General features: G+C 39.0%; 2 protein-coding genes and 1 long non-coding RNA gene across 4 annotated transcripts, besides 3 other annotated features; all 3 read right to left on the bottom strand.

Annotated features, from left to right (window-relative positions):
* Positions 1 to 15,095: 15,095 nt before the first annotated feature.
* On the bottom strand, positions 15,096 to 38,221 carry LOC124905259 (uncharacterized). Of its 2 annotated transcripts, XR_007068412.1 has the most exons (3): positions 35,457 to 38,221; positions 28,815 to 28,995; positions 15,096 to 15,445 (listed from the first exon to the last, which is right to left on the bottom strand). It is a non-coding gene; the product is annotated as an uncharacterized LOC124905259 (long non-coding RNA). The 2 variants fall into 2 exon arrangements; XR_007068411.1 differs by lacking the exon at positions 35,457 to 38,221 and having other exon boundaries at positions 28,815 to 29,949.
* Positions 41,625 to 87,431, bottom strand: MBTPS2 (membrane bound transcription factor peptidase, site 2). The gene is made up of 11 exons (NM_015884.4): positions 87,239 to 87,431; positions 83,730 to 83,878; positions 81,664 to 81,877; positions 75,436 to 75,539; positions 73,545 to 73,672; positions 58,463 to 58,581; positions 57,370 to 57,550; positions 48,912 to 49,006; positions 48,356 to 48,551; positions 46,076 to 46,151; positions 41,625 to 44,615 (listed from the first exon to the last, which is right to left on the bottom strand). Exons 1-11 carry the CDS (start codon positions 87,311 to 87,313, stop codon positions 44,393 to 44,395), a joined length of 1,560 nt encoding a protein of 519 aa, NP_056968.1. The 5' UTR covers positions 87,314 to 87,431; the 3' UTR covers positions 41,625 to 44,392.
* Positions 43,443 to 43,737: a silencer, noted in NCBI's record as "tiled region #3899; K562 Repressive non-DNase unmatched - State 24:Quies". NCBI's record gives its function as "represses a minimal TATA promoter and a strong SV40 promoter by Sharpr-MPRA in K562 cells {active_cell/tissue: K562}" and the evidence as "EXISTENCE:reporter gene assay evidence [ECO:0000049][PMID:27701403]".
* Positions 68,308 to 71,061, bottom strand: YY2 (YY2 transcription factor). The gene has a single exon (NM_206923.4). It carries the CDS (start codon positions 70,561 to 70,563, stop codon positions 69,445 to 69,447), a length of 1,119 nt encoding a protein of 372 aa, NP_996806.2. The 5' UTR covers positions 70,564 to 71,061; the 3' UTR covers positions 68,308 to 69,444.
* Positions 87,128 to 87,277: an enhancer, noted in NCBI's record as "active region_29486". NCBI's record gives its function as "activates an Ori minimal core promoter by ATAC-STARR-seq in GM12878 lymphoblastoid cells {active_cell/tissue: GM12878}" and the evidence as "EXISTENCE:reporter gene assay evidence [ECO:0000049][PMID:35858748]".
* Positions 87,298 to 87,467: an enhancer, noted in NCBI's record as "active region_29485". NCBI's record gives its function as "activates an Ori minimal core promoter by ATAC-STARR-seq in GM12878 lymphoblastoid cells {active_cell/tissue: GM12878}" and the evidence as "EXISTENCE:reporter gene assay evidence [ECO:0000049][PMID:35858748]".

Genomic DNA, 110,125 nt, shown 5'->3' with positions numbered 1-110,125 from the left:
AACAACAGCATTCATGACTCCTTTCACAGAGTCTGTTTCAGAGAAGGGAGCCCAAATATTTTCGGTATGTGTCATACAGTGATATGAAGTCACCAGGAAAACATCAGACTCCTATTTTAAAATTCCAATACATCTGGAATTTTGACCTAACATGGCTGAGCAGTATTCATTGTGATTTTTTTTCATATCTAACTGAAGTTCTTCCTTGAGAGATGTAAAAGATTTAAAAAATTTTTGCTATAAGGTTTTAAAGGTATGAATTGGCATTTCTTTGTAAATATGGGAGTCCTTTGAGTCAAAACATACCCAAAGTATTAATTGGGCAGTGTCGTAGATCACATGAATCATCTAAAGCTAAAATCGTTGCAATTTTTCGAATTTTAAATTAATTAATCTTGGATACTGGTCTTGTATTCTACAGGCAATTATTTTGTGGTTTAATTGAAGAGCTTTCATTTTTTGTAAAATATATTTTAAAGTCTTTTCGTTACAACTTTTAAACAAAATTTCCATAACTGAAATAATTTCTTTTACTATTGCCATCTAAAACTGTTTTCCTTTTTTGTGCAAGAATCCAAGCCAGTATAAAGCTAGCCAAAGTTCCAAGCTCAGAGCCTGTTATCACTTTTTAAACAATTTTTATTGGACATTCAATTTTGAATTCCGACAACTACTTTTATTGATTTTTTTCACTTTTGTTATCAAATTCTCTCTGTATTTGCTGAAAATGTCTCTTAATATTGTCCGCTTTGTTATCTTTGAACAATTTTTACACAACAAACAGCTTTTTTTGTTTTGCTTTGCCTTGGCAAATTGCCTCAAATTTGCAACATACCTTCTTCCTGTTTCTGTTTCTCTATTCCAGGCACAGCAGTAATAATCTCTACCTCTCCACCCAATTCTGCCTTCGTTTTACATTTAAAACAGTTCACACTTTTTTTAATTAAAAAAAAAAGCAGTTTAATTATATCATAATTTAAGGCATAAATACTTCAATTTAGTTAACCAATTTTGATTTACATAAGTATCATTGTAATTAGTGCTGCCTGTATAAAATATTCAAATGAACACATTTCAGTGTTACATCAGTGCATAGAAAAACATCATTTAAATTGAATCAATGTCAATCAGACACTGACTAGAGTAATAATATGTTTACATGTAATACTGAAAATGACTCATGCACTGGACACACACAGTACAATGCAGCAATATCTTTTTTTTTTTTTTGAGACAGAGTCTTGCTCTGTTGCCCAGGCTGGAGTGCAGTGGTGTGATCTCAGCTCACTGGAACCTCTGCCTCCCAGGTTCAAGCAATCCTCCTGCCTCAGCCTCCCGAGTAGCTGGGATTACAATTGCCCACCACCACGCCCAGCTAATTTTTGTATTTTTAGTAGAGATGGGGTTTCGCCATGTTGGCCAGGCTGGTCTCAAACTCCTGACCTCAAGTGATCCGCCTGCCTCGGCCTCCCAAAGTGCTGGAATTACAGGCGTGAGCCACTGCGCCCAGCCCAATGCAGCAATATCTTAACATAGGCCAAGATGCCATGGTTAAAGTAAAATATTGTCCTGCCTAAATAATAAAGTTGAATTTATTCAATAAAGTTGAATAAATTAAATAATTTAATTTATTTTGACACCACTGTTTCTAAATTAAACTTAAGTAAAATTAAATAAAACGAACAATTTAGTTCCTCAGGTGCGCTAGTCTTTCAAGTACTCTGTAGCCACATGTGGCTAGAGGCTACCATATTGTAAAGCACAGTTCCAGAGAACTGTAATTTTGTTTAACTTACTAATGGCTGCTGATTAGGGCCTAGATTATGCAAAACTACATATTTGCATATTAACTTGCAGAAAAGACAGATAAGATTATGAGCAATTTTTATTTGTTTCAGTAGAAATGCAAATGATTTCTGCCAGATAAAAATGAACACAACAATAGTTGCATCTGTATGTAACTTTATATCTTACTCTCAGCAATGTTATTTCAGCATTCTTTCTTTCCATATAATGCTGCCCTTAAATTTGATATGGTAGAAGATTATTTGATGATGCATAAAGATATTCACAAAATATTGTTAAGTGAGACAAGCAGATCGCAAAAGAAAAAATACAGAGTGGTTATATTTTTATATGCTTTTAAATATATTTATATTCTGGAAAAATAGGAAGGATATAAACAAAGATTGTTTACCATTACCTGTGGATGGGATTATGCATGGTATTGAAATATTTTTGGGGGGCTGTCTTCATTTTTAAAACTACAGTTGTACTGAGAAAAATACCATGCAAGTATTACATCCTTTTAAACTCAGGTTCACTGCAGGGGGCTTTTTCTCATCACCTCTCCTCTGATCCCATAAAACCCAGGCCTTACTCTGAAAACATTTAGCAACAGTGGTAATCCTAGGTACTTTTCAGCTAACTCAAATATTACTTTTTAAAAATGATGATGATGAGGGCCGGGCGCAGTGGCTCACGCCTGTAATCCCAGCACTTTGGGAGGCCGAGGCGGGAGGATCACGAGGTCAGGAGATCGAGACCATCCTGGCTAACGTGGTGAAACCCCGTCTCTACTAAAAATACAAAAAATTAGCCGGGCGTGGTGGCGGGCGCCTGTAGTCCCAGCTACTCGGGAGGCTGAGGCAGGAGAATGGCGTGAACCCAGGAGGCGAAGGTTGCAGTGAGCAGAGATCACGCCACTGCACTCCAGCCTGGGCAACAGAGCGAGACTCCGTCTCAAAAAAAAAAAAAAAACGATGATGATGATGATAAATACATATACAAGAATTTGGAGTCCTCTACCCATCTCTTCCATAACTATGCTGTGTTTTTTCAACTGCTTACTGAAATGTTGTGCTTTTTTTTTTTAAGCATTTTCCTGTGAATAATACTTCCATGTGCCTAAATTGTGAATAAATTGAGAACGCCTTACAAATGTAACAACAAAAACCAAGTGCATATTTCTGTCAGTGCCTGTTCCTCTCCCTAGGCCCCACAGATTTTAATAATTTTTATATTTTTGTTTTTCTCTAGATCTAGCCTGTGAGCTCTTGACCCAGGGGCTGTATTTTATTAACCACTGTGGTTTGATGCCTAGGATAATTCTGGCACATAACAGGTGAGTGGGCATGCTATAAATCTGTGAGGAGTGAATGAAAGAATAAGAATTTGGCCAGGAATGGAGGCTCACGCCTGTAATTCCAGCACTTTGGGAGGCCAAGGCAGGAGGATTGCTTGAGCTCAAGAGTTTGAGATCAGCCTGGGCAACATAGCAAGACCTTAATCTCTACGAAAAATTAAAAATTAGCCAGTCATGGTGGTGTGCTCCTGTGGTCCCAATTACTCAGGGGGCTGAGGTGGGAGGCTCACTTGGTCCTGGGAGTCTGAGGCTGCAGTGAGCTGTGATCACGCCACTGCACTCCAGCCTGGGCTACAGAGTGAGACCCTGTCTCAAAAAAAAAACAAAAAAAAAGGAATTCCCACTCAGCCATACTTTGTGCCATCCTAGGCACTGGGAATATAGCCATGAACATCTGTACATTTGGAATATGAGAGGACTGTGATTCAATCGCTTGAATATGATCAAATAATATCTGTAAAGACAGAAATTAAAAGACATGGAATCAAGAGGGCAACATAGACTCGACTAGTTTTATACAGTAGGATGTTTATCCTAACTAGAAAATCAATGCATTATTGTTAAAAAGAGAAGCAGCATTCTTTACAAACAGACATTTTTCTTAGCAGGCACCCAATTCTAACTCCACATGAAAAACCTAAAATAAAAAGATTTTCTTTCTTTCTTTCTTTCTTTCTTTCTTTCTTTCTTTCTTTCTTTCCTTCTTTCTTTCCTTCTTTCTTTCCTTTCTCTTTCTTTCTCTCCTTCCTTCCTTCTTTCCTTTCCTTTTCTTTCCTTTCCTCTTTCCTTTCTCTCTTTCTTTCTTTCTTTCTTTCTCTCCTTCCTTTCTTCCTTCTTTCCTTTCCTTTCTCTCTCTTTCTCTCCTTTCTTTCTCTCTCTCTTTCTTTCTTTCTTCCTTTCTCCCTTCCTTCCTTCATTCCTTCCTACCTAACTCATGACTTGGGATCCAAATCACAACTTGGCAAACCTACACACAGTGTGTAGCATTCTGTTTTAAGTGCTGTTGAACTACAAGTAGAATCCAATGTTTTCATCACAGCTGGATATCCACCTTCTTGCCAGCTGTGGCCCCCACCCACTGGGTAATCCATCAGTAGATGCTCTTCCTTCTGTCTGTATTCCTATGGCATCGAGGCAGGCATTTCCATAAAGAAAAATGTAAATCTGACTTAGGGTCCCTGAATCGTGGTAGTTATGGTGGTTTTAAGTTCATATAGTAAGAATTACTTTAAAAATAGAGTAAGGCACCCCACAGATTACTTATAAATTATAATGGAGAGGTCTGGCTAGATAAGAGCTTATCTGTATGATCCAACTTCCATCACTAATAACTGACATCGTATGCCTCCTGATGTGATGCAATGGTGTCAGGGTTATCCATTGTCGCATGATAAGCCATAGTGGCTTAAAATAACAATCAGGGGACCTTAAAATTGAATACAAACAGAAACAAGTGAACTGATGCATTTTTCAAATAAAAACATAATCACATTTGAAAGGGGGCATTAATCCAAGTAGCTTTTAGAATTTGGACCACATGCCCTCAAATAACTTTAAACAAATAATGAACTCTAATCAGAAAGCTTATTTTTGGCATAGGCATAAATTCACAATTCTGAAACTACTTTCAATACGGTCTAGGGTTAAGCAAATAAGTAAATACATTGTGGATAATGGGATCCAGTTTTTTCATTATTGGGGAAGGCAGTTACCATTATGGAAAGTGGGAAGAACAGATTGAATGTCATTGTGTTAGATTGGAGCTGGAGGTACCATTGGGAAGTTATGACTATATATATTATATATATATATATATGTAGATCGATATAGATAGCTAGATATAGAAATGAATATAGATATGTATCTATATGCAATGAATACATATGTAAATGCATGTGTGTGTACACATATATGTATGTGCAAATATGTACATACAGACATCTCTTTCCCAGCTCTGTCTGTTGAGAGGCTGTAGAAGCAATGATACCTCAGTAATGATAAACACACCCAGCACCCAGTTCTTGCTTTCTACATAACATTCTCCACTAAAAGGAATCTGAGCTGGGACAAGGGACATACAAGATAAGCCTGGATCATCTTGTGTTAAAAAGTAGAGGAGCACTCAAGAAATAATGGAGACATGTTAAAAGGCCACAGGAGCCGGCTTGAAGAACTCCCACCGGTCAACTCTGAAACAATTTGAGCATGAAAGCAAATGCTAGTATTAAGAGTTATAATTTATTGAATAAAGTGAGCATCCATGAGTCCACACTTAAATGAACAAACAAACAAACAAATTAGAAGGGAAAGATCTTCCTTACAGTAGAAAGCCAAATTATAAATGAAGAAAGAATAATGGAAATATGACAATCACTATTTGGTGGCCATTGTAATAATAATTGATTCTGGCAGGAATCATTAATGGATGCTAAAGCCAGTGAGTGACAGTTTGAGTAGTAAGAAGACATTTACGGAGTCACAAAGTATCTCTCTAGAAAGCATTTACTAATTACAAAGGGAAAAGCAGTAACTTTACAGTTACTGACAGTTACCAACTAAGCCAAATGATCAAAGTTAACATTATCAGTAATGGAGCTAATTGACAGCATGTGCCTCCTGATATGAGGCACTAAGAAGGACTCTGCATCAATTCTGTGGGATTCCTGCCCAAAATGCATAATCTAAATCTAGTCACGAGGAACATCAGACAAACTGAAAGTGAAGGACAATCTACAGAATAACTGGCCTGCATGCTTCAAAAAAATGTCAATATCATGAAATACAAACAAAGACTGAATTATTTCAAATGAAAGAAGACCAAAGAGACACGATAACTGAAGGCAACACATATTTTAGAAGTTTTTGTTTTTTGTTTTGCTATAAAAGACATTATTGGGACAATTGGTGAAATCTTAATCAAGTATATAGGTCAGACTATAGTATTGTATCAATGTTAATTAACTATTTTTGATAAGAATGAAAGATATGGGTAGAGAGAGATGATAGGTGGGCAGAGATTGAGAGAGAAGAATAAAGCAAATATAGTAAAGGATTAACATTTGGGGACTCTGGATATCTGAGAATTCATTGTACTATTCTTGCAACTTTTTGGTAAGTCTGAAATTATGTCAATAAATGTTTTTTGAATTATTATTATCTCTTACTGTTCTGTGAGTTGACTGGGCTCAGCTAAGCAGGGTCTCTCATCCAGGATAATAAGATGGCAGCTGGGGCTGGAGTCAGATGAAGACTCAACTGGACTGGACATCCAAGATAGTGCAAGAGGTGGAAAAAGATATTCCATGCAAATGGACACCAAAAGTGATCAGGAGTAGCTATTCTTATATCAGACAAAACAAACTTTAAAGCAACAACAGTTAAAAAAGTCAAAAGGGACATTATATAATAATAAAAGGACTAGTCCAACAGGAAAATATCACAATCCTAATATATATGTGCCTAACACTGGAGCTCCCAAATTTATAAAACAATTACTAGTAGACCTAAGAAATGAGATAGACAGCAACACAATAATAGTGGGGGAGTTCAGTACTCCACTGACAGCACTAGACAGGTCATCAAGACAGAAAGTTAACAAAGAAACAATGGACTTAAACTATACTATAGAACAAATGGACTTAAGAGATATTTACAGAACATTCTACCCAACAACTGCAGAATATACATTTTATTCATCACCACATGGAACATTCTCCATGATAGACCATATGATAGGCCACAAACAAGTCTCAATAAATTTAGGAAAATCAGAATTACATCACATACCTCTCAGACCACAGTAGAATAAAATTGGAAATCAATTCCAAAAGGAACCCTAAAAACCATGCAAATACGGAAATTAAATAACCTGCTCCTGAATGATCATTGGGTCAACAATGAAATCAAGATGGAAATTAAAAAATTCTTTGAACTGAACAATAATAGTGCCATAACCTATCAAAACCTCTGGGGTACAGCAAAAGCAGTGCTAAGAGGAAAGTTCAAGGCATTAAATGCCTACATCAAAAAGTCTGAAAGAGCACAAATAGACAGTTTAAGGTCACACCTCAAGGAACTAGAGAAACAAGAACAAACCAAACTCAAATCTAATAGAAGAAAAGAAATAGTAAAGATCAGGGCAGAGCTAAATGAAATTGAAACAAGGAAACAAACAAAATACATAAGATAAATGAAACAAAAAGCTGATTCTTTGAAAAGACAAAATTGATAGACCATTAGCGAGATTAACCAAGAAAAGAAGAGACAATATCTAAGTAAGCTCAATTAGAAACAAAACAGGAGATATTACAACTGATGCCACAGAAATATAAAAGATCATTTAAGGCCACTATGGACACTTTTATGGGCACAAACTAGAAAACCTAGAGGAGATGTATAGATTCCTGGAAATATACAACCCTCCTAGATTAAATCAGGAAGAAGTTGAAATTCTGAACAGACCAATAACAAGCAGCAAGACTGAAATGGTAATAAAAAAAAATTGCCGACAAAAAAAAGTCCAGGGCCAGATGGTTTCACAGGTGAATCCTATCAGACATTCAAAGAAGAATTTGTACCAATCCTATGGACACGATTCCTCAAGATAGAGAAAGACGGAATTCTCCCTAAATCATTCTATGAGCCAATATTGCCCTAATACCAAAACCAGGAAAGGACATAACAAAAAAAGAAAACTACAGACCAATATCTCTGATAAACATAGATGCAAAAATCTTCAACAAAATACTAGCTAACCGAATCCAATGGCATATCAAAAAGATAACCCACCATGATCAAGTGGGTTTCATACCAGAGATGCAGGTAATATACACAAATCAGTAGCACTGCTATACACCAACAGCAACCAAGCTGAGAATCAAATCAAGAACTCAACCCTTTTTACAATAGCTGCCCCCCGCCCCAAAATACTTAGGAATATACCTAACCAAGGAGGTGAAAGACCTCTACAAGGAAAACTACAAAACACTGAAAGAAATCATAGATGACACAAACAAATGGAAATACATCACATGCTCATGGATGGGTAGGATCAATATTGTGAAAATTACCATACTGCCAAAAGCAATCTACAAATTTGATGCAATCCCCATCAGAATACCATGATCATTCTTCACAGAACTAGAAAAAATAATCCTAAAATTCATATAGAACCAAAAAAGAGCCCGCATAGCCAAAGCAAGACTAAGCAAAAAGAACAAATCTGGAGGCATCATGTTACTTGACTTCAAACTATACTATAAAGCCATTGTCACCAAAAGAGCATGGTACTGGTACAAAAATAGGCACATAGACCAATGGAACAGATTAGAGAACCCCAAAATAAAGCCAAATACTTACAGCCAACTGATCTTTTTTTTGAGACAGAGTCTCACTCTGTCTGTCCAGGCTGGAGTGCAGTGGTGCAATCTCAGTTTACTGCAATCTCTGCCTCCCGGGTGCAAGCTATTATCCTGCCTTAGCCTCCCAGGTAGCTGGGATTACAGGCACCTGCCACCACACCTGGCTAATTTTTGTATTTTTTAGTAGAGACGGGGTTTTACTATGTTGGCCAGGCTGGTCATGAACTCCTGACCTCAAGTGATGCCCCTGCCTCAGCCTCCCAAAGTGCTGAGATTACAGGCATGAGCCACTGCGCCTGGCCTCCAACTGATCTTTGACAAAGCAAACAAAAACATAAAGTTGGGAAAGGACACCATATTCAACAAATGGTGCTGGGATAATTGGCAAGACACATGTAGAAGAATGAAACTGGATTCTCATCTCTCACCTTATACAAAAATCAACCCAAGATGGATCAAAGACTTAAATCTAAGACCTGAAACCATAAAAACTCCAGAAGATAACATCGGAAAAAACATTCTAGACATTGGCTTAGGCAAAGACTTCATGACCAATAACCCAAAAGCAAATGCAACAAAAACAAAGATAAATAGATGAGACTTAATTAAACTAAAAAGCTTCTGCACAGCAAAAGAAATAATCAGCAGAGTAAATAGACAACCCACAGAGTGGGAGAAAATCTTTACAACCTATACATCTGATAATGGACTAATATCCAGAATCTACAGGGAACTCAAACAAATCAGCAAGAAAAAACCAAACAATTTCATCAAAAAGTGGGCTAAGGACATGATAGACAATTCCCAAAAGAAGATATACAAATGGCCAACAAACATATGAAAAAATGCTCAACATCTCTAATAATCAGGGAAATGCAAATGAAAACCACAATGAGATACCACCTTACTCCTGCAAGAATGGCCATAATCAAAAATCAAAAAATTATAGATTTTGGCATGGATGTGGTGAAAAGGAAACACTTCTGCACTGCTGATGGGAATGTAAACTAGTACAACCACTATGGAAATCAGTGTGGAGATTCCTTAAAGAACTAAAAGTAGATCTACCATTTGATCCAGCAATCCCACTACTGGGTATCTACCCAGATGAAAGAAAGTCATTATACGAAAAAGATACTTACACATGCATGTTTATAGCAGCACAATTCGCAATTGCAAAAATATGGAACCAGCCCAAAATGCCCATGAACCAACGAGTGGATAAAGAATATGTGATATATATATATATATATATATATATATATATATATATATATATATGTAATGCAATACTACTCAGCCATAAAAAGGAATGAAATAATGGCATTCACAGCAACCTGGATGGAATTGGAGATTGTTATTCTAGGTGAAGTAACTCAGGAATGGAAAACCAAATATGGTATGCTCTCACTCATAAGAGGGAGGTAAGCTGTGAGGACACAAAGGAATAAGAATGATACAATGGACTCTGGGGACTCGGAGGGGGGAAGCGGGAGGTAGGTGAGGGATAAAAGACTACATATTGCATACAGTGTACACTTCTGGGTGATGGGTGCACCAAAATCTCAGAAATCACCACTGAAGAACTTACGTATTTAATCAAACACCACCTGATCCTCAAAAACCTATTAAAAAGAAAACTCAGTGTCATGAAGAACTAAGATGAAAGGATACTAATGAGAAATAACAAATGTACTGCATAGTTCTTGATTGGATAGAAAAACAGCTATAAAGGACATTTGGGGCAATTGGGAAAATGTGAATGTGAGCTGTATACTAGATAATATTGTTGCATTAATGCTAAATTTCTTGGATATGACAATGGTATTGTGGCTTTGTAGAAAATTATCCCTGTTCTCAAGAAGTACAGGCTAAAGTATTTCACTTCAAGATTCAGTATCATAATGTTGCAACTTATTTTCAAATGGTTTAGCAAAAATAACAAGAATAGACTTAAATACCAACCGGGCATGGTGGCTCCCACCTGTAATCCCAGCACTTTGTGAGGCTGAGGCTGGTGGATCACTTGAGGTCAGGAGTTCGAGACCAGCCTGACCAACATGGTAAAACCCTGTCTCTACTAAAAATACAAAAATTAACTGGGCGTGGTGGCGCATGCCTGTAATCCCAGGTACTCGGGAGGCTGAGGCAGGAGAATCGCTTGAACCCTGGAGGTGGAGGTTGCAGTGAGCCGAGACTGTGCCACTGCACTCTAGCCTGGGTTACAGAACCAGACTCTGTCTCAGTATGTATATACTTAAATACGTATGTGTGTGTGTTCAGTGAGAGAGAAAAAGCAAATGTGATAAAATACATGTCAATCTTGGTGAACTGTATAGGGCATTTATTTTGCCATTCTTATTTTCCTGTAGTTTTGAAATCTTTCAAAATGAAGAGCTGGAAATAAAAAATAAAATTAAAAACATTTACCACCCCTGCAATACTGTATTCATTTATATGATACACTCATACATCATAGAATCTTAGAATTTGAGAGTCCTTGAAGTTCATCCAGTCCGATATTTATGAAACTATGGGTTGTAACCCAATCCTTGCTCACGAATAGTGAGTCACTGACTAGCATTTTTTGAATGAAATGGAAAGGAATAAAACAAAAACTATCAGTGGGTCTCATCACTTATTAAGGTAAGCCTGTTTGGGGAAACTTTTGTTTGAATCACTTTGAATCACATGTATGTGTATACATGCACGCGAGTGATGGGTCTCAATGAAAAGTCTATTTTTTACTGTGAGCTGCAATCACAAAGGTTTGAAAGATCCAGCTGCCCCAAATCCCTGTACAGTATCAGTTCATTTCAAGGCTGGGTATTCTGTTCTTTAATAGGGCATTTTTGGACACTTCTTACTGTTGACATTTATTCAAAAATTAATTGTGTCATCTTTCTTGTTGTTCTTAGTACGGTGGCAGGATAACATATTGAGATACTAATTTGAGTTTAGTTCTTACATGTCCTTTCCCCTAGTTCAAGGGCCTTTGCACCAAGCAGGACTTAGGGACCAGGAACACTGAGCAGAAAGCAGAAATTGTATAAAAACAACCTCCCTTTTCAAGTCTTTTTGTTTGTTTTTAAACCCAAGCTCCTCAAGGGAACTGTGCTGACTTGAAAAAGGCCAACGTCATAGACCCATCAATGGTCTTCTCTGAATTAATTTTATTTGACCTAATTTTACATATCTCAGACAAAAGATCCCTTACTTTTAAAATGAGGGATTGAACTAACCCAGGGATTCTTAACTTGGGGTTTAGCGTATCAGTGAACTTGAAAGAGAAAAACATCTCCTTTTTATTTTCAGTAATCTCTAACAAAAGCATGTGTTTTATTTAACTGCAAATGCAAGCGTTAAACCATAGTCATGCTAGCAGAACCTGGGATTTGTCATTAATAGAAATCAGAAATATTTTTGTATCACATGACAATTGTTGCATATATCTTGAAATATCATTTATACTTATTACCACTTCAAAATTAGACTCCTGATAGATGTTGTTAATTAATAGATTAAATGAAGAAACACATATAATACTATATCACACATTTATAATATTTACTATTTTGATAGGCATATTTTCAATATACTGATTTCCTTTGTATTCCTATGTGTGATGTTTTATGCATTCAAAAGCATTATTCTGAGAAGCCAGCCTGCCAAAGGACTCCTAGGTGAAAAAAAAAAATGTTTAGAATCCTTGGACTGGATGATCTCTTGTTTTCAATGTCTACATTGGTGTGTACACAGGGTTTCTATTAGTCTCTCTGGGAGAATGGCTTGTAACTTAGATAGTTATCTTTGTGACAAGATCACACTGACATTTTGATCATTTCATATTTGACTTGAAGTGCAACTTTGTTGGCAAGCTGAAGCATCGAACCTTTAAATTCAGCTTTTCAAACAAATCCTTCTATTAAAATTATTCTCTAATGCATTCACAGCAAAATACAGAAAAAAATAGTACAGGAAGAGCCAGGCACAATGATGTGCACCTGCAGTGCCAGCTACTCAGAAGCATTGCTTGAGCCCAAGAGCTTGAGGCTGTAGTGCGCTGTATGCCTGTGAATAGCCCCTGCATTTCAGCCTGGGCAGCATAGTCAGACCCTGTCTGATTCTGAGATAGTCACATAATATCTCTGAACCTCATTTGTAAACACATTTAGATGATCTTTACAATCTGTAAGCTCCCTTTGCAGTGGTAAATTTCTATACTTTGGAAATTTTTTGTCTTTCTGCTGGGTGTGTTCTTTGGGATTTGATTTGGTTCTTTTTTTTTTTTTTTTTTTTGAGACGGAGTCTCGCTCTGTCGCCCAGGCTGGAGTGCAGTGGCGCGATCTCGGCTCACTGTAAGCTCCGCCTCCCGGGTTCACGCCATTCTCCTGCCTCAACCTCCCGAGTAGCTGGGACTACAGGCGCCCGCCACCATGCCCGGCTAATTTTTTGTATTTTTAGTAGAGACGGGGTTTCACCGCGTTAGCCAGGATGGTCTCGATCTCCTGACCTCGTGATCCGCCCGCCTCGGCCTCCCAAAGTGCTGGGATTACAGGCGTGAGCCACCGCGCCCGGCCAGGATTTGGTTCTTAATGTATCTTTAATTCATTCATTCATATATCAAATATTGAGGTGGGAATAGCTAAACAACTAAGCCAAGGGATTCTGGGAAGATCTTTCCTTCTTTCTTTCTCTCTCTTTCTCTCTCTTTCTTTTCTTTCTTTTTCTTTTCTTTCTTTCTTCCTTTCTTTCCCTCTCTTTTCTCTTTCTCCTTCCTTCCTTCCCTCCCTCTCTCCCTCCCTCCTTCCCTCCCTCCCTCCTCTCTTTTTCTTTCTTTCTCTTTTCTTTTTCTTTCTTTCTTCCTTTCTTTCTCTCTCTCTCTTTCTCCTTCCTTCCTTCCCTCCCTCTCTCCCTCCCTCCTTTCCCTCCCTCCCTCCTCTTTCTTTCTTTCTTTCTTTCTTTCTTTCTTTCTTTCTTTCTTTCTTTCTTTCTTTCTGTCTGTCTGTCTTTCTCTCTTTCTCTCTTTCTTCTTTCTTTTTGAGACAGGGTCTCATTCTGTCTCCCAGGCTGGAAGTACAGTGGCATGCTCACAGCTTACCTCGGCTTTGATCTCCTGGGCTCAAGTGATCCTCCTGCCTCAGCCGCACCAGTAGCTGGGACTAGAGGCGTGCACCCCCATGCTTGGCTAATTTTTAAATTTTTTGTAGAGATGTGGTCCCGCTATGTTGCCCAGGCTGGTCTCAAACTCCTGGGCTTAAGTGATCCTTCTGCCTTGGCCTACCAAAGTGCTGGGATCACAGGAGTGTGCCACCCTGCCTGGCCTGAGAAGATACTTCATTGAGTTATGTTTAAACTGGGTTTTGAAGGCAGAGTAGGAGTCTGTTAAATGAAGACAGAGTAAAAGTGTTCCAGGCAGAGAGGACATTGTCTATAAAGGCTCACTGTGCCTGGGGCCCACAGTGTACTGAGGGGCTTGATAAGGGTTCAAAGGGGACCAGTCCAGGCTCCTTAGCTTAAAAGAAATTGGAGAAGATGGCCGGGTGCGATGGCTCACGCCTGTAATCCCAGCACTTTGGGAGGCTGAGGTGGGTGGATCGCCTGAGCTCAGGAGTTTGAGAACAGCCTGGGCAACATGGCAAAACCCCATCTCTACCAAAAATACAAAAATTTAGTTGGGCATGGTGGCGTGTGCCTAGGGAGGCTGAAGTGGGAGGATCACTTGAGCCTGGGAAGTCAAGGCTGCAGTGAGCCGAGATGGCGCCACTGCACTCTAGCCTGGGTGACAGAGTGAGACTCCTCCATCTCAAAAAAAGAAAATTGAGAAATCGAAGAAGATGTCTAAACAGGGTAAGTGACATGATCAAATTTGTTATTTGGAAAAAGAGTCCTGAGAGCAGTATGAGGCATGGGGGAGATTGAAATCAGAGAAATCAGCTAGAAAGAAGAATGCTGAAAAAAAGAAGAAAAAGAAACAGAAAAAAAGAAAGGAGACTACTGCAACATTTGAAGTAAGAGATAATGAAGACCTGAATTAAGGCACTAGCGATGGGAATAGAGGAAAAAGAATAGAAGTAGGTGGTGTTTATGAGACACTGTGTGGTGATGAATGAGGAATCAAGGGTGATTCTAGTTTCTACTGACAAGTGGGTGAAGGGTGATATTGAAAGGTACAGTCATTAACCTTATAGAAAATACAGGAAGAAGGAAAGGCTTTGGGGAGAAGAAAGCTAAGCTTAGAAATGTTGAGTTTGAGGAGCCTATTTGATCTCAAGGGAGATATGGACATGATACTCTGGAGAGAATTGCCCAGAGATGTGGAATTACAAACATCACACAAAAGGTAGCTGAAGCCATTTCATCAGCTACCCAATCACCATTAATGGCACCACCATCTGCCCTGTCCCTCGGCAATGCTTCACATTACCAAGCCTGTCAAATCTTGACTCCTGAGTTTACTATTAAGGCTAACAACAAGTGTTTCCTCTTCACCCCCACCTTCCCAACTGACCTTTGTCACTCCATAACACATGTATTAGTTAGGGTACAGGCAATGTTGCTGTAGCAAAGGAATCCTAAAGTACAATAGCTTATATAAGATAGAAGTTTATTTCTTTTTTATATTAATATAACAGTCCAGGGTCTACAAGGCAGCTCTGTCCCATGATGACATATAGGAACCTAGGCTGGTGGGCAGCTCTGCCATACTCAGGATCCGTCTTGGGGCCCAAGGCATTGTTCCATTCATTGCCACTTCCCAACTGATGGACAGAATATTCAGGGCAACCAGCTTCATCTTTATGGAGATAAATATACATCACATCTACACACATCCCATTGGCCCAGACTCAGTCACGTGACCACATCTATCCTCATGGAAGACTGGAAAATGTAGTATCTTGCCGGGCAGCCATGTGATGAGCTCACATGCAGGGGGCCTCTGTTACCAAAAAGTAGAAAGGCAAAATGGACACAGGGAACAATTAGCAAACTCTGACACTTCCAAACCTCTGGCATCTAAATATCCATACACACAGAATACACTCATCCCTCAAAGTACGATCCATTTCCTGAGTACAAAACAAAGTCTGACACCTCTGTGTAACGTGCAGTCTTTTCTATCAGGTCTAGATCTACTGTCTCATGATCCAGAAATCTATATAATAATAGAACATTACTCCCCCAACACTACTCAACATTTGGCACATCATATAGAGCAAGAACAGGATAGACACAGAGAAAACTCCCATTTGGGAAAATGTAGAATGGAAAGCACTCGTCAGTCACTGGTGCATAGAAATGACGAAATCGTGTTTGGCAAGATGCGCAAAGACTCCCTAGTAGTGAAGGAAGTTCTCCTGTCAGACCTTGGTCCTGCCCTCTGGGAGGAATTCCCTTGTACATGATCCTCCCTGGACTTTGGCCTTGTCTACTATTTCACATGGTCGTACCTGTAGCGGCTGTGTAGAGTACACATATGTGTTTTGACTTTTTTTTGTTTATTGGTTCCACCAGTTACTAAGAAAGTTGTATTAATGTCACTCACAATGACTGGGGGTTTTCTTTCTTCTCCTTGATGTACTTTTAATTTTGATTTTATCAATTTTTATTTTTATAAATTTTTATTTTTTATTTATTTTTATTTATTTATTTAGAGAGAGGGTCTCACTCTGTCACCCAGGCTGGAGTGCAGTGCACCATTATAGCTCACTGCAGCCTCAAGCTGCCAGGCTCAAGTGAACCTCCCACCTCAGCCTTCCGAGTAGCTGAGTGAGACTAAAGGCACATGCCACTACATGAGGCTATTTAAAAATTTTTTTTGTAGAAACAAGGTTTTGCTATATTGCCCAAGCTGGTCTCAAATTCCTGTACTCAATTGATTCTCCTTTCTCCATCACCCAAAGTGCTAGGATTACAGGTATGAGCCTCAATTTTGTTTTTCTTTCTTTCTTTTTTTTTTTTTTTTGAGATGTAGTCTCACTCTGTTGCCCAGGCTGGAGTGCAGTGGCATGATCTTGGCTCACTGCAACCTCCGCCTCCTGCATTCAAGTGATCCTCCTGCTTGAGCCTCCCTAGTAGCTGGGGCTACAGGCATGCACCACCACATCCATCTAATTTTTGTGTTTTTAGTACAGACGGGGTTTCACCATGTTGGCCAGGCTGGTCTCGAACTCCTGACCTCAGGTGATCCACCCACCTTAGCCTCCCAAAGTGCTGGGATTACAGGTGTGAGCCACCATGCCCAGCCTCAATTTTTATTTTATATATTTTCAGGCCAGGTTATTAGTTATGCACAAATTTAAAATTGTTCTGTCTTCCTAGTGAATTTAACTTTTCTTAAGAAGTGACTTGCTTTATTTCTAATAATGCTTTTTGCTTGAAGTCTATTTTGTGTGATATTAATATAGCTATATCAACTTGCTTTCAGTTACCAATTGTGGAGTAAATTATTGTCATTTATTTACTTTCTACCTTTCTTTATTTTTACGTTTAAATGTGTCTCTTTAAACAACACATAGTAGTACTGCTTGTTTGTCTATTTTCTATTTTATAATCTGTTTTCTCACTGGAAAATGTAGTCCATTTACATTCAATGTAATTGTGATATATTTGTGTTAAAATCTTATTATTATGTACTTTTTCTTTTCTTGTCTGTTTTGTTTTGTGTTTCTTTTTCTTTCTGTCCTCACCCTCTTTTGGACTGATGACTTTTACATTCAATTTTTAAAAATCTCTTTCAGTTTATACATCATATACTCTTCTTTTATTCTTTTGGTGGTTAGCCTAGAATTACAGCATGCATGTTTCACTTATAAATATCCTTTTTTTTTTTTTTTGAGATGGAGTCTCATTCTTGTCGCCCAGGCTGGAGTACAGTGGCGCAATCTCAGCTCACTGCAACCTCCGCCTCCTGGGTTCAAGCGATTCTCCTGCCTCAGTCTCCTGAGTAGCTGAAATTACAGACGCCTGCTACCACGCCCAGCTAATTTTTATACTTTTAGTAGAGACGGTGTTTCGCCATGTTGGCCAGGCTGGTCTCGAACTCCTGACCTCAGGTGATCTGCCTGTGTCGGCCTCCCAAAGTGCTGGGATTACAGGCGTGAGCCACCGCGACTGGCCTAAATATCTCATTTTTTTGAAGCAAGGTCTCTTGCTGTCACCCAGGCTGCAGTGCAGTGGTACAATCATAGCTCACTGCAGCTTTGACCTCCTGGGCTCAAGCAATTCTCCTGCCTCAGCCTCCTGAGTAGCTGGGACTACAGGCGTGCACCACCATGCTCAGCTAACTTTTTTTATTTTTTGTAGAGACAGAGTCCCATTATGTTGCCTACGCTGGTCTCAAACTTCTGGGTTTAAGCAATTCTCCTGCCTTGGCCTCCCAAAGTGCTGGGATTATAAGCATGAGCCACCACACCCAGCCAAATATCTAACTTTAATTGATACCTTTCCTCTCCTTTTGGATAATGTTAGGAATTTAGAACATTTTTATCTCCATTTATTTTCCTCTCAAGACTTTATACTATGATTATCATGCATTTAAAATATCTATCTATCTATCTATCTATCTATCTATCTATCTATCTATGTATTCCCACAGGGGACTATACTAATTGTTTCACATAGTTAATACTCATTTAGATTTACTCATATCTGGAGTCATTCTAAATCCATTTTGTTGTTCATTTTTCCTAGAGGTTCTTGCTCAAGGTTTTCTGTCCCAATTAGGCTTGGTTATCTTTGATTGTGTGCTGGGCACTATATAAGAAAAATTATTTGTCAGAATAATTTGAGGCCCAAGTTGATCACCCTAGTCCAAGTTCAAGATGTGAGATTCTCTGAGCAAGCCACTTCCAGTTCACCCTTCCTCCTAACATGTGTGTGCATGTGTATGGGACGAGGACTGGTTTACCATGTGTCAACCCTTGGCAGGTCCCGATGTCTGATTTTTGCCTTCCTATTCCCATGAGCTTGCTAAGAAGACAGCTCACCCTCTCAGTTGTCTCTTCAGGATCTGCTAGTAATGGGAAGGCAAAAGTGGTTCAGAATGTCAGGCTCACTTCTGTGGATTTCCATTCTTTTCTGAATCGCATCCCAGTAATTTATCACTATTTTGTTAGCTTTTTGATGCTTTTAAGAAGAGGTTTAACATATTATGTTCAGCAAGAAAGTTGGTCTGAATACCTAGTATGTCATTACAGAAATTGGAAGTGTTTTTTTTTTTTCACTCCTAGGCTAATGTTTCTAAAGATGGGGCCCACGGACCATTTCCACCAAAATCATGTTATGCTTGTTAAAAATTGAGATTCCATGGTTGCCATCTCAGACTTCAGAACCCATGGCACTAAGACCCAGGAATCTGCCTTTTGATAGGTTCTCAGACTATTCTTATGAAGACTTAAGTTTGAGAAGTTTTGTCCCAAAGCTTAACCCTGCACTGTTAGTAATAGGCATTTGGGCAGTATTACTTGATTTAATTCTTATTTACAGGTCAGGGAGGGCAGAAGAAAGCTGAAAACATGCCACAGTTGGAATTTGGTCAATATTTAAATCTCCTATCTCCCCACCATTTGAAAAAACCCTCCTTAAGACAAGATGATCCCACAGAAGAACTCTCAAGATCCAAGCTCCTATCTAGAGCCAGTCTAGTCCTGTCACATTCACCTGTCTCAGAAGTAACATTCATTTTGACTGGACATGGCAGGTACTTCAATATGCCTTTCAGTCACTTATGAAAGGTTTGAGAAATAAGTTAAGTTACTTAAAGATATCTTGACCCCCAAATCCAACAGCGAATCCAATTACGAACTAGCCTAAAAAAATAGTCTGTGAAACCATATCTTTTATGAAATAATGGCAATTATAAATAGTAAGTATTTTTTACAATATTATTATTTGCCAAAATAAGAAGTTGTTAATACCATGCTGGTCTTCAACATTATTTTTAAATGTTACTGATCCAAGAAATCTGTAGATCTCAGAATGACTGACTTACCAGCTCCTCAAGACACTCCAGATTCTGATATTCCAGAAAGCTCTCAGCCTGCCTGCCAAAGTCTCTGTGAATAGCATGCAAATCTGCATTCCACACTGCCAGGAACATGATTAATTATCTATTTAGATTAGCCAACAGAATCTATGTTCCTGTGTTTCTGTGACATGGTTACTTAAATTTCTTAGCTGTGGTCATGCTTTTGAGTTACAATGCTTTCTCAAATGTGTGTCTCTGCTTTCTTGCAGGAAAAAAAAAAAAAACACACACAGCCAAGCAGTCAGCGAACAACAACTTAGATTTCTCATTTCTGCACCAACATGCAGTGTCTTAGATTTTATTCAGCTTTTAAAGGAAAAGCTTTGTGTGGGTTCTGGTGTTTTCCACAGCTGAATAACCTTAATATGGAAATGCGCTCATGTTACACATCATAGCCTTCAATAGAAAGTTTCAGAGAATTTGAGCCTTTTAATCAGATGATCTTGCTCTCTACTCAGAAAACAAAATTCCATGGGGAACCTGCTATTCAGAGTAGGCTTTGTCCTATTATAATATTTGTTTTCTTTTTTTTGTCTGTTTTGTTTTTTAAAATTTTAAAATTTAAAATTTTAATTTTTACGCGTACATAATAGGTGTGTATATTTATGGAGTATATGAGATGTTTTGATTTCTCTCTAAGAAGATACTTTTCAGAAACCATCTGAGCAGCAAGCTGTATTACAAATGAGCTGTTATGAGATTTTTAAAAATAGGTTTCTTTTGGAAACTACTATCATTTGGAGAATGGTTTCTATCTCAACTGGACTGAATATGCCTTATCGATGCAATAATGTTTGTCATTTCAGTAACTTAATAGGCTAGCATACATTAATGGGCTATGGTAACCTATGTAACCTGTGACAACTGAAAAATAATTATCACATGCCCTTACAGTTTCATTTAACCATATTAATCTGCTTTGGTAATGGAATCATTCAGGCCTAGTTAAGTCTATCTAGATTTTGAAAAGGAAAAGGTAATTTTAAAAGGAAAGCGTAATTTAAACATCTTTAAAATATGTAGGTTTACAACAAAATCACATATTTAGGCTTTTAAAGATACCCATTCACTTGTGTCTCTGAAGCAGAAACCTGTGCTTGCTTTAAATCCCCATCTTTTATTCCTATAGGCTCTTTAATCCATTCATAACTCTTTCTTCCATCAGCTCTCAGCAGATCGGTTTTGTGTGTGTTAAGGTGGGTGGGATGTAGGCAATGTTTGAGTATGTTAAGAAAAATTACCTAACACCTGGAAACAAGGAGACAGAATGACTGCTTGTCCTTTCAATTTCCAGACTGAAGCTTTATTAAAAGGCCTCCATTTAAAGCGCCCACCCAAGGATTATTCAGTTCTCTGTGAGAATGCACTGTTGCTTGATTAAAGCCCAGGCATGTTAACTTGGAGGTTTTTGTCCAGTAGAGATGCAAATGATTTCTTTGCAGTAGAAGGGGTGACCTCAAAGGTTATGGTTTTATTGCCCTGTTTTGCCTCTAACTTAGTAAGCTTATTTCGGCATGCTTTTTCTTTTTAAACATATCTTTTGAATTCTCCTTTGTACCAGATTTACCATCCTGCTGGCTCCCTCATTAATGCATAAAACCAGTGAGGTGTTCATTCTGTATTTTCATTAGGGTCATATTTTTGAAAATTTTACTTTGTCTCTGTGAGGAAAAGAGATACATCTCACAAGACAGCCAAGAAAATAGATACCTCATTACTTTAGTTCTTCCAATCTCGCCTCTGAGGAACACCTTTTATAATAATTAAACCAATGCATTTTGATTTTCCCCTTTAAATCCCACTTCCTGCTAGCCTTTTGATAGAGTCATCAAGGTTATTGTCCCAGGAAAGAAAGGACGAACAGGTGCTGTCTAGAACAGAGCCCATTCATCAGCTTTGAATTTCAAAGCTGATTTTCTTGGCCTCTTTTGAGTAAAACAATATATATAAAACCCAGGCTTTTTGGAGAAAGGGATTTCTAAATAACAAAGCTTCCTTTTCAATACACAGGCCTGTGTGCAGGATAGAAGGGAGGCATGGTCAGGCTGTAAAGAGTAGAGAGAAAAACCCTCCCCCCTCCCTAACCCCTTCCCACTTCCCAGTCTGGGGGCAGGTCACAAGACACAGTTGTTCTGATCGCTTCCTTCTAGGTTGAAGTCCTAGGGCAGGAAGTATGTTAGCTAGGTTGCTGAGAAGGCAGAGGACTGCAAATGGGGAGGTCTGGATCTTGCTTTTCTTTGGGAGGATTAACATCTGCCCTTTGCCACTAAGAGGTCTCCAAAGCTACACCCCTCCCTCACACACCTGATGCCATCTTGGAAAGGAGCAGAGGAAGGGGTGGAACTCTTACTGGTTGAGCACTTAACTGAGTCATCCAAGTAGGGACTATTTACCCACAAAGACATTTTAAGTTAGGGATTGAATTGAGGTTAATAAATTGAATTCAATCTTGTTTCCCCTCCCTACTTCTACCTAGAGGGTGGGGGCTTGTGAGGTAAATCAGAGCAGTCAGAGAGAAAGAAGAAAGCTACAATTTTCACTTGATCTTAGCCAAAAGGCCAAGAAGGGATGAAAGCTACAATTTTCTTTGCCCAGCTGAGTATATCCCGAGTAAATGTGAAATGCTGTCACCTATGTATATATTGCGTATGTATTGCATGCTCCTTTATCCTCTTTTTGCCACACAATCAACAAATGCATTGTTAGTTTTTGATTTCACAAAAAGCATGTCCTGTTTTGCTTGTGGCAACTGGTCTCCATCTGACACATTGGTATGCTTTCTACAATGCTTGCATCTAACAAGATAAAGTTGGCCACAGACTACAGTAGCAGGTGCCAGGAATATGACCACTGTGATTATAAATTTGTTGATGTCTCCTTATAGTTCTTTCAATATTTGCTTACAATGTTCTGAGCTGGTGAATTAGGTGCCGTTCACCAAACATAATCTGTCTTACCCATGTCCTGGCCTCCTATGAATTGGATAGGGCCATGTGACTAATTGTGGCCACTGTGTAATAAGAGTAACTTTCAGGCTGGGGCAACTTGTTGCTGATGTGTGACTTTCCAGAGCTCTTTTTTCCTCTAGTGTGGCAACTGGCACAGTTTGACATGGTAGCTGATCCACAGACTAAGGTTCTGAGTCACTATGGCGGTCAGAGCTGCCAGACAACCTGTGATGGACATGTAGCATGAGTGGGAAATACATCTTTGTTGTTTGGGCTTGTTTGTTACAACAGCATAACCTACCCTATCCCATCTGAGACAGGTATTTTAAAGAAGGAAAGTGACTGACCCAAGATATTTCTCCTAAAGAAGACACCGGATAGTGCTTTCTTCTAATGGTTCACCTCTTCTCAAGTGAAATAAGTAAAGACCATTAGGAAAATACAGGAAACAAAATGTAATAAGAAGAGATCCATAGTTCTATTCTGTAGGCTTTGATAACATTTGATGTATTTCTTTTTTTATGCAGATAGTTCATGCTTACTACAGAAATTTCGAAAAATACATACAAGCAAAATGAAAAAAAAAATCTCCTTATAATTCTACCACTCAAAGACAACCAGCTACTTTTGCAGAGAATATTCTTTTGGACTTATATACTGAACATACACATTCTTACCTCTTCCTACTCTTTTAAGGGATTTTTAATGTGTCTACCCTTTTAAGCCTGAATTTTCACTTAATATATTATGAACATGTTGTCTTGTTAATAAACGTGTTTCAACATCATTTTATTGGCTGCTCATCTTTCCACTGTATTGTTGTACCGTAATTGATTTTTACGCATCTCTTATTATTTGAGTTGTTGGACATTTGAGTTGTTTCCACTTTTTTACTAAAAAAAATTAAAATTGTTTCGACTTTTTTGCATGGTGATTAATTTCCCTGTAACAGGCTGGGCATGGTGGCTCACCCCTGTAATCCCAGAACTTGGAAAGACCAAGGAGGATCACTTGAGCCCAGGAGTTCGAGACCAGCCTGGGCAACATAGGGAGACCCCTATCTCTATTTAAAATAAAAAAAAAATTAGCCAGGCATGGTGGAACGTGCCTATGGTCCCAGCTACTCAGCAGACCAAGACAGGAGGATCACTTGAACAGAGGGGTTCAAGGCCAGCCTGGGCAACATATGGAGACCCCCTTTCTATTAAAAATACAAAAAATTAGCCGGGCGTGATGGTGCCTGCCTGTGGTCCCAGCTACTTGGGAGGCTGAGGCAGGAGGATTGCTTGAGACTGGGAGGTCGAGGCTGCAGTGAGCTGTGATCGTGCCACTGCACTCTAGCCTGGGTGACAGAGCGAGACCCTGTCTCAGAAAAAAAAAAAATCCCTGTAGCTAATCATTTCCCTAGGATTAAGGATCTTAGAAGTGGAATTTCTGGGTACACAGCTTTGATTACACCAATTTATAGGATTTTGCTTGATTTCTTATGCTATTATAATCATGTAGTGAGTATAGTTTCATATTGTTTTATTTTTTAATAAAAATATTTCCCCATGTTATCACACATATTCTATAAAAATAATTTTTACTATGTTCATGTAGACATAAAGCTGAGTTAAGTTAGTGAATTTAATGTATCCATTCCACTATTTTGGTTGTTGGACAGTTAGGTAGTTTACAGTTATTCACTGTGGTAAATCACAGGTTTAGGAACATCTCTTTGTAGAAAGCCTAGTATATATTTAGGATTATTACTTTAGAACTTTAGAATAAATTTCCAAAAAAAGAATTACTGCCTAAAAGGGCGTGGACTCTTTTTAACTTTTTTCTTTTTTTTAAGAGATGGGATCTTGCTCTGTCACCCAGGCTGGAGTGCAGTGGCACAATCATGGCTCACTGCAGCCTCAACCTCCTGGGCTCAAGCGATCCTCCTGCCTCAGGCTTCCAAGTTGCTGGGACTACAGGCATTGGGCATGAACATTTTTGAGGTTGATGAGTGTGGATAAATTGCTTTCCAAACCAGTTTTATCAATCTACATTGTAATGTGTCATGCCTTATTATGACAAATTAGAGGCTAGGTATTAGAACATTCTGATGGATTCCAGAACAATCCTCCATAGGAATCTTTAAAAGGAAAAAAAAAATTCCCTTCTCTGTGTTCCAGGTCAGCTTTTCAAAGATAGAAAAGACATTTAAAATACCAGGAAGAGTAATGTGAACTTAGTGTTCTTTATCATCTCTTTTATATCAGATCTTAGATTTGGATGGTGACTTTATTTCCAAGTGAAATGTTTTCACATTATCTCTACAAGCAAGGCAGGCATCTCAGGGAGATACTGAGGCACAGTGAAAGTTTCTCTAAGTGACTTTCCTATAGCCATATAATTTATACTGAACTCACATCTATGGTCCACGTCTTGGGGTAGACTCTTGGCAATGTTAGTGAAGTTCAGGTTCACTTCAAGACACACTAGATATAAAACAATTTTTTTTTTTTTGAGACGGAGTTTCACTCTTGTCACCCAGGCTGGAGTGCAATGGCGCGATCTCGGTTCACTGCAACCTCTGCCTCCTGGGTTCAAGCGATTCTCTTGCCTTAGCCTCCCGAGTAGCTGGAATAACAGGCGCCTGCCACCGTGTCCAGCTAATTTTTGTATTTTTCGTAGAGACAGGGTTTCACCATGTTGGGCAGGCTGGTCTCAAACTCCTGACCTCAGGTGATCCGCCTGCCTTGGCCTCCCAAAGTGCTGAGATTACGGGCATGAGCCACTGCACCCAGCCATAAGACATTTTTTTTTAAGAAAAGGAACAGCAGAAAGGAAGGCTCATGTAAGTCCTGTCTTTGAATGAAAGAAAATATAACATCAAAAGAAGGAATTCCTCATAGAAAACAAATGATACCTACAAACTAGACTTCAAACTAATGTTTTGCAGTTTATAAGAATCAAGGCTTCTCCTGACTTCAATTGTTGAGATGACTGTAAAATGATAGTAATCTATTCTTTCCTCTGTAGGAATTCTAATGAACAAAGAACCAGTTTGTGTTGTATTTTAGACATCAAGGTGCTTGGTGTAGAACAGGGTTTCTTAACCCTGGCACTATTGACATTTTGGGCTGGAGCATTCTTTGCTGTGGGGGTTGTCCTGTGCACTGTGGGATGTGTAGCAGCATCCTTGTCCTCTACCAAGGATGCCAGTGGCACTGCGCCTCCATGTTGTGACAACCAAAAATGTCTCTGGACACTGCCAGGTGTCCTCTGGGATGGTATATTTAATTCTATTGTATAAGCCCTGACTATGTTCAGATGAAAGATAGTTAGAAAGGATGGTGAGCTTGGACACTGATGTCCTTTAATAGATATTTTCATATTAATTTCATTTCTTTTTTTTTAGCTTGATCTGATACATTTTGAGAAAAATGGATGTCTTATCTCAGCAACTAAATGAAAAAATAAAATGGACATCAATTGATTAAGTATTCTAAATCTGTAAATTGAATGTGTGAACTCCATGTAAATTACAGTAATCTAAAATTTTAATGAAGATAGTTGTCTAGAAAACTAGCAAGTAGAAAAATGAATTCACTCATGTAATACCTGTGAATAACAAAATTTTATCAGCAAGTGGCTTTTTCAATTTATCAAGTAAAATATAAGGTCAGATGTCTGGGTTTTCTAAGACATTCACATGGCATTTCAAATAGGAGAAATCAAAAGTCCCATCACAATCAGAATAAAGGACACATTTGAATTGAAATCCTTAAGAAAAACTTTGACTAATTAAGATTAGAAGTCTTGTCTTTGCTCTTAAAATTTAAAGTAAATGTTTCTAGATTGTATTCTAATAATCGTGCCAATACATTTAGCCAAAAAGATTTTTTACAATATATATTTTCATATACATTGCAGGATGTTTTTCCTAGTACATTATGAACTAATCTTTCCGACCCTGTGACACCTGACATTTGCCAGGGCAACCCGCGGGTGTTTAAACTGGCAAACTCCCTTTATCTCATCATTACAAGGATTTTCTCATATGCTTATGTTTAGGAACATGGCCTTCCAATGTCTGACAGAAAGTTAGTCAATATTTGGTGTAAAATAGGTTCCACTTGGACTGTATTTAAAATCGCATTGAATATGTTAAGGTGCTTTCAGCTGTGAATAACAATATCCAGCTAAAAGTGGTAAAAACAATATCCAGCCACGCACAATGGCTCCACATGCCTAAAATCCCAGGAGTTTGGGATGCTGAGGCAGGAGGATCACTTGAGCCCAGGAGTTCGAGACCAGCCTGGGCAACATAGCAAGAGCCTGTCTCTCTCTAAAAAAAAAATTAGCTAGGCATGGTGGCACATGCCTGTGGTTCCAGCTACTCAGGAGGCTGACATGGGAGGATCACTTTGAGCCCAGGAGTTTGAAGCTGCAGTGAGCCGTGATCATGCCATTGCACTGTAGCCTGGGCAACAGGGTGAGACCCTGTTTCAAAAAAAGGTGGCATATCCAACAGGATTGTATCATTTTACATAATAAGGTGTTTAGAACGTGTGATGGTTAATACTGAGTGTCAACTTGATTGGATTGAAGGATGCAAAGCATTGATCCTGAGTGTGTCTGTGAGGGTGTTGCCAAAGGAGATTAACATTTGAGTCAGTGGACTGGGAAAGGCAGACCCACCCTTAATCTGGGTGGGCACCATCTAATCAGCTGCCAGCATGGGTAGAATATAAAGCAGGCAGAAAAATGTGAAAAGACTAGACTTGCCTAGCCTCCCAGCCTACATCCTTCTCCCGTGTTGGATGCTTCCTGCCCTCAAACATCGGACTCCCAGTTCTTCAGTTTTGGGACTCGGACTGGCTCTCCTTTCTCCTCAGATTGCAGACCGCCTGTTGTGGGACCTCTTGATTGTGTGAGTTAATACTTAATTAACTCCCCTTTATGTATATATATATAAATCTTATTAGTTCTCTCCCTCTAGAGAACCCTGACTAATACAGAAGGTGATGGTCCCAAGCTAAACAGTGTCATCATCAGTGATCCAGGTTCTTTCCATCCCTGTTTGTTGCCATCCTCAGCACGTTCGCTTTGTCTACTGCTTAATGGCTGCAATATAGCTTCCATAGCTCCCATGAAATGAAATGCCTATGAAATGTCAGGAAGGAAGAGGTGGGGAAAAAAAGCTCTCCTTGAATATCTGTTGTTTTCATTACCATGAAAAATCTTTCTAAAAGCCTTTTGGGAGGGTGTGGCTGAAAGGTTAATTTGACCAGATGGGTCATGTGGCCAGCCCTACCTGCAAAAGAGGCTGAAAGAGAGTGTCTGGCATTTTTAGCCCTTCTTATGGGAAGCAGGCCCTGCCAGAAGGGAAAGAGAGAGAGAAATGACTTTTGGTTAGGCAATCAAAAGTGTGTGCAAAATCATATTTTTGGAGAATGTTCCTCAGTCTAAAAAACAGTAATGTTACAAAAGTTCTACAAGCATTCTAAATAGCTACCTCTTCTCTATATTTTCTGTTTTTTTTTTTTTTTTTGACAGTTTTTTGAGACGGGGTCCTCCTCTCTCACTCAGGCTGGAGCATGTTGGTATGATCCTAGCTCACTGCAGTATCGAACTCCAGGGCTCAGGCAATCCTGCCTCAGCCTCCCGAGTAGCTGGGACTACAGATGCATGCCACCATGCTTGGCTAATTAAAAAAATTTTGTAGAGGCAGAGTCTTGCTATGTTGCCCAGACTGGTCTTGATCTCTTGGCCTCAAGCTATCCTCCCAAAGTGCTGAGAGTGTGGGACACTGTGCCCAGCCCATATTTCCTGTTTTGATTTGAAAATTAAAAATGAAACTTAAGAAACACAATCAAGTATGGGAAATATTATATACTATGTAAAACAATTGTAAGTATGTTAAGGCTTAAGTAAGTTGCTAGGATAAAAGCCAACTTGATTTCCCCCTTAGTAAGGGAGATTCTTTGAGATCCTGTGTGTAGTCTTATCTCCACAGACCTTACATATTCAAAAAGATGTGCTAATGGTGTTTATGTGCTAATGTGCTAATGGGAAATAATTTAGTATGTTACAGGCTGCCTAGAGTTATTTCTTGTTTTTTTTTTTTTGTTGTTGTTGTTTGTTTGTTTTTTTCCTTTTTGTAGAGAATGGGGTCTTGCTACATTGCCCAGGCAAGTCTCGAACTCCTGGGCTCAAGCTATCCTCCTGCCTCTGCCTCCCTAAGAGCTGGGATTATAGGCATGAGCCACTGCACCCAGCCTGCCTCCGGTTATTTTATTTGGAATCTGTCTCATACCAGTACTCTCCAAAATGTGCTAGACGTCCTTACTCACAGTTAGTTAGGTTGAATCCCTCAAGGTCCATCTCTTATGGGTGCCCTTGCTTGCAGTAGACTTAGGCTGGTTGAAGCATAGCCGTTTTTCTTGGAAATGGGTGGCTTCTGCATTTTGTACACACTCTTTGAACATTCTGCTTCAAGAATGGGACTGGTGTCATGTGGTCCAGCAGCAACTCCTGCAAGACAAAGAGATGCAGGCCTTTGAGTCTCCTGGGGTGGTCCCTGATGTGGCCATATTCCCCTCTGGGCTCTGAGGCCAGATTTGCCCTTGAAGCTCTATTGCTTCATAGAGGTGGAGGCATGGGTGTGCTAGGGAGAAGGGACCTGAAAGCTTCACCTCGAAAGTCACCAGCGGGCAGCACAGCTAAAACCTGGATCCCACATATTTCTTGTTCCATTTCTCCTGTTTTTATCCTTTAATGTTTACAGGGATTAGACAACAATCAAACCGCAAGACAAGGCAAATGCATTTCCAATGCACTCAGATGACACCAAAGATTGATGATTTCTCTCCTGCAAAGTTCAGTCTTGACAGATCTCATTTCTTTTTCTCAGGGAAAAAAAAAAAAAAAAAAAAGCCACGACCAAACTCTCTCTCACTTCATATGACTAAAAGATGAGATTTTTTCCTCTTTGAAGAATACTGCATATACGTTTTTACACTGGGCAGAGAGCTAATTCTACTTGACTAAAGTTCACCTGCCTGTCATACTTCCAACCTGGGGAATCTTCTTAATTCGTCTGGCTCCCGTTTCAATAGTAGGGAGAACAATTATGCTTGTCCAGCTCCTTGTCTCCAATAGCTGACAGCAGTGATGAAACTGTATACAAGTTTCATCAAGTATAGGAGAGGGATCGTTTTCTACTTTAGAGTGGCCTGTATCTACCCATTCAAGAGAGTTCATTGGGCACTGTTATGAACGAGGCACTATGAGCGTGGCAATACCAAGAGAAAGCATGGGATTTCAGCCCCCAAGGAGTTTATAAACCAGGAAAGAAAATAAGGACACACGAAGTTGTACATGAGTGCCATGAGCACAAGTGTTTATAAAACTTAAGACACATGCTACAGCATAAATGAACCTTGAGGACATCGTGCTAAGTGGAATCAGCCAATCACAAAAGGACAAATACTGTATGATTCCCTTTTTGTATAATTATTTTTTAGTTTTAAATTTTTATTTTATTTTATTTATTTATTTTTTGAGATGGAGTTTTGCTCTTGTTGCCCAGGCTGGAGTGCTGTAGCCTGATTTTGGCTCACTTCAACCTGCACTTCCTAGGTTCAAGCGATTCTCTTGCCTCATCCTCCCGAATAGCTGAGACTACAGACTCCCGCCACCACACCCGGATAATTTTTTTTTTGTATTTCTAATAGAGATGGGGTTTCAGCATGTTGGTCAAACATCTGACCTCAGGTGATCCACCCACCTCGGCCTCCCAAAATGCTGGGATTACAGGTGTGAGCCACCACGCCTGGCCTATTTTATTTTATTTTGAGGCAGGGTCTTGCTCTGTTGCCCAGACTGGAGTGCAGTGGCGCCATCACAGCTCACTGCAGCCTTGACCTCCTGGGCTCAAACGATGCTCCTGCCTTAGCCTCCCAAGTAGCTGGGACTACAGGTATGCACCACCACTTCCAGCTAATTTTTTAATTTTTTTGTAGACAACAGGTCTCACTATGTTGCCCAGCCTGGTCTCAAACTCCTGAGCTCAAGCAACCCTCCCGCCTTGGCCTCCCAGAGTGCTGCAATTACAGGTGTGAGCCACCACACCAGGCCTGATTCCACTTATATCTACAGCAGTCAAATTCATAGAGACAGAAAGTAGAATGGTGGTTACCAGGGGCTGGGGGGAAGGGAGGAGTGGGGAGTTGGTGTTGAAATGGTACAGAATTTCAGTTTTTGCAAGATGAAAAAGTTCTAGTGATGGATAGTGGTTGCATAACAACGTGAAAGTACTTAATGCCACTAAACAGTGCATTTTAAAATTGTTAACATAGTAAATTTTATGTTATGTATATTCTTACCACACTTAAAACACTTGAGTAGGAGAAATATCAAATTGTGGTATAACATAGAGGATACAACTTGGGGCTAAAAGAACCTGAGTTTTCATTCTGTTATTTCTATTGACCGACTGTGTGATTTTAGCCAAATCTTTTAACTTCATTAAATGTCCTTATCTATGATGTAGAGAAAATGATAACCTAACTTGTAAGGTTATTGGGATAATTCAATGAGGTAATGTATGAGAAAGCCATTTAGCTAAATGTATGGTACGATATAAAATAAATTTTTATCATGGATGTGATGAGGGAAGACTTAATAAAGGAAATAGGACTTGAACTGGTCTTAGAAGGGTAGGCAATAACATTTATTGAGGGCCTACTGTATCCTCATCTCAGTTCATGTAGCAAACGTTTGAAGATATTATCCTCATTTTACAGATAGACAAATTAAGACACAGAGATTTTGCACAAACCCAAAAGGCAGCCCTGTCTTTCAAATTCCTCATCCTTTCCACTCATAGGAAGTTGTGAGTAAAAAAGTGTTGAAAGTGGAAATAGAGTAAAAAAAAAAAGCAGAGGTGATGAATAAATGCAGAAGCTTATTCTTCTTTTAAAAATAATTTTATTTTGAAATAATTTCAAAAAAAAGTTTCAAGAACAGTACCAAAAACTCCCTCAAATCCTTCACCCAGATTCAACAATTGTTAATGTTTTGCTACATTTGCTCTATTAGCTCATTCTCTCAGAACCATTTGGAAGTAAGCTTCAAACATCATGCCCTTTTATTCTGTCAGAGAGGAAAAACTGTTCCTCTGCCCTCTTTGGTTCTTTTCTTGGAGCCCTGTAAATTAAACTGATAAAAGACAGATTCACAAGAGACAGCAACATTTAATTATGTTGGTTGGCATGGAAATTCACAAGGAAATGTGACTCAAGGAGGTGGTTAGAATTTGGGGCTTATACACTGTATTAGTCCATTTTCATGCTGCTAATAAAAACACACCTGAGACTGGATAATTTATAAAGGAAAGAGGTTTAATGGACAGACTGGGTAATTTATAAAGGAAAGAGGTTTAATGGACTCACAGTTCCATATGGCTGGGGAAGGCCTCACAATCATGGCAGAATGTGAAGGAAGAGCAAAGGCATGTCTTACATGGTGGCAGGCAAGACAGCATGTACAGGAGAAGATCCCTTTATAAAACCATCAGATCTCATGAGACTTATTCACTATCACGAGAATAGCATGAGAAAGACCCGCCCCCATGATTCAATTACCTCCCACTGAGTCCCTCCCATGACACATGGGAATTATGGGAGCTACAATTCAAGATGAGATTTCGGTGGGGACACAGCTAAACCATATCACATACCATCTTAATTGGGGATGGGGAGGGTCAGAGGACACTTCTGGGAGAACTAATAACTTCTTAGAAGGGGATTAGGGAAGGGCATTTATGGAAAAATAAAGATTTTTTTTGAAAGATAAATGAACCCTTAGGAGAATAGATGGGAGATATGAGTTTGGTGACAATGTCTGTTTGGGTGTGGTGCCAACTTGTCATCTCCATCTATGTTGCTCTCAGGGAGGGGATTTATGGCAATCGAGGGTTTTGTTTTGTTTTGTTTTTTGGTAGATTCTGCTTTTAGACAGATAAGAGATTTCAGGAACTTGGCTGGGCGCAGTAGTTCACACCGTAATCCTAGAACTTTGGGAGGCCAAGGCGGGTAGATCGCTTGAGGCCAGGAGTTCAAGACCAGCCTGGCTAACATGGTGAAACCCCAGCTCTAGTAAAAATACAGAAATTAGCTGGGCATGGTGGAGTGCACCTGTAATCCCAGCTACTCGGGAGGCTGAGGCAGGAGAATCACTTGAAACCGGGAGGTGGAGGTTGCAGTGAGCCGAGATCATGCCATTGCACTCCAGCCTGGGCCATAGAGCGAGACTCTGTCTCAAGAAAAAAAAAAAATACCATCCCCAATTAAGATGGTATATGATATGATTTAGCTGTGTCCCCATCCAAATCTTATTTCTCCTTCAGCCAAAAATAATTTTTAATGAAACAATGACTTATTCTAAATCCCTTCAACTCTTATACTTCAGCCTGTGTTGCCTGAGAAGTTAAGCACAGAACATTCTAAAAATCAGGACATTCAATGCTATTAGCCCAGAGCTGAGCACCCTGTGCCTATTACTCAAGTACCTCTTTGCTGGTAGTTTTAATTTAGAAATGGGTTTGGCTAAGCTTCTTGCAGCTATGCGAGGAATCTGTCTTACTCAGCAAAGATTTCTAAGGTGTCTATTCAAATATTTCTAAGGTGCAAAATAGTGTTCTAGACACCTATGACTCAAGTGATGTTTGATGGACAGCCACATGAGGTTCTCTATCAAAACCATGACAACTATGCTTGCATCCATTTTTCCTCCTCTTAGAAAGGGCATCCCTCTTAATGAAGGCTCTATCGTGCCCTGGCTCCCATCTCTTCCCTCAATTATTTTATCTCGGGTCCTTTCCATTAGCACCAAAAACATGCACACAATTCTCCTATTGCTAAAACAATGATAACAACTTTCTCCTACATCCTTCACTAGGTCCCACAGTTTTTCTCTCCTCCCCTTCCAAATGGAACTTCTCGATGGCATTTTCTGTATTTGCAGTCTCTACCCGCACACACCCCACCCACTCCACCATCCAGCATCCACTCCAACCTGGCTCAACTTCTCCTGCCACACTAGAGTTTCTCTCTCAAGATCATCTATGAACTCTTCTACTACAGGGGTCTCCAACCCCCAGGCCACGGACTGGTACGGGTCCATGGCCTGTTACAAACTGGGCTGCACAGCGGGAGGTGAGCGACGGGTGAGCCAGAGAAGCTTCATCTGTGTTTACAGCTGCTTCTCACTGCTTGCATTACCACCTGAAATCTGCCCGCTATCAGGTCAGTGGCAGCATTAGATTCTCATAGGAGTGAGAACACTATTGTGAACTGTGCATGCAAGGGGCCTAGGTTGTATGCTCCTTATGAGCATCTAATGCCTGATGATCTGTCACTGTCTCCCATCACCCCTAGACGGGGGACCATCTAGTTGCAGGAAAACAAGCTCAGGACTCCCACTGATTCTACATTATGGTGAGGTGTCTAATTATTTCATTATATATTACAATGCCATAATAATAGAAATAAAGTGCACAATAAATGTAATGTGCTTCAATCATCCTGAAACCATCCCCCACCTCTGGTCCATGGAAAAATTGTCTCCCACGAAACCAGTCCCTGGTGCCAAAAGGGTTGGGGACTGCTGTTCTACTAGAACCCATGGATATTTTTCAGTCCTCATCCGACATCATTTCTCTTTCAGCAACATCTCATATTATGGACATCCCCCTCTTCTTGACACATTCTCTTCCCTTTCTCTAATACCAAACTCTTACAGTTTTCCTTCTAATTTTCTGAAGCTCCTTTGTTTCCTATTCCTGTACTTTTTTTTTTAACTTAAATGCCGTTATTCCTGAGATCTTTATCCTAGGACACCTTCCCTTTTCATTTTTCCCTGTTTTTGCTGGACAATATGCACTTCCATGGGTTCAATTATGTATTTGGGGTGCATCAACTCACAGATGGCATCTCCAACTAATTTCTCCTAAGTTCCAGATCTGTACATACAACTACCTACTCGCCATCTCCACTTGGAAGTCTCTCAGGTATTCAAACTCGAGAGTTCCAAATTGAGGCTGGCCTAGTGGCTCACACCTGTAATTCCAGCACTTTGGGAGACCGAGGCGGGCAGATCACCTGAGGTCAGGAGTTCAAGACCAGCCTGGCCAACATGGTGAAACCTTATCTCTACTAAAAATACAAAAATTAGCTGGGCGTGGTGGTGCACGCCTGTAATCCCAGCTACTTGGGAGGCTGAGGCAGGAGAATCACTTGAACTCGGGAGGTGGAGATTGCAGTGAGCCAAGATCGAGCCACTGCACTCCAGCCTGGGCGACAGAATGAGACTCCATCTCAAAAAAAAAAAAAAAAAAAAAAAAAAGGAGTTCCAAATTGAACTGCTCCTTTTCTGGTATTCCCTAGCTCTGTCAATGGCATTTCCATCATTTCATTGCCTTCTTGACTCCTTGAACCTAATACACGCCTAACCATCAAATACAGTGGAGTCTACTTTTGGTTTGTTCTCTTCTTCCTTCTGATCTCTACTGCCACCACTGTATTCGCCATCACTGTCATCTCTTGTTGAAGATTACTGAAATAGTCTTTTTTTTTTTTTTTTTTTGAGACGGCGTTTCGCTCTTGTCACCCAGGCTGGAGTGAAATGGCATGATCTCGGCTCACTGCAACCTCCACCTCCCAGGTTCAAGCGATTCTCCTGCCTCAGCCTCCCGAGTAGCTGGGATTATAGGTGCCTGCTACCACACCCAGCTAATTTTCATATTTTTAGTAGAGACAGGGTTTCACCATGTTGGCTAGGCTACTCTCGAACTCCTGACCTCATGTGATCCACCCACCTCAGCCTCCCAAAGTGCTGGGATTACAGGCACGAGCCACCACGCCGAGCTGTGAAATAGTCTTCTAACTAATTTCTTTGCTACCAGACTTGCTATTCTCCCATTCATGCTTTACCTTTAGCTGAGATGATCCATCCAAAAGGCAAATCTTGCTTGAAATTTTCAATGGCTTCCTATTTGTGATGAGGCTAAAGTGCAGACTCTCCTTAACGTATAAAAACAAATGGGATTTTTTCTTACAAAATACAAAAGAGAAAAATTATATTATTTACTGCTGTATCCCCAGAGCCTAGAACAGTGCCTGGCACATAATAATTGTGTAATAAACATTTGTTAAATGAATGAAAGACTTTATGTATTGGTTCCAGTGATTAAAGAATAGGCATGAATATGAAAAACGGAACTTTTTAAAACCAATAGCCATCTCTTAGTGTATCATATGTGTAAGACTCATATTCTAAAGTTTGACAAGCTTAAAAACCAACTACAGTGAGCTCAGAAGAAAAACATTTCAAATAGGAAAAAAGCACAGCTAACCAACTTCTTTTAAACTCATCATTTATTATAAATAGAAAAAACAGTTTAAATCTTATAATAAAATACAAATTCATAGTATCTGCATTACCCCTAATTTTCATGATTTAAATTATGACAATAAAAATTAATGCATGTATTTGAACAAGTAATCAAGAAATGCAATGTTCCATGCTTAATCGTTATATAACGAAAACAGATGAAGATAAAATACTTACTTTAAAATCAGGATATCTGTTCTAAAGACAGATTGCCTTTTTAACCTTTAAAAATGAATAGTAAATGATTCAGAGATAGATAGAAGAGTTAAAGCTTGAAAATCTATGAAGCAAAAAATATTTTAATTAAGAAGGTGGTGAAAACCGTACCTTTAGATAATGATATATGTTAAGGGTAATCTCCAGATTGCTAGTCTATATTGTTTAGGAATGAGAAACACTATTTCCATTAAAAAAAAAGCCACCTAAAGGAAAAAAAAAGATTTAAGCACTCTATTCTAATGAAACACATGAGGTATATACTCATTTCATTGTATTACTGAATTGTAAAAGTAAATTAATAAATAGTTGCCTCTCATATGAAGACTAGCCGTCTCTTTTGGATGGCTGGCCAATCATTTGAGGAAAACAAAACATAAGATTATATCCCTACTTTGCACCAACATGAAAATATATCCCATGTGGGTTAAAGAGTTAAATATTTTAAAAAATTAGATCACAAAATTATTACAAGAAAATGTGAATATTTATAAAATCTCGGAGTGGGGGAAACTTCCAAAACATATCACCAAAGGCAGTAAACAAAACAAAGATTGACAAACAATAATATATTGAAAACAAAAATAAGCATTATACTTAAATGAAGTTTTAATATATTTACATGTAACAAATTGAATGCTATAGCTGAGCTTACGAGGAAAAGCAGTAAAAAGATAATCCCTCACATGAAAAATGGGCAAAGGTTGTGGATTAAAAAAAAGAAGAGAATGGCCAATAAACACATTTTAAAATATTCAACTTTTTTTAAAAATCAAAAAGTACAAATTAAAACAAGATGCCATCTTCGGATACCCAACTAACAGAAAAAAAATTAAATGTATACTATATATATAACTGTTCATGCTTTAAGAAAGTCATCTTTAGGATTTTCCTAAGAGTTTCTAGAATTGTCTAAAGAGTCATAGAATGCAAAAAGATTTAGTTGTAAGGATATTCCTAACAGTTTTATTTATAATGATGCAAAATTAGAAATAATAGGGGTTGATTAAATTACGGCATATTTAACACTGCAATATTATATGGCCACTGAAATAACATTAGAATATTAATAACATAAAAGTGTTTGTAATATATTGTCAAGTTTAAACACTGGCTTACCAGTTTATGCATAATACAACCCTGTTTGTTTTCAATAAATCACAATTTATTTTCATTAACCTGTTCTCTGTGATTAAAGTGTATTTCTGGCCGGGCGCGGTGGCTCACGCCTGTAATCCCAGCACTTTGGGAGGCCGAGGCGGGCAGATCACGAGGTCAGGAGATCAAGACCATCCTGGCTAACACGGTAAAACCCCATCTCTACTAAAAATACAAAAAAAAAAATTAGCCGGGCGCGGTGGCGGGCGCCTGTAGTCCCAGCTACTCGGGAGGCTGAGGCAGGAGAATGGCGTGAACCGGAGAGGCGGAGCTTGCAGTTAGCCGTGATCGCGCCACTGCACTTCGGCCTGGGCGAAAGAGCGAGACTCCGTCTCAAAAACAAAAACAAAAACAAAAAAAAAGTGTATTTATTTTCTGATAAGAAATTATTTTTCTATAAAGGCCTATCTCCTTCTGTTCTAACTTCTTTTCCCTAGGTATTTCCTCGACAGAAAAGGGGTACCCTAAACTGGAGAAGGGAATATGTTATAAATTGCACAGTGCTACCTCCCATTATAGATTTCTGGTAATACATAAAGGCTAGGAAAAAAGTAGAAGCCATTAAAAGATGGAAACAAAGAGGTTCAAAGGTAAGAAAAGACTGCTAGGAATAAAGTATGAAAGCCAAGGAACTGTAAGGTATGGTCAAATATGTTTGTAAATCCTTTGTAAAAATGTGATTCCTGAACAATGAAAAGGAATAAGAAGGTGACAACCACTGAAGGGAAATAACGGGCAAAGGATATGGATAAGGAATCTACTAAAGCACACACATTTTAACAAAGAAGTTTAAGCTGAGTGCGCCTATAATCCCAGCACTTTGGGACCTTGCAAGGCCAAGGCAGGAGGGAGGATCACTTGATCTCAGGAGTTTGAGACCAGCCTGAGCAACACAGCAAGGCCTCTGCCAAAAAAAAAAAAAAAAAAAAAATATATATATATATATACACATATATATGTGTGTATATATATGTACGTATATACATATATATATAACATTATATATATATATATATATATAAATATATATATAAAAATATAAATTAGCTGGGCATGGTGGTGCGTGCATGTGGTCCCAGCTACTCAGGAGGCTGAGGTGGGAGGATTGCTTGAGCCCAGGAGGTCAAGGCTGTAGTGAGCTGTGATCGTGCCAACTGCACTCCAGCCTGGGTGACAGAGCAAGACCCTGTCTCGAAAAAAATTAAAAACTTTAGCCTCTTTTCTAACAACAACAAAATGCAAATTAAAATGAACATGTAAAAAACAGATTATTTTGAAATATAAGATCCCAGACCATGCGCAGAGTAGAAAGTTTTTTATTGTCTGATTTGGTGGCTTCAAAGGCCATCCTATCCTGAATTCTCTCCTATATTGGTTTCTCATAGTGCTTCCTTCTGAGTTAATATGCTGTTTTCATAAGACCAGATGTAAATGCTGGCCTATGTTACTATCAGCAAATACACTCATGAACACAGGTTATTTTCACTAGTTACAGGAAGCAAAATCCTTAGCCATTTGCTTAAATACTGCGATTGTTGGTCCATTTTGATTGGGGGAAGAAATGCTTAAAAGAGCCAAGGCCTGCAAGATACTCTGGACAATCAGAACCAGCTTGAAGGCACTGGAAGCCTAGAAGGCATATCAAAAGGAGGCAACATCTAACACCAGTACACACTGAGATCTCAGGGCAAATTAAGTCCTAATCCTGCATTCTGAAAATAAGTACTTTAAGTTCATAATACCAGTAATGACTTGAGCATCCCAGGCACCATATTAACTACTTTATGTAAGCTGTTGTATATAATAGTCTTCAAAAGAAAATACTATGATGTTTATTTTAAGGATAGTTAAGTCTATATAGAAAAATAAACCTCGATTCCCTACCTCATATCATATATTCCAGAAATTAAAGATCTCATCATGAAAGTACAACTTTAAAGCAAATAGAAGAAAATGTAAGCGAATACTGTTGTGACTCTGGGACAGGACAGGACTTTTTCAATAAGACCCACAAAACACAAACAATAACTCAAGAAATTAAGGGATCTTACTATATTAAACTAAAGATCATTGTTCAACAAACAACCTCATAAATAAAATTTACTGACGAGTGACAAACTGGGAAAAGTTATTTGCAGCATCTACAATGGACAAGAGATTGATATCTAGGACTTGGGTTGTTCTGGAAGTAGACTGATATCTGGAACATGGGTTGTTCTGAATATTTGTAAAACATAGCAAATATTTTAGGCTTTTGGTTATATGATCTCCGTTGCACCTGCTCAACTCAGCCATTGTAGCACAAAAGCAGCCATCAAATACATGAATGAATGTGTTCCAATAAAACACAATAAAAGTTTATGTACAAAAATTGGCAGTGAGCAAGATTTGGCCTGCAGGCCATAATTTGTTGACCTCCAATCTAGAATATACAAGAAATTTCTATGGATCAAACAGAAAAAGTTAGCACACACAATAGAAAACTGGGCAAAGGATATCAATAAGCAAGTGGCAGAATGAAAAATCCAAAGGGCTAAACAAGTATATGAATGTGCAACTCTATTAATAATCTAAGAAATGCAAATTAAAATGAAATGTTATTTTTTTTTGAAATGTCATTTTAAACCCAACAGATTTGTCAGAACATGGAAGTCAGATAATCCAGATGGAGGCAAGGGTGTGGGCAAACATGGAACCCTCATGCCTTGCCAGTAAGAGGGTCAGTTACAAAAAGACATTTTTGGAGGGCAATCTAGCAGTGCTAAGGGAAACCAAGTATGTGTTTCCATACTCCAAATAAAGGGGGGGCTCTTTGATAAAGGGCAGCAGGAAGCCTTATAACATTACACAAACATTATGTTTACTTTGTAATTAAAGACAATATACACGATCTTTATTTTTCTCATTTCACTTTGGATGGACAAAAATACCACCATAGACTGTCACTAGTCTACAAACCAGAATGTGTTTTAGAAATGAAGAAATTCTTAATATTCTTAGAGTCTAATTCTTTTAGAGTTCCATATCTTTAAGAGAATTAGCTTTAGAATGCTTGATTAGATTAATAGGATGCTAAATTTAAGATAAAGTGAGAGTTCAATTTTATACTGTGGAGAGCCAATTACAGGGTTCTACTCTTAGATCCTTCTAGGTTTTCCCTCCTCTACAGTGTCAGGAGCATGTCAGTAGAAAAGTTTGAGAAGCATTCAGTTAATAAGAAGGGACAATTATTGACTATCCATCAATCTTTAGCTAAATAAAACTAACATATATGGGTGTTTTTTCCTCCCTTTAATGGAAAATTAAATTATACAATATAACCTGCTTCGTAATTAGCCATTTTTTTCCTACCTCCACCCCAAGTATAACTTATTGTAGCACTGAGTTCTGAAACAGAGGCGTTTCCTTTCATTGAATTCATATGTCATGGTCTGATAAAATATACAATGGATTATTCAAATTAGTATGACCCCAACAGCAAGAGTAGCTTGCAAATGCACTGATTAAAAAGGCTTATTGTCTCAAAGAAAGTATATTTACATGCTTAAAAATAACTGTTATTCAACTCTATTACGTTGCTGAAAACCATTCCAGAGTTAAAAAAGTTGTGAAATAACTAAAACACATTCCCCCCCAGTCTTTTATCACATGCACATTTACTTAAAAAGTTAGATTATACGAAAGCATATGCATACTGTTTGATCCGACATTAAGAGAAAAATAGTTTACATGGAATTAAATACTTCAAAGTTAACACATAAAGAGAGAATTTGATAGTATTTAATTATATCTCAATAAAGCTGTTAAAAAGTGGCTTAATCAGTCATCTAGTCTTGTGGCTCTTAACTGTAGTGTAATGGGATCAGAGGCAAGAAGTAGTGGAATGAAGCTAACCAGTCAAAAACTGGGCTACATTCCTAGCCTATTTTATCTGGCCCTTACTACCAGAGAGAGAAAGAGAGAGAGAGAGTATGGGAGGAAGCACTAGGGCAAAAGGTCAAGAAGAACCAAATGCCATAGTTAAAACATTCTCTTTCAAGAATTCCTAACTGACAGCAGACTTTTCTGTCAGACACAGTAATGAAAGGAAACATGATAGTCCTCTTTCTTTATCCATAAACCAGCCATTTCCAAGACAGTAGCGAGTGCACAGGAGCCTCATTTAAAAGACTTATTTTCAAGGCCTGCAACGACTTTCAGGTATAGATTATACGAATGAAAACTGAAGGCTGGTTCTAGAATCAAGAATTTAAAAATGATTAAGATCTTGCTTTATGTAATAGGAACAATTTTGATAGAAAAGAGTTTCAAAAAAGACAACACATAGACGATGATAAACATAAAATGCTGGTACACATTTATTCTTTTATTGCTAAACATCAAATGCCGGCAATTACGATACCTTCAAGTTAAAGCTTAAGAATGAATTACAGGACAGTCAGAAGATTTATAGAAAAAAACACCTGTGCACCATTAGTATGTGAACATTCAATAAATACCATAGGACAAAGTGATGACTGAGAGCCACAATATCTATGAAGCACATGTTTACAATTTGCTGTTAGAACAGACAATGACCTGTAAGAGCGATTATCAAAAGGTCAAGTTTAACTGCATGTCTTTTCAAACTGAGATGCTGAAAAGAATATATACATTCTTTACAGATTGTAGGTGATTAAAAAAAACTGTCAAAAATGTAAACAATGCAGAGTAGGAACACTGAGAATAAAGTTTTACTGTTGAACAAAGTGACAACGCAGAAAGAACACTTTCTTCAATCCTCAAAATAATCCATTTTTCCAATCACTCTACAGAAACCACAGTGGATTCTTTCCATGAAGATGATAATATGCCAGGGACACAAAGACCCTCCAAGTTATTTTTTTATGTGAACATATATTTACAGTAAATATTCAATAATACTTTTTACAGCTTACTTAAATAGAAACATGCTTTTTCTAATCCATAAATAACACTAATCATTATCCATTCAACTGCATTTATTAAGTACTTATGTCTCATGCACTGTGCCAGGGATGCAAAGATGAATATGATATGGTCCTTGCTGTAGAAGTGCCCACAACCAAGCTAAAGAAGAAAACACGTAACATTTTCTTTCTTACATAATGAGGCCGGTTTTATACAAATGGTACTGATCTGCTCTTTCCTAGTAAAGTGGTTCCCAAATCCTGATCCTATGGGTCAACAGATCAAAATGTTTAACAGTTGAAATAAAATGAGATTTGGGTTTCGTTTTTTTACTCAGAAAAATAAATTAATGAATAAGATTTCCTCTATTAAAGTTTTTTCTTGGTTTTTAAAAAAGTGACTTGCACATATACAACCTTTTCATTAGTAAAATTGCTTAGTTCATGCAATCAAATTAATTATATAAGTATTTCATGGCATTCTCCAAGCTCTACTACTTGAACAGGTCTGACTGAGCATTACTATGCTAATGTACTCTGATCCCAAATGATTGTCTACCTAAAAATAGAACAAATACTGTATTTTCTGGAATAAACCAATAATTCGTATGGTTTTAGTACTGGTATTAACTGATGACCCAAGTCATTAATAAAATGTTAAAATTATATTCAACATCTAATTACTGTTAAGGCAAATTTGTAATACAATCTAAAAAGTTTCTTAAAAATGATTAAAAAGTTTTAGTGCTTACAGAGCAACTCAATAATCTGAAAAAGGTAACCCCATGGAATACATCACTCAGTAAAGAAGTTGGATAGATGGCTATTAATGAGTTATTGCCCTTAGTCACTTCTGAGTATACAAGAGAAGCATGTATTTTCCATCAAAGAAACAGCAAGCTCATATACTCCTAGGACCAATAGCTTCACACTGGCCTGCTGACTCCCCAAATTTCCCAGGGCTGCATCTCCACTCCAAAAGACCTCAAAGCAGGCGTGGCTCTTCTGGGCTCAAGAATCAGTTCCCAAGCCCTGGAAAATCCACGTTTGTACTCACGTATAGCCATTCTCACTATACTACCAAGTCTTCTGTGGACCCAGAGAGGTAGCTTAGGAGAGAGACAGAAAACAAGGACTAGGTACTTAATAACCTGACACAGAAAAACATGGGAGCCGCTGGTGAGGACAGAGTATGGCTCAGAGTTTAAGGTCATTGCTTCTTGGAGACAGGAACCCAGGAGCTAGGCCCCAGATGTCCTGAGCAGCACAAGAGAAAATGTTTACCCTGGAAGGGTTCCAAGCTTCAAAGCTCTATAGAGAATGGGAAGTAGGACTGCTGAAGATCCTCTGGGGTGTCTTGTGATCTGTCAGGAGACCCGGCCTAGTTCCGAAGTTCAACCCCAACTGCCTCCCTCTGCTCACATGCTGCTGGTGTGTGATGCTTCCTGCAGCTCACCGTGGATGTCAAAGCTAGTGCTGCTTTATGAGGGGGCAGAGACACCTTATAAAAGATGCAACTCTTGTGGGGCAAAACATGTCTCACGATATCATAGGCCCTACTTCCTGTTTTGTTCATTTATTTGGTATCATTTGACAAAGATTTTTCCCTTTCACGTCAGCAGATTCTTCTATAGAATTTTACTAATTGTAATCAGACCTCAGCTTTCAGAGCACAAAATAATACACCATTAAGTTTTAAAATACTTTTCAAACAAGACAAAGGACAAGAGATACAGGCCAAGACAATGGTCATCCTTCCACTTGGCCAAAGTCTGGTCTCCTTCAAATTTTGATTAATGATGCTTTTGTAAGAAGTTTTTCCCAATTAATTCCACCCAGTTCTGTTCTCCTTTATACTATTTCAACACAATATGTAATCAGACAAAACGGTATTACATGAATTTGCACTTGCTTAGATATTATTCCACAAGCATCTGGGTACATTCAGTCCTAAATTAGAATATAGTCAGGGACTATGCCTTTCATTTCTTCTGCTTATCTTCTACCACAGAGTTTGGGTACTCTGGATATGGGAGGAGCTCAGGGTTGTTGGCTAAGATGTAATTTTAAGGAAACACTTTATATTTCATACCAAGTAAGAATTTCAATGGCAATGAATATTACCACATAGCTGTATACTGTAACTCAGGGATTCTGTCAGATGAGTGCAAACATTACCGTGCTGTAACCATCCAGAGTCCCAGGGTCACATTGGCAGCCAAAAGTACACTGCCACCCAGCAAGATGAAAAACCCTATTAGATCTTTGACATCATTGTCTCCAATCACTGAGGTAAGGGTGGCATCCAAGAAAGAGTTTAGAATCCATTGTCCATCCAAAGCAAAGCAGGGTACTGCATTAACAATAGCCAGAGCTCCTGAGAGGGAAATCAGGTACCTGGGTTAAAATCAGTTAAGGAACCAACTGTGAGAGGTCTGAGTAGAAACCATATTTCTATGAGTCAGAAGATATTTTACTGTGACTGAATTAGAGATTACACTTGACTTCTCTACTTTCTTTAAATCTCTGCCATTCCTTCTTAGATCTCTACTACTTAAAAAAAATGAGTTTATATTATTTCAAAGTTCAAAAACCTTGACTAGAAAAATAAAGGCCAACCACTTATAAACTAAGCCAATCTATAATGAACTCGTAGGAAGACTAAGTCTTTCTAATCCTTTAATGATACAACAGGGAAAGGAATGTGGAAGGAATAAGAAATAAGGGGAAAATTACTCTTTGGGCCTTACAAAGTATTACTTTATATTAGGAAACAAAGACTTTGGTCCTTGAAGCCTACTTTATTTTACTACCCTCTGTAAGGTTATAGCATAAGTCTCTTTGTGACAAAGCTGCAGAGTCTATAAAGTACAATCTTTTTTGTTGTTGTTGTTGAGATGGAGTCTAGCTCTGTCGCCCAGGCTGGAGTGCAGTGGAGCGATCTTGGCTCACTGCAACCTCTGCCTCCCGGGTTCAAGCGATTCTCCTGTCTCAACCTCCTGAGTAGCTGGGACTACAGGTGCATGCCAAGACACCCGGCTAATTTTTGTGTTTTTAGTAGAGATGGGGTTTCGCCATATTGGTCAGGCTGGTCTTGAACTCCTGATCTCAGGTGATCCACCTGCCTCGGCCTCCCAAAGTGCTGGGATTACAGGTGTGAGCCACCGCGCCTGGCCACAATCTTGATTAAACACATTTTTTAAAAATAACTGCTCATTTGTTTTCCATTTCTTTTTTTAATTTAAATAATTGAGGAACGACATTAAAAAATTTAAAAGCGACAAAAATAAAGAACTCTTCCACAATTTTCCAGTAATTCAATTCTGCATAATAATTAATATGAAAAAATTCATCTTTTATGTGCAATCATAATATGCGAAAGACCACAATAAGATTTGGCCCTCTGAATTGCTATCTTAGTAGTTGAAACCAGCTCGATCTTTCTTGTGCATTCCTCCCTGGGATTTACATAATTCCTGGTTATGCGATTACATTCTCTATTTGGTCAGAACTAACAATCTCGGATGGGGCAGAATTCATTACCTCAGTAGTAACTGAAGCTTCCATCCTTTATAAACTTACTAAAATGTTTTAGACTTGTAAATTCAATTCTCAATTTGTATTCTGGGTTCTTTCCCTTCTACATCTAAACCTTTCTCACTCTGATTAATCTTTCTCCTCTGACTTCTTCCCTCCTGGGTACAATCTGATCTTTTTCATCTTTCAAGACTCTTTTTTAGTTGTTAGCAATTAAGTGATACTTGTGAGGTCTATATTTGTAATGCTGTATTCAAGGTAAAATTGATCAAGATCCAAGTAACACACTTTTAAAACATGTTTCACACCAGAAAGGATACTTGACAAATGTCTCCACAACCACTGGCAGATCTATGCTTAGAAAGTTAAAACGTGGGATAAAACTGGTGATGCTCACTGAAAAAGAAAAATAAGGAATAATAAATATTATTCATACCAGAGAATCAACAGCATTATGAATTCTACCATATGGTTAAAAATTGGGCTAGCAGATTAAACTGATTGAGAAAGCCCTTCCTAAACATATGCAGGCCATATACCTCATATATAAAAGCAATCAATACTTCTAGAACATCTAATAAAAACAGCAGAATGAAAAAATACGTCCCAGTGTGTACTTACATTTTGAGGCGAGAGTAAGAAATTTACATTAAGAGTCCTTACCCTTTCAAAGAGGTATAACCTTAAAATTACATTTACTCCTACTATTATACTACTTAACCTCTTTCAGGTCTTTTTTTTTTCTTCATGGCTAAACCAAGGATTAAGATGAGGGGATTTAAAGTCTCATCTACTCTGTGGATTCCATAATCCTGTTTTTGTTCAAAACATTTTAAAACTATCCTGTAATTAGTCAGAACTCACAGTACACATTCCTGAATTACCCCCACTAGGGACATTTATTCATTTGTTGAGGTTTTATTTCATAGTTACAGTCTACAGTAATTTAGTGTCAAACTAATAGATAAGAAAAATGACCTCGGTTGTATCTCAGGATATGACTATGGAGCAATGAGAGAGTCTTTTAAAGAGTGACATAGGCTGGGTGCGGTGCCTCACGCTGTAATCCCAGCACTTTGGGAGACCAAGGCGGGCAGATCACCTGAAGTCAGGAGTTTGAGACCAGCCTGACCAATATGGTGAAACCCTGTCTCTACCAAAAATACCAAACATTAGCTGGGCGTGGTGGTGGGCACCTGTAATCCCAGCTACTCTGGAGGCTGAGGCAGGAGAATTGCTTGAACCCGGGAGGCAGAGGCTGCAGTGAGCCGAGATTGCGCCATTGCACTCCAGGCTGGGCAACAAGAGCGAAACTCCGTCTCAAAAAAAAAAAAAAAAAAAAAGAATAACATAAAACCCACATATCCATTAACTATGAATGAATAAAGAAAATGTGGTCTATCCATACAAAGGAATATCATTTGGCCTTAAAAAGAATGAAGTACTAATTCATGCCACAACACAGATAAACCTTGAAAACATTAAGCTACATCAAAGAAGCTAGTCATAAAATATTCCATTTATATGAAATGACAAGAACAGGCAAATTTATAGAAACAGAAAGTAGATTGGAGATTGCCAAGGGCTGGGGGTGTTGGGGAGATACAGGGAGTGACTACTTAATGGTTATGGAGTTTCTTTTTGGGGTGATGAAAATATTCTGCAGCTAGCTTGTGGTAATGGTTGCACAACTCAATATATTAAAAATCACTGGGCCGGGCACAGTGCCTCTTGCCTGTAATCCCAGCACTTTTGGAGGCTGAGGAGGGAGAATTGCTTGAGCTCAGGAGTTTGAGATCAGCCTGGGTAACAAAGTGAGACTCCGTCTCTACAAAACCCAAAAAATTAGCCCAGCACAGTGGAACACGTCTGTAGTCCCAGCTACTTGGGAGGCTGAGGTGGGAGGATCACTTGAGCCCGAGGTGTGGAGGTTGCAGTGAGCCAAGATTGAGCCACTGCATTCCAGTCTGGGCGACAGAGTGAGAATCTGTCTCAAAACAAAACAAAAACAAACAAACAAACAAAACCCCACTGAACTGTAAACTTTAATGGGTAAATCGCATGGTAAACTATTTTAAAAATCTTGTACAACAAAATGAGTTAGACTACATGATCTTTAGCCATAAAGAACTTAGTCCAATGATGCTGCCACTGCTAAAATGATTATGCTGGCCCAGTTTTGAAAGTATATTCATATGAAAGTCATGTGTCACACATAAATTACAGTTACATCCCCATGCATCCTGGCATTCTCTAGGGTATGTTGCTCTTGCCTGTTTTGGGGAGCTTGTATAAATTTAATAAACTCTCAGAGGACATCTGAGAGATCACCTATTTGACCTGGGCATAAATGGTAGGGAAGGAAAAATGTGTCACTCTCCATAGGCAGGCATGGATTCAGCTCCACCTTACTTTATAAATTCAGATTATTTTCCTACTGCATAATTTTCACTTAATGCTTAAGAACAAGTTAACAAGACTTTGATAAATGATCAAATTTATAATAAATGTATTAATTCAAGGATTTGTAGTGAGTCTCTACCACTGAGACTATATGTGATCTTAATGATTTTCTAAGGGTCTACCACAAAAATACTCACCTGTGTAGTGAAGATGCAGAGGATGTCCTACGTATAACATATCAATCTGAGGTGGGTGTTTTACTTTTATTAAGCGAGTGTGAGTTTCCAAAGAAGGTATTATACAGAAACTTGAACTTGAGCTTTTTTTACAGTCTTTATTGGTTCTGCAAACTTGAGTTGCTTCAACTGCTTTCCGGGCAGGAAGACATGTATGCTATAAATAAAATATTAATCAGTCAATATTAAAAATGATTAAGAAAAACCTAAGTTACATTCCTTCAATATTTTTCATGTCACCTAGCATATCAGGAATGAGGTTCATATAAAAGAAATGCCATTTATGTGCATCTACTATAAAATAGATTCAAGTACCCCATTTGGGTCAAATAAGATATTATCACTATAAATTTTTAAAGATTTTCAGATGAAATGTGACATGTGAAATGTAGAGATTTTAATAAAATGATACAAATAGAGCAAAAGAGAGAAGTTTCCATAGATTCCATTTTAGCTCTATATGCTTATTTTTTAGTAATTATATCAGACAAGCAAGACTGCTTCAGGGACAACTTACCAAACGCTTATTAAAATTATTTCTGTAGGAAAAGCACACATCTGTGAGGCTGTGATTGTTACAGCATTCAGTTGAACCATCTAGTCGTTTGTATGCTAAAGAGAAATACACTGTTTATTAGAGTCTCTTATATAAAAATACATTTGTAACAAAAAATGCCTTTAAGACAAAAAGAATAAGTAAAATGGCATATGAATTTAGAAGCAACTGTATAATTCAGAGTTCAGCTTGAGGGCTACTTGCTGCAGTTTGATTTTACATTACCAAAAGAGATCCATTCAATTTTAAATCATGAAGCAGCAGTTACCCTAGGTTAGTTGTCCTCATATAAACTGAGCTACCCATAAAGCCGGAGTTGCAGTGTCTCAGTAGGTTTCACAATAATAAGTCTGGCTGGTCAAGCACAAACATTTAATGAACTACTATTATGTGCCTGAATGCCAATGATCCAACATTACTGCTGAACCCCTGCACTGTGGTGCTGGTAAACAGAGGGGGCCAGAGGTTGCCTAAGACATCCCCATTATATCCAAATACCGATTCTACCCCAGGCTTACTTTGGGGCTCCCCCTAGAGAACCAGAGATGCCCAATTTGACCCACAGATGTGCACATACCCGCCTGTACACCAGTAATCCAGTTACCATTTTTGGAAGACAACAGCAATGGGGCAACTGTTCATTCCATTTATTTATTTAGATAGAGTCTCGCTCTGTCACCCAGGCTGGAGTACAGTGGCACGATCTCTGCTCACTGTAACCTCCACCTCCTGGGCTCAAGCAATTCTCCTGCCTCAGCCTCCTGAGTAGCTGGGACTACAGGCATGCGCCACTGCACCCGGCTAATTTTTGTATTTTTAGTAGACATGGGGTTTCACCATGTTGGCCAGGCTGGTCTCGAACTCCTGACCTCAAGTGATCTGCCCACCTCGGCCTCCCAAAGTGCTGAGATTACAGGCGTGAGCTATTGCGCCTGGCTTATTTATTTTTTAAAGTTCTTTAGTAGACTGCTTTATTTGGGAGCAGAATAAGGAATCTACTTCACTTATAAGGTGGGACAAAAAATGATTTCATGTATTTATTTAGGAATGTTTGCTGCATTCCAACACATCAAACTGGTAAAGTATAAATTTATGGGTGGCAAGGACCAATTAAATGTGAATCTTGAATATAAACTACCATACTCAGATGTGCTGATGAAAATAGACTCAAGCGCCAAATTATCCCTGTTTCTCAGGACTACAAAAAGCTTTTCTATTACAAGAGTGCTTTCAGGAGCACTTAGCATGAAAAACTTAGTTGATATGCAATGTAATTTTAATTTTATAAAAATTTTGTATTTCAGCCAAAGTTTTTGCTTGCTTGTTTTTAAATAGTTTTTTGTTTTGTTTTACTCTATTGTTTGAGGAAGACATCTTTGTATTGGTTATACTGGATTTCCCCTAGGCATACACTGTCGCTCTATCTCCTTGGCCAAAACATAGCAAAGAACCAAACAGAGGCAAAGGAAACTAACTGGTGATTGGCTGTATGGGTAATTTTGTTCTTTGTTCTGTTTTCTTTTTTTTTTTTTTGAGACAGAGTCTCACTCTGTCACCCAGGCTGGAGTATAGTGGCGTGATCTTGGCTCACTGCAACCTCTGCCTCCCGGTTCAAGTGATTCTCCCGCCTCAGCCTTCTGAGTAGCTGAGATTACAGGCACGTGCCACCATGCCCAGCTAATTTTTTTGTATTTTTAGTAGCAATGGGGTTTCACCATGTTGGCCAGGCTGGTCTTGAACTCCTGGCCTCAAGTGATCCACCCACCTGGGCCTCCCAAAGTGCTGGGATTACAGGCATGAGCCACTGAGCTGGCCTGTTCTGTCTTCTTATCATAACTGAATGGGTATTTAATTTTGAGTGAGGAGCAGTATTTAAAATATTAAAGGAGACTGTGAGCATCTAATGACACAGACAAATGCTAGCCTATAATCATCTGTCAGCCCTAATGGTAAAGTATAAGGTAAAAAGTTGTTTAGGAATTCTTTAGAAAAATCAATCCAAGCTAAAACCCTCAGTATTCTCTTTGATCAGATTGCCAAGTCCCATGGATTTTTACCTCCTCCTCATTTTTCTCCTTACCTATTCCCTCTTGAGTGCAGACTAATTCCTTCTCACTTTTAAACTACCTTATCTCATATGATTCTCTTCCTAAACTGAATTACTGGCAGTTCCTTGACCACCTTCTATTCTATGGTGCTGAGGTCCATGTCCATCTTGACGTCCTAAAAGTAAACTCACTGTTGACGGCCAGTTCAAGGGCTGATGCTGTGAAACCTGCCTTCATCTTCTCAGTCAAGACTGTTATCATTTCCCAGTATTGCCTGTCATTACTTAAATTTAAACTTGTACTGTAATAATGTGGGTATGGTCTGTTTTTCTGACTCAACTTTGAGCTCCCTGAGGGAAAGGTTTCTCAGTGTCTTATATAAGGTGGATTACTCAATATACACTGAATACATAAATGATGTTATACCCGATTTGCCTTTGCATCAGTAATGATCTTAAAATGTTTACAGCTGATGCTTAATTACTAACTTTTCTTAAGAGGACTGGGTACAATACAGAATTGGAAGTCAGGAATTTATTATCGCTAATGATACGGCATGTTTGCTAATATAAATGCTTAAATGGGCCAAGCTGGTACCAAATAAATGAAGTGGATCATATGCAGAAAAAACAAAGTGGTGGGAACTGTGAGGAACTAGAAAATACATGGCCTGTTCTAGGGGGTTAGCAGCCAGGCCACTCAATTTGGGGCCCAGAATCGACAGATCTTCCATTTTGTCCCAACAGAAACCAGAAATCTGAACCTTCATGTGAAGCCTGTTGAAGTTTAAACATTGGCAGCCAATTAAAAATTTAAAAACACTGGGCAAGCCAAAGCAAATACATCTGCTAAGGCTGGATTTGGCCTGGAGGCTGCCACCAATTTGTGATCTCTGGTTTTTTCTTCCTCTGGCATTTATTCCAAGCAAAACAGAAATCCATGGCTGTGGCCTCCCTGACAAGATTAAGTACCTCCTAACATACTGAATTTTCCAATAAAGAGTGAAATATTTTGTTTGCATGTGAGAAGTAAACTTGATATTTCTCTATCACTATTTTAAAAAGTTATAGGCTTAAACAGTTAATTTTAGAATCTTTTCTACTGGGTCACATAAAGAACAAGTTACTCAACCAATTTCTGTGACTTGATTCTTAATCTATAAGATGAGGGGGTGCAACACAGATAATTTTTACATTCATGTATTTTTATTAATTACGAGAGGCCAATACAATTCTACTTTGGAACTAATATTCAAGATTGCAATAGGATGTCCCCAGGGGAATTTATGGGTTCAATTTAACTCTAGAAGATTAGAATTGTCCTTTAAATATCCCCAGTGTGGGAGACAATCAGAAAAATTTAAGGCCAGAAAAGTTTCATAATGTTACTACAGGGAGAACTTGTATATTTTGAATGTACCCTAAGATGAGCCCGAAGATAGTCACAGAAATAGTCCAGTCTACAAAGAATGGTCTAGACCAGAGGTGACTGTGGAATAAAGCTGGAGAGAAGAGATTTTTTCAGTCTCTAGTTCACAGTGCTTACCACTTTCTGTATCTCTAATATGAACTGAACAATTTTCTTACCCTAGCTTATTAAATATATAACACATAGCTAGGGCTCCAACACAGGGAAGCAAGCCTATTTATTCTCAGTTCTGTTGCTGACTTTATGCCATCATTGCCTAGTAACAAGTAGTAAAATTAAACACACACACACACACGAGGCTGGGTGTGGTGGCTCACCCCTGTAATCCCAGCACTTTGGGAGGCCGAGGCGGGGGGATCACCTGAGGTCAGGAGTTTGAGAACAGCCTGGCCAACATGGTGAAACCCTGTCTCTACTAAAAAAATACAAAAAAATTAGCCGGGCTTGGTGGCACACACCTGTAATCCCAGCTACTCGGGAGGCTGAGGCATGAGAATTGCTTGAACCAGGGAGGCAGAGGTTGCTGTGAGCTGAGATCGCGCCACTGCACTCTAGCCTGGGCGACAGAGTGAGACTCCATCTCAAAAAAAAAAAAAAAAAAGTATATATATATATATATACACACACACACACACACACACACAGACACACACATATATACTTATATACACACTCTTACTCTTCAATTTAGGATAGCAAAGAAACCTTGGACCATAACTTGATGCTCATAATAACAAAAAAAGGTCTTTTTGCTTTTCAAATATTAGAGCAATTTGGGCATAAAAAAAATCTGAGTTCTCAAAGTTTGTTGAAAAGATTCCCAGAGTTTTCCTTTTATTATCTTAAACTGGGTCAAGAAGGGTCTTCTCTCATTCCAGTTAAAGATACGTAAGACAGTTTAATATTTCTGTTGCCAGGCAGGTAAGGGCATAAACCCTCACCTCCTTTGAACAGGAATGTAAACTGTTCACGGTGGATGCCTGAGTCTGGGCTCACAGCTTCATTTTAAGCAGAGTTGCCTTAGCATTCTGTCTCGTGCTCCTTAAAATGTAGTTCAAATGCTGGACTTGCTAAGGACAGCCTTTCTTACTCAAGACAATGCTTTCATCAAAAAGGAATTTAGCTTTATGCATATATGAAATAAGGAGTGCCTCCCTCAAAATAAAGAGTGAAAATACAAAGTACTTGCTAGGAAAATAGTCCCCCAAAAGAGCCATACTAGTTATTGTCTAAAACTTTCAGTTCTATTTAAATCACTGAGTGGTGTATGGACAGCCAGCAACCCTAAAAGCAGAGGCTTCAATATGAATGGGGGAAGAGTGTATGTTTTTCTGTTCTGACCCAGATAAGACCAGAGATCTATTCCAGGTACAAAGGGCTCTAAGCCCTCACTCAGTGTTCTTCTTGGAGTTTCCCCAAAAGGCCGTTTAACCTTCAAAGAGTTTAAATCTAATACTGCATCTGAGAGAGACAGGATATGAAATAAGAGGCTAGAGATAATTGGTGGAGATGGTTTACAAGCACTTCCAGGGTGTGATCTTTCCTAGGTGGCTTTATTGCTCTGAAATGGTATAAATTCCTAGAATTTAGTTATGTGTACTGAATTCTACTCTAAATTGAACATGAATAACTTTTGGATCATTGGACACTCTGTAATAGTATATCTGACCATATCTTTCACTCCTACTTACAATGAAGGATAACGAAGTTACCTAGAAACATATAAAATACCATCAATCCATAGCTTTCTTAAATGTCCACAGACCCAGGGGCTAAGCCTGCCATCAAAATTAATCTAGTATGTATTTTTTTTTTAAGGCTAGTCAAGTGATGTAGTGGGAATAGAGAAGGAACAAAGAATTCTGTAACTGGTTGTGTTCAATTAATTGTAAGCACAACTGCATTTGGACCAGCCATAGTATGTATTTTAAGTGATATTTACAGACATTAATACTCCTTTAAACTGGCTAAGTATACATACTCCATTTTCAAAAGCTTAAATAGAGGCACAGATTTATCAGATATAGTAATCATGTAAAATAAACATGTATACTGAGACAAAATAGATATTGAAGAATTACTCTTGGGCTGGGACAGCCCAGGGCTTGAAAAAAAAAAAAAAGAATTACTTCTGGATTGATTGTAGTATAAAAAGAGTAATATCTGCTTTAGGTATTTAAACAAATACCTCCAAAATGTAGCACATGATCCACAACAGTGAAATACTCAAACAGTTAATAAGAAGAGAGTTTCTGAGTGTTTCAGGGAAAATTTTTATTTACAGTCTGTCTGTCAGGAAAAGGATAAAACCCTAAACATCTGAAAATGCAGATATCCTAAGTAAAACAATCCTACTGAAGAGAACTTTATTTAACTAGTGTGTCACTTTGGTTTTTGTAATTCAATACACATTACATCAAATTTAGAGAAACCAAAAGAAAAGGATAAAGGACTTAAGAAGTGGAAAATAATGGATCATTTCTTTAAAGAAGAACACATTGTGGATTACATATTAATCTTCTGTCATCTTAAAAGTTTTGGAAGATGGTAAGAGGCTCCTGAGAATGGGGAAAATTTATAAATATTTCAACCTTAAAGAATCAGATTGCTCCACTGAACAATCTTAACACCATTAAAACAGAGAACAATAGATACTGGATGCAATATGATGCCACAGGAAGTACCAAGCGCTGTTTATGAAGTGTTTTTGCCAAAAAAAAAACCCAAACAAAAAAAAAGGATTCTGAATCTAATCAACGCCATGGACCTAATTAGCAGTTTATAGAAAATTGGAAGACATCTGAACAAGTTAATGACATCATGAGGATAAGATATAACCAGAAAAACCCAGAATTTAGGAAATTCAACAAAACAAATGCCTCAGTTTCTTCAACAAAAAAATAACATTTCAAAAACAGGTCAAGGAAAATTGTTACAAATTTAAAAAGTCTTAGAAGACATCCTAACTAATTTAAATCAACTATAATGAAAAGAATTAGAAACAACTGAATACCAACCAGATATCAGAAATTAGTGTTATTTTGTTAGGAATTATAACAGTATTGTGGTCGTGTTTAATGAGTCATCATCCGTTAAAGGCAGGCTGAAAGGTTATGGATGAAATGATAGGATGCCTGGGATGTACTTTAAAATACTTCCCCTAAAAGTGGACTGCTTAGATGAAAAAATTGGCAAAATGTTAATAACTGCCGAAGCTGGCAGAAAGATACATGTGGGCTCGTTTATACTAGAAAATATTAGAGTCCTAAAAGTTAAATATGATATTATGAAAATAGTTAGAAGTTCAACAATATATAATAAAGGAAACACACATATTAGCATCCAACTTACCAAGAAAAATGTCTATTGGTTTGAATCTATTTACTTTACTGATTTACTTTAAACAGATTAGAACAGAATAAATCTATAGACATGGTCTAAGGATTAGTGAATGGCAGGTACTGGTGCTTGAAGCATTATATTATATTGAGGAAATATATTCTCCATCGTGTCTAAACATTTTTGATAATAAAAAAATTCTTACAAATGAGTAAATTTTAAAAAGTTTTTTTAAAAAAATCAGTTCTTACTACTTTGCCTGTGTTGCACACAGTACTTTACTAAAACTATTCTTGATTATTAATCATATTTCCCTACACCAATAGATGTGGACAAGTATCAGGATATTTTTTTACTTAAAGATATAGTCTGTGAGCATAATTTCTATTTTCTAACACCTCCAATTTTGTATAAAGAATTGGGAAGCTGATTTTGTATAAAGAATTGGGAAGCTGATTTTTCAGAGCTGAAATAACTCTAAATAAGTTTGGCAGGATCCGAGAAGAAACTTGCCTCAGCTCTGTCATCTGCTGCACAGAGCAACATATCTGACTTCACATGGTATTTTTGGAAGCCAAGACAACTTCTTTAGGATGGCTGCCACATAAAATACATAAAATAACTCTACCCCAGATAGAATCAGACATGCCAACACTGATTCCACTAGAACTGTTTAAGTATTAAGGGAATTTTTAAGAAGTAAGGGAATTTTTTCTAAATCCCAGATGGGGTTTTTTGTTTGCCAAGTTCCTTCTTATTTCTTGTAATCTTTCCTTATTGCATGTCTGTGTTGGGCTAACAATATATTAATACAGAATGTTTATGCTTTGATTTTTATATATTTAGTTGTTAACTATCGTTGTTTATCTGTTCTGACATAAGCTTATGCAAAGTAGAACCGGTTCTTATTACTTATATTCCCTTTTTCAATTATAAAAGTTTAAAGTACTATAATATATCTACAGACATGCATAAAGATAATATTATATTGGGGTATTTGATTATTGGAATTAGTTAATTGGTTATGATTGACCTTGAATGCTGATTTTTTTTTTTTTTTTTGAGACAGAGTCTCTTTCCATGTCCCGATCTCGGCTCATTGCAACCTCCACCTCCCGGGTTCAAGCGATTCTCCTGCCTCAGACTCCCGAGCAGCTGAAATCACAGGCACCCGTCACCATGCCCTGCTAATTTTTGTATTTTTAGTAGAGATGGGGTTTCACTATGTTGGCCAGGTTGGTCATGAACTCCTGACCTCAAGTGATCCGCCCGCCTCAGCCTCCCAAAGTGCTGGGATTACAGGCGTGAGCCACTGCGCCCGGCTATGATTTAATACAAGTGTTTTGAAAGCAGAAAATATTAGAGTCCTAAAAGTTAAATATGATATAATGAAAATAGTTAGAAGTTCAACAATATATAATAAAGGAAACACATATTAGCATCCAACTTACCAAGAAAAATGTCTATTGGTTGGAATCTATTTACTTTACTGATTTGCTTTAAACAGATTAGAACAGAATAAATGTATAGACATGGTTTAAGGATTAGTGAATGGCAGGTACTGGTGCTTGAAGCATTATATTATATTGAGGAAATATACACACCTCTAACTGGGAAACTTAACTGCTGTAAAGTTGATGCACTTATACAGTAACCAATTTGGGGCTCATAGGCGATGGTATCTAAACATTCATTCCAATCTTGCACATTAGTAACAGGACAATCCTGTAGATGGGTGACAAGGTCTCCCACAAAAAGGCCTCTGGGTCCAATGGCAGGAGAGTCCTTGGGAAGAGGGTAAAACCAAATCAGATAATGCATGAAGACAAGCTATAATTAATCTGAGCAAATAATAAAGACACTGAGTTAATTAAGTGAATAGTTTGAATGCAGAAAATAATCCAGCTTTGAATTCAAGACATAGTCCTAGAAAATTAAAATAAAACCCAACAATTATAGTTGCTTTTCCCAAATTCTCCAAGATTTTGAATTTTTCACAATTGAAAAAAAGCCGACTTGCTGACTGTTAAGACTAAAATGATAAAATTTTTTCCCAAACTGCCAATTAAAAATTTTTTGGTGAAAGTATCATCAGACTGTCTTGCCTTTCCTATATCCTTAACGCATAAAACAATAAGACACATCCTTTCATATCCCCAATATGCAGGCAATACCATCAGTACAATGTATATGTAAGCCAATTGCTCACAAAGGTAATTTTCCTCTTTCTAATGTCTGAATACAAGATTTGATGCCATCATAGCAGTTATTGTCTAAGGGAGTGAAATACAGAGTTGAAGACATTAACTTAAACTCCTATGAAATGTTACGGCTGGACAGCCTAGGTTTCATCTTTCTTACTACTTAGGAGGCGTAAAGACATTTGACTCAAAAGCAGAGATATAAAAATAAACAGAAAAGGTAAATGATGCATTTTACCAATAAACTACAGGTAGAAAATCTTGATACTATCTTCCTAAGTACAGCATCAGGACAAAAACAATTTTCATGAAACTTTAAAAAAACCAATGTGTTTCCCAACATTATTTGTTAGATTTGAGAGGACTACAGTAATTTCTTCAGAAGAAACTAAGCATTTTGTATATGAAGAGATCTTGAATAAAAGTTTCTGAATAGATGCTAGGTATTACATCACAACATCTGATGAAAGAATGCCCTGAGTAATCCATTATTTACCTCAGCAACTTCAGTGATGAGCACCCCAACTCCAGTGTAGTAAAATGGCAAGAGAATTACTGGGAGGAGAACAAGAGCTAAAATACCCAAGAGTGCAAGGACAAAATTATGCCAGATACCTGGAAAGAGAGGAAAAAAAGCAATAAGCTCAACCGGGGGCAGGAATGATATAAGTAGCTGGACCTCACAACACTTGGGCATTCTGATAAATTAATAAAGTGATCAGAAGAAGCAATGAGGCAAAAATATCTACTTATTAGTAGAGCAGACAGATGTTCAATTATTAGTTACTTTCATTTTAGATATTGAAATCTAAAATGGGCATGTTAATACCACACTAGGAAGACCACATGCTAACATGATTTGATACTGATAGAACTAATATCTTCCACTAATTATACTCTCTTTTCAGAAAATGTATATATCACTAATTTAAACATATTTGTGATCTTTGAAAGAAACCTCATATACATTCAAATAAAAAAAACTCTTGCTAAACAGGGGTACAGAAACTCAAATGGTACTTGGAAAAAGGAGGTTGTTTTAAGAACTAAACTATTATGCAGAACAATATTGGTGGAACAAACCGAGCATATATTTTACATCACGTCACAGACTATAAAGCAACAAACCATAAGAAAACTGTCGGCCAGGCACGGTGGCTCACGCCTGTAATCCCAGCACTTTGGGAGGCCAGGGCGGGCGGATCACGAGGTCAGGAGATCAACACCAGCTTGGCCAACATGGTGAAACCCTGTCTCTACTAAAAATACAAAAAAATTAGCCAGGCATGGTGGCGCGCGTCTGTAGTCCCAGTTGCTTGTGAGGCTGAGGCTGGAGAATTGCTTGAACCCGGGAAGCGGAGACTACAGTGAGCTGAGATCGTGCCACTGCGCTCCAGCCTGGGTGACATAGCACAGAGCAGGACTCCGTCTCAAAAAAAAAAAAAAAAAGAGAAAACCGTCTTTATTATTTTTTTTTAAACCCTAAAATTTAGGTACTCAAATTCATTAATCTTTTCCATTATATATTCAACCTTTGCAGCTGTGCAAAGGAAGACTTTCTCGCCCCTAACATTATGTAAGTAATCACTCTTTTTGTGGAGAAGGATGGTTTAAATAGTTTTATTTTTACATTTAAATCTCTTACCATTTGGAATTTATTTTTGTGTATGTGTGTGATTTTTACATTTAAATCTTTTACCATTTGGAATTTATTTTTGTGTATGGTGTGACTGATACATATAACTAATTTTATTCAAATGTTTAGCTAATAATTACTGAGCAGTGCATTCTTTCCCTACTAAATTAAATGCAACTTTTAATTTACAATACATTTTCATCTATTCTTTGGCTTGCTTCTGGAATTTCCATTCTTTTCCACTATTCCAGTGACAATAAAGCTGTTGCTGGTAGTAATATTTCAGTATTTAGTAAATAAATACTTTCAATTTGTTTATTTTGGTTATTCTCCCCTTATCCTTTCTGATAAATTTGAGAATCATTTTGACAACCACCAAATATTATTCAAATTAGGATTTTTTTTCTTTTTTTCTTTTTTTTTTTTTTTGAGACAGAGTCACGCTCTGTTGCCCAGTGGCGAGATCTCAGCTAACTGCAACCTCTGCCTCCTGGGTTCAAGTGATTCACCTGCCTCAGCCTCCCGAGTAGCTGGGATTACAGGCGCCCACCACCACGCCCGGCTAATTTTTTTGTAGTTTTAGTAGAGACAGGGTTTCACCATGTTGGCCAGACTGGTTTTGAACTCCTGACCTCAAGTGATCCGCCCACCTCGGCCTCCCAAAGCGCTAGGATTACAGGTGTGAGCCACTACGCCTGGCCCACATTAGGATTTCTAATGTCACTGCAATGACTGCAATAACTAGGGGTAAATCCATAATTTTACATTTCTGACATAGGAACACGACATCTGTTTACTGAAATCTTCTACATCTCTCAGTACAGATTTGTAGTTTCTCTATATAGGCCCTGTGTACTTCTTTTAAAATGTTAGTTTTTTATTTTTTATATGTCACATTACTTTCTGAATGAGATCTTTTCTTCCTATTACATGATCTGTTTCTTTCAGATACACAGGAATACTACATTTATTTTTGTATATTTACTTTGTAATTAATCACCAAACTGAACTTTCCATTTAGGATGTCTTAGTCTTTATTCTCTTGGATTTTCCATTATTTGCTAATAATAATCATTTATCTCCTCCAACATTCATACCTCATCTTTTCCTTCCTGTTTGGTCTTATAGCAATGACTGTAACTTCTAGAACACTTTTCAATAGTTGTGATGGAATGCCTTTTTTGCTTTCTTCATGATTTTAATAAAACAACAGCCAAGAAACAGTAGGACTTAGATGGAATTGAGGATCAATTTTATTCTGGTTTATATACTAAGCAATGAGACTGGGGCAACAGTAGAAAAATCAGAATATGGGAGACTCAGGGTTTAAAAATATCATGGGGCCGGGCACGGTGGCTCATGCCTGTAATCCCAGCATTTTGGGAGGCTGAGGTGGGCAGATCACTTGAGACCAGGAGTTTGAGACCAGCCTGGGTGACAGAAAGATACTCTGTCTCAAAGAAACAAAAAAACAAAACAAACAAACAAACAAAAATCATGGGTCAAGGGAGAAGAAAATCTATAGTTGTCATCAAGGCAGCAAGATACCCATAGACTTGAAGCTGGTGATTATTATTAAGCGGGGGCTAAGGGCTACCCCAATCAAGCCCTACTTATGCTTAGTGTGGTTTGCAAATAATAATAAAAAAAAACCACAACTACCTTAATTCTCTAAACACACAGAAATGATTTACAGGTCACCAGATGACTGAATAGGTAAAATAACAACTCAATATTCCTTGAATAACTCACAGTAGTTATAGCTGAAAGAATGTAAACTATCAATTTGGCAAGGCTTACACTGTGTTCTAAGTTTAAATTCCAGCTTACTATAATCACAACATCACTTTTATCACCAATGTTTTTTACTTTGCCCTCAAATAAACTTACAACTGGCTTATACAAATAAGAACAGGGTTTTCAATATTTAAGAAGGATTTAAAAACATTTAAGTATAGAAACAGAATGGTCAAATTTTACTTCCACTATTTATAAAGGAATTTTTAGCAACAAAGCATAGAGAATTTTTTTAAAGCAATCTACTCTTCACTTGGAACCAGATAGCAGGTATTGTTTAATCCCTCTTCTAAAAATTCTATACACCATAATTCAAAATTTAAACATCTTCATTTACAGTGTGCTCAGGAAGTATCTCATCTCATCTCTCTTTTTTCCCCACCAAATTTCAGACAGATGTTTAGTGGCTTTTTCTTTTCAAAATCAGTATATATTTCATTTTTTTTTTTTTAAAGAAATAGCCCCGTGTGGTAGCTCTAGCTCATGCCTGTAATCCCAGCACTTTGGGAGGCCGAGGTGGTTGTATCTCTTGAACCCAGGAGTTTGAGACCAGCCTGGGCAACATGGCAAGACCCGCCTCTCTACAAAAAATACAAAAATTAGCTGGGTGTGGTGGTGCACACCTGTGGTGCCAGCGACTTGGGAGACTGAGAAGTGGGATGATCACTTGAACCCAGGAGGTCGAGGCTGCAGTGAGCGGTGATTGTACCACTGCCCTTCAGCCTGGGTGACAGGGTGATATCCTGTCTCAGAAAAAAAAAAAAAAAAGAAAGAAAGAAAGAAAAAAAGAAAAAAACCTATTACATATACAACTTATTTTGCTTTTGAAACAGAGTTCTCACTCTGTCATCCAGCTGGAGTGCAGTGGTACAATCTCTGCTCACTGCAACCTCTGCCCCCCAGGCTCAAGCCATCCTCCCACCTCAGCCTCCTGAGTAGCTGGGACCACAGGCATGCACCACCATGCTCAGCTAATTTTTTGTATTTTTAGTAGAGACGGAATCTTGCCATGTTGCCCAGGCTGGTCTCAAACTTCTGAGCTCAAGTAACCTGCCCACCTCAGCCTCCCAAAGTGTTGGGATTAAAGGCGTGAGTCACCACACCTGGCCTATATATGCAACTCTTTAAAAGTAGCATTATAAAACTAGATTTATTGGGAGGCTGAGGCGGGTGGATCACCTGTGGTCAGGAGTTCGAGACCAGCCTGGCCAACGTGGTGAAACCCCATCTCTAAAAAAACATAAAAAATTAGCTGGGTGTGGTGGCAGGTGCCTGTAATCCCAGCTACTTCGGAGGCTGAGGCAGGAGAACCACTTGAACTCAGGAGGCGGAGGTTGCAGTGAGCCAAGATCGTGCCATTGCACTCCAGCCTGGGCAACAAGAGCAAAACTCCGTCTCAAACAAACAAACAAAAAACAAAACAAAACAAAACAAAAAACTAGATTTAAATGACACCCTGGACTTTTTACATGGAAGTGGGAAGACATTTTAGAAGCAATGAAATTATATTCCTAAATTTAAAACCAATAAAGTAGGCAGAGGGTACACACATATTTCTCTCTCCCTCTAAATACATAATTTATGTACATCCCTAAACTTTGAGGAACACACAGGTTTCCCACGTTGTCTTCCACTTTGATGGCTACACCACGGTGAGCTCACAGCTCAGCAAACATTTAGCAGGGATACTAAACTCTTCTTTTTAGAGACAATTCCAGATCTTTGAATTTGTCCTGTCTTGAATTCAGGGCAAGATAAGCATCTCCTCCCCACCCCTAACCTTGCCCCCTTGCCTGGGAAAGACGGCAGGGCAAAGCTGTTCAGCTGTCTACTAGGCTGACAACTCACAACTGGGAATGAGAAGTTAATGGGCTAGGTGATGTTTGGGATAGCGGGACTAGTTAGTTCTATACCATTTAATAAGCTCTGAAAGAGGTGCGTGGACCCAATTATTGGTGGGGATATATATAACCTTCTTTAGTCTTAGTTTTGGACATTAGGTGTCAATTTTAAGGAAAAAGAAGTCTCAGTACATTTTAACCCTAATATGAAATTAATTTAAAAATGTTCAATTGGCTTTTAAAAAATTACTAAAAAATACACACTGACTATAAAAATTCCAAACAATATAGAAGTAATAAAAAGTCATCTTTCCCAAATACCATTTCTCAACCACCAGCCCCATGACTCACAGTAAGCATACTGTTATCATTTTCCATTACTCCAGATTTTCTCTGCCCACATCAGCATGTATATGAGTATACATGTGTAATAATTTTAATAATTTACTCAAGAGTACAAAGCAGCAAGTTTTCTAATAACTTTTTCAAGACAGTTTTATAGTTTTTAATTTTTTTTTAAATTTAATTTTTTTTTTTTTTTTTTGAGACAGTCTCACTGTCGCCCAGGCTGGAGTGCAACGGCGTGATCTCGGCTCACTGAAACCTCCGCCTCCTGGGCTCAAGCAACACTCCTGACTCAGTGTCCTAAGTAGCTGGGACTACAGGCGCGTGCCAGCATGCTCGGCTAGTTTTTTAGTGTGTGTGTTTTTTTTTCTAGAGACAGGGGTTTCACCATTTTGCTCAGGCTGGTCTTGAACTCCTGAGCTCAAGCCATCCTCCCACCTCCGCCTCCCAAAGTGCTGGGATTACAGGCGTGAGCCACCGCGCCCAGTCGGTTTTATATATATATATATATATATATATATATATATATGTTTATATATATATGTTTATATATTTATATATGTTTATATATATGTGTATATATATTTATATATGTTTATATATATGTGTATATATATATATGTTTTTTATATATATATGTTTTTTGTTTTTTGAGACGGAGTCTCGTTCTGTCGCCCAGGCTGGAGTGCAGTGGCGCAATCTCGGCTCACTGCAAGCTCCGCCTCCCGGGTTCACGCCATTCTCCCGCCTCAGCCTCCAGAGTAGCTGGGACTACAGGCGCCCCCCACCACGCCCGGCTAATTTTTTTTGTTTTTAGTAGAGACGGGTGGTTTCACCGTGTTAGCCAGGATGGTCTCCATCTCCTGACCTCGTGATCCGCCCGCCTCGGCCTCCCAAAGTGCTGGGATTACAGGCTCACGTGAGCCACCGCACCAGGCCTATATTTTTTAAACTCTTTTTTTCCCCTTAGCATCTTATATCCTATCCTATGGCAGATATGGTTATATGAACCCAGTGGTTCTCTGAAGCCTGCTCCTACCAGCTTGCCAGAGTTAATTGTGTGCATTTCTTCCTAATTCCTCCTTCAGGAAGTGCAGGTTTGCAGCTTGAAACTGACCACGGTGCAAGTATTTACACCACAGAAACCAGCAAATGCTACCATCAGAGCTCCCTACCTTAGCCCTGCAGAGCCAGATGTTAAACATTCACTTAACACGCCACTAGATAACCCCTTCCCCCATACCTAGTCTTCCCTTTTCCTATTGCAGTTTTCCTTATGGGGCGGGGTATGGGCACTACTAGCACCAGGATGTGATGGAGACAACCCTGTACTGTGGGCTGTAATGTAGCTATGATGGAGCTGGATTTAGGTCCACGACACAGAAGCTGCATGTTGGGAATAGCAGAGCTAACAAGACAGAACCTGTGTACCCAAATTACAGAGTTATCCGATCAACACTGAACTACTTATATTTGGAATGTTTTGAAAGTTTATGCCACTTATTTTTAGTTATTAGAGCAGCCAAATACCTAGCTAACACATGTTCCAAGTAATGAATTCACATTGTAAAATGTTCCTTTTAAAATTTTTAAAGTGTTGTAAATTATTAAATTCCAGAAATAGCCAGACAAAGTATGGTCTAGGACTTATCAGGTAAATGATCTTTTCTATTATATACAGATACATCATTTAAAAATACCAATGGTATCAAATTATTATACTATATTTTGCTTTTTCGTGTTTTTTTTTGTTTGTTTTTTTTAAAGAGACAGTCTCGCTCTATTGCCCAGGTTGGAGTGCAGTGCTGTGATCACAGCTCATGGCAGCCTTGAACTCCTGAAGTGATCCTCCCACCTCAGCCTCCTAAAATTTGGGATTACAGGTGTGAGCCATCACACCCTATTTGCTTTTAAATTTATATATTTTTGACATTTTTCCATATCTGTTCATAAATATCAATCTCATTATATCTGCTACAGAGTAATCCATTTTTATTAACATATCAACTTATTTATAAGGTATCCTACTATTAATCACTTAGGGTGTTTTAACCTTTTCATATAATACTGCAATACACAGCTTTGCTTATAATGTTAGGCGTCCAGTTAAGTATGCATCTGCAAGGGTATGAAAAATTACCTAGAAATGGAAATGTTGGGTCAAAAAATATGAACATTAAAGCTGACCTCCAATGAGTTTGCATTATTGAATTAATTTATACTCTCATAATTGACATTTTTCCACTCTCTGAATGACACTGGATGCTATCATAATTTTACTCTTTGCCAGTCTTCTGGGTGAAAAATTAAAGCCCATTTTCTTAAGAGCTACTTATTTCTATCCATTGCCATTTTTTGATTGAGTTGTCTTATTAATTTACTAATTTGTATATGCTATTATTTATAATCTATATAGGGAGGAATTTGGTCCTTTGTAACAGGTATTATAATTTTATCTTTCCAGTTTGTTGTTTGATGTGGTTTGTTGTTTTGCCTGTACAGATACTTTAAATTTTTGTGTGATCAAATAGTTCCTTGTACTAAGCCTTTTCCACCTCAAGATTATAAAAGATATTCACTTGTGTTTTCTTGTACTGCTTTCATAGCTTCCTTAACAAAATTAAAACAAAATTTAAAAAACCTAATCCTTTGATGCACAGTAATTTACTCTGGGGAAACTAATTTAGGATACTACTATGAATTCCCCCCAACCCCAGCTCAGTTGCTAGTCACAGAAACAAGACATGAACAAATGAGTAAAAGCCGGGACACTCAGCAGCACTGATTCCTTGACTATTTGTGTAGTCTCTTATCTCGTCAGGCATGTAGCTAGTACCAGATCACCCCTCTGATTCTGGATTTACCCATGCTGGTTAAGCGGCAATGAGGGTGGTGGAGCACAAACATTTCTTTCATCTGAACAACCTCTTGCCCATTAATGATTGGATTATAAGTACTGCAAACCTCTGGAATCTTTCTTATAAACTTTTACTTTTTCTACAGCAGGGTTTCTTAACAGGGACACTATTGGCATTTACTTTATTTTTTTTGAGACGGAGTCTCACTCTGTTACCCCGGCTGGAGTGCAGTGGCACTCTCTCAGCTCACTGCAACCTCCACCTCCTGGGTTCAAGCGATTCTCCTGCCTCAGCCTCCCAAGTAGCTGGAATTACAGGTGCTATGCCAGCAACCCCAGCTAATTTTTGTATTTTTAAGTAGCCGGGGGATGGTTTCACCATGTTGGACAGGCTGGTCTTGAACTCCTGACCTTAAGTGATCCACCCACCTCAGCCTCTCACAGTGCTGGGATTACAGGCAGGAGCCCTGCGCCCAGCCCCTCTGCCCCTTTTTCTCTTTTTTTTTTTTTTTTTGACACAAGGTCTTACTCTGTCACCTAGGCTGGAGTGCAGTGGCTCGATCACGGCTCACCGCAGCCTCGACTTCCCCAGCTCCAGTGATCCTCCCATCTCAGCCTCCTGAGTAGCTAGGACCACAGGTGTGCGCCCCACACTCAGCTAATTTTTTTATTTTTGGTAGAGACCGAGTTATGCCATGTTGCCCAGGCTGATGTCCAACTCCTGAGCTCAAACGATCCACCCACCTTGGCCTTCCAAAGTGTTGACATTACAGGCATGAGCCCCTGCACCTGGCACTATTGGCATTTTGGCCAAATAATTATGTGCTTCGTGGGGCTGTCTGCGCATTGTAGGATGTTTAGTGGCATTTCTGATCTCCCTCCACCCACCAGATGCCAGTAGCACCCTCCCCTTTTTCTTTAGTTCTAGCTTCTGTATTGACATAGGCAAACTACTTTTTTCTTTCTTTAGAAGAGGTGTTTTATTTTGCTTTTTCTATTACACAGGATGTACTTCTTAAGTGTTAAAGTCAACATATACACAATATATTCTACAAGCAAGCACTACTTTAACTGAACAGGCAAAGAAATTACACTAAACAACAGCATCTGGTAGTATTTTGGGGAAAATAAAATGACTAAAATAGGTTTAAACTAGTACTATTAAATCACCTAATATCAATACTACATGACCTAATACAGCTAAAATGCAAGATGTGTTAACATCTAATAATACAACCAAGATTAAAACAAATAACACCTATATAACTTTTTTAAGCAGGAAAATACTTCACGTATGCATATAATTGTTCACTCTTTTAAAGTAAATCTTTCCCAAAGTTATCAACCTCCAGAAAAACCATACATAGACTTATTAAGCATATTCCTAAAAGTATAAACATGAACATTTTGAATTTTTTTACAATTTAAAAAAAAAATTGTAAACAATAAATGAACTTCCTATTTCTAAGAATGTGAAAAGTCCCATTTTAAACACAGTTTGTAAGAACTGTCTCTTGATGTGAAGTCTACGAAGTCTATGGCTAATTTTTGTATTTTTAAGTAGCCGGGGGATGGTTTCACCATGTTGGACAGGCTGGTCTTGAACTCCTGACCTTAAGTGATCCACCCACCTCAGCCTCTCACAGTGCTGGGATTACAAGCAGGAGCCCTGCGCCCAGCCCCTCTGCCCCTTTTTCTCTTTTTTTTTTTTTTTTTTGACACAAGGTCTTACTCTGTCACCTAGGCTGGAGTGCAGTGGCTCGATCACGGCTCACCGCAGCCTCGACTTCCCCAGCTCCAGTGATCCTCCCATCTCAGCCTCCTGAGTAGCTAGGACCACAGGTGTGCGCCCCACACTCAGCTAATTTTTTTATTTTTGGTAGAGACCGAGTTATGCCATGTTGCCCAGGCTGATGTTCAATTCCTGAGCTCAAACGATCCACCCACCTCGGCCTCCCAAAGTGTTGACATTACAGGCCTGAGCCCCTGCACCTGACACTATTGGCATTTTAGCCAAATAATTATGTGTTTCGTGGGGCTGTCTGTGCATTGTAGGATGTTTAGTGGCATTCCTGATCTCCCTCCACTCACCAGATGCCAGTAGCACCCTCCCCCTTTTCTTTAGTTCTAACTTCTGTACTGATATAGGCAAACTACTTTTTTCCTTCTTTAGAAGAGGTGTTTTATTTTGCTTTTTCTATTACACAGGATGTACTTCTTAAGTGTTAAAGTCAACATATACACAATATATTCTACAAGCAAGCACTACTTTAACTGAACAGGCAAAGAAATTACACTAAACAACAGCATCTGGTAGTATTTTGGGGAAAATAAAATGACTAAAATAGGTTTAAACTAGTACTATTAAATCACCTAATATCAATACTACATGACCTAATACAGCTAAAATGCAAGATGTGTTAACATCCAAGACTACAACCAAGATTAAAACAAATAACACCTATATAACTTTTTTAAGCAGGAAAATACTTCACGTATGCATATAATTGTTCACTCTTTTAAAGTAAATCTTTCCCAAAGTTATCAACCTCCAGAAAAACCATACATAGACTTATTAAGCATATTCCTAAAAGTATAAACATGAACACTTTGAATTTTTTAACAAGTTTTTTAAAAACATTGTAAACAATAAATGAACTTCCTATTTCTAAGAATGTGAAAAGTCCCATTTTAAACAGTTTGTAAGAACCGTCTCTTGATGTGAAGTCTACGAATTTTTCTCCTGTTGGGACCAAACTTTACAAAAATAGTTACAGAACAAGCTATGGCATCTTAGCACTATTATCTTATGTCAAGGTTTACCTTTTTAAAAACGTTTAAATTCTATTTTTACTACTCTAACAAAACACGAACCTTAAATGTGCAGGATTCATTTTTTTTTAAAACTCTTAGAAACAACATACAAAGCTTTGAGAGGCATATTTATTCCCTACCGCAGTCCTGGAAGATAATTCCCAAGTCTGAGAGGGGTCTTCTCCTTTTCACGGGTTGTTTTTGGTCTTCACATGCGTTAATATGTGGGTTTTCAGGTTGGTTGACTGAGCGAACTTCCTGTTGCAAACATCGAAGGGGCACACGAAGGGCTTATCGCCGGTGTGGATGCGCAAGTGTGTGCGCAAATTGAAATCAAGGGAAAAGCGTTTCCCGCAGCCTTCGAATGTGCACTGAAAGGGCTTCTCGCCGGTGTGGACCAGCTGGTGTCGTCTCAGCTTTGAGCTCTCAAGAAAAGCTTTGCCACATTCTGCACATACGTGGACTCTGGGCCCGTGGATGTGGAGATGTTTTCTCATGGCGGCGTAATCCCGGAACATCTTTTCGCAGCCGCTATAAGAGCAAGGGACTGTTTTGGGAGGTTCTCCTTTGGACCTTTTGGGCTTCACTTTAGTAAATTCTGCCAGCTGTTTAGGATCTGAGAGATCAATGCCTGGTAACCCCCCAGGAGGAAGTTTCTTCCCTTTCAAGTACTCGGAATAATCAGGTGGGTTTTCAGCCTGGCCTTCACCCACTGCCCCTTGGTCATTGTTATCGTTAGGGGACCACATAGTCACGGAAAACTCACCCTCCAGCGTTTTGACCTGCATTTGCTTCTGCTCCCACTTCCTCGTGCCCAGGCTGGAGCTGCTGCCTGCCGGGTTGGCCTCAGTGCTGGTGGCACTCTTGCCGCTGGGCTTTTTGCTGGGCTTTTTGCTGCGGCTCTGGGTTGATGTTGATGTTGATGCCGCCGAGGCCGACAGAGAGGCCAGGGTCATCTGGAAGTGCTCGTCTTCAATGCTATCCGGGAGGGCCAACTGGTCCTCCAAGTCGTTGCCTAGCTGGTTGTCTGAGTCGCAATAGCCCACCACTTCCTCTTGTGTCTGCAACATAAGCATTTCCTGGTCGTGGTCGCCATAGCCCGTGTTCGTGAAGAGCGGCTGCAACACCATCAATGGCGGATGGTTGTGGCCACCGTAGATCCAATTGCCATCCACATCCTCGTACTGGACGCTTTCCGTCGGAATGTCCTCCATAGGAAGGGGCTCCACATTGATGTCGTGGAGCTCCACAATATCTGCCGGGATCTCCAGGTCTTGTGTGATGGAGAAATCTTCGTTGGAGGCCATGGCTGAGAGTTAGTTAGGTTAGCGGCAACGGGAAGACCGTGGGAAAAAGAACGCTGAGGGGAGTGAGGTGGGAGCTGCAGAGGAAGGGGCGAGCTGCAGAGGAAGGGGCGAGCTGCAGAGAAAGGCGCGAGCTGCAGAGAAAGGCGCGAGCTGCAGAGAAAGGCGCGAGCTGCAGAGAAAGGCGCGAGCTGCAGAGAAAGGCGCGAGACTGAGGAAAGCACGAGCCGGAAGGCGCAGGTGCTTCTGGGATAGCCAGACGCATGCGCCTAGGCAACTGGCGCGTCTGTCGGCCCCAAAAGCACGTGCACGTGCCCGCGTACGTTTGCCACCCTGCGACCCCGCCCAGCTGTTGTTTTTCCACTTTCGTAAGCAGGCTCTTTACTGATTTTTTATGTATTTCATTTTAGTTGATTTTCATGTCTTCCCCTCCTGTCCATCCCATATAACAGTATCTGCCAAAAAAGCCTACTCCTTTTATGCTTTTTTCTCTTATTTAATTGCACTAATACGACATTTAATATCAGTAATAGTTGATAGTAGAATTTGTCTTGTCCTTTAATAGGAATGCAAAGTGTTGTGCTATTATGATGTATGCAGCTATTCCTACTTTTACTAAGGATTTTTTTTTTTTTTTGAGACGGAGTCTCGCTCCGTCGCCCAGGCTGGAGTGCAGTGGCGCGCGATCTCGGCTCACTGCAACCTCCGCCTCCTGGGTTCGAGTGATTCTCCTGCTTCAGCCTCCAGAGTAGCTGGGCCGGGCACAGCAATCCCACACCTGTAATCCCAGCACTTTGGGAGGCCGAGGCAGGAGGGTCACTTGAGGTCAGGAGTTTGAGACCAGCCTAGCCAACATGGCAAAACCCCTTCTCTACTAAAAATACAAAAATTAGCTGGGCGTGGTGGCTCGTGCCTGTAATCCTAGCTACTCGGGAGGCTGAGGCAGGAGAATCGCTTCAACCTGGGAGGCAGAGGTTGCAGTGAGCCTAGATCATGCCGCTGCACTACAGCCTGGGCAACACAGCGAGACTCCATCTCAAAAGAAAAAGGGCGTTCTTTATCAACTTTCTTAATTTCTCCCATTGTAATTATTTGCCTATTTAGATTTTTTTGATTGCCTCTTGGGTTAATTTCAGCTATTTTTATTTTCTTATATTTATACAGGGTTTTGAAATTTTTTTTGTGGAGATGAGCAAACAACACTTATAATTGTTTTTATTTTCTCTGTTATCAATTGTCATTCCCCAATCTGATTGCTAATTGTCTTTAGATGCTTTTTCTCATTGTTCGACCTTTGATTTTTTTTTAAGAGCTCTTGGATTTAGCAGATCTAGTTTTGTTTTTTCTAATTTATTATTTTCTGCCTATATCCTTACTAATTACGTCATCATTTCTTAATTATTTTACAGTTCTTTTCTCACTTAAGTTTAATACTCAACTAATCTATTTCCATTTGTATTTGCATGACTGCCTAAGGCAGTGCATTTTTCTTTTAGCAAAACTTTAAACATTATCTCAGTAAAATGATTTCATCATCATAATTTTTAGATCTACTGAAATCACAGGTTTGAATTAAATTGATCCAAGGTGTGATTAAGATAAATTTCTAAATTTCAGGTAGTTTTTACTTAGTTTGCTAGTCTTCTCTTGGGAATTTACTGTGACTTTAAGTCCCATGGGCACTTGAAAAAATATTGTCTTCTGTGTTCACGGTATAGAGTTTGACATACCTATTTTTACCTTAGCCTAACTTTTTTATACTTATCTGCCATGTATTAAAGCGTGAGTCTTTTTATTACCTGTTTCTTCTTATACTTTTCCCATTTTTGTTTTGCTTTGATGGTTTGTTACTTGATACAGTAAGATTCACAACTGTTATATTTTCATTGTGGCTTATATTCCTTATTATTGTTAAATGGCCCCCAATGTCTAATATAATGCTTTTGGTCTTATTTTCTGTTCCCATTTGCATGTTATGTTCTGCTCATCATTTTACTTTCATTATTTTTGAGTAATTATTTACACAGATTTATTTTGTACATCACATATTTGGGACATGTTTTAAATACAAACTAAGGGCATCTTTCTTTCAGTAGGTGAGCTTATTTCATTTATGTTTATTGACAAAATAAATGTGTTTTGGTCTTAAATTCATTACCATGGTTTATCTTTTGATATAGGGTCTGTTTTCTTTGGTCTGTGTTTCATGCTTTCACTGTGATAACTTGAAAAGTTTATGTGTGTTTTTAGATCTTGTAGTATTTACATTTATAATCTTAAGTGATATACTCAAGCCTCTATTTCTTGATTTATCAGGTTCAGGCAGATGTCCTCTCCACTATGAAGTTGAGGAAATTAGTATTTATATTTCCCGTTTTTGTTTTTCCCACCTTCAGGTTTTTTTTGTTGTTGTTGTCGTTGTTAGTTTGAGAATTCTAACTCCACACTTGCTTAGCCTCAGTTATTCCATTAAAAGTGATGCAGGGTTGTGATGGATTTGTCGTATGTCAGTTTCACTCAGCTGGAACTGTGGTTCCATCTCCAAGGGATTCTGTTTCTCTGATTGAACTCTGACAGTGCTAGAGTTCACTACTCATCCTTTCATAACCCTTTTTTTCCATTCCTGGATACTTTTGATTTATCTCTTAGTCAATTCTTCATATTCTCCCTTGATTTGATGCAAATTTCATTCTATTTCAGCTGAGTTGACATTCTTCATAGTTTGTGATTTCATGTTGTGGACAAAACAAAGTTTTCCTCTGTTTTTAAATTTTTTAAAATTATGTTGTTTTTAGTTGGTTTTAAGGAAGCAACTGGAATGTAAATTATTTTACTCCTCTACTTTTGAAGGGGTCTTATAAACTGAAGTTATTAACCAAAAGATAAGATATTGTCATTTGTGATATATTTTCCAAAAAGCACTAACCATAGAAAATCAAAACCAAAACCACAGATGAATATTAAAACAAAATTAAGTCTGTTACCTGCACAAAATATCCTTAGCTGCTGGACTGGCGATATAAGTTGCAAATGAGTGGTGAACAGATCAACAAATGCTCCAGGATAAATAATGAAGAGAAAAATCCCAAAGCCATTAAATCGAACTTGTTCCCTAAGAAATCACATAAGAAAAAGGAGTTTACTAATACTATTATATTTATCAAATTAATAGTGTACATAATCTTAAAACTTTTCACTGTAATTTGAATTCTTGCTTAAAAAACAGAAAGTCTCTCTGAACAGCCAAAAAAATTATATCTATACTATATATAATCTTAATTTTATAATAATGTACAGATTTGGTTATCTGTGAAATTGAATTTTGCAAAATAGGGCATACTGAAATAGACATAACTTCAAAATTTTTAGAAACCAATATGTTGAGCAAATAATTGAAGTTAGTCACATATATACAGAAATGGCTTTTATGAGAAACTAAATGAAAAACATTTTTATGGTTTACTCTGAACTATTTTCAGAGAAGAACATAGGAGACGATATAATTCAAGTAAATTACCTAATAACTTGTATTTGTCTTAGCAATTATAAATAATGGTGGAGATTTATCTAGGTGTATTCCTATCAAGCTAACGTTAAATAAGTATGTTTAAACATGCATAATGCTCAGATTGTCCTTAAGAGAACCAGTTTTTTCAGCAGGTTTTGATCTCCATATTAAAAAAAAAAAGAGAACCATTTTTTATCAGTTCATTTTCCAAAAATTAATATTTAAGTCTCATAAAACCAAACAGCCCCCCTAGAAAAAAGTATCACCTAAATATATTGTGCTGTTGCTTAATACTAAATATATAAGACAACCGTACAGTTCATTTTTTTTCTTGGCAGTTGGGACTTAAAAAAAAATTACCCAAGTTATTTTTACAAACATACTGTAAATTGTTAAGCTGTTATTAACGATGTGTCTATAGGTAAAATCCTAAAGGCTGCAAAGCACTGAAGGCGATTTTAAAAGAAAAAAAAAACCCAGCAGCCACCACTTTAAGCCACTATTGTGCACATCTGTGTAACAGTATATGCTCTGTCAAGATGAGGATTTATTGCCAATAAATAGACTCTTGTTCATAAACAACTGGAAAGTAATAAGAAGTGATTACATCTTCTCTGCCAAAACAGAGGTTTTTAACCTTTTCTCTGGTCCACACACCGAAAGGATAAAACACATTCCTATTAGCATGCTTGCTAATTATGGCCGTAATTATCAGTGGAGGTAGCAGGGGAGTTATGACGTGGCCCTCTCCCCATCATGATTTTATATGTGTTATAGGCTTCTAAATGCTTAGGTATAGTTACAATGATACATTTGGGAAGCCAAGACCAAGAACAGGGAGTGATACTCAAAGCTAGTCCCAGGTGTCTTCTTATCTTCCACTTGGGTTTCTAGATAGACTATGATATTTGTTAAACCCAGTGCTTTCAGTTTTCTTGCTCTAGCCAGCAGAGGACATAAGCAGAAGCAGGAAATTATTTCAGCTGATAAGTCAAATCAAGTTCTAAGGTGAGTGGGTTTTGAGTACAGTGGTTATCATTCTGACTCGATGAACAGAAAGATTGGCTTTTAGGACTTGGTAAAAAACTTTGAGGCATCATGAGGATAACCACACTGGAAAAGGCAAAGGATAGAAAGACCCTGATTACAGATATGCCCATGGTTAATGGAGCATATTCATCAACATATTAATCTTCTCTATAAAAAAAGAAGCTTCCTCAAAGTAACAAATGATGGCTATGCACTAGGCAATAGCCGCAGAAAGAAAAATAGTGAAGTATCAAATATAGCAGATTTTAGTAATAAATCCTCCTAAATGAAAAGCTTTTTTTTGCATGTAGTACAAAGAAAAAGGTAAATATCATTACCTAATAGCTGCTATCCCATGTCCAATTTCATGTACAACACCACTAATGAGAACTGCCGTGAAGAAATAGGTCAGTTGATTGACGGGTAAATTTATACCAGGAACCTGTTCATAGACACAATATGGCAGCAATTATCAGTGGGGGTGCAGGGGAGTCCCACTTGGGCACTAAGATACATGATGTTCATTCTGTATTAAACCTTCAAGCTGAATGTTCTGCAAACTAAAAGTAATATGACAATGGTTCACTTCTCCATTTCTATCATAATAAAAAGCAAAAACGCTATTTCATTTTTCGAACTAGCCAGTTTCTCTGGAACAAGCACACCACCAGTCTAAAGAGAATGAGAAACACCAGGTTAAACAGTTGAGATGTTAGCTTCCTGGAGTCTTCACCTTGGGAAAGAATGAGGGAGCCCAGCAAAGTGCCAAGGAATGCAGGATGACAGTGAAGCAGGCAGCAGCTGACCCAACCTCAAGGGCTGGATGCCTGATTTGGGAATCCTTGTTAAAATTCCTAGACCTTCCGCTGAATTGTTATTGCAAGGTTCCAAGTACTTGTGTTGATTAATATAGGAACTCCATATTATTAATCAGCGAGTTTCATTTTAATATCCTCAAGTTATAGGTGAGTTGGTAATGAAAGCTGGTCTAATAGGGATCCCGATCAGTGTGGGAGCACCATACCCTTCTATTCCATTAGTTGGTCTACTATGTTGGTCAGAAAAATAGTGTGGAAGAGATACACAAATACATTAAAATTGAAATTTAATGTCGAAATTAAGGCATTTGGAACCTACAGACATGTTACAAACATATGAAGCAGGAGTTGTCTTACAATCATGTGCTCCTAAAATGTGCAGGTATATATTATTGCATACACAAGGGAAGATAAGAGCTGCACAGCAAATTTTTTTAGATAGCAAAGATATATTCTCGTAAGATAAGTAATCACTCCCAAGTTATGTCATCTGTTAAAGAGAGACAATAAATTAGGCTAAGTGGGACACACCAGGCTCAGGAATACCATTTACATACTGAGAATCTATTTCTTACAGTCCAGGAGTTGGGACTAAAAGGTATCCTTTTGGAGGAAATTTCTGCTTTCTTTTATAATTATATTAATTATAAAAAATATGTTTAAAGCAAGAAAACTGGAAAATTCAAAGCAAAACAGAAGCCTAAAATTCTGCTCCCCAAACATACATACACATATAAAACCATTGTGAACCATTCTGATGTATGTCCTTCTAGTCTTTTCCTGTACACATAATTTTAAAAACTATACTTTTATTATAAATCTGGTTTTGAAATTTGCCCCTTCACTTAACAGTATCACAGACGTCTTCCCATGAGTATTTTCTATTTCAATATGATTTTTAATAGCTACACTGTGTTCTATGGAATAAACTGTTGGGCATTTAATTAAGTTTCTGCTCTTATAATGTGATAAAGATATTTGGACACACACACCTAAATATTTTGGAGGAAGAAATTCTTAGATGAGCATACTTGCTAAGGGATTGGGCTCTTGAGACATGTTATGGGTTTGAGGTCCTGTCTCTTTTTTTTTTTTTTTTTTTTTTTGAGACGGAGTCTCGCTCTGTCGCCCAGGCTGGAGTGCAATGGCGCGATCTCGGCTCACTGCAAGCTCCGCCTCCTGGGTTCACGCCGTTCTCCTGCTTCAGCCTCTCCGAGTAGCTGGGACTACAGGCGCCCGCCACCACGCCCGGCTAATTTTTTTTTTTTTTTTTTGTATTTTTAGTAGAGACGGGGTTTCACCGTGGTCTCAATCTCCTGACCTCGTGATCCGCCTTCCTCCGCCTCCCAAAGTGCTGGGATTACAAGCGTGAGCCACTGCGCCCGGCCGGTCCTGTCTCTATCTCTTAACTAGCTAAATGACCTTGGGAAAGTTGGCATTATTCCTCCAACATTCCTATTTTCTCATCATTAAAATGGAAATAACCACATTTGCACAAAAGGGTAATTTTGAGGATTAAATGAGCTAATCTTTGTCCAATGTTTAATGTTATGCCTCACAGAGAGGGTAGTAAATGCTATTATTACACAAAATTTAAAAGATTTTGATACATGTCATCAAATTATACTCTAAAAGCAGACCCTTTCATAACCTTGGGCAAGCTCGTTTTATTCAAATCTGCAATGTGATTTACATTTCTTTGACCATTTGTAAAGCTGAACTTTCCCCGTACTTTTGACCATTTTTTGGTCCTTCTGCGAGTTGCCTACTGATAACCTGACTTGTTTTCTCCTAAAGTATTCAACTTTTTCTTACTGATCCGTAAGATCACTTCAAATATCAGCATTGGTCCTTTGTAATACATGACATAAATGTATTCCACAGTTTGTTTGCCTTTTAATTTTACTTTGTTTTTAGTTTTTGATATATAAAATTTAGGTAGTCAAATCTATTAGTATTCATGGTTTCCTACAACACCAAGAGTGAACCCTAATGTAAACTATGGGTGGTAATGACATATTCACGTCGGTTCATCATTGTAAGGGGGGAAATCTCCGTACCTTCTTAATTTTGCTGTGAATCTAAAACTGCTCTAATAAAGTATTTAAAAAATAAAAAATAAAGGTGTTACTGTTACATAAAAAATATTCATGGTTTCTACTATTCGCTCTATGTCTTCCTCATTCTGTGCTCATAAAAATGATAACATGGGTCTTTTCTTTCAAGGCCTTTTATGGTTTCAAGTTTTAATTTTAATTCAACTGGAATTTATTTTTATGGACACAGAAATCTCATCTAAAAAGCTTCCTTTAGTAACTGAAGATTCAAACAATGCTGCTTGAATCATTTTCTAAATTCCATTAATTCCAAGTGTCCTTTCTCTAGTTAAGAAACTAGTTATAATCATTTTTGTTGTTGTTGTTGTTTTATTTTATTTTATTTATATATTTTTTTGAGACGAGTCTCGCTGTGTCGCCCAGGCTGGAGTGCAGTCGCGCGATCTCGGCTCACTGCAAGCTCCGCCTCCCGGGTTCATCTCATTCTCCTGCTTCAGCCTCCACAGTAGCTGGGACTACATGCGTCCGCCACCACGCCCGGCTAATTTTTATTTATTTATTTATTTTGTATTTTTAGTAAAGACAGGGTTTCACCATGTTAGCCAGGATGGTCTCGATCTCCTGACCTCGTGATCCACCCACCCTGGCCTCCCAAAGTGCTGGGATTTCACTCTTGTTGCCCAGGCTGGAGTGCAATGGTGTGATCTTGGCTCACTACAACCTCCGCCTCCCAGGTTCAGGCAGTTCTCCTGCTTCAGCCTCCCAAATAGCTGGGACTACAGGCACACGCCACTACACCCGGCTAATTTTGTATTTTTAGTAGGGACGGGGTTTCACCATGTTGCCCAGGCTGGTCTCGAACTCCTGACCTCAGGTGATCCACCCACCTCGGCCTCCCAAAGTGCTGGGACTACAGGCGTGAGCCACTGAGCCCGGCCGAAACTAGTTATAATCATTTTTAATGTGTGCATAATATCTAATTGAATGACAATCCAATAATTTAACCATTCCTCAATTAGATATTTTGGTTGCTTTTAATTCTTCATAATAATAAATAATGTTAGGCTAAAGAGCTTAATGAATACTATTTTTTCTATATTTGAAAGTGTTTCCTTAAGCTAGAGTCCCAGATGTGGAGGTAAAGAGTCAAAGGAAATGGATATGTTTATAATGTTCATTATCTGAAATTCTCTTTACTTGGACCCTATTGAGCAACTTTTCTCAAGAACTTCTATGTCCCTTTTTATATACCTGCTCCATTCCTAAGTTGTCAGACATCTTTCCAGTATTATACTTTTCTCTGACCCCTCTCTAAATTTACATACTTAAGACTGTCATACATACCCTCTATATCACAAAATATCCTGCTTACCTTACCTTTATTTCAAATAAATCAGTAAGCTTGGTCCAATAGGATATTTCTTCCTTCTCTTTATTATTTTCTGCATGTACTAGTGAGTGAGATAAAGTAAGAATTTGAATGTGTGATAATACCAACAGATGGTAGGTCTTATTTGCTGGCAACAGTACACGATTGCCCATCTGTCTCTGCCATGATTCACACAGGGTATCAGATGTACCAGAATACTGAATACAGAATACTTTCAACAACACAGAGTGCCATGGTTTGGAGAATTAATACTGAACAAGGCTGTCAGGAATTATAGAGTAAACAGAAAGTATGTTACTTAAGCTACAAGAGCTCATGTCAAAGTCAGGATTCATAACATTCTTAAACTTATACATGAATATGCATGGTGGGCTCCAGAGGGCAGCTGACTTCTTAATGGTTCCAAAGCACGGATCTCCTAATAGAGCTGACATTTTTGTGAGTACTATGAATAAACTGAGTGGCAAAGAGAAGAAATAATTTCTTCTCTAAACAACGTTTTGCCATTCTAATTCTAGCAGGCAGATAAGCCAGTGATCATATTTTCTCCAACTGGCTTCTTTCTCTCTTACCCTCTTTCTTGTTGAACAAGAACCAATTGTGTAACCTGAGAGTCATCCTAAACTTTTCCTTCTCCCTCCAGCCTCACATTTAATTAATCACCAATGTCTGAGAATTCCACTCCAAAAGCTTACTTGAATCCATCCCCTTCATTCTCCTTGCCACTAATTTTATATCTTTATCACTTCTAAAATAAATTACTGCTCTTAAATGATCTCCACATCTTCACTCTAATGACTTTGGTCCATTTTGTACAGACTTGCTACCTACAGGTAAAACATAAACTTCATAACCTAGACCCTACCTGTATCTCCCACCTTATATCCTGCACTATCCTGTTCTCTTGCCTCCAGTCCCACCTATCCTCCCACCATATACCTAGAGGTTTAAAACTGTAAGTAAAATTACTTATAGTTCCTTGAAGAATTATTTGTCTCTCTTAAAAGTAGAGCATAGGCCGAGCGCAGTGGCTCATGCCTATAATCCCAGCCCTTTGGGAGGCCAAGGCGGGTGGATCATCTGAGGTCGGAAGTTCAAGACCAGCCTGATCAACATGGAGAAACCCCGTCTCTACTAAAAGTACAAAATTAGCCAGGCGTGGTGGTGCATGCCTGTAATCCCAGCTACTCAGGAGGCTGAGGCAGGAGAATCGCTCGAACCCGCGAGGCGGAGGTTGTGGTGAGCTGAGATCGCGCCATTGCACTCCAGCCTGGGCAGCAAGAGCAAAACTCCGTCTCAAATAATAATAATAATGATAATAAAATAATAATAGAGCATAATGTCTATAGGCTGTAAGATCAGTGATGATGGATCTACTAGTTATGAGCTGTGACCACAGGCAAGTGACTTAACGTGTCTGTGCCTTGATTTTCTCATCTGTAAGGCAGGGAATGTTTGCTGAAGAAAGAAATAATTTCTTCTGAGGCCTCACCTGCTAAATCTTTTTAATCTCTAAAAAAGAGCTATGGCCATAGGAGAGATTATTGTTCTCTACAAATGACTTCTAAATCTTCCCAGTGACCCAGCCTAGTAGAGGACACAAAGAGACAAGAAAAAAAAACCCAATCTGTTACTAATCCTTAGTCTACTCCATTAATAAGAACATGATTAAAAACAACATCCATGACTCATGGAAATGGGAACTATAAATGTAAAAATGTGAAATAAAAGTGAGCCAATGTAAAGCCCCCTTCCAAACTTTGGAGACATAAAATGATAAGGTATAGGTCTACACATGAGTTTTAAAGGAGTACAACTCAGCACATTATTCTTCACATTAAGAAATCACAGTGACCATTCAGAAAGGTCTTATATCTTTAATTAAAAGGATATTATTGGTTAGGCTCTGAAGGCCATGAAAAGGAAAGGGAAACACTTTGCATATAATTAGAATGCAATTTACTTATACATTATAGAGATCTTAAATCAGCATGCCTATTCTTTGAAAATAACAATCATTTAATATCTTAAAAAGACAGTCACGTATCTGTTTAATTGCTGACAGTCTTAATGATGGTTCATTTGTTCTCTTTTACCATTAATATTACAACTACTACCAAATATTTCAACAATTCCTTGCTGTATTCTTATTAATTTTTTTGTGTAAGCAGGTAATTTGAAAATTATGAGACTTTTAATTTATTTTCATATTTATATTATGGATAGGAGTTACACTAGATCATAAGTGGTATCTTGCATCTCTATTTCGATAGTTATTTAAAGCGAAAAGACGATACTTACCACAACTTGTAACACCTGTTCATTGTGAAGCGAGGAAGAGGAAGAAGATGAAGAAGAGGAAGAGGAAGAAGAGGAGGAAGAGGAAGAAGAGGAGGAAGAATAAGAAGAGGGAGAGTCAGCCATCATTTGTGCCAAAGTCTGCATCAGCGTTTTTCCAAGGAGAAAAAATGAGCTAAACATGGCAATTACGCCAAACACCATTCCAAAATTGAACCTGTCAAAAGGGAAAAAAATCATGTTAATTTACAATTTCTCTCAATTCATGGACTAGCAAATTCACTAAGCAGCCACATTTCATAGCTTTAAAATAATGGCTAAAAAATTTCAGTAACTCTGCTTCTTTTTCCTACATGAACTTCAAATATTTGACTGCAGCATGAGCACTAGTTTAAGCAGTTTTATAATTTATAATTCTCTGATAACTAAAGAATCTGAATATCATTCCCAATAAAAAAGTTTGTTTCCTCTCATGCACTTGCTCATTTACATAATATTGTTTTGATCTTGTCCTTATATCGTTATGAAAGCCCTTTTGACGTTATAGACATCCATCCTTTTTCATCTACCTCTTCTATTGTCTGCATCGTATTTCAGCTTTACTTTGTGATAAAATGAGCTTAAATATTAACATGGTATAATTTAATAATAATTTCTTTTTTCTATTGTTTTAATTATTAAAAGCTACCATTGTATAGTGGAGATAATCTGCCATGTTTTCTAACTTTGGTAAGTTGTGCTTTTCAAGGAACTTGTTTATTTCACTAAAACTGTCAAATTTATAGGCATAGAATTTTCTTAATAGTCTTACTATGTTTTTAATGCCTATAGAATCTGTAGTAATGTCCTCTTTTCAATTCCAATTTTTGTTTTTGAGACAGGGTCCCACTGTGTCACCCAAGTTGGAGTGCAGTGGCACGGTCACAGCTCACTGCAGCCTTCACCTCCCAGAGCTCAGGTGATCCTCCCAACTCAGCCTCCCAAGTAGCTGGGACCACAGACCCATACCACCACGCCTGGCTAAGTTTTATATTTTTTGTAGAGATGGGGTTTCGCCATGTTACCCAGGCTGGTTTCGAACTCCTGGGCTGAAGCAATCCGCCCATCTCGGCCTCCTAAAGTGCTGGGATTACAGGCATGGGCCACTGTGCCTGGCCTCAATTCTCATTTTTAATTACTTACGTTTCTTTTTTCTTCATCAGTCATGGTAGGGGTTTATCAATTAATATTTTCTATTTATTTATTTATTTATTTATTTATTTATTTATTTATTTATTTGAGATAGGGTCTTGCTGTGTCACACAGGCTGCAGTGCAGTGGTGTGATCTTGGCTCTCTGCAACCTCTGCCTCCCAAGTTCAAGGATTCTTGTGCCTTAGCCTCCCGAGTAGCTGGGACCACGTGCGCCACCATGCCCGGCTAATTTTTGTATTTTTAGTAGAGACAGGGTTTCACCATGTTGGCCAGGCTGGTCTCGAACTCCTGGCCTCAAGCAATCCACCTGCCTCAGCCTCCCAAAGTGCTGGGATTACAGGTGTGAACCACTGCGCCCGGCCCAATTAATATTTTCAAAGAACCAACTTTTGGCTTTGCTGATTTTCTCTATTGTATATTTTCTATTTCACTGATTTCTGTTCTTATCTTTATTATATCCTTCTTTCCACTTTGTATGCTTTGATCTGCTATTGCATTTTCTGCTAACTCTGATGATCTGATTGTTTACATTTAGCTCTAATCCATTTGGGGCTAAATTTTTAACAAAAAGAAATCTAGACCATGCCACCCCTGACCCTCACATTCTCTCATCTACAGAACCTGCCTGTATCTTGGGTGTCCCAGAGATCATTGTAAAGCCCCTAACTATAAATTGCCATAAATGCCTTGATTTTTAATGTATGCAAGCCACAATGATACAATCCCATAAGGTTATATAAAACCAGAAAGTTTTAATATTGTCAATATTTTAAAACTCAGAAAACTGCAAAGTAATGGAAATAGTTAATTTAACAAGCTGTCTGTCGTGATCACTTAATGATTAACCTAAACCAAACAAAAGAAGATGAAGAATACCATTGGTAAAGCATCCTTGCTTTCCGCCGTCCCCAACTGTAAAAGGCACGATTGAAAACAGCAGTTTGCCATCTTATGTGGAAAGGGGAGATGCTCAGTCCGTTGTTTTCCAGCCAGTCTTCATAAGAATGTTTAAAATAGACAGATGACTAAGAGAGAAAGAAAAGTTCTACATCACTCAATTTTGAAGAACAATTTATAATGTGTAAGAAAATAACACAAAGTATTTTCTAGAGGAAATTAAGATGCTGACTTCCCAAATGTTTATAATCTTAAAGCTTTATGTTTATTCTTCAGAATATTAAAGGTCACAGACCTAACCGGTCTACTGAGATTAGGGTCTGGTAAACTATGGGCCACAGGCCAAATCCGAACTACAGACTGTTTTCACACAACTTGTGAGCTAAGAATAGTTTTCACATTTTTAAGGGATTATAAAAAGACAATAAAAACCAAAAATATGCGACAGAGACCCTCTGTGGCCCAAAAAGCCTAAAATACTTACTACCAAGCACTTTACAAAAAGTTCGCTGACCCCTGCTTAGAACAGTGTTGTCCAATAGAAATATAATGTGAGCCACAAATGTAAGCCACATATATAACTTTAAATTTTCTAACAGCCAAATTTTAAATATTAATTTTCGTATACTTATGCCCCAAAATATCCAAGATATTTCAACATGTAATCAACATACACTATTGGTGAGATACTTTACTTTTGGGGGGGGCATTACTTCGTTGAATTTCAACATCAACTTTATACTTACAGCACATCTCAGTTTGGACTAGCTCTGACTAAAGGCTCAATAACCACATGTGGCTAATAGCTGCCATATTGGACAGCACTGGTCCAGAAGCCTTGTGTTATAATTTAAAAAAAAAAAAACCCTACCAATCCAAGAGAAGGGACAGTTGCGATCAGTGTTTGCTTTCTTCTTCTGAGCAACAACTCTAAGAAGTTAGGCCAACCTCGATCATGTAAAAAGTAAAAAACTTATCTAAAGCCATCTTGGGCTCAATAATGTCCCTTAAATTCTCTGGGGTTGTGGGGATAGGGGCTTATACACAGCCCCAACAAGAGTTTTACCTTTAGGGAAGTTTGAAGTCCTTGACTAATATAGGATTTTGGATGACATAAGGCTGTGTTATATACCTGACACAGTAAGTACAGTAAGTATTGTCATATTCATGCCCACCCATGTGAGAAACTTATCTGTCCAAGAAGGAAATCTTAGCCCTATCATAGTCTTAAAAAATGACCATAGTCTGAATATAGGTAGCTGTTTGCTTTGGATCTGTAGTATTATCTGCTCTCAGTCTTCAGGTAGTTAAATTTTAAGTGTACTTGTTTTCCAAGACTTGGAAAAGGAGTGACACAACTTCTCTAACAGATGTCTATGCAGAAATCCTAGAAAAGCCCAGGGTGGATCAGCAGACCAAGCTGGAGGCAGAGAAACTAAAGGTGCAGGCTCCTAAAAGTTGAGGTCTCTCCATTTCCCAGGCAGATACTCTGAGTAGGCGTTAGGTCTTTTGCTCAGAGGTTGGTGCATTCTTAAGGAGCTAGGGGTTGTTACTGAAACCAGTGACATCTTGGTCACCTCACACACTTGTGACTAGGGACTGTAAAAGTTCTTTTTATTTTAGATTTTTTTCACATATGCAACATGAAGAAATCATGTGGCTTTGTGTGTGTGTCTTACTATGTTGCTCAGGCTGGCCTGGAACTCCTGGCCTCAAGCGATCCTCCCGCCTCTTCCTCCCAAGTAGCTGGGACTACAGGCTGCACCACCATGCCTGGCTCATGTGGCTTTTTCAAACAACAAAATCATTGTGGCCTGTATTGCTTATGACACGTTAACCACTATGCCAAGTACTTTAAATCAGTGCTTTTTCTTTTGAGACAGGGTCTTGCTCTGTCACCCAGGCCAAAGTGCAGTGGCACGATCTTGTTTCATTGTTAACCTCTGACTCTCAGACTCAAGAGATCCTCCTACCTCAGCCTCCAGAGTAGCTGGGACTACAGGCATGCACCACCATGGTTGGCTAACTTTTAAATTTTTTGTAGAGATAAAGTCTCACTATATTGCCCAGGCTGGTCTCAAACTCCTGGACTCAGGCAATCCTCCCACCTCAGCCTCCCCCAAAGTGCTGGGATTACAGGTGTGAGCCACTGTGACCGGCCACATCAGTGCTTTTCAAACACAAACAGGTGCAGAGGAGTCACCTGGGATCTTGCTAAGATGCAGATTCGGATTCCCTAGGTCAGGGGTGAGGCCTGGGATTCTGCATTTCTAACAAGCTCCGAAATGATGCAAGTGCTACTGGTCCTTGAACCTCAAGTTGAGGAGCGAGACTTTATGTGGATACACTAATGTAATTCTCTCTGTAATCTTAGGAGATCCTTACTATTATCTCTATTTAAAGATGAGAAACCAAGGCACAGATAGCAATTTTCCCAAGGTCACATTGGCTAGAAGCCCAGCCCTGGATCTAAGGACTACGCTATGTAACCTCCTGCACTTTACAAGTTTAAATGATAGAAGGAAAAGTCTCATTTCATTTTATTGTTAAAGCTAAAACATGCAATACTATGGTTTTCTATTTTAAATGGTATTCATAACATGAAGATTTTGCTATCCATAACTGGAATTTTTATTAAACACTTGAGAATTTATATGATCTTATTCCACATATATAGTTACTCTTCCCCATCCCCTACCCCCCAGTACTCAATTCCAAAAGCTTGCCTGAAGCATGTGGTCAGACGACTCTTCCTGATTTTTTGCTACCCTTCTCAAATAACTGGAAAATGGACCGTGCACCCAGGGTATCTGGTTAGTGTGAAGAAGTGGGGTGCAGCGTGTAAATCAGAATTCAAGTAGTTAGAAACTGGTTATGTAAATCCTTGCTATTTGAGTGTGCTACTTTGAAGTACACTCTGTGATCTGGCAGCATCAGTAGCACTTGGGAACTGGTTAGAAATGCAGAATTTTAGGCCTTGCCGCAGACCTGCTGAATCGGAATCTGCATTTTGACCGCAAACCAGATGATCATATGCATTTAAAAATTTGAGACTACTGATTTCAATCACGACTTGATTTAGATTCATTCCAATATCTGAGTCTCTAGAGCGTTTTGAACTTAAAAACAATAAGGGAAAGCACTGTCTTTACTAAGCAGACGTTTTCTTTTCCTCCCTGCTGCACTGCAGCTGCTGGGTCTGGCAGGGCCCCGGCCCTCCCGATCCCACCACTGGCGCCTCCCGGGCAGGACCCGAAGGCTGAAGGGCCTGCACTGCCCCGCACTGCGACAGTGGCAGCCGCGCAGGCCGCCACAACCCTCCCGCGGCCGGCAATGTTTTATTTACTCCACCGGGCCGATCCACCACGCGGACTGTCGCACGTGGGCACCGTCCAGCCCGGGAGGCGCCAGGCAGGGGAAGAGAAAAGAAGGCCTTGCGCTCCGGCCATGGGCACCGCGGGCTTGGACCTTAGGCCCAAGGCCCTCACCTTCAGCACCAAGTCGGTCAGGTAGACGACAGTCCAGCCACCCACCACCACCACCACCAGCGACACCGGAATCATGGCGGCAGCGGCGGCAGAGGAGGGAAGGCGAGCCCCGGCGTCCTCCTCCCTGCACCGCCAACAGCTGACCGCGCGCGCCTTACAGCCCCAGCATCCGCTCAGGAACCAAGCTACCGCCGGCTCCTTCCTTGCGGTGGCACGGTTTCCCACCGGACTCTTCCAGTGGGGACATACAGGAGGATTTGCTAGTACCGGAAATGGCACGGGGGCTTATTTTTGCGGGCGCTCGGGCGCTGCCGTCCAGGCAGTAGTTCGAACTCGGCATCTAGTCTTGTAGCGATTTCTTAGGCTTTGGCCCTCCCTGCTGTCTACTCTCCATTCTCGCCAGTTCTGGTCAGGGGTTTGCTGTTTCTTTTAACCCATGAGGATTTGGGGTCGTCTGAAGTAATAATCTCTCCCTCCCCGACCCTGTCATAGATATCCAGATTTAATTGTTTATCCTTTTTACTGAAGTGTAAATTTACATGTAATGAAATCATACATACAGAGCTCAATTGTCCATTTCTGTGAGTTTTGATAAATATATATATATATATATATACGTGTACCCTAATCAAAATGGAGAAAATTTCCCTCTCAGGAATTTCCTTCTTGCGTCCCTTCCTAGTCAGTAGCCCCTCCCCCTGTTCTGATTATTTTTAACTTTATGTAAATAGAAAGCAATAAGTACTCTTTGTGTCTGGCTTGTATCGTTCAACATGCTTTTTGAAATTTATCCATGTTGATTAAATTAGGCTCTTTTTTCAACCTTTTATAATATTTGAGATGGTGCTATGGTTAAAAATCAGAACTCTGAACACCTACACATTTTAACGTTAATGTATACCTGATTATATATTGAACTAGAGCAGCAGTTCTCAACCTTACCTGCACTTTAGGATCACCAAGGTCTTTTAAAATTCCCGATGCCCGTTCTGTATCCTCGACCAATTAAATCAGATGCTCAGTGGGACCCAAGCATTTATACTTTTTAAGCTCCTCAAGTCATTGCACTGTGCAGCCAAGGTTGAGAACCACTGAACTAGATAATCTCTAAGAGAAAAGAAAACTATTTATTGGGGTTTTTTTACGTTCTATTTATGTGCATCTTTAAAAGTTATTTGTTTCAACTTTTCTGGAAAAGCATCATTAGCTATAATAATGCTAATACCAAAATATTGAGAACATAATACTATCTCAAGAACAAGTATCCCAAATAAAAATGTATCCTCAACCCCCTTCCAAGTGAAAATATACAATAATACCAGAAACCTATATTACAAATATTGCTACTAATTTGCCTCATTCTCCCTGCTTTTCCTAAAGTTTTACTCACTTAGGGACATGTTTCTCCAGCTTCAAGACAGCTTATGACTGTTTTACATATCTTTGCCTATTTGTGTGTGTATGTGTTGTTATAAATTATTTCCGTTTTCTTTGGACATAGCTGGGTGTAAATTATAAAAGTTTGTATTCAAGCACCCTGTTACTCCACAGTTTTCCATATACAAGTATCCCAAAAGACTTAGTGCTGTTTTAAGCTTTAATAATTTCTGAAGTATTAATGCTACCAACTTGCAAAAAGTCACTTGAAGGTTTATTTAAATTTCTTATATGTTTATTTTATTTTGTGAATTTTGAACATTTTTAAATTTTTTAGTCCCTTTAACGGAAGATGGCAAACATTGACTGAAACAAAAAATTAAAACACATTTTCTGTTCAAAAATTCACAAACCAAATAGGCAGTTAAATAATTTTATAGTTAATACAGTTAAATAATTTTACTTTCAAATAATGTATGAGTTCATATAATTTATACTCCTGAAGTTATTAAAAGCTTAACACTATACTGAGACTTCTTTTTCTCTTTTTTGAGACGTAGTCTCACTCCTGTCGCCCAGGCTGGAGTGCAGTCGGATGATCTTGGCTCACTGCAACCTCCTTCTCCCGGACTCAAGCAATTCTCCTGCCTCAGCCTCCTGAGTAGCTGGGATTATGGGCACATACCACCAATCCCAGCTAATTTTTGTATTTTTAGTAGAGACAAGGTGTCACCATGTTGGCCAGGCTGGTCTCGACCTCTTGACCTCAGGTGATCTGCCGGCTTCTGCCTCCCAAAGTACTGGGATTACAGGTGTGAGCCACCACGCCTGGCCATATACTGAGGCTATGGATACACTATTGTGTTTGTTCTGACCTTTGTCTGTTCTTATATAATGACTCTATAGTTTTTAACAATATTCTTCTCTGGGAGCAGAATATTAACTTAAGAACCGAAATGTCTTCTCTTTTGTTAGCCCGCAGCCTTGTCTGGACCACTTACTGGGACAAGTACCAGCTACCATGTGGCTATCTGATAGCCCAAAGTACACAGGAAATGCGTTGGTTGTGCTTTTCTGTTTCCAGCCTAAAAATTTAGTTATTCAACTGACTTGGTGTTTTCATCAGGGACTCAGCAGTCAAAACAAAGCACTGAATTGAATCCTGCTGGCTGCTGAAATTTAGCAGTAGTGGAAGCCAGCTGGTGGCAGCAGAAGAGACAAGATAGAGGATGCAAGGTGGCAGCAAAAAATGCCTGAATTCTAGAAGATCAAGGTATTCTTCCTTAGAATAAATTTGTGACTTAATTTACAAATTGTTTCAGGTTTCTGTGAAGTATGTATTTTAAGTAAAGGACACATAACCAAGATTTAATTTATATCATTTGTATGTATATTATTTTTAGAGGGGCACGGAATATACATATATTGGCTGAATGCAAAGCAGCTGCATGTTAAAAGTCACTATTTGGCTGAAGCAGAATATCACCATCATATAATAAACTTCAGCGATAAAAAATACATGAAATATAAAAATTAAAAATTAAATGTTTATATTAGTTTTATTGAAAATATTAGTATTCAGTTAGTCATTACACAATGTATGCATATTTCAAAATAGCATGTTGTACATGATAAATATATACAATTTTTATTTTTCAATTATAAAGTATTGCTATTTAAATTTTTAAAGTTTGACATGGCATTCAGAAATATGTATTTCTCATCAGTGTGAGCTGATAGTTTGCTTCTGGGATCATTATAGTCTACATTTATGGCATTAATTTGCAACAGTCAGTATAACCTAGCTTATGCTTTGGAAACCAACCCTAAAATCCAAGTGGCTTAAAACAACAAAGATTTATTTTTTGTGTGTGCTAGTTGGCAGGACATGCAGGTAGAAGGGTAGCAGGCTGATGGAGACTCCACCATTTTATCATGTCCACATCACAAGATGATGCTTAGGGTTCGCCAAGGCAGGGAAAGAAGTGGACTAGGGAGTCTACCACTGGCAGTGAAATGCTATAGCTCAGATATTCACATATTACTTCTATTCATGTTTCATTATCAAAACTAGTCAAGTAGCTGTGCCTAACTAAAAAGGGCAGGGAAAGTGTAATCCCCTGTATACCTGGAAGTAGAGAAGAACATGCCTGGAAGTAAACAGTTGTGAACCCAAAAGTATCTGAGACAGGTCTCAATTAACTTAGAAAGTTTGTTTTGTCAAGGTTAAGGATGCACCTGTGACACAGCCTCAGGAGGTCCTTACGACGCGTGCCTAAGGTGGTTGGGCACAGCTTGGTTTTATATATTTTAGGGAGACATGAAATAGCAATCAGTATGTGTAAGATGTACATTGGTTTGGTCCGGAAAGGCGGGACAACTCGAAGTGGTGGCTTCTAGGTCATAGGTAGATAAGAGACTAAAGGCTGCATTCTCTGGGGTCTTTGATCAGTCTTTTGCTGAATACACGATTTACACGTTGCAGGGGGTAGAGAAATAGTCACATGCCTTAGTCCGATTCAGTGACTGCATTTTTACATAAACAAAGGAAACAATCCAGCCAGGTGGGGTGGCTCATGGCTGTAATCCTAGCACTTTGGGAGGCCGAGGCAGGTGGATCACCTGAGATCAGGAGTTCGAGACCAGGCTGGCCAACATGGCAAAACACCATCTCTACTAAAAATACAAAAATTAGCCAGGCATGGTGGCAGGTGCCTATAATCCCAGCTACTCGGGAGGCTGAGGCAGGAGAATCGCTTGAACCTGGCATGGGGGTGGGATGGGAGGCAGAGGTTGCAGTGAGCCGAGATCACACCACTTCACTCCAGCCTGGGCAAAAGAGCAAAACTCCATCTTAAAACAAAACACAAAAAACAAAAACAAAGGAAGCAATCAGATAAACATTTGTCTTAGGTTAGTCGCAGGATGACTTTGAGTTCTGTCTTTTTTGTCCTGCACCTGTGAAGATAAGCTATCAATTTACATTACCAAGGTAAAATTCAATAGAACTGTTTTAGGGAAATTCCTTGTGGGCCAGTTATGAGGGAGGTATGTAGCTTTTTAAAAAAACATCTATGTAGCTATCTTATTTAGGACCAAAATGGGAGGCAGGTTTGCCTGATGCATTTCCCAGCTTGACTTTTCCCTTTGGCTTAGTGATTTTGGGGTCCCAAGATTTATTTTCTTTTCACACAGTGTTTTTTTTTAATTTATTTTTTATCTTTTATTTTTTTATTTTTTTTGAGACAGTGTCTTGCTTTGTTGCCCAGGCTGGAGTGCAGTGGCACTATCACAACTCACTTCAGCCTCAACCTTCTGGGGAAGTGATCCTCCCAGCTCAGCTTCCGAAGTAACTGGGACCACAGGTGCATGCCACCATGTCTGGCTAATTTTTTAAAAATGTTTTTGTAGAGATGAGGGCCTCGCTTTGTTGCCCAGGCTGGTCTCAAACTCCTCAACTCAAGCAATCCTCCCACCTTGGCCTCCCAAAGTACTGGGATTTACAGGTGTGAGCCACTGTGCCTGACCTTAATGCCAGTGTTATGTACCACATAAATAGATGTTCGCTTTCACCTTAAGAGCAGGATTTTTGGGTTTTTCCTGCTTGTGAAATTTTAAGGTGGCAAAGCTAAAATTCTGCTTTAAATTTACCCTTGCAAGATGTGAAGAATTTCCTAGTAATACTTTTTCTTGTAAGACTTATGGCCTAAGTGGAATTAAGAAACACAAAATTAAATATAGTTGTTTATTTTAGGGTTTGTTGCTGCAGCATAACATAGCAAAAGCTGAGCAATGCTGGTTGTTAATAATTGGTTCTCTATGTCAATAGTATTAAAAATCATAATTATTGCAGCATTTTACTCTTCAGTACTGAGTATACTGAACCAATGAATAACATTTTTTGATTCAAGTGATAGATATAAACGTAGAAAGCTCATACAGAAAAATTTCACTCCAAGTTATTCTTAGCATGTTTATGTATATTCAAAAGTAAATATTAAAGTATTTTCAATTCATCCAAGTGGCATACCTTATTCATATTACAGACATTGTTTCACTAATTAAATATGATAGTACCTACTCAATCATATGATAACTGGTTGTGCAACTTTTCAGGGATGCCAGAAATGATGTCAAAGTAGGCATCTGGCTAATTGGATTTCTAAAGGCAAGGCTGAGGGGGAAACTAAACCCCAGATCCCAAGGCCAGGTCTTTTAGACCATGCTGAGCTAAATAATAGAGATGCACCAAAGTTTAGAGTTAAATAATAGAGATGCACTAAACTTTGGTGCATCTCTATTATTTAACTCAGCATGGTCTAAAATTGGTCAATACCCTTAGCATTCTCTTGAATAATATCAGGACCTTTGGAAGCTTTAATGATCATTACCCCACTCCTGACTTTCGTGTCATTTTTTTCTGGTATTTTGGTTCTCTGTTGATGTTATTTAAGCACATAAAAAGATATTTTTGTTGTTTGTTAGAGGCAGTATTTCTTTAGATAACTGGATGCTTCTTTTTTTTTTTTTTTTTTTCCTCACCATTGCCTGGTAACATTTCAGGCCTTTCTTTTGGGACAATTTGTCTTTTTCCGGAAGTATATCTTTAAGAAATTTCTTTGGAGAGTCTCAGTTTGTGGAAAACACTTGAGTTTTATCTGAAAAATATCTTGATTTCCCGCTTATTTTGAGATGATAGTTTCATAGAGTATGTACTTCTAGGCTGACAGTTGTTTTTCCTCAGCACTTTGAGAATGGTACTTATTTTTTGGCTTCCACTGTTACTGTTAAGTCCATCATCAATCCACCAGTCACTTCTTTTAGGCAATCTGTCCTCTTTCTGATGATCTAAATTTGACTTCGATGTGTCTAGGTGTGGATTTCTTTTTATTCTTTCTGATTGGAATTGTTGGTATTTGAGTCACAGTCCAGGCAGGAAAAAGAAACCATGCTAGGTATTTTAAAACATTTTTTTGTATTTTGTATACAATTTTTATGTGGAGGATTTTGTAAGGGAATTAGCTACACATATGTCAAAAGGTTGAAAGAGGAACAAAGGTGAGGTAGCCCAGAGATTAGAAAATACAGAAAGTAGCTATCACATCTCTAGGGCTCAAGGAATCAAAGAGAGTAAGTTACATTACCAGAATCTAGAAGGGAAGAGGAGGGACCACCATCTCCTCAATGGTTGGGCTACTGGGGCTGAATGGTTGGAGGAAGTGCTATTGCTGAGAGTTTAGAACCAGAAGGAAAAGACCAAAAAAGAGAGGGGAAGAACTACTGCTATTCCCCTTTCCTACCTTATGATTACTGACCAGTGCCTATTATTGGTGAAACCTTGGGGGAAGCCAGCCACTAACAGAGCCTGGAAAAGTGCTTTGAAGACATCCCATCCTAGCATTATTTTGCAGGAAATAGAAGGATGGATGTGGAGTTGAAAGCTAGGTAAATAACCAGTACAGTTTAGTTTCTGAATTTTAGGATTTGTTGTCTGCATCACGTATGGTAAATTCTCTGCCATTTTCTTTTTCTTTCTCAGAGACAGGGTCTCACATTGTCACCCAGGCGGGAGTGGTGCAATCATAGCTCATTGTAGCCTCAAACTCCTGGGTTCAAGCAATCCTCCTGCCTTGGCCTCCTGAATAGCTAGAAGTACAGGCACATGCCACCATGCCTGGCTAATTTTTAAAAAATTGATTAATTTTTTTTTTTTTTTTTAGAGACAGGGTCTTGCTATGTTGCCCGGGCTGGTCTCAAGTGATCCTCCTGCCTTGGCCTCCCAAAGTACTGGGATTACAGATGTGAGCCACCTTGCCCAGCTGTCATTCTCTTTGAATATTCTCTTGCTTGTTCTTTAATTTCATTTTGAAAGTCCAATTATATATAAAACCTTCTCTATTTTCTGTGCCTTTTGCCCTCTCTTTGGAATTTCCACGTCTTTCCCTTGCTGCATTCTGAGTAATTTCTTGAAATCTATCTTTCAGTTTCTTAATTCTCACTTCAACTGTGTCTGATCCGCTGTTTTAACCAGGCTATTGATTTCTTTTTTTTTTTTTTTGTTTGAGACAGAGTCTCACTCTGTCACCCAGGCTGGAGTGCAGTGGCGCAATCTTGGTTCACTGCAACCTCTGCCTCCCTGGTTCAAGCAATTCTCCTGTCTCAGCCTCCCGAGTAGTTGGGACTACAGGCTTGTGCCACCACGCCCGGCTAAATTTTTGTATTTTTAGTAGAGATGGTGTTTCGCCATGTTGGCCAGGCTGGTCTCAAATTCCTGACCTCAAGTGATCTGCCTGCCTCGGCCTCCCAAAGTGCTGGGATTACAGGCATGAGCCACCACGCCCAGCCACCAGGCTATTGATTTCTAATTTCAACTATTTTATTTTTTATTTCTAGAAATTATATTTGGTTTCATTTTACTTGATCTTAGCCAAAAAGTTGAGAAGCAATATTGTTTTCATTTCAGAAATGATTTGCTATTTTTAAAAACCCTTTTGTTCCTCAGTCGTATTTTCAATTCTACATATTAAACATCTTATTATATATTGTGTATCTGATAATTCCAGTGTCTATAGTATCTGCAGGTATGGTCCTTTGTTTCTGCTAACTGTCACTCATAGTGACTTATGTTTTTTTCTTTTCCATTGTGAACTTATGTTTATTGGACCTTCATGTGGTTGTGCAAGCACTTGGTGCCTGGGCTTAAAGTAAGTTCTTGCAGAGATGATGATTGTTTGCTTTTGCCAAATACTTAGGGGCCTCACTAACCTGAGGTCACTTAAAGTAAATCATTCATGCGGGCTTTCTTTTTAGGTCATAGTTTTAGGTTCAGGATCAGAAGCATGGTGTCCAGTTGTGATAGGCTGCTTCTGAAATGGCTCCTCATGATCCTTGCTTCTTGTTATTCATGCCTTATGTAATCCACGCTCTGTATGAGTGGGCTGGACCAAGTGATATGCTTCTAACAAATAGAATATGGCAAAAGTGATAGGCTATTACTTCTGTGATTTGGTTATAAAAGACTGTGAGTTCTGTCTTGCTTGCTTGCTCTCTCTCTCTCTCTCTGGCTTTCCTCGCTTGCTCTGATGAAGCGAGCTACTATGTCGTGAGCTGTTCTCTAGAGAGGCCCATGTGGCAAGGACCTGAAGGCAGCCTCTGGCCAACAGCCAGTGACGAACTGAGGCCCCCAGACCAATAGCCTGTGATAAACTGAGTCCTGCTCACAACCACATGAATGAACTCAGAGGCAGGTCCTTCCCCAGTTGAGCCTTGAGATGACTGCCACTGCAGCCAACACCTTGACTTCCACCTTGTGAGAGGCCCTGAGCCAGAAGACCCAGCTACGTTGTATGGATTCCTGACCCACAGAAATGGTGAGATCATAAATGTTATTTCAAGCCACTAAGTTTTGGGAGTAATTTGTTATTCAACAGTGGATAATTAATACACCAATTGACAGTGGCAATAATCCCACTCTATTCTGTATAAGTTTAGCCATATCCGCATCACTGTTTCCAGTTATGGCCATTATTCCTTAAGAGGAATACTGAGACAAACCAGAAGGTACCCAAAAGAAGTCTGTGGAGGTGGGGAGGGGTGGTAAAAGATCTGGGAAATATGTCATATGAAGAACAGGTGAATGAATTGGGTTTGTTCTGGTTCACCCTCTGAGGGTCCAGTTTCTAAGTCTCTGAGCTTTATCTTCTGTCCCCAAAGATGGCCTGTTACAGCAGCAGCTCTGGAACACCTATGATCAGCAGATGACGTCAGGGAAGCCACCAGCTTTAGAGCTCTCTTACCTCTCTGGATTTGTGTTTTTTTAATCTTGCTTTTTTTTTTTTTTTTTTACCTCTAAGGATTTCCCTTACTTTCTACTATAGCAACTACGCATTTGTGAAATATTTTAAATATGTTATTCTATATTTTGGGTATTTTTGTACTAGGAGGGTTTTTTCAGGGTGGCTAATAGGCTATATTGCTGGGAATGGAAGTCCCTATGAACTTGTTTTTTAAAAATTGTGGTAAAATTTACATAACATAAAAATTTGCATTTTAACCATTTTTAGGTGTACAATTCAGTGGCATGTATATATATTCACAACATTGTATAACAGTTACCATTATATATTTCCATAACTTTTTCATCTTCCCAAATGGAAATTTTTTACCCATTAAACAATAACTCCCCATTTTGCTCCCTTCTACCTGATAACTTCCTATGGACCTGTTTTAAAGGGAAAAGTCATTGCAGATCTTTGAGAATATATTTGCAGAACCCCAGATATTCTCAGGCCCTAAATGGAGAAAAAATGGTCAAAGACCATGCATTTTTATTTTTCGAGACAAGGTCTCTGGCATCTAGGTTAGAGTGCAATGGCATGGTTATAGCTCACTGCAGCCTTGACCTCCGAGGCTCAAGTGATCCTCCTGCCTCAGCCTCCCAAGTAGCTGGGACCACAGGTGCACACCGTGACAGGTGGCTAATTTTTAAACTTTTTGTAGAGATGGGGTCTCACTGTGTTGCACGGGCTGGTCTAAAACTCCTAGCCTCAAGTAATCCTCCCACCCTAGCCTCCAGAGTGCTGGGATTACAGACATGAGCCACTGTGCCTGGCCCAAAGATTATACATTTAACATTGTAGAATTATACCTGGAAAGTGCTGTTGATTACTGATGTGCTCTGGGCCCCAAAACCAGTGCCTTTTAAAGTTGAAAAGTGCTGCCAATATTCATATTTAAGAAATTGCAATATGTTTCTTCTACCATTCTCCAGATGCCATGCTGCTTCCTAATTCTACCTTTACAATTTTCAGCAAAAAACAAATTCATAAAAAAAACCCATCCTGCAGGAAATACCTGGTATAGGCTGGTAGATATTGCTAAGAAGAGTAAGACAAAAGCTTACTACTACATTTTAGGTGAGGGGTCGGTCAATTGTTTTTACTGGTACATAGTCACTAAAAAGAAATAACTACTCAGTGGTATCTTTTCTCTAGGAAAGTTCAATTAACTTTATAACTGAGGATATGTGAGAGAGCAAGATACATTACTGGCTGAGCATTCTTTCATTCTCTCCCCATAACTATCTAGTAAAGAGAATTTTGTCTTTGCTATTCTATTCTGTATCTTTTATGATGCAGAATTGGGAAAATGAGATGGACTTAGAAAGAGATGGACCTGAAAGGGGGTGGGTAAGAGGAAAAGATTCAGTAAAAAGCCAAGTCAAGCCTAGGATTAAAATTAAAAGAAAGGAGAGATGAGAGAAAAACTACTTGCTGGATGCCACAGTGAGTTTTGGGGTTGGTCAGTGAGGGGTACTCTAGCAGAATTGGGGAGGGGAAAAAAGCTGGCTTTAGGATGGGTGTTGTCAGTTATGATTTGGATGGCTTTTGATGTTCTTTGTTGTTTTCACTTTTTTCTTTTCATTTGAGATGTTGCTCATGTACAGTCAGGTGCACAATCTTAAGGGCTGAGCTTAATGAATTTTTATGTGTCTACACCTGTGTCACCACCACCCATCTCAAAATACAGAATATACCAGCACCTCACATGTCTTCTTCCTCATCCCCTTCCCAGTCAACCATCTGCCCCACAACCAAGAAATAATCACTTTTCTGGTTTCTAGCACCATAGATTAGTTTTTGTCTGTTTTTTAACCTCATAAAAATGGAATAATATGCTAGGCACGGTGGCTCATGCCTGTAATCCCAGCACTTTGGGAGGCCGAGGCAGGCAGATTACTTGAGGTCAGGAGTTCAAGACCAGCCTGGCCGACATGGTGAAACCCCATCTCTACTAAAAATACAAAAATTAGCCGGGCATGGTGGCGTGCACCTGTAGCCCCAGCTACTTGGGAGGCTGAGGCAGGAGAATCACTTGAACCCAGTAGGCGGAGTTTGTAGTGAGCTGAGATCGCACTACTGTACTCCAGCCTGGGCAACAGAGTGAGACTCCATCTAAAAAAAAAGAAAAAAGAAAAAAGGAATGATACAGTATGCACTCTTTTGTGTCTAATTTCTTAATTTTTTTTTTTTTTTTCTGAGACGGGGTCTCATTCTGTTGCCCAGGCTGGAGTGCAGTGGTGTGAACATGGCTCACTGCAGCCTCAACCTCCTAGGAACAAGTGATCCTCCAACCTCAGCCTCCTGAGTAGCTGGGACCACATGCATGTGCTACCACACCCAGCTAATTATTTTATTTTTTGTAGAGGTGGAGTCTCACCATGTTTCCCCGGGCTCGTCTTGAACTGGGCTCAAGCAATCCTCCCGCCTCAGCCTCCCAAAGTGCTGGGATTACAGGCATGAGCTGCTGCACCTGGCTTTAGTTTGATTTCTTTCACTCAGCATTACATCTATAAGATTGATCGATACTGTTTTACATAGCAAAATAAGTTTTTAAAACCACTGTGTAGTATTTCATAAATTATTCATCTGTTCTATAGTTGATGGATATTTGTTTGTTGTAGCATTTGGTTATTATGAATACAAGTGCTATGAACATTCTTGTCTATATGTGCTGGTGGATGGATATAAAGCACTCATTTATGTTTATTGTCTGTTCAGGTGTGGAATTACTGGGTCATAGAGTGGACATATCTGTATCTTTAGTATTTCCTGTCAGGTGGTTTTCTAAAGTGGACATATCAGTGTACACTCCCACCAGCAATGTGAGAGAGTTCCAGTTGTGCTTATCCTTACCTGGACTTGACATTTTCAGTCCCTTAATTTTAGTCACTGTTAATGTTTTTGCAGGGGCATAAGCAGAGATTAGAAATCCTTTTAAATTATTTTAGCTGTTAAATCCTGCTTTCACATAAAGGATTCTATACATAAAGTGGGTGCATGAAGCTTTGGAACTTATTTAGGAAATCTTGAGGATTTGGAAGTGTGCACATTTAGTTCAGCTGAGCTGGGATTTTTTTTGCACCCCACCTCCTTTTTTTTTTTTTTTTTTTTTTTTTTGAGATGGAGTTTCACTCTTGTTGCCCAGGCTAGAGTGCAATGGCACGATCTCGGCTCACTGCAACTTCCGCCTCCGGGGTTCAAGCAATTCTCCTGCCTCAGCCTCCCAAGTAGCTGGGATTACAGGCACGTGCCACCACGCCTAGCTAATTTTTGTATTTTTTGCGGAGACGGGGTTTTACCATGTTGGCCAGGCTGGTCTTGAACTCCTGACCTCAAGTGATCTGCTCGCCTTGGCCTCCCAAAGTGCTGGGATTATAGGCGTGAGCCACCATGCCCAGCCCCCACCTCCTTTTCTTAGAGGCAGGGCCTTGCTCTGTCACCCATCTGTCACCCAGGGTGAAGTGCAGTGGCATGATCATGGCTCACTGCAGCCTCAAACTCCTGGGCTCGAAGGATCCTCTCACCTCAGTCTCCTGAGTAGTGAAGACTACAGGCATATGCCACCATCATGCCTGACTAATTTTCAATTTTCAATTTTTTTACAGAGATGGGGTCTCACTATGTTGCCCAGGCTGGTCTTGAACTCCTGGCCTCAAGCGATCCTCCTGCTTCAGCTTCCTGAGTAGCTGGGATTACAAGTGTGTGACACAATGCCTGGCTCTCTCTGTGTTTTTGAAGGTGAAACTTTATTCTGTAAAGATACAAGACTGGCTCCTAAAAGAAAGATGATTCTTCAGAGACTGTCTAAAGTTGGAAAAGCTACCAGAAGACTAAGTGAATGCCTCTTATTGTTGGCTAGTTGTTAAATAACTGTGCATCAAAATCACCTGGAAGGTTTGTTAAGCCATGGCTTGCCAGCCCCACTCTCAGAATTTCTGATTCAGTGGGTCTGGAGTTGAGCTAAAGAATCTGCATTTCTAAAAACTTCCTGGGTAATGCCACTCCTGCTGGTCCCAGGACAGCACTGTGAAAGCCACTGAACTCACCTATTGCAATAGTCTCAGTGAGAGGCAATATTGAAGGAGGTGAGAAGTAGTTGGATTTGGGAGCTCTTTGGAGGGGTAGAGCCAATAAAACTTGTTTTTAAACATTGTGATCCTAGAATGTTCCTTAGGTAGGTTTATTTATTTCCTTCTTTCCTTCCTTCCTTCCTTCCTTCTTTCTTTCTTCTTTTTTTTTTTTTTTTCTGAGACAGGGTCTTGCTCTGTCATCCAGGCTGGAGTGCAGTGGTGTGATTTCAGCTCACTGCAGCCTCTGCCTCCTGGGCTCAAGTGATCCTCCCACCTCAGCCTTCCAAGTAGTTGGAACTACAGAAGTGAGCCACCACGCCTGGCTAGTTTTAAAAATTTTTTGTAGAGACGGAGTTTCGCCATGTTGCCCAGGCTGGCCTCAAATTCTTGGGCTCAAGCAATTCACCAGCCTCAGCCTCTCAAAGTGCTGAGATTACAAGCATGAACTACTGCACCTGGCCTCTGATGTAGATTTCTTACTTTGTGTGTGTGTGCGTGTGCGTGTGTGTGTGTTTAATTTTTAAAATGTAACTGGCAGTATAGTTTTGTTGTTAGACATAAAGGCTCTAGAGTTGGATGGCCTGGGTTCAAATTGCAACTCTACTGCATATTGGTTGTATAATCTTGCAAGTTACTTCATTTCTCATTTGTAAAAATGTGGATAATATTAGCAGGTGTTTCTTGTAAGGAATAAATGAGATACCTCCTGTAAAACACTTCTCATGATGCATGGAATATGGATTTTTAATTGGTTCAATTTGGAGCAAGAACATACCCCCTTGATATGGTAATGAGGATTGTCAAAACAAAATAACAGAAAAGAAAATTTTACATTTATTTTCTAATATTATCTGATAAGTAAAAGAATTTGCAGAAAGCTAATTTTATTTTATTTTTTATTTTTGAGGCAGAGTCTCACTCTGTTGTCCAGGCTGGAGTGCAGTGGCATGATCTTGGCTCACTGCAGCGTCCACCTCCCGTTCAAGTGATTCTCCTGCCTCAGCCTCCCAAGTAGCTGGGATTACAGGCATGTGCCACCAAGCCTGGCTAATTTTTGTATTTTTTTTTTTTTTTAGTAGAGACGGGGTTTCGCCATGTTTGCCAGGCTGGTCTTGAACTCCTGACCTCAGTTGATCCACCTGCCTTGGCCTCCCAAAGTGCTGCGATTACAGGCATGTGCCACCAAGCCTGGCTAATTTTTGTATTTTTTTTTTTTTTTTAGTAGAGACGGGGTTTCGCCATGTTTGCCAGGCTGGTCTTGAACTCCTGACCTCAGTTGATCCACCTGCCTTGGCCTCCCAAAGTGCTGTGATTACAGGCATGTGCCACCAAGCCTGGCTAATTTTTGTATTTTTTTTTTTTTTTAGTAGAGACGGGGTTTCGCCATGTTTGCCAGGCTGGTCTTGAACTCCTGACCTCAGTTGATCCACCTGCCTTGGCCTCCCAAAGTGCTGGGATTATAGGCGCTAGCCACTGTGTCCGGCCAAAGCTAATTTAAAAAATTTAATTTTTATTACTTTTATATAAAGCATAAATTGTGTCAACAGTTATTCTGATAGATCACTTGAAAAATGTAGCTTGCACCTTGTCTTACTCTTTTTGTGTTGCTATAACAGAATATCACAGACTGGGTAATTTACAAAGAACAGAAATTTACTTTCTTACAGTTCTAGAAGCTGGAAATCAAGATCAAGATGCCAGCATCTGGTGAGGATCTTCTTGTTATGTCCTCACATGATGGAAGATGGAAGGGCAAGAGAGCAAGAGGGGACCAAATTCACCCTTTTAAAATGGCATTAATCCCACCCATGAGGGTGGAGCCCTTTTGGCCTAATCACCTCCCCAAATTCCCACCTCTCAACACCGCCACAATGGCAACCAAATTTCGACATGAGTTTTGGAGGGGAAAAAACATTCAAACCATAGCATACCTTCTGTGTAAATTCTGTACAATATTTACAATGGGCATTTTATTCATTTGGATTTAATGGGTGATATATTTTGGCTATTTTTCCTCTCCAAATCTGATGTTGAAATTTGATTTTCAATGTTGGAAATGGGGCCTGGTGGGAGGTGTTTGGATCATAGGGGTGGATCCTTCATGAATGGCTTGGTGTTGTCTTATCAATAATGAGTAAGTTCTCACTTTATTAGTTCATGCAAGAGCTGATTGTTTAAAAGAGTGTGGGTACCCCTCCTGTCTCTCTGTTGCTTTCTCTCTTGCCATGTGACACATCTGCTCCCCCTTCACCTTCCACCATGAGTGGAAGCTTCCTGAGGTTTTTACTAGAAGCAGATGTCAATGCCATACTTCTTGTACAGCGTGCAACATTGTGAGCCCAATAAATCTCTTTTCCTTATAAATTACTCAGCCTCAGGCATTCCTTTATAGCAACACAAAATGGATAAGACAATGGGTTTTAGTAAGAATTGCAAACGAGACAGCGGCTGTATTTGGTACTTAAAATTTTTCATCTACTTGTTTAGTTATCAGTGACACAATTAAAAATTGCTGAATTATTATTCATTCAGCTAAAAAACTGCCAAAGTTCAAATGCTGTGATACTGGCTTACAGCATATTGACAGGCCAAAGCAAATGATAATAAAAGTTTTAAAATGTTTTCAGAGCTCAGCAAAATTTTGGCCAAAGAAATTTTCCATGCAGGAAACATGATGTAAACATCTATTTTTTTCTTACCCTTTCAGAAAATGAAATTGTCCACTATATAATAATACATAATTTCAACAAAATCTTCTGCATACAATTAGCTATAAAAGGAACTAACTACCAAAAGGCAATCACTTGTAGCAAAAGCATTTTATCTTTGTAGATGCCAAGAAAGGTTTCATTCTTTTGAAAAATAGTCTAAGATTATTTTCCAGCAAAATATGAACAGTCTCCTCGAATGATATAATGATCCAAGCTTATTATTTTCTCTCGCATTGAGTCTTAAGCACAGATGCACATTAGAATTACTAGATGCAAGCCTGGAATTCTAAGGCTGAAGTGTGGTCATATTTATGTTTACATACTTCCTAGACTTCAATAGGTCTTCTACTTTGGGCCACATGGCAGACTGAATAATCTGAAAACCCTTCTGCTACAGAACGCCGAGAAGTACTGGATAAAATAAGGGAAATATCCTTTTAAATGCATAGTTCGAATTGTAAGGGAAATTGTTTAGGGACAAAATGAGAGCTGGAGTTACAATTCCACATTAATAAGCAGGTGCTGATACCTTGTTTCCCTTGGCAGTGGAAGAGACTGCAGCAGGTCTTTGAATATCATTGTTTCATCCTTTTACTATAATAACATTGATGAGAGAAAAAAATGGATTCTGGGCTGGGTCACCATCTATGTGGAGTCTGCATGTCCTCTCCATGTCTGTATGGGGTTTCTCTGGGTGCTTCCCACATCCCAAAGCTGTGCACGTCAAGTTTATTGGTGTGTCTAAATGGTACCTGTCTGAGTGAGTGTGATGTGTGTGAGTGGCCCTGTGATGGAATGGCGTCCTGGCCAGGACTGGCTCCCACCTGGTGCACTAAGCTGCTGGGACACGCTCCAGCCACCTATGACCCTGAACTGGAATCATTGGGTAAATGATTATCTTATTTATTTTTATTAATCTTTCTTAAATGTATGTATAGCTCACACATATTCCAGTGTTTCATATTAGAAGTGCTTTGGTCTTTATTTAGAAGTTTGATGATGTTTTTGTGACCAGAAATATGCTGTAGGAACTTAACTGTATATCAATTAGCCTATGGTAAAATTGATTTCATTATACTACATTGTTTTTGCTTAGAGACATGGTTTTCAAGAACCTAAGGACCATGTTAAGTGAGGACTTACTGTACCCTGATTTTTGTAAACAAGGAGCTTGGGTTTTAATAGCTTTGAGGGTCAGGAGACAAGGTTGTAGAAAGACAAGATGGGGAATTGGAACTAAGAATCTGGTTTAGAGTTGGGAGTCTGGAAGGGCTACAGCTGAGTAGAAAGAAAAGTCATCGATCAGCTGAGGTAGAAAATGAAGAAATTTGTCTGCCTTTGCCTGAGCTTTGAATGAAAAAAACATATCCCTATGAGAATTAATAATAACTGCCTTTTCTCATGTGGGTCATAATCTGAATTTATATTACCTGTGTGGTCTGGCAGTCCTGAGATATTAGTATAAAAAATGGTTGAGATACTCCTGGTTGAGATATTAATATAAAAAATGGTCCGAGGCTGGGACATTTTTAGAGCTCCTGGCAAAAGCAAATGCAGGACTTCTCTTGAGGGATACACTCAAGCCAGATGAAACTAAGGTTGCGTGGGGACATGCGAGTGATGTTAAGCAGAGCCCAGAGGCTCTTGGGTGACAGGTGAATGAAAACAGGTTAGACTGCCTGGCCTCAGGCAATCACGCCTGCCCATACAAACCCACCAAGCTGATGGAATGCCACCTATGAGGACCTCCTTCTCCAAGTGCTACTGTCTCTGAGGGTTCAAAGGTATGTTCCTGATTTGGGTATTTGTTTGATGGGATGAGAACAAACAGGACTGATTAACCCTGGTTTCTGTGGTGCTCAGACCTAGGACTCCTTTTTACTCTCCTTGAACTTTGGAGTTGACCCAGATTCAGGGGCTGGCCTGGCCTTCAGCCATTACCTGTAGATATTATGAGGCAAAGAAGCCGGTACCTCCATGGGAATGTGAGTTCATAGGCCCAAATAACCAGGCATCTGAAGAGGACAGATGCCTCAAAAGAAAAAGAAGAAACTGGAAACCATGTACCAACTGTGGTAGAAATACTAACAAATAAACCAGGAATTTTAAATAAATATGAGAGAACTTCTTCTTCTGGTTAGGATGTAAAAAAATGCAGGAGGCTATTATTCTCACCCCACCAGGTGATTCTGAAGCAACCCCTGCCCCCTTGAAAACTGCTACTCCGTTGCAATAACCTGGATAGCAATAAATGCATATGGATAAATGTACACAGGCTAAGTTTGACAAGAATGGTGGTCTACGGTGATATTATTTACATGCTTGTGCTTACATTTTATTTAGTGTGTATAATTTTATCTTGAAACTGCTTAGACAATTAAGGATTAGTTGGGGGAGATATAAAGGTGAATACAACACTGACACAATGATTTATTACCTTGTGGTTCATTGGAAGACCATGGTTGTTCAAATAGTTGTGAAATTTTCCTTAATCCTTTGTCTTAGAGGTATAACTCCAAAATAAAATTGGTGTGCCAGCAGTGTAATGATATAATCAACTTTATAAGAAGAGCCAGCCAAATTTTAATTTAGCACTACTTTACTTGCTGATTTGTTTACAAATTGCATTGCCTATCCAGCCCTTCTGTATTGAAACATTCCACATGCAAAGACCCCACGGCCTTGATGCAGGCAATTGCCTACAGAGGCCTCTTGGAAACCCTAGTGTCAGTCAGAAACAAAGATTGGCCAGCAGCAAAGCCCTAGAAAAAAGCAGAGTGAGCTAAGTAGTGGGTAGTGCCTTTCTACACACTGTGCTGGGGAGAGGGTCCCCTTGAATCTTGATAAATATCCAAAATATCTTGACTCTTCAAACCCCGCAATTGTCAGGCTAATAAACCTGACTCCATTTTAACATTCAAGTCCTCTTTCTTTGCTCTAACTCCATAAATCTCAAACTATCTTGGGATGGTTATCCCCTATAGCATGTCTAAAGGAAAAAAAATGTACTGGTTAAACAGATAAGCATAAAATGTCTGCATGATAGTTATATTTTGCAATAAAAAATTAATCATGAAGCATATTGGGGTGTTTTAGTCCCTTGTGGGTTAGTGTGAATCAGGCTCTCTGAGATAAAGCTCATAGATTTTGGCAACTGAGAGCCAGACTTAGAGCAGGATAAATGTATTAAGGTAAACTCTATTAGGGTAGTAGCATCCTGCTAGCCCTGCTTGGCTGTGTGCCTTCCTTCCCACATCTACAGTGCATATGGGAAATGTTCTGTATTAGTTCATTCTCACATTGCTATAAAGAAATAGCTGAGACCAGGTAATTTATAAAGAAAAGATGTTGACTTGGAACCAACCCAAATACCCATCAGTGATAGACAGGATAAAGAAAATGTAGCACATATACACCATGGAATACTATGCAGCCATAAAAAAGGAATGAGTTCTTTTCCTTTGCAGGGACATGGATGAAGCTGGAAACCATCATTCTCAGCAAACTAACAGAGGAACAGAAAACCAAACACTGCATGTTCTCACTCATAAGTGAGAGTTGAACAATGAGAACACATGGACACAAGGAGGGGAACATCACACACCAGGGCCTGTTGCGGGGTGGGGAGCAAGGGGAGGGAGCATTAGGACAAATACCTAATGTATGCAGGGCTTAAAACCTAGATGATGGGTTGATAGCTGTAGCAAACCACCATGGCACATGTATACCTCTGTAACAAACCTGCATGTTCTGCACATGTATTCCAGAACTTAAAGTAAAATAAATAAATAAATAAATAAAATAATAAAAATAAATAAAATATGTTTAATTGGCTCATGGCTCTGCAGGCTATACAGGAAGCATAATGGCTTCTGCTTCTAGGAAGGCCTCAAGAAGCTTCCAATCATGGTGGAAGGCAAAGTGGGAGCCAGTTCCTTACATGGCAGGAGCAGGAGCAGGACCAAGAGAGAGTGACAGGGGAGGTTCCACATACTTTTAAACGACCAGATCTCATGAGAAGTCACTATTGTGAGGACAGTACCAAGGAGGGTGGTGCTAAACCATTCATGAGAAGCCCACCCCTGTGACCCAGTCACCTCCCATCAGGCCCCACTTCCAATATTGGGGATCACAATTGAACCTGAGATTTGTGTGGGGACACAGATCCAAGCCATATCATAGTCTAATCCTCACTGATGTAGAATTTAAAACCCAAAGAAGCACAATGAGGAAGCTTTTGCTTGTAGTGTGGTTTCCAAACCTAGCGCTCTATCAAAACTGCCCTTAAAAGTCAGTAGCAGCCAGGTGTGGTGGCATGCGCATTTAGTCCCAGCTAGTCCAGATGCTGAGTCAGGAAGATTGCTTGAGCCCAGGAGTTCAAGGCCAGCCTGGGCAATATAGTGAGACTCTGTCTTAAAAAAAAAAACAAAAAGCCAGTAACAACCTCCTAGTGACCCAATGCAGTGTCTTCTCAGTCTCCATCCTACTCTGTCTTTGGTATGTGAAACTGTGGATCATCTCAGTTCAATAGGGGTCCTATCTGAGGCGGTCCAGACCAGAAAGACAGAAGGGTGAAGCTGAGCCGAAAATCAGGAAACTAAGCACAAAACCCAAATATTTATCAGACAACTACTGGGTGTTACACATTTTCTCTTAGGCACCTGGGATATATCTGAATAAAACAAAGACCCCTGCCAACATGAGTGAATATAAATGTCTCCAGGAACATTAATACAGTAAAGGATCGTGTTCTCCTTTACATTCCTCTAGGCTTTATCCTCACTTTTATTATGGTATATTACAATACTTACAACATATTATTGTAATTATTTATTTACATGTCTGTCTCTGTTTTCTGAACTGTGGGCTTTTGGATGGCAGGGGTGCCATATCTTAGTATTCTAACACATGGCAGGCATTCAATAAATGTCAGTAGAATGAATACATGAATGAATAAATGAAGCTGGACTGCTAAAGGAGTTGTTGAGCTCTAATGGCTTCGAGAGACTGTGCTTATCTTGGTCTTAGAGGAAAATAGATTTTATATTAAAAAGAAAAAATCCACAAAAATGAACACCGCACTAAAGGAATACTAAACAGGAATCAGTGCTTCTTTCCATCCCCTACCACTGACACCCTAGGCAAGGCCATCATTATCTCTCTCTGGATTAACAAAGCCTTCTCCCAATTGGTCGCTGCAACTCCTCCAACAGGTCTTCTCTTCCTCCGTCTCTATAATGGAGCCAGGGAGCATTTTAAAATACAACTATGGCCGTGTCACCCTCTCTTGAAAATTTTGCCATGGTTTTATACTTTAGTCAGTTTCTGTTATATAACATCCCCAAATCTCAGTGGTTTACATAAATACTCATTTCCGTGTTTTCAGGCATGAAGGTTGGTGGCCGTTTGGCTCACTAAGGCTAGGTTCAGTTAGACTGGACTTCAGGCAGAAGGGGCAGCAGTTAATCTAAAGCATATGCTGGGTATAGAAGATTGCAGGGGTATGAAAAGGCAAGCCAAATGGTGCAAGCTCATTCATAGCTTCTGCCAGCCTTCTCTGAATGTTAACATTCCATTGGCCAAAGTGAGTCTGTATTAGGCCATTATTGCATTGCTATAGAGAAATACCTGAGACTGGGTAATTTATAAAGAAAAGAAGTTTAATTGGCTCACACTTCTGCAGGCTGGAAAGGAAGCATAGCACCAGCATCTGCTTCTGGGGAGGCCTCAGGAAGCTTACAATCATGGTGGAAGTTGAATGGGGAGCCGGCACATTATATGGCAAAAGCAGGAGGAAGAGAAGGGAGGGAGGTGCCACACTTTTAAACAACCAAATCTCATGAGAACTCACTATCTCCAGAACAGCACCAGGACATGAGGGATCCTCCCCCATGATCCAAACACCTCCTATCAGGCCCCACCTCTAACACTGGGGATTACAGTTCAACATGAGATATGGGCGGGGACAAATATCCAAACAATATCAGAGTCACATTGTTAACCCAAAGTCAAGGGGCAGAGAAATACACAGACCACCATGAAGCCATGGCAAGGGCAAAGAATGGCAGCTCTGTAACATAAAGGGAGTGAAGAATTGGGCAAAATAATCCAATCGACTCCACTTTTCCTTGATCTTAGAGCCAAGTCCAAAACCCTTCACAATCTTTTTTTTTTCTTGTTTTTCCATTTTCTTTTGCAACTTCTTCCCTTCACTATATTCTCTTAACTCTGTTCTTGTCATCTTTCAGTTCCCATGATGGAGCATGCCGTTTCTCACTTTCAAGGCTTTATACATGCTATTGCTTTGTCCTGACCCATTCTTTTCTCATCTTTCCCACCCCTCTGTTCCCACTCCCACTCACCCTGGGGTGTCTACCTCTCCTGGTCAGCAGTATGAATATTATCTCTAGTAGGAATGAATTAGTTGTTCCTTGTCTGCATTGCCAAAGCTCTAGCACTTGATTTTATAATATCAGAGCCTTTATCACAAGCATTGTTTTTTCTTATTTCATTGACTGTTTCTCCTGCTAGATTAAGACTATCCTGAGGTTGGGACTGTGACTCTATTTTACCCTCCTGTTCCCAGCACCTAATATAGTGTCTGGCATATAAGAAGTACTCGTTTTGTTTTTATTTAATGAATGTATACACGAGTGAGAACAAACAACCGAGAATACAGTTTGGTTTCAGGATCTGCTTAAAGGAATTTATTTTGAGAAGTCTAATGTATTGACATATCCTTGAGACTTATGGGAATGAAATATGTGCACAGCCTTTGCATTTTTCAAAGTCCTTTCTGCTCTCTGCTGTTTATTACACAAAATCTCCCCTTTGTTAGAATTTTGTCATGCACACACTACATTGCAGGACAGCCTACAGGTGACCCTA

The sequence above is a fragment of the Homo sapiens genome, chromosome X (assembly GCF_000001405.40).
Source record: "Homo sapiens chromosome X, GRCh38.p14 Primary Assembly".
Taxonomy (NCBI): Eukaryota; Metazoa; Chordata; class Mammalia; order Primates; family Hominidae; genus Homo; species Homo sapiens.
Note: the sequence above shows the minus strand (reverse complement) of the source record. Positions and strands in the feature narration are given on the sequence as shown.

Bases quoted from the DNA above. Each gene is read 5' to 3' on its own strand.
- YY2 (NM_206923.4), bottom strand. From the start codon at position 70,563: ATGGCCTCCAACGAAGATTTCTCCATCACACAAGACCTGGAGATCCCG.
- MBTPS2 (NM_015884.4), bottom strand. From the start codon at position 87,313: ATGATTCCGGTGTCGCTGGTGGTGGTGGTGGTGGGTGGCTGGACTGTC. The intron at 58,582-73,544 runs GTAACAGACTTA...CTCTCTTTCCAG, and splicing joins GCTAAGGATATTTTGTGCAG to GTATCTGGCATAATTTTGTC. The intron at 48,552-48,911 runs GTAAGTTGTCCC...TTTTATTTATAG, and splicing joins ATAATTTTAATAAGCGTTTG to CATACATGTCTTCCTGCCCG.